This window comes from Spermophilus citellus (assembly GCF_964194105.1).
Source record: "Spermophilus citellus genome assembly, chromosome: 6".
Taxonomy (NCBI): domain Eukaryota; kingdom Metazoa; phylum Chordata; class Mammalia; order Rodentia; family Sciuridae; genus Spermophilus; species Spermophilus citellus.
Window position 1 is genome coordinate 16,388,116 of NC_138187.1, and position 144,179 is coordinate 16,532,294.

Sequence of the window (144,179 nt, forward strand, 5' to 3'; positions counted from 1 at the left end):
ATGTAAAATTGTGGATGTGTAACCGACGTGATTCTGCAATCTGCATTTGGGGTAAAATTGGGGGTTCATAACCCACTTCAATCTAATGTATGAAATATGATATGTCAAGAGCTTTGTAATGTTGTGAACAACCAATTTAAAAAAATGAAAAAATAAAAAGGGGTGGGGATGTAACTCAGTGTAGAGCATTCCTGGGTTCAATCCTCAGCCTACAAATTAATAAAAAAAAAAAAAAAACAGCTGCCTTGACTTTCCCTCACACGCCCCAGGATGACAGTGCAGAGCTGCAGAACTGTGTCGCCCTCCATGCCCTCCATTTCTAGGTCCCAGGCAGCGGCTGGCTGATCCCAGGCATTGCCAATTTCCCAGCCAGCAAGGAGACGGAAAGACGGAAAGTGGAGGTGCACTTGCTTTCTTTTTAAAGATGCAATCTGCAAGTTGCACATATCAATCCCCCTTAGGCCCCACTGGCCAGCGTTTATTCATGTGATCATACTGACTAAGTGGGAGTCTGGGAAATGTTCCCTCTAGCCAAATAGAGAAGAATGATGATAGTGGACAATTAGCAGGTTCTACTGCAGAGACAAGATCATTAATCCAGAGAGATCAATGTATCTCTCAATGCCTCAGCACCTGCTAAGCATGGATGGAAGTTCCTATTACACGGTGGGAGTCAGCCTCTGACGGCCAAATCAGCCCCAACCACAGCGTTTGACCAGCCACTTCAGAACCACTTTTACCATTTTTGTTTTAAAACTTGTTTAAATCAATAAAATAATTAGTTTACTTTTTTATGCAGTGCTGAGGATCGAACCCAGTGCCTCACACGTACTAGGCAAGCGCTCTACCACTGAGCCACAACCCCAGCCCCCACTGTTACCATTTTTACCATATTTATCATCCACGTCCCATGCAAAATCAGGTTGCAGCCCTTAGATCAGAGGTCTAGAGCCTCTTCAGAACCTTATCATCCTACGAGCCTCCAGCAGATACTCCTGGCTCGTTCATCATTTCATTCTTTGTTTAACAGGGAAATATATTCCAGAATTAAAATATTGCAATTATCAGAGAAAACTAAAGGCTCTTAGCCAGGAACCATAACACCCCGTTAAACAGCCCTCACTAGAAACTGATTGGATCAGAATCTCTAGGTAAGGGTTCTGGGATTTTTCAAAATCAATTCCCAAGGGGAATCTAATGTGTAAGAACAAAGAAACCCAGTGCCCTCACATTCAGAAATACCACTCAGTCTCCACAAAGGGCAGAAAAGGGTTGTCTCTTCCTACTGTGTAAAAGAGTGTCTTGCTGGGCACTGGGGGGTGGGGGTGGTTTCTCTCATTGTTTACTTGTGTTTGGAGAAGAGAGGCAAGAGGGACTTCTTTTTTTTTCAGTGGCTCAACAAGACAGAAGATGTAGACTTTTCCCAAGCCACTCAGCAAGTCGGCAAAACCCCAAATCTGGTTCCAAAGCTCCTGTCAGCTCATTTCTTTGGTGAGGTGCAAGGCTGGGTCACTGTGTCCCATAGCCCTTCCTGGTCCATTCACCTTGGATGAAGACCAAGGGGACTAATAGTAAACCCCTAATACCATAAATACCATAATACAATACCATAATACCATAAACCCATAATACATAATAATAAGCACATCACATTTTTCTATGTACTTTACATAGATGAAAACAAAGCACAAAATTGTCAAATAATTTGCCCCAGGTCACAAAGTGGCAAAGTTGGGATCTGAATCCAGGCAGATTGGCCCCAGGATCCGTGTCTCTGATCACCCCACCAGAGCATTCGAGGCGGGGAAGAGGGAATGATTTCTACTTTTATGACCCTGAGCCAGAAAGAAGCCAATACTGGGTCACACGGAACAAGGATTTGTTGAGCATCTAAATGTGCTGGGAAGTCTTCACACACCTCTCAAGAGGGCTGTAAAGCAACAGATAGAAGCTCCTCCCCCAGGTAATTCTGCATGGGAGCCTTGGGGACGGACGTCTCTGCCCTAGACTGCTTTCTGAGGAGCCTCTGATGATCCCTCGTCTCCTCTGTGCCCAGGATGGTTCAGGTCACTCAGCTCTGACCACAGGTACTTGTGATCTCACTGGGCGGAGGAAGGCAAGCTCCTGACACACAGACAGAGCCACTGCCCCCAGAGATGGGCTCTCTGCTGAAGTCCATCAGTCCCAACACGCAGGCTCAGGAGAAGGCACTCAGGAACACAAGAGTGGTTGACAAGTAGAAAGTACCTTCTGCTCTTTCCTTCTGCACCGTCCCCCTGACAAGCTGTGCCTGACACATGGGCGTTAATTTTTCATGCCGTTGTGCTGCAGACACACAGACTGGTTTGGAGCGATGACAAATTAAGTGCAAATGTGGCTTGAAGCCCCAGCACCAAGATGCCGAGGCTGCAGGTCACATCATACTCCGCCTCGTCCTCCTGTCCCCGTGACACAGCCGCGCCTCTGCTCTACGTCTGCAGATGGAAAAGGAATAGCATATTCTCAGCTGGTCGCAGGAAAGCTGATTAAGAAAAATTCACTCCCTCCATACGGTTTCTGATCTCTTGTTTATCTTCATCTGAACCGTCCCGGGTAGATGTGTCTCCATGGCAAGCCACTTCCATTCTTTTACCCAGAAGCAAGCAGGGCCTACATTATAAAATAAATAAATGATTAAGAAACATCTAATTATTGTTATTAGTTTCTTACTTGAAGGTACTTCCAATCTGCTGCTTATTAAAGTCATTCATCAACAAGCACCGTGCCCTTTCCGCAGGCGCTGCTCCCAGGACCAGTGCGGGCCCGCTGTCTCCCGCAGCACGCGGTGCTTAATAAACATGGGGAATATGGATGGCTGCGAATTCCTCCCTCAGCCTAAACTCCAGCATGATGGATTGATGCTTCCTAAACATGGAGACTATTTCTCTGGCCATTCATCAGCCCTACCACAAATACAGGTGTCAGCTCGGGCGGACGTCAGACTCTAACTACCTCCTCTGGAGCATACGTAGAGAAAAGCCTGCGTTTCCCACCCAGGGACCTCATCAATTTTTCATGCACTGCAGTCCCTTGACTTATTAAATATTTATAACAATGTCATTATTTACCAAACAAGCTACCAGGCTGTGTTGGAGGCCCCCAGAGCAAGACTCACGAGTGCATGGGGCACAGCCCTCCCGTCGCCCGCTCCCTCTGGTCAACCTTGGGAGCAGGGTGGTTGGGCAGAGAACACGGGTTCCTCTGCTTTCCTTCCTTCCAAAATGCCACCTGAGATCTCTCTAGGGCTTTGGTAGAAGCACCGAAAGACCAGAGGCACAGTACTGTGCTGGAGACCCAGGCACCACGAAACCCAGGGAACTGTGGAGCTGGGAACTGTCCCTCCAGGGACCCACCCTGGCCACCAGGGATGTCGCTCTTTCCTCTCCATTCCCCTGATCCACTCTCCTACTGGCTGTCTTCTGATTCCACGGTCAAGAGCTCTGATGCTCCTGGGTAACCGTAGATCCCAAAACTCCAGGCAGCAGAGAAGAACCCCATTCACTCCACCAAGATTTGCTGAGCCCTGGCAGAGGCAGGCACTGCCCTAGGAGCCAGGATGGTGCCATGTGGCTGCCTCCACAAGACTCACTGTCCCGTGGGTCATCTGTGCCGGGGTCCCCTCCCCCATCCCAGTTGGGAGCACCAGATACCTCCTTCACCTTCCTTGCCCTTGGCCATGGGCTGGCGACCCAGATCCTGCTCGGTGGGATCTGCAGGAAGGTTTTCAGAGAGCAGAGGCGCTTCTGGGAAACAGTTTGCTTTCTGGTGAAAAAAGATCTGGGCAGAGAAAGGTCCCACCTTCTTCAGTTGGATGTTGTCACGTTTGCAGAACTTTATCGGTCACGGAAGGCCAAATCTGAGGACAATCAGTGTGCCAAGGGTGGAGGAGAGAAGGGAAAGAGCCTGTTCCTAGATGACACCCCCTGAAGGACTGAGCTGACCCCTGCACCTGCCCTGACTCTGGACTTCTCACCAAGTGGGTATTTTAAAATGTCTTTCACTATGAGAAAGCCACAATAATAAAAATCGTTGTAGGTGAGGTCCACATTGATAGATGCTAAAATTAGTGGGCCCAGTGTTTGAGAAACAGGATATTTGCATGGCCTAAAAAAAGGATCTCCGCCAAATTGTATAATGATGATTAAAAGAGCAACTTTCCGAAGCAGTGAAACCCACCTTAGCCAAGTGATCAAGGTCAAGAAAAAAAAAAAAAAAAAAAAGCAAAACCTCAATCAATTCATGAGAATACATGAGACAGACCCAAAATGGAAGGATGTCCTATGTAAGCGGCTGGTACTCTTTGGAAGTGTCAAGGTCACAAACGACAGAGGAGCTGGAGGAGTTATGAAGACAACTAAATGCAGTGTGAGATCTGAGGTTGGATTCTGAGACAGAAAAGACCTAAATGGAGAAATGGGTGAGATCCACATCATCTGTACTGTTCTGACTTAGTTTCTGGTTTTGATCGCTGTGCTACAAGCTGCTGTTACTCGGGAAAGGTGGCTGAAGGGTGTATGGGAATTCACTGAAATAGTTTTTTGCGAATTTTCTGTACATTTAAAAAAAAATTTTTTAGTTGTAGATGGACACAATACCTTTATTTTATTTGTTTATTTGTATGTGGCGCCAAGGATCAAACCCAGTGCCTCATGCATGCTAGGCAAGCACTCTACACTGAGCCACAACCCCAGCCCTTCTGTACATTTTTTTTTAAAATTCGAGCCAAGGAGGCGCTCTGAAATTCCATTACCAAAATGTAGAAATTTCATCACTTTCTGAATTGCAGCAGTACACCTTACTCAGGGACTGCAAAGAAAAAAATTATAGCCAATCCAAGGGGGCCCCCTTCCTGTAAGTGTATTACCAAGTGCAGTTGGCTGTGTTCATTATTAAATTTTCCTGTTTAATCTAGTGTAGGGTGTTGGAGGAATAAGTTACAAAATACAAGCTGTGAAGTAAAATAGGCCCAAGTTCATAGTCCATACCCAAGATTTCCATTCAATACTGAGCGATTTGGAGGTAAGTTATTTACTCTCCGGGCCTTGGTATACATACGTGCAAAACTGAAACAGGGCACCAGCTCTGGTTGGACATTCTGTTAGGCAGAGCTGAACGCCTTCAGAACTAGACTCATATAGGAGCAAAGACAGACCAAAGACTCTGCTGTCATGGGAACTACTACCTTCCACTGGGGGAGAGGGAGGACAAACCCAAGAATGAATTTCAGAGGCTGAGAAGTACTATTAAAATAATAACAATTCTTATACAGTATGGATAAATACAGTACATAAAACCAAATACATTCAAAACTACATTAAATATAAATAAACCAACCTCCCCAATTAAGCTGCACAATGGTCACAAAGATATCCTTTTACAGGTGCAGGTTTTGAGGCACAGAGAAGTTGAATAACCTGTCCTGATTGTCCAGCCAGCAAGTCAAGGTCACAGGCCTGGTGACCAGCGGTGTGCACGTTAGGTGAGCACATTGCCTGTCCAGGTGTTCCCCTCCTCTCCTCTGTCCATCACTGCAGCAGTGGGCCCAGTGTTTGAGAAACAGGCTCTAGGTCTGCCTTCCTACCCTGCACCCAGATTTCTGGCACACACTGCTAACCAGGCTCTCTGGTGACGCCATGTTGTTGTCATGGTAACCATGCTATGGCACAAAATGGATATCGTCTCTCTCCTAAATTAAAATCTCACCCTGGATTGTCATTTACTTCAGAACAAATGGAGGAGGTCATAAAATGTCCCTCTCCCACCCATTTCATTCGCTGCTTCCTGCCCTGCATTCTAGCAGGTTGCCAGAAAGCACAGCACTTTTTCCTGCCTGGAATATGAGTTATTCTCCACTGCCCTCTCCTCCACTCCCCAGCCCTGTGCTCCATCCTTTAAGCCTCATTCCCACTGAAGCTTTTCACAACCGGATGATGCAAGTACCTTTATTCTCCATCTTCCAGACAGGAAGGTCAACGCAGAAGGGTTAAGCAGTCAACCCACTGACTGAGCAAACGTGAACATTTACTAAGGAACCACTCTGTGCCTGGACTCAATTCTGGGTGTGATAGCAAATTGGCACCTTCTCTATGCAAACTTTTGTGGACTCAGAATCTGAGGCTGATACAGTCCACCTTCAATCACACTGCTCCATCCCCAATGCCTTCCATGCCCCTCAAGAGGACAGACATAACTGACACCCTGTCACCGTGTCCCTGGAACTGGATATGTATACTGCAGGCGCTATGGGTCCTTCCTAAACAAAGTGAAGGCACAAGAGAGAGAGGATGTCACATGCCCAAGGTTCCACCAGAGGCAGGGAGGCCTGACTTGGACTAATCACTGTGGTCTCGTTTATACCCCCTTCCCACACTCAAGAAAAATAGGGCTGCTATAAACCCAAAGAGCAGGCCTAACGTACCCCTGAAAACAGGGTGCAAGCCACTGGGTTACATGTGCCAAATTTTATCATGTTAGGTAAAAAGAACACTTGTCCCCACCTTGTGCAGCAAATGTTGGCAGAGTGTGAAAAACATGGATGGCCAAGACCAGACCAAATCAAGACTGAATCCCAAAGGATTCTGCTGAAGGGGTGCAACCTACCCAGAGGCCAACCATCAGGGCCATGTGGAGATGCTGAGAGGAACGGGCCACAGAGGAAAGGCAAGATAACCCCCCATCCCGAGATCCGTGGAGTCTGCCTAGGAACAGGGAGCAGGTGCCGGGGCTGGGGACAGACCTCCAGCCATTCCAGCCGAGTCAGGCCTCAGATCACTCCTGGGGCACTTGAACACACAGAAACTTGGGTCCAGGGCAAGGGGCTTTGTCACAACTTTCTTGAAGAATTGAAAGGCACAGAAGTGTTCAGAGACACCAAGTATTTGAAAACAACCCTCCAAGTTCTAAGAGGACATACAAAGTGATCCTCGAATATCTGTATAACTATCAAACCAATATATTTTGTGACATGTGAACACTTTTAGGCATAGTGAAGCCTCTTGAATAATCATTGTACTGTGGGGTTAAACTAACAAAACCTAAAATAAAATTGCCTCATTTAAAACAATACAAGCTGTAAGTGCCATCTATACCTCTGGTTTTCATACGTGGCTCACACTAGTCCTTGGTTAGAAATACCATCTCCCCGTTCCTACCCTAAACCATAATAACGTCTTTAGGAAAACAAGATCTGCTCTATGATCTGTATTCACCAGTTTTTAGGAACATGGGATGGCTGGTACTCACCTGAAGGGAAATTCTGCTCACCGATGCTGCTTTTCTCATTTCATTCAGAATGAGCATTGCCACACTCAGAGAACAGAGGCTAAGCACCCGCAGACTGGGGTTTTTAAATACATTTGACAATGGCGATCTCTACTGCCCCCAAGTGGTCATAAGTGATGTGACATCCTCAGCAACGAGTTCTGTCGGCAAGGACAGGAAAGACGGCTGGAAAGACACATCCTCAGAGCAGGAGAGTCAAAAAACCAAGATACTAAATACATGGGAGTAGGAGAGGACCAAGAAATGGATGGTCCCTTTTATGCCGCCATTTCTTCCTATCATAAACATCTGGTAGGAGAGGAAAAACAATAGGAAACTTTGAAAAGTCTGTTGGAACAGAGTCAGAAGGCGAGTTCCTTCTCGTCCAACTCCCTGGCCCAGGACAAAACAACTCAGATCATCGGGGAGGAAATGGGAATAACAATCACTGTGCAGATTATATCCTCATGAATGTGCGCCTTTTGTTGTGATTTTACTTAGAGGGTCTTTGTACGTATCCTGTAATTTGACATTCAACATGGCGATTTTGAGGCATTTTGTATAGACTGATGTAGTACAAATATCATTAGTCAACACCAAATAGATACTGGTTGGCAAGGGGGAGAAAAGAGGAATGTGGCTTGAAGAGGGCATCACGTAATAAATTTATTATATTTTGTTACATTTTCCACTTTTCTCTTAATTCCAACTGTATACTATATAATCAACTGCTGTTTCAGAAATAAAACGTTTTAAACATAAAAATATAAATTTTGCTTCTTAAAAGTGCATACACCTTGAATAATAAAACATACAAATAAATAACAGAAGTCAGTGACACATCTCATGCACTGGCCTAAAATAATTTAAAATGTATGATACACTTTTCTTCCAGCCTCTAGGAAAGACATCCTGCCTTACATTTTTCTGTATAACTAAAGAAAATTACACAGAACTATGGACGGTGCATGAACAATACCGAAGCATTTTGTGTACAGTGATATACATGCAGATTTTACAGCGTAAATACGGAAAAGTTCAACCAAGAAACTACTCTGGTAATGAGACTTGAATTCAGTTTTAACCAGTGGTGAGAGGCACAGTTGGTGGGCAAATCCATACCTGAACACAAATGCATACCTGAAAGGCCTTCAAAGAGAACTTCAACTTGGGTAATACCGTAATTGCCTTTCCCCTTGGTTTAATGAAACCTCACCGTGTAGAATAGCACCTAGGAAATTTCATATTGCGTCTTACCAATTGCCACAGAGCTCGCTCCTCTGGGAGGCCTTTCTAAAGAAACATTTCCTTGTTATCTTTACTCCTTGAAATGTTGAAAATACCAGGTAAATTACGTTTCTTTTCGTTTTGTAGGCAGCATAATGCTTGACAGGATGAAACCACCCGAGCCCAGCAAATTATTTTGAAGATGTTGTAGTGCATTCAGCTCACCACAGATTAAAACTAAATGTCATATGCCTCCATAGGTAACACACTGCCAAGTTTTTGGATGAGTATTTCTTCAGTTACACGAAAAAAATTGCAATGAGGGTTACAAAAAAAAAAAAAATTCCAAGTAAAATGTTTCACATTCATTTCAAACTAAAAAGAATTCCTGAAACTACGTTCTTGGTAAGTAAGAGCTACAGTAGAGAATGAGCTGAGTACAGCAGCCTGGGGTTTGCTATTTCAATTACTACAAAAAGGCAACCATTCTATCAAAAGCAAGGACAGGTCTTCCAAGGCTAGAAAGGTTGTTTTTGTGTGTGTGTTGTTTTTTTTAATTCTCCCAAATATTCTCACTTGGAGGAACTTCCCTTCTCCTCAGTGGGTTGGTTTCTGATCCACCATGAAATCTGGTGGGGAGACTTTGGAGAAAGATGCAGACCCCAAGACCACCAATTCCCACCAGGCTGGGAAATGCCAAGCTGTCCACCTCCCGAATCAGGCCTGGAATCAGAAAGGCCTCATATTCCAAACAGGAGGTTGATATTTTCCTCCCTAACACAACTGAGCAACTGGTATCACTCTTGAGACTTCATATGGCAGTGATTATCACCATAATTCTCGGCAAATGGAGGGTGTATTGCAGTGGTTCTCAATTCCAACTACAAATCAGAAACACCTACGAGCTGTAATGGTGGTTCCTGGGACAGGCCCCTACACTACCTAGATCAAAAGCTCGGGAGGAGTCCCAGGCTTAAAAGTTCTTTAGATGATTATGGTAAACACTGGGTATCACAATCTCAGATGAGTCATTCAGAAGTGGCTCTCAAGTCTGCCATAAACCCCTTTCTCCTCCACACTGGGAAACACTGCTTTTAAATGAATATGAGATGGATCTAGATCAGAATCCACCATACAACACTATCATAAATTCCACAGCCTTGTTCTCACTGGGACCAATGGGTGGGAAGCTCCACAGCTTTCCAAAACAGCTCTAAGTCTCTACAAAAGCATTTTAAAATTGTTAGCACTATTTGAAGCCACATTCTTTCCTTGTGACCACAATAGAACCCTAGAAGATATAAAAAATTAAAATCTATAGAAAATGGCAGGTTATTTTTAGAACAAAATACTTTAGGAAAGTCTTCAGGCTAAATACAGTATATACACCAGTGTATGTTCAGTATCTCCAATTCCACTCCTGCTTCCACAATACTTATTATTTTACATACAACCTCACCAATAATAAAAAAAAATTGGCAAAGAGAAATAGATGCGAAGCAAACCAAAAGATCACATTCATGCTCATCTACACTGAGGATTAAGCCACATTTGAAAAATTACAAATTCAAAAATAGAGCTCCATAATCTAAGAGTTGCTTTTTTTTTTTTAATGCTTAACATTTAGTATAGTCTTTTCTTTATTGGTTGCTTGCATAGGTAGTAAGAGCATGCTTTCTGGATTAGATGGAAGGCATGCAAGACCTTTTCCATTACTGAGGGGATCATGAGTGGTCATGCCCAAAATGTGGCTGCAAAAACAAACACTTGGGGAGTTGATCAGCATGACAGCATGAGACACTGGGCGACACTGGGCGTTCTGTTAAATAAAGGCATTGGACTCCCCTGCCCAAAAAAAAAAAAAAAAAAAAAAAAAAGGCAGTCAGGTTTAACAATAATGTTGCCTTCATGAAATTAAAGACAAAGACAGCGTGCACACTCACAGCCATATCTGTCTGTGTGTTTGTGTTTACAACAGGCACTGGTTTGTCAACAAATTTCACCCTTCTCAATTCCAAATAATATAAGCTTCAATGTGCCTTCAGAATACATTTTAAACTGTGCTTATGATTTGCATACTATTTCAAAAATTCAACCCAGAAACACTATCTTCGTATCCAAAACAACTTACCTAGGAAACAATAACTTCAGCTGTTCAGGAATTTGTCAGAATGAAATGTAACATCAGATGTCCATCTACTTCTAAAAACGTGTTTCTCTGAAATAAATAAGCTTTGTTCACTGTTCTCTGCTCTGCTTGCCCTAAGCTGCCACTACTGTTCCTGACGTTTTCATGATAGTTCATTTAGAGGGATGACAATTCCCCAAACCCAGAGAAAAATCCCAATATCCACCTCAAGACAAATGGATGACCAAATTCTAATGCAAAGTGACTTGGATTTTCAAGTCCTCCAATAGCACAGACAGCTCAGCCTGAACCAGCAAATCGAAGAGCAGGATGTCTGCAGAGATGAAGGGCACTTTTGGTTTCCAGACAAAACAAACATGCTCAAGAGGACCATGAGCCTTAGCCAGAGCCAGAATCCAACATATCTTTTTGTCGAGAGGACTGCCATTCCGTCCAGCCCACCGCCAGCCTTCCCAGCCTCATGAGCTGTGCTGGCAGGGCTCTTTGGCTACAGCAAATTCCTGAAGCTTCAGCAGGTCTTTAAACACAAAACAGGCCCTCAGTGAACATTTGCAGAATGAATGAAGGCTGGAAAGAAGGATTACAAAAGAGCTCGGGCAGCCTCACAGACAATTACAGCATTTCAGCACACCACAAACAACCAATTCCACTGCTACCAGGCCAGCATGCTACGACGTACTTTCAGTTTGGCTGCTTTTAGGATGAGAAAATACAAAAGGCAGGAGAGGGCCTACCAGGAAGGGCTCCTCAGTTTCCTTGTGCTTCCATATTCTCTAGGGGTTAACAAAGGTGAGGCACAGGGCTGTCTTAAGGATTGAGACAGCCCAGTGCACTGGATGTTTACAGAAAGAGAAATCAAGAATAATTTTTTTAAATAAGCAAACATTCCCAATGCAGCCCTACTGTTGGTGACTACGTGGTGCCTACAAGGAAAGGACTTCTGTCATCAGGCCCATCAAGGTGTCAACCAGAAACCCAGACCCACCACCCTTAGCAGATGACTTTAACCCCAAAGCACATAAGGATCATTGTGCCAAATATCACTGAGAATTAAAGAAAGAAAGAAAGAAAGAAAGAAATACTAAGTCCTTGACCCTAACAAAAAACTAAATTGAACCAAGTAACAATACTCCCACCTGAAAGAGCACCTTCAAACTTTGGGGAAAAATTTCCTTTTCTGTGGCTTAAAGTTGTAACTAGTCGTTAGGAATAATGAAATTTTCATTGTTTACCAACCCCGGAAATAGAAAGCTTAACGACGCCTGGCCAATGCCATAATACTTCCTGGCATTTTTTCTATTTAATTAAACCTGAAGCAAGGACTAAATTCCATAGACATATAGTTTATAGATTTTATTATATTATAGAAATTTTATTTCTAGATCCCATGGAAAATTAAAGAGATTTGTAGAGGTTTTTTTTTTTTTTTTTAAAGGCATTACACATAATGGAAAATCCATTCCTATAGGACTCACGAATAAAAATATTTACCATTGTAAGAATCAAACTAGTTTCTATTAATGCTTAACTGACTATGGAAAAAAAGTGTTATTAAAACCCTCTGCCTAATCAAAATATAATTCTAAGACTGCTTTAGAGCTTCTGATAGATTTCAAATGAAATCTACCTGCTAACAAAGACAACAGGTTCAAATTAGACAAACATTCAATTCCTGATATTGATGATCCCACATTTGTGCATCTTTTTCAGGAAATAAAAGCAATACAGGAAAACCAGAGCAGTGGCTGACACGGGCGGGGCTGTTGGTGAGGTGGTATCAAAGGCAGCCAGCCCCGCAGTCAGGCCACAGCACAGGACAACGCTGCTCGGGAAACCACCGAATCCACACAGCACAAGGACAACACCTAGTGAAGTGTCTAGTACAGGGCTCGGTGCCAGGGTGACGGCTCATGCTGAATGAGTTACATGGAGCACTACGGTAACCTTCACGAGTGGAATAAGCAAGTCTTCACCACTGCAAGGGTCGAAAATTCCAGCTACCCTCAACATAATGGCTCCTTGCAAGTTACCAGCTAATGCTCAAATTAGCAGCAAAATAAAGTTAAGTAACCTACTGGAAACAGTTCCCAAGAGGTATTCATGGAAAAAAATAAAAGAAAGAAAAAAGAGGGCAGAATTCACAGCTATGCATGCATATGTGTTGTCGTTACTTCATACACAGCAATACTGAAAAGGAAGGTTATCAACGAATCTGTGCACCATCAGTTCAGGAAGAACCTGAATAGTCTATGACCAAAATAATAACAACAATAATAATAATAATAAAAAACAACATAAACTTAGCATTCTATATTTTATGGCAAAGTGACAAATGCTATTCAAGGAGAATCAGGACTATGATTCTCCTTATATTTAAAAAGCAAATAAAACAAAAGCTAAAATTGAAGCAGGAAATGATTACCAGGAGACCTCCAGAGAGCTTGAAAAACTATAGATTTGCTTTTCTGTGCTATTTCTATGAGATGCTCCTTTCTCTATATAAGAAATGCAGTTTGCACTGACACTGCCAGATGGAACACACTCCAAACCCCGCTTGTGAGGTCTGGGCGTGCGATTCCATCTTCAGCACAAAGAAGATATAAATGAGTTACTGAAAAGCAGTCAGAATGAAAACTGACAAGCGGGATCCAAAGTGCATCTGTAATACTGTGTCACACACTGCTTCCACACACCATCACTGACTATTGGCAGGAAGCGACTTCTTTCCTTTTCAAGCTATGAGATGAGGGGACACAAGCATGCAGATGGGGGCAGCATGGAGCCTTCAGCTTCTAACAGAAAAAGCAATACCAGAGGAGAATGGTAGGATTCATGCCTCCAGTTTAGAATGCATTTTTTTCCAGGAATCTTTCAAAGGTGTTAACTGCTCTGCTACAGTTCAAAATCCAAATGGACTTAGCTAGCAAACGTAGAAGGAAAAAAATTTAATTAGTGACTGGATCCTGGCTATCCAATTTGCTACCTCTTGGAACACATCTCAAGAGTTAAGACAGGTGAGGGTGCTGCACACCTCTGCAGAGATAAAGGTAGTCTAAGACTTTGCTTCTACCTCTGTAATGTCTCTGTGGCAGTAGGAGAAATGACACAGTCACCCACATGTCACCTTCCTCTTTAATCCATTTACTGATGCACATCCATCCTGGACTAGCTGAGTATAGATACCTGAGAAACATTAGTGTTAAAATATTGCCCTTTACAAAGACTGGTAAATGGGGCACAAGTGCAGAAAGCAACAGTTTTATCTCGGTTTGTTTCACATGTTATTGTCACAGTTTTTAGAGCTCCTGGTGCCACTCGACAATCCGCAGTGTGGACAAATCCTGCTCAGATGAAACCCAAGTCAAATAATTCACCCTTCCACACACTAATGATAGCTTAACTGGTTCACAGGTTTCAAGACCCTAGTGTCCAATGAAAGTCATTAGAGTTCTCTAGAAAGAAATATATACAATTGCTAAAGGGACTGTCCGGGTATTGTCTATAATTACTCCAGTTAGCCTGGTATCAATGCTTTGCCTATGGCTGTTATTTGGTTCAATGGCAGAATAAGGCGAAGACGCTTTTAACAATTTACAACTGACTTCTCCTTGCATACACACACTCACGCACGCGCAGGCACACACAATCAGGCACATGACCCAAAAAATAACAAAACAAAAGCATAGAGGGCTTTGGTGGAAAAGGAGGGGTGCTAAATAAATAAACATCTTTACAGACAGAACACTTAGGCTGCGGAACGTCACTGAGGTTTCTGAGAAGGCCGTGCAGAGGTCTGCATGCTAGAAGGTAACTTTTTGGAGGCTTTCTCAGCAGGCTGCTTGCCGCTGGGAGATGAGGGAAGTCCGGAATCCAGCTGGGAAGACTTGGACTTGTGAGCAGAGAGCAGGGAATGTTTAGCGGAGGCAGGGTCCTTAGAGACAAGCTGCTCCTTTCCAACTGCATGGGCATTTGGCTGCTGGGGGCCCGGAGGCTGGTGGCCTTTCTCGGCCTTGTCATCCCTGGCACTCTTACTGTCTGACTTGACAGAGCTGCCCCCTGTCTTTTTAGACAGCAAGGTTGTCTTGCCGAGGTCCGTCGACCGCCTAGTTTCCTTCTGTCTCAAGGCTGACTTGAAGAAGGACAGCCCCTTATCCTCAGACTTGCTGTCCCTCTTCAGACCAGAGCGCACGCTCGTGCTGGGGGAGCGCAGGCTGGCCATGGAGGAGCTGCGCACGTGCTTGCCGTCACCTCTGCCCTCCCCGGCTCTGGCCTGGCTCACCCGAGGGGAGCTGGGTTTGGAAATGGAGGTGACACTGGCTCTGTCGGATCCCAGGCTTTGTCTGGAGCCCTCCCTACTCAAGGTCCGGTCTGAAGTCCTGTTCTTCCCAGGAGGGAAGGGGCCCCTGGTGGCAGAGCCTGAGGCTTTTTTGGCAGATGTAGAGGAAGCAGTGTAAGCGAGGGCAGAAGCCGACTTCTGCTTCTGTGGCGAGGGAGACGATGCGGAATCATGGGACTTGGGGACTGACTCCTTTTTGGGCTGGGCAGGAGCAGGGGATGAATGCCTTCCACTGGCCCTGGAAGAATCCGCTTTGCTTCGAGAGCGAGAAGGCTTTAGAGAAACTTTGACAGGAACAGGAGAAGAAGGAGATGTACTTGAAAGAGATGATTCTTGGCTTGCCAAGGCTGCTCTCCCCTTCCGCAAGCTTTTATCTGGCTCAGAAGTGCCTTTGGAACTGGGGGACCTCTTGGTTGTGCTCTCTGGTTTCTTTGTGAGCGAGCCTGGGTGGCCTGGGGGTTTCACTTCTTTGACTGGAGAGCTGTCCACGGAATCACTCTGATCCACGTAAGCAATCTGGTTATTGTTATCAAATGCATCGGAGACAGGAGGTAAGCGATCCCCTTGTGCTAAGTTTTTGCTCTGTGTATCTACAACACTGGAGTTCAATTTGCGGGTATCTGACTCGTCTCTGAACACGCCCTCCATGACAGCCAGGGGGGCTCGGCCCACAGCCTTGTGTTCTCGTCGACTGTGACTATCACTTACTTCCTGATAACTGCTGGAAAGGTTCCTCAAGCTGCCAAAGCAAGAGATAGAGACCTTGTCATCTACTGCCTCCCCGATCTTCTCTAAGGTGGAGGCAGAGCTGTGAATTGGAGAGTCCCCTGAGAAGCGGGAAGGAGAATTGGAGCGCATCTGCAGCTTCGCAGACAGGGACCAAGAAGGTCTCATGCAATTTTCATTAACAGCCAAGGGGCTGGTCACAGACGATCTGGAGGACAAGCTCTGGCGCTGGACACTCCTCACAAATGGCCGAGTTGAAAAGCCACCTAAACATGGCAGAGAGAATTCTGTTAAGCTAAACCCACAAAAACATTCCTGTAGCATCTTAAGATGGTAAAGGTGGACCCAAAGCAGGCCACATGTAATGACGGGAGTATGACTCTCAGTGTCACCTGTCTGAGGTCACAGCCATGTGACTTCAACCTTCTGAAGCCCAGTTCCCTTATCTATAAAAGAGGAACCTTCTAGCTCAGGGGTAAGCAAACCATTCTCGGTACCTCCTGGCTCTCCCTCCAGGTCAGCATACTTCCTGTAAAGGCCCACCAGAAGTATGCTATGTTGCATGGACGACCGCTCAACTCTGCCACCACAGCACAAAAGCAACCACATAGGTAACAAAAAAATGGCGTGGCTGCGTTCTAAAAAACTTTACAGAAAAAAGGCAGCAGGCCGCAGGGCCCGTCGGCTGCAGGATGCTGTGTGCTGACCACTGGTCTACTATAAGGATTAAAGAAAATCTCAGAAGTCCTGTGCCCAGCAGAAGACCTGGCACTTCAGATGCTCATGAAATGGAAGCTGCTCATCCAGCTTCCTCCTCCTCCTGAAGCACATCTGGGGCTCACAGAGGCAAGTCCTGCCAAGATTACACAAATAATTAAAGGCAGAGCTAATACCAGAACCCCTCACCCCTTGGCTCAAATACCACCTGTAAGTTAGTCTGCAATCGTTGACTAGTAAAGTGGAGAAGAGCTAGAGATTTCAATGGAAAGAACTTGGATACAATCGGCACCAAACCTAAGGGACCTAACACTTTCAAAGAAAACCCTCATAATTAGAACAATATGTTAGTTTGTAGTGTCTTAAAACTTCTAAAGAAAATATTCTAAATTGAATTTTATACATACTTGATACTGTAGCTGTGGCATTTAAGAAACTCTGCATAAATTCCTAAGAGGCAGCCTCTGTTCTGTGGGCACTATCCAGAACCATTAAATGATGATAATGCTTAAGAGGATATTGATTCCACCAACTACACTGTTTAAAAATAGATCAAGGCAACCCATATCTAGACTTATCATTAAAGTGACAGTGAATTCTAAGTTTACAAGTTATGTTGAATATAACCTCCACCTAAACAAGCAAAGGCTTACTAGTTGGCTTTTCACAAAACGTCAGGAGCTAGAAAGAGCTTAGCAATTATAGTCCAATATTCTTATTTTACAAATAAAACAGTGGTAAGCCAGACGAAGTGGCAGAGCTGAAACCCTGACACAGATGCCACCTTCTTCCAACCTCCTGCACTTTGAGCTCCATTTCATTTTCTCAGAATTATCCATCATCACTAGAGACAGATTATGGCGATCGAAATGCTGGCCGCAGAGTGAGACTCGCTGGAGGATGAGTCACCGCCCTCATTACAGAGGCTGAGCTCACCCTCTGCTCCTTCCAGCTCTCAGGGCAGTGGCTGCCTGATCTTTCCCACACCGCCTGGGGTCCCTGTTAGGACCAAGGTCTATCCTGCCATTACTCTAGTGGTAAGTGAAGGCTTCAGAGTTCAATTTTTAATCAGATTTGCCCAGTTTTTATATTGTGATCACGCTCAGAGTAAGAAATCTGGAGCTGAAGTTGTCAGGGGCCCCATTGCCAGGCTGGGACTCACCAGGTGGCCCTGAGCAAGCACAACTTCACTGAGCCCTTACAGCCACTCTGAAAATTATAAAAGCACTTTGAAAAAAAATGTGTACAGTTAAAGCTTCAGCCTCACACTAGACCATAAAAGTGGAAAATAATGATGTGGATAAAGTCTTGGGTCATAGAGGAAAAGCCAGTGACCATGTCCATTAACAATGTTACTTCTTAGAATCATAACTGCAGCTAGGCAGCCCCACTCCTACCCACTTTGAGTTCTCCCACGATCTCCGTGGGACTTTGTTCCTAACCCTGAGGCCCCCTGCACTGTGTCTGTATGTTGCTGTTTTGAAAACCCATCAGCAAAACCCACACCCACCATCATCTTCACTCCTTTCCCCGGTCATCTCCACAGACTCGGAGAGCGAGGCCAGGGAGGTGCGTCTGGAGGAGGCCGCTGAAGTCACACTGGCTTGCTTGCTCCCTGGAAGCCGGCTCACCCAGTGCTCACACAGGGAAGAACTCGTGGAGCCTGTAGAAAAGGAGATGGGAGCTGAGGTCAGCCAGGTCCTGTGGCCAGCCTGCACTGCCCATGCCCTCACGGACGTGCTGCAAGCCAAGCTGGGGACATCTGATGTCCTAAGGACACCATGAACTCCCAGAGCTGATTACCCCAGTGAAGACGAAGAACAGAAGTCAGCTCCTGCACACAGGCAGGAGTGAAATGCAAGCACAGGGATGACCACTTCAGAACGCAGTATGTGACCCATAAAAGTTGGCAAAAAGACGGGATGTAGACAATAATTCATGTCTGTTCATTCCACAAATATGGACCAAGCATCTACAGAGCATGCAACTATTCTGAGCACCTGTAGAAAGATTTGACTCGAGAAGAAAGGAGCAATGTGCACTATTCTTAGCTTCACTGCCTTACAGAATTGTTAACCATGTTATCATATTAATAATACACACACGTCCTTTCAGGTCCATCAGTCCTATCTCCTATTTGTTCCAGAAATGCCCTTCAATATACAACAGTGCAACAGAAAGTGCTCTTGAGGTTGACTACATGAAGCAGCACTACTGGCTCAGCAGACAAGAGCATGTCATTTCTGAGCATCTCTGACTCTGGTAGAGCACCCAGGGAAGCCTCAGAGCAACTAAGTTCCCACTTCCTGTCAAGGAAGTGAGCAGCTACACACTGCGTGGAGTTTGGCTCAGCAGGGAGGCATCTTTTCAGCCTCTTTGAACTCACCTCTCCCACTCTTGGAGACAATCAGTGGTCACCATTCCTTACCCTACCCTGTCAACACAGTACCATGTTTTGTCCTCTGCCACATTCTCTTAAAGTCAAACTTTACAGCAGGAAGCACATGTGCCCTTGTTTGGATTATGTCTTGTGTCTCATGTGTCTTGTGGGTGGGTGCTGGTTCCTATGCTTATTAACATAACAGACTAGATCCTACGGGCTAAATCCAAGCCATCTGTTACAGTCATCAATCCCTTCCCAAAGAGAACAAGTCAATCTTATTGGAAAAAAGAACTATTTCTAATGGTACTCGTCGACCCTTTACAAAGTGTTCTCACATCCATTACCTAATTTAATGCAAGCAATGATCCAGTGAGGGAGGACTATGACTATTACACCCATGCTGGGTGATGACCATGTGGCTCAGGTGGACCATGCTCCAAGGTAACCCAGGAGAAGGTCTGAGAGCAGCAGCCAGGCTACTGACCCACTCCCCCGTGCATTTATCCCACAGGCACAGGTGCAGGCTGTCTGAGCCAGGCTCTGCCCACCACTGCGTGGACTGTGCTGGTCCATGGCTGCCACACAGTCCACCCCACTTCCTTAATTGCAATCAAGCTGGTTTCCAGACTAACAGAAATGTGAAGATTAACCTGATCAAACTGATGGTCATGAAGCCTCTAAGACATCCCCTACACCATGAACTACAATCTTCTGCTCTAGAAAAACCTGCCCAAGAACAACAGTCAGCCTTACCGGCTACTGAGCTGTTAGCCGACCACGAAGGGATGGCTGTCCGCCTTTGGTAGAAGAGGATATAGGCTGTCTGCGTGCACACCTCGTCCTCCGACAGCTGCTGCACATCACTGTCATCGAAGCAATACCAGAGGCCATCCACAGAGTTCTTACAGTATGCTGCCAAAAAGAGACCATGGTCAGTACCAGACGAGACCACGCCAGCTGTTCCATTCCATCCAGAAACCATTACTTTGGCTTATACAACTAATTCAAGAACTTTTTAAGTCTGCACGTAGTAACACAGAAAGAAACTTTTTAATAAATCCAAATTCCATATCACACTCAAACAATGTGTTTAAAGAAATTCCAAATTATTTCATATAGTTCTATTTTACCTTAGAAAACACAATATACTTATTTATTTAAACTACTGGGTCTCAACCAGGAACAATTTTGCCCTACAGGAGACATTTAGCCAAGAATGGAGACATTCTGACTGTCACAACTGAAGAGGGATGGGGGAAGTGCCCAGCACCTGGGGATGCTGCTAATTATCAACAATGTACAGGACAGCACCCCACCACAGAAGTACCCAGCCAAAATGTCAATAGTTCCAGGGTTAAAAATCCTGACAAAAGGGGCTGGGGTTGTGGCTCAGCGGTAGAGCGCTCACCTCGCACGTATGAGACCCTGGGTTTGATCCTCAGTACCACATAAAAATAAACAAAATAAATATATTGTGTCCATGTATAACTAAACAAATATTTTTTAAAAATCTTGACATAAGCATATTACAGTATTTCGTGTTTATGAGAGATATAAAATAATATTAAGAGAAATACTACTACTAACCCAGTATCTAATATTCAACATTTGTATACCAAGAATTTCATTTAATCCTGAGATTTGTTTTATTATTACTCCCAATTTTATAGAGGCTTAAAAAGACTACCCAGCACATCCACCCGCATGCATTTGCTGAAGTACAGAGCCAACTTCAGTTCAGGTTTATATGATACTTGAGCCTGAGCTTCAGCCCCTGCCCTGCCTTGCCTCCCTAGGGGGCAACACAACAGCGCTCCACAGAGGGTCCCTGGCAAATTGAGAATACACAAGCTCATGAAGGCACAAGGCCCTCTCCCAGCTCAAATCCCAAGCTCAGGTAGAAATAAAGCGCGTTCAAGAACCAGCAAGAAAAAACAAAAACTTGAAAGAGTTTGGTGCCGGGGCTGTAGCTCAGAGGTAGAGTGCATGCATAGCATGCACAAGGCTTGGGTTCCAACCCCTGCACCAAAAAAAATAAAATTAAATAAATTCTCAAAACCAAATTATCCTGAAAGGATATATCAAAGGGTCTTATAAGCTTGATCCAAAAAGGCACGTTGTTATCACATTCCCTAAAAATATCTGTTTACTGGAGCGAGAATAAATGAGTGCTAGAACATTTAGCTGGATGCTGAAACAGACTTAGTATACCCAAGGACAGGGCACCTAAGGTCCTGAGAGGTGCCAGGAGTAAACCCTTAACAGGCCACACACTTTTCTAAGTATGGCACTATAAGAGATGAAACCCAGAGAGGGAAGGGTTACTATACCAAACAGGTCCTCAAATGAAGGGCAGAGGAAGAATCTACAAATGTGGGGAAGAAAGTCCTCTGCAGCTGTGAACTCATCAAGACCCAGAAGAGGAGAGAAATGAAGATACAAGCAGCAAACAGCTAAAAAAACAGCACTCAAGTGGTGTCAGGTCAGGCCTGCTGTATACATCACCCACTGGTGAGGTGGTGATAAGTGGGAGTTAGAACTGTAAGGAGTGGGGAGACATCCAAGAGAAGGAGACAGATAATTGTGCTCTAATTTTGGTCTACTCTGCGTCATGGTGTGGAAACTAAGGTAGCACAGTAACTCACTAACGAGAAAACAATGTTATTTACAAAATAATTCTACTTGCTTTTCTTCCTAGCCCTACCTTCTGAGGTGTTTCCTAGGCCAGTGCTACTCAAATTGTGGCAGGAGATTGGTGCTGTCCCCAAAATGCAGAAGCATTCAAAAACTTTCATAGCAATCCAGTGCCGCCATAGTGTTTTGCTATATTTTTACAAAAAGAGCTGGCTTGTGAAGGATTGGAATTTTAAAATAGGAAAAACAAGGTCTTTATCGCAGATGATTTGAGAAGCTCTGTTCTAAATCCTTGCACAAGTTAGCCATACACAAACTACATAATTACAGCTAGACCCAGTGCAAAACCAAAAACACATCAGAACAGACACTCCAAATGAAAACTTAACAAGAGAATCCCTTTAACCCACAGTGCTGGGGTATTTAAGATGTACTCTAACATTCTGTATACCAGGAGAGCAACAATGTGGCTTACGCATGGGAAAGGGGAAATAACAAAAATATCTGAGCACCTCCCAGGGAACACGTCCTGTGAGAAAGGCAGGCCTGCTTCCTGCACACTACCGCGGTCCCACCATGGTCCCCAAGTCAGAGTAGGCTACATAGCCAAGGCCACAGAGCTGGGAAGATGGGTCCAGCTTCCAACCAGAACTGCTTTCATTAAACTATACTGCCTCTAGGTTTTTCAGGCATTTTCCAAAGTCTGTTCTATGTAAAGAGCAACATGATGTGATAAAATATATCACTGTCCTATTTTTCCCAATAATTTCTTGCTAGAAAGCATGCTAACATGCCAGTCGACATTTTCCTGATAAACAGTGCTCTAAATGGAAGATGGCATCTTTACCAAAGCTGAAGCTGGATGAACAGCAATCAGGGATGTTGGCAAAGACATGACTACATTAGGTAATTAGTGAAGTTAAATCACCTCTAAGTCCCTCTCTGTTCTAAGATCCATGAATCTATGATTCCACAGCTCAGTGTCCAAGAACACAGATATTACTAGTAATGCCGCAAGAGAAACGATTCAACTCAACACAACCTTAACAGAGGGGGCCCCCATGAAACAGAAACCCAAAATATGCAAGACACCAAATAAAACATCACAATTTAAACTGGGCTTAAGCCAAAATACAAAGGTAAAACACATTTAAGCATTTAACTAACATTTTGCTCGACTGGAACTTCCCTACCTTCTGTTTCTCCCTGCAAGTGGTTCAAGGCAATTCAAACCACTCCATCATGAGACAGCATCTCACTAAGTTGGGAACAGTCCTCTCACAAACAACTGCTGCCTACAATATTGAAATAGTTAAAGAACTTGAACTAAACAGGTTTCAAGAACAAGAGACTGCAGGGCTGAGGATGGAGCTCAGTAGCACAGCACTTGCTCACCATGTGCGAAGCCTGGGTTCAATCTCCAGTACCCCAAAAAAAGTAAAATCAAAAAACAAGAAGTCTCTTGCATCCAGTCATTCTCCTGACCTCCTACCCTCTCACTGGGGGAAAAAGCAGGCTGAAGAAAGGAGCATGAGAGGACCTGCTTCCACCATGCTGATGGGAGGGAGGGCGGGCTGCGGCTACCTGCTAGGGAGAGTCTCGGGGATTTAAAATATCAATTGGAAGAGACCAACCTGCCTTCATCTCCACTCCCTTTAAAAATCAAGGTAGGCAACTGTAACATAAACGACCGAGTTGATGAAGAAATAAAATCCCTGAGAAGTATGGGTGAAATACAACGAGTATAAAGAATGCAGAAATCTGAGTCTTGGAAACCATATCCAGCTATACCAAATGAACAAATCACCCTCATTTCAACCTTCACACAAACAGATGTCCAAACAAGAAGCCCTACGGTCTGCCTGGCCTCCACGTGGTTCGTGCATGCTTTTAGCCCAGCACTTCCACTTCTGAGACTCAATCTCAGGGAAACACAGAATTAAAATTCAGAAAAAGTGCATATACAGAAAGATGTCCATCTTATTAGATTAAAGGTTAAAAGCCAGAAATAATATAGATGCTCAGCAATGGGGGATGACCATACAGTCACGTGTTGCTGAACGACAGGAATATGTTCCAAGAAACACATTAGGCAATTCTGTCGTCTGAACATCCTGGAAACCTAGTTCCACAAAGACAACTCTGACATCATTAAATGACACAAACATATGGGGCCAGTGTGGTACGTGCAGCCCCTGCACCCCACCTCAGCCCACTGCTCACCACAGAACACACCTTTACCACAGAACCTACTACACGTGATGGCTCCTTTTCTTTGCGGGAAGTGAGGGGGTTGGTGGTGGGTACCAGGGATTGAACCCAGGGGTGCTTAACCACTGAGCCACATCCTTTTTTATTTTTATTTTGAGACAGCATCTAACCAAGTTGTTCAGGACTCACTAAATGGCTGAGGCTATCTTTGAACTTGAAATCCTCCTGCCTTAGCCTCTTGAAACCACTGGAATTACAAGCATGTACCACTCTGGTGTAATAAAGCTCACTGCAAGCTAAATATGAGGTGTTTAATAAACGTTGGACTGAACCACACACACCAGTGTAGAATAACAGCACCAACTCTCTGGAAAACATAGCTGCCATGTGTGAGAGGGCTCCTGCTCACACTAGAACACCAATCAATGTGAAAAAGGAGGGAAATTTTGATACAGGCTACAACACAGACGAACCAGTCTACAAAAGGACAAACACTGTATAAATCTACTTGCGGGTGGTAGTTATGACTGTCAAATTCAAGAGACAAGTGAGTGTGGGGGCTGTCAGGGCCAGGGAGGGGAGAATGGAAAGTACTATATAACAGGACAAGAGTTTCAGCTGGAAAGATAAAACAAGTCCTGGAGAGGGACAGTGACGATGGCTGTACAACAATGTGGGTGTATTTAATGCCACCCAACTGTATGCTGAAAATGGCTAACACAAAATAAATTTTGTTATGCACATTTCACAATTTTTTAAAATGTTAGCAAGGGTTGCTTAAGGGATCAACCCACAGATGATGGTGTTCTTCCTAGTCTCTAAATTTCACATGATGAACACGGCTGCTTTTATAAATGAAAGGTAAGTAAATGAAGACACTGTAAGAGCAGTTCATAGTCACCCTAAGTGAGGGAGAAGCTAGGGCCTCAGAAGAAGAGCAAAACCTAAGCTGGGGAGTGCGAGCCAGGGCGCGAGGGCAGTTCCTCGGCAGAGCGGACGGTGCTAGGACACATGCTTGCCACTCAGGCCTGGTAGCTGCTGCGCCTTCCAGCTCAGGAGGAAGAGGAAGAGTTCTGGGGAGAGACCTGTGGCATGAAACTGCCCTCACAGGGGCACCCTGCCCACGGGAAAAGAAAGGGAGGTTCTAAAGCCACGTCACCCTGTCACAAGCAACACCCGCCTGAAGGAGCCGTGAGCACAGACACGCGGGCCTCTCGCACTGCAGACCTGTGTAGTGCCCCCCTTGCATGGTGCCATGGTGATTGCACACAGCATACAGGTCATAGATGTAGTCCTCAGGGTCCCTCCCGAGTCCATAGGGCCGCCTCCACGGGGACCAATGGGATGGCAAACTCCAGCTGCTCTGGCTTCTCTTGACCACATGAGGAGTCATGTCCAGGCCAGTCAAGGGGAACTTGACCATGTTCTGAAGTTTCATACGCCTGTCGCCTTCCTGTTGCAAGAAGAAAAACAAGTTCTGATGATATTTTAATGTAAGCAGATGGCAAATCAGGTGAGCATGGAATGTGGACCCTAATCACTGAAGTAGTTCCCAAGACACGGATAAAATAGGACAATAGATGAACAGTTTTACGCAGTTGGAAGAATCAGTTTTAACACAACTAAAAGTGGCCTAACCACTGGGGGTAAATGAGCCTCCGTGAGTCTTCATTTCCTTATCTACTATGGATTTTTAGGTTTTTTTCCTTACAAAAAATTGATAATTTCACAAGATTCACCCTAATACCTGTCAGAGGCATGAAAATCAACAGTGACAACCACTTGAAGGGTAAGACCCAGGACCTTGCACAGAAGAGTCAATAAGTAGCATCCCTTTCCTCCCCACCTCCTCCAACAAGTGCATTAAAAGTTCATGCTGACTTAGTTTGACATGTTCAGTTAGTTGACAGCTGGTCAACCTGCACTTTCCATTAAGCCCATGGAAAATCCCCCTGACACCAACCACCAGTTGAACAGACATTTACTGCATGTGTCCTGTGTCCATAGGAACTTTAAAACTAACCAGGCCTAGATACGCCTCTCCCAAGGAGCTCGACTCTACCAAGGAAAGGAAAGCACTCACAAGCGAAAGGGAGAGAAGGTCCTGAGAGCCAAGAAGGCCAGGCTGAGGAATGTGGGCCTTATTCTATAGCTAAGGGGACATGCTGAGGCTTTTATGAGGGAGGTGATGTCTCCCGACTCATGGGTGAAGAACTGTGTGAGCAGCACACAGAACGAGTTACAGGGGCAGAGTGGCAACAATCAAGAAATCAACCCAAAGACACTGCAACTGAGACCACTGGAGAGTAGCAAAGCATCTACGCTGGCAGGGTGACAGCTGGTACAAGGAGACACATCAGGAGTCAGGGGGAGACAACCACAGCCACACAGAAGTGCCTGCCTAGAGGAGAAGGCCCAGAAAGAAGTGAAAGACGCTGCTGCGTTTCTGGGTCTGGGTTTCTGAAAGGGATGTAGATATGCCGTCAAGGGAACCAACAGCAAAGGAGCAGGGAGTCAGAAAGGCTGGGGTCCAAACCCTCAACCAGGCTTCTACCTGCAGAGCCCAGTAGTAAGCAGGGAAATGCCATCTTTCTCTACCACAGGAATTCAACTCTGAGCCTTGGGGGGAAAACCCCAGCCATGGGGACTGAGCGCATGTCACCTCTTCCTCTCTGCCTCCTCGGAGCCCAACACCTCTCCATCTATTCACACCTCCCGTCTCCGGGCCAAGACTCCACCTGAAGCCAGCAATGGCCTTCCGGGATGACTGCAGGGGCCTCCTCCAGGCCTCCTTGCCCTCATTCTTGCAGCTTCTCTTTATTTCTTAAAAACAAACACTGAGTAGTGCTGCTTCTCTGCTCAAAGACCTCGCCAGAATTCGACACTGCCTCTAAGGGTCTGTTTGGACAAGAAGCCCTGCTCCTATCCCAGTTCTCACCACCACCCCACGCTCCGCAGCGCAGCCCCACTGGCCCACTTTCAGCCTCTCCAAGTGCTGCGCTCCTTTGGGCCCAGGCTCTACACACACTGCTCCCTCTGCCACTACCAGTGTGAACCCCTGCTTTCCTCTCACCTGGAAAACACCTGCTCATCTCTCAGGGACAAACCTTAAAGCCGGCCTCACAGACTCTGCCAATGCTCACCTCCCATTTGCCTCTCTTACAGTGGAGAGGCACTCACAGATTCTGCCAATGTTCACCTCCCATTTGCCTCTCTTACTGTCTAGAGCAATCCTGGACTCAGAGAATAACCTTTTTGGAAAAGATGAATCACGAAGTAATACAATAAACAGCAGAGCTTCTTTGTATATATTTATATTTTGACTCATCTCCCCAACTATACAATAGCTCCTTGGGAGCAGGACAAGTTACTTTGGAAGGACAGGGACAAGAAGAGGAGGGAAGTGGGAAGGGTTGTGCAGTGCACGGCATGATGCACAATCCTACCTCCCCCAGAAGAGATCTCTACTTACGTTTTTTCCCCTTAAATACTAAAGAATACATAACAACATTTAAGCATAACATTCACAAGTCTAAAGCAAACCTCGAGAACAAAGTAAAGTATCTGCAGTATGAACTAAAATATTCAAGATTTAAAGGGTCACAGGATGCTCAAATTTTGCTTTGAGAAAGAACAAAACACAAACCCAAATAGGAGTAAATATATGTCTACCATCCAGACAGGGTCAGGGTATCAACAGGAACACCAAAGAACCCACCCACAGCACCCACAGGGGGTGTAAGAAACTCGGTCCGGCTGCATTTCCCTTACCTGTCGAAACCTCTTGAGGTGTATGATGAGCACGTCAGGCAGAGTCCACAGGCTCAGCGTGATGCTCCCCTGCTGCAGCTGCTTGCAGTGTGGGCAACGCCAGGCATCATCTGGGGCCAGCTGAAAATAAGGAGCGTGACTTCAGTTCCAGACCCCTTAACACGTGGCTTTGTTATGGAGACAGAAGTACTAACTTCTTGTCCAGCGCACGGCACGACACACAATCTCTCTAGACACTGCACAGTGGAGTAACACAATCACAGCTGGTACCTGGCTAGAGTTGGCACCCGAACAAGTGCTGAGATTATCCTTCAAGGAGAAATAATCAAACTAGTAAATGCCACAGAGAGGTTGTAGATGTCACAAACGCACCCCAACTAAGCAGAGCTCCAAACTCAACTCTTCATCTTATGATGAACATGGACCTTTCCTCCTGCTCCTGTATGTCCTACTTCAGCAACACCAGTACTGGCCACCAAAGATGGAACATGGGTTCATTCCAAACTCTAGAACCTTCCTACTTCCCTCCTCCTCTTGTCCATGTCCATCCAAAGTAATTCTCTCTCTGCCATTTCTCATGCCTCCTCCTCTCCACACCCACTGGAACCACCTTGGTTCCAAGTCCTCACCTACTCTCACCTAGACTTCTTCACGTCTCCTGTTCTCTCCCACAACCTCTGACTTGCTCCAAACAAGCCACCCCTCCTGCTACCAGCAAGATCCTTCTAAACATCAACCTGAGGCCCCAAATCCACATGTCATCTCTGTATGGAAAAATTTCATGATGAGGACATTCATTTACAGGTGCATAATGTGAGAAATTGTAATATGCTCTGGAGTTCAGAAGATAGATCTGGTGTCATCAATGTGTGAGGTACGGGAAGCCTTGGGAATGGATGACAGTTCCCATGGGTTTGGAAGATAAAGGCGCCAAGGTCAGAATCTTGGGAGATGCATATTTTTAAAGGAAGTACTCAAACTCAGAAGCCACCAGGCCTGAAGATGCAGTTAAAAAAAAAAAACAAAAACAAAAAACAGGCAAGTCAGAAGCATTTCCTCTACACATTCCATGAAAAGAGAATGGGAGAACAGGTGGTCATAAGGGGCATGAACTACGCGGGGGTCAAAGGAAGCCTGAGCTGAGGCTGCTGAGTGAGGCACACAAGGAGCCACAAGAACACCCAGGCCCAGGTCCAAAATGCAAGTCGGACAAAAGAGAGTCTTGGCAGGGAGGGAGGGAGGAGGGAAGGAGCAAATGAATGGGGAGAGGGGAACCACTGGTGGTAAATTCAGCAGAACACAGCGGGAGGAAGACTGGGGCGAACCTGAGAAGGAAGCAGAATGAAGGAAGGTTTTTTTCCATGACAAGGAGACATGGTTGTAAGAAAACTGGGAAGGGACAGAAGTTTGGAGAGATGAAAGTAAATCAGAAAATCAGACCCAGTGTCATCCGGAAAGCCTGCGTTTCTCTGTGACATTTTACACTCCCCATACCTGGCCATCCAGCCCAATGTTGGTAGTAAGTAAACAGGGTTTTCTTTGTTTAAATCACAGTGTATTACAAACATACTTTTGTAAAACACAGTGAGAACGTCATGACACCACCTAATTGCTCTGAGAGTTCCTGATCTTTCTCTGGTTCTGTAATGATCTCACTGCACGTGGCTGAAGAGCTCCCGACCTGCAGACAACATTCTGAGCATCACTGATCCAGCTGACACTGCCTGGCAGTGGGGAGGGGACAGGGCAGCGGGCAGCAAGTCTACTTTCAGTCTTCCTGACATGAAAATAACATCACTCTCTAAGTTCCCTTCCCAATCTTTAGATTCTGCTGTTTATATAAAGGGAAGTCCACTCCCTCATGCACAGGATAGTCCTTCAAGTGCCTGAAAATGACTGTCATGTCCTTAAGGAGGATGTGCTCAGCCACGACAGGACCTCCAGTGCTAGCCCACCAGCTCTCTCTGGATGTGTCCCAGTTTGCCATCCTCCTACCAGGGAACATTTAATATGAGGAAGAGAGCAGCACTGTCCCTATCAGAGTTCTGGGTATCCATTCGGCAGCACGACAGTGGCCTATGCCTATGTGGTGCTGCTGATGGATCTGAGCTGCAGACAACTGGACCCCACAACTACCACCACACAGCCTACTTCTAAGTCCCACTGCCTTTACTTCTGTATTTGTACTGGATTCTGGGGTCCAAGCACCACTCATGTATTCAAAGATGTATTTATCGAACACTTCTTATGTGCCAAGCACTGTTCTAGATACCAAGATTATTTAGTGAAAGCCAGATAGAGCTCACACTATCTTAATTCTCTCTCCCTTACCTCTTGTACTCCTGCTACACTGGTCTTATTTCTGTTTTTCTACCATGCCAATCTCCCTCCTGCCCCAGGACCTTTGCTTCCTTTATTAATTATCCCTTCAGCATGATAGCAGGATGTCTGTCTTGACATGTGTATCCCCTGACTAGCGCAGCAGCCAGCACATAGCAGGTATATTCAATACATCTAAATGAACAAACCCCAAGAAAAACATCTTACTAGTATGAACGCATCACTGTAGGTCTTTACAATGTTTTGTAGATACCAATACTATCATCTAGCAGATCTGCTCACCCCTAAGCTTTGTGCCATTCTCAAACATCTCTCAGATAAACCTTTTTTTTTTGGGGGGGGGGGCGGGACAAAGGATTGAACCTAGGGACACTTAACCACTAAGCCATGTCCCCATCCCTTTTTATATTTTATTTAGAGACAGTGTCTTGCTAAGTTGCTTAGGGCCTCACTCCCTAATTGCTAAGGCTGGCTTTGAACTCACCATCCTCCTGCCTCAGGCTCCTGAGCTGCTAGGATTACAGGTGTGCTCCACCACTCCCAGCTCTCAGCTCAATTTTTTATAAATAGAACTAAATAGAACAGTGTGTCACATAGAATCTTCAATCAACAGTTCCAAAACTATTTTATAATTAAGCCCAAGACTGATAAAACATGTCTTGTGAAAAACTATTGTTAAAGGAACTAGCTATGAACTACTTGTGAGAAGATGAAAACTATTTTCAAATATTTGAAGAAAAGTAGAAGAAAGTTATGACTTTCGAGTCTTAAACTCAAGAGAGAGAACACCTCTTTTGGTGGTACTAAGATGGGGGCATATTTCATATGGGGCATATTTCATGAAAGCACATTTTAGCTAATTAGGAAGATCAATGGGGTCACCATTTGAGCTATCCAGAGAGGAAATGATATGTCAAGTCTTGAGCAGGCAAACCCCTCATTACAGAAAGCATTCAAACACAGGCTGGACAGTCACCCATTTTAAAGTACGTGGAATAATTAAACCATTAGAAAAAAGGAGCTTTAAAGTTCCCTCTGAGCCTGAAATTGCAATATTCCCTAAGTACAGGAGTAAAGACTAGAAACTAATGATCAAAATTATGATCCTAAGTATCAACATAAGATCAAATGAACTCCATGTGCTCTGGTCTAGGTTTCCAAAGTCACATAGAAACCACACAAGGCTGGCTCCCTCCCACAGAGTCTTATCTGTCCATCCATTTGTTTCAATATTTATTGAGTCCTACTATCTGCAGAGCACTGTGCTAAACAGTCCAAAGCACTGCTGCCCAACAGAACTCTACATCTGCTCTGTTCAGTACAGGAGGCACCATCCATGTGGGTCTATTGAGCACCGTTGAGAGCCATAGCCGAGTAGGGTTGGCACATGGCATTTTGCCAGAAGGAGTGCTGTGACTGGATGATGCTGGATTGAAACAGGCTATGTATTGAGTTGTATATGGACCCTGCAATCCGGCAACAGGACGGCTCCTGCTGCCTGCCGCCCCCCCCCCACTACTTTGGAGTTCTCGTCAGTTCTCAGGGGGTTCTCCGCTGAGTTTGCGCTGAGCCCCATGGAGAACAGGGGATTCCAGGGGAGTGCGCGTGGAGTGCTGGTGGAGTTCGGGCAATAAAGGAGTTCCTGTTTGAACCTACAAGTGCCTCATGGCGGCTCAGTTATTTTATGCCCAGCCAGACTGTGGCAGAGTACCTAAAATGATGCTTGTGCAACAAAAGAACTGAATTTTTCATTTTACTTTAATTAATTTAAATAGGTCCTGATACTACATTCTTAGCATACAGGTACTACGATGAGAAACACTGTTTTCATTACAAAGGAAAACAACTTAAAACTTCTAAAGTAAAACAAAAACAACCAAAAAAAAATGAGCCCGATTAAAAAAATATATATTATAAAGGTTCATTTCAAGAGCATTCCAATTAATCGAAAATTTAAACTTCTTTTTGTTGAAGTCTTAAAAGGAACAGAATACTCAATGGATGTTCAAAACTAGGAAAATGTAAAATCCTAGGGATTTTGAGGGGCAGAATCTGTTTCTTTACTGTTATCTTGTCATTCCCCCTTCCCTACCAACTCAGTACCCAAGAAATGCTGCCTGGCTCTTACTCGTTCCTCTTTGGTGTAGAGTTGGAAACACTGGGATAAAGTGCAGGTCTGAGGTTGATGATGCCGCTCCCTCTGCAGGCGGACACTTTCTGCATCTGGGATATACTCATCTTCAATGTTTACAAATAAGCTACAATCAAAGGGAAAGACATTATCACAGAATGTCTTAAAACACGGACACAAAAGTACAATTATTACAGTTTTACAAAGTGGCTATGAATTCATAACCATGAAGATGGAGGTGTAAGAAAGCAAAGGAGGTCATCTAACACTTCTATGTCCCAAAGTGTTCTTGAAAAAGTTTTCCATCTGCAAGTTATTTTAGGAACTAAGTTGGAGTTAGTTTTTCTGGGGCTGTCCATAACTTGTGCCATTAAATCATGTATTCTTGTCCTTCATCTCTAAGGGCAAGCATTCGATAAAGCTTAATAGGGCAGAGGGACTTCTAATAAAAATCAAATTGGACCTATACAGTAGTTAATGAATATATGGCTTCTCTCTCAGTAGTAAATAAATGTTCAAAGGCTTTAAGGTTGGGAAAAATGTATAAGAAAGAAATATTAAGCTGCTTAAATAAAGGTTTAACAATATGCTTAGATACTGAAGAGACGAAAGCTCTGTATTTTAGCTCATTTGGAAGATCAATGGGGTGCTCCTAAAATAAAACAATTCTATAAATATTAAGTAAAAGAATACTCACAAATCTTTTGTCTCCTTGTCCCATTCTACCACTAACTTCACATGAGCAGTGCCACCTGGTCCACAAGATTTTAATGCCCTATAGAATGGGGAAGAGAAGAAGCTCCAAGTTGCTATCTTTAAAAAAAAAAATTATTTTACTTAAATATGATTATGGCCTATCTACAATCATAAAATTGCTAAAAATCTTCATAGTTCCCCTGGAAGAAAAAGATTTTAGTGACTCCATTACAACCATAGGTTTAGTGAATAGTTTACAAGTGAGCTAAAAAAAATCTTTAAAATATCCAATACAGAAATAATGGAAGAAATAGATTAGAAGAAATTTAGTAAAGCACTATAAGGCTGTCCGCAATTACTCTCGGACATTCTATGTGACCTTTCCAGCTCTTGCCCGACTCCCCACCAACCCGGGGAGAGCTGATCTCGCACCTCTCCACCTGCTCCACACCATGCACCTACCCTGTGCCTTCTTCCTCCCTCCTTCATAAAGCCACTACCCCAGTTCACTGGACTCGGCCACCTTCTGAGAAACTCTTTCAGCAGTCACTGTTAAAATCACTCAACAAATCTTTTTTTATATTGTTCAATATTTTTTATTATTATCTTATCTATTAGTTCCCATTCTCTAAAACCAACAGGGAGCCTTCAAATAGCAATGTTATATACCTTTTGAAAATCTTGAAATGTAGGCACAATTTCTTTGTTGAAAGAAATGATAATAAAGACAATGTGAGTTTTGATATTCATATATCCATATGTATATGGTGTATTCACATATCCATCATTTTATTAGTAGACTACTGTAAACATAATAGAAGGATGTAGAAAGTACAGAAACAGCATGTAACAGCAACTAACTAAGAGACAGAGGAACAGCATAAAGAAACTTTAAAGAAAAGGCACTATGGACAGTGGAAGTCACACCTGAGAAGGGACACACACAGCACGGTGCTGCGTGCGCAAATGCTCCTTGGTACTCTGATACTAAGGAAGGCTTGGGGTGGAAGGGAAAGGAAGAACAGGACCCACAAAACAGAGGTCCTCAGAGTCCTGGCTGTGGAGAATCTGGCATCTGGTGGAAGCCAGCCTTCACCTCGTAGGCCACAAGTCACCACTGAAGGGCTTCAAAGAGGAACAAGGTGTGACTAGCACACTATTTTGGAAAACTTCAGTCTTGGTGAATAGGAAACTGTAATTTGTTTTCCTAACATGAATATTCTGTGGCTTTTCTGATTTTAAGGAAGATCCATAAAATGTTTCATACTCACATGTGAATCAGAACTGAAATAAGTACAGTTTCTTAGTGAGCTTGAAGAACATAACATGGGATTATACCAAACATCACATGTGAGCATAGGTGAAATTATGGAAGGTGAATTTTTTTTTCCTCTTTACCTTTCTACTGTTGGGTGGCACAGGGGCTGCTCCTCCTGGGGCAGCAAGTATGTAATTCCCACAACACTGACCACTCGCAAACTGAACGGACACACCTGCGTCAAATATTAAATGAAAATTAGGATGACTTTCTCTTCATAGGCATGTTTTACAGTGGCATTTCCAAACAGATTAGAGGTACAGCAAACTATTTTGCAAAATGCTTCTCTATGATATTCTGTTAGGCTGTTGAGCCACTCAAATACACTATTAAATATGATTTAACCAAATGCAATTTATATACCAAATGTCATACAAGACAAATAATACACTGCTCTCGCTGAACATTAACTTAATGGTCTTCCATGGGTGCCTGAACATAGTAATCATTTTTAAAATATACAGATGGTTATGCAACTTCTCCAAACTTTATTAAATAAATTTTATAAAGGAATATACAGCAGTTCAGGAAAGCTTGCAGTGACCAACTCCATTCATAAAATGAGAAATAAGTTCTCAGTCTTAAAAATCTAAACAAAACAAATTCAAATTCCATTGTAATGACTGTTTCTTCACTGTGTAGACATGCACACTCTGCCAGAATATCAAAATGCCTACAAACCTGAATGCAAACAGTAGGCCTCAGGAAATACTTCATCTTCTCCAGGATTTCCTTCTGCAGAAGGTCCCATGCTATCGTCTTCTCTAAGTGCAGCACAAAAGGTAGTCCAAATCTACCAAACAGAAACACTGGCATCACCTTAAAAGTATGGCAATTCCTTTAATGGCCTAACTCCTTATTCTTCATCTTTTAAAATGGAATGACAACATAATTGGTTTTAGGACAGTTCTCAAATCAGAACAGACAAGTCAACAGTAACTGTCATAAAGAGAAGATGACAAAGTCAGAAGTGCAGCCTCGATTTCTAAGAAAACTCAACAGCCTCCATGCCAAGTGACTCCACGGAAGCATGATGCTGGGCTACCAGGCATCCAGGGACAGGGTTGGCAGGGATGGTGAGAAAGGGGATGGGAATGAACAAGAATCTGGCAAACAGTGTGGGTCAAGCCTACAAGGAGGTGCCAGAGGAGCAGGGAGGGCTGGAAGGCCCAACAGGCAGGGCTGGAAGGCCCAACAGGCAGGCAGCCGTGTCCTGGTAGCCTCTGACAACAAGAGAGGCACTGGCCAGCAAGCCACACTGAAAGTCAGCACCCACCTTAGGCTAGACACCACTTGGCCTCTGCCAGGTTCTGTGTCTTGGAGAATCAAAGGCAGCTCTGTGGTTCTCAGCCTCAGATGCACAGTGAAATCACCAAAGTACTATCAAAAAATAACGATGCCTAAGTCCAGTCCACAGAGATTCTGATGACATCAGTCTGGAATGTGGCCCCAAACACTGAGATTTTCTCAGAAGTTTCCCAGGTGGTTCTAGTATGCAGCTGAAGTTGAAGGTCACTGACCCAGCCTCAACTTTCACCTACATCCAGAGTCATTCAAACCTATGTGCTGATCCCTGACTGGGTCCAGCTCCACATGTCCAGGTCTCTGTGCCGGCCACTCCCCAGCTTAGAACACCCTTCCCACCCTTCTCTAAGCTGTCTTCTACTCATACCCATGAACACACCCTTCTCCAGGTAGCACCTGGTTATTTTCTCCCTATGTGTGCCATAGCACTAACTACACCATGTTGTAAATACTGTGTTTCCGCCTCCACCAATGGACTGAGTTATCTGACAACAAGAACTGTTATTGATTTGCCTTAGTAACCTAAACCAACCATGCCTAAAAAATAGCAGATGATGAATGAAGGAATGATCAATCAACCTAGTTACCAGGGGAGCTCTAAGGCCAAGGCTGAAGCAGAGATAAAAGATCACTGGGAAACTCATTCCTAACAGTCATGGAGCTGTTTACCCGCAGTACTACTTAACAGTGAACCTACCCTCCTGAAAACCACTGTGGTGTGAAATGGGCTCCAAGAAACTCCATTATGAGGAGCTGCCTTTTCTCCCAAGCTTTAAACAGCCTCCTACAGTGTCCACTCGGGATGTTCCTGCCACACAGGACGTTCACACAGCCTGCTCCTCCTCACAGGGACTGGGCTCAGCTATGGCCTCCTAGGGCCACCTCCCGGCTGCCTTTCCAGTGCAGAGCTGCGGCCTCTCCTCACTCACACCCTCTCACTCTAACCTGCGCTGATGTCTTCAACACGGTGCTAACTGTCTCAAGCTTAATGTGTTGTTCACTTGCTTAAGGCCAGCCTGGCCCTGGGAGTGCAAGCCCCCTGAGGACACAGCCCTGTCTGTGTTGCTCTCCACTGGATTCCTAGGGTTTGGAACAGCGCCTGACACTAACACCTTTGTTAATGAATAGGATCAATATACACATTAGCACATTTCACATCAGTGGTATTTACCATCCAAGGTACTTACCTTACTGGGACAAAGCTACTTTAAAAGATAGTCTAAAGTTCCCATAAATTCTTAGGGCAGCAAAAGAAATCTGAGGGAGATTTCTGAGTTCCAAATTTCTGATTTGCAAAGCTGAGTGAACAATTGTGCCATCTGCCACAACAGGAGATACTGGAGGACCAGTATCATGGGGAAAGATAAAATGCTCAGCTTGAGACCTAAGACTAGGGGGCAGGCACTACCAAAGTAGATAAATTAAGGGTTGTTTTTTAAAAAGCTATTAAGAAAGCAGAACTGCAACTGGCCAGTAAAGCTATGAAATAATGTTCAACATCCTTAGCAATCAGAGAAATGTGAATCAAAACTACACTGAGATTTCATTTCACTCTAGTGAGAATGACAGTCATCAGGAATATAAATAATAACAAATGCTGGTGAGGATGAGATGGGAAAGGAACACTCACACACTGCTGGTGGGATTATAAACCACTATGCAATTGAGCACAGAGGTTTCTCAAAAAACTAGGAATGGAACCACCATAGACCCAGCTATCCCACCCCTCAGTATTTATCCAAAGGAATTAAAGTCAGTAACTATAATCACACATGCACACCCATGTCTAGCAGCACAATTCACAATGGCCAAGTTTCGGAACCAGCCTGTGTGCCTATCAATAAATAGGTAAAGAAAATATGGTGTGTGTATATATATGAAGTTTTATGCAGCCATAAAAGAACAAAATTATGTTATTTTCAGGAAAATTGATAGAATTGGACACGAAATAAGCCAGACTCAGAAAGTCAGGGTCATGTGTTTTCTCTCATATGTGGAAGCTAGAAAAAAAGGAAGGAAAAAAAAATTATGAAAATAGAAAGGAGACCAGTGGACTAGAAGGTGGGGATCGAGGGAGGGAGGAGAGGGAAAGGGAGGTGCTGGGCAACGAAACTGACCAAATTCTGTTATGTGCATGCACAAATACATCATAATGAACCCTACTGTTTTCTACAATTATCATGTACCAATTAAAAAGGAAAGGACAATCTGGATACAGGTCCAGCATCCTAAGAGAGTCTGAACTAAAATATTCATATAAGCCTTCAAAACCAGATGAGCTGTAACAGGCTTCCTAACTCACATCATAATCTTTTACTCCCCCTCCCACTGAATCAGGTCAACTTACACATATATTCCTGATAAATGTAAGGCTTCTCACCCTGCTTTTTTTAAACACTTAAAAGCAGCAAACTTGAAAGCTTTAGCACTTATTGGAAATTAAGCTGGCCTCACCTCCTCCCCTGCTGCCCGGTGCAGGCTCGGTTACACACCAGCACGACAATCTTGTCACTGCCTGCTCTGGTGGTGGGCAGGTCCATTTCCCCTTGCTTTGCTGCTGTTTGTGTAGAGGAAGACAGTCTATGATGATCCAAGCCAAACTTCAAGTGATTGAGATTGTTGTTTAAGTGAATTCCTGAAATAGAATAAAAACTACTCTTTTTACCTCTTCAAAATTATTTTCATTCATTCATGCATTACAAAGACATTTACCCAACAGAAAAAAAAATGTCATTTTAAATTGCAAGTTCAAGGTCAGCCTCAGTAACTTAGTGAAGTCCTAAGCAGCTTAGTGAGACCCTGTCTCAAAAAAATAAAATTAAATTAAAAAGGCTAAAGGATGAACTCAGTGCCCCTGGGTTCAATCCCCAATACTTTCAAAAAAAACTAATTTAAACTACAATTGCAAATAGGAACAAATACTCTCCTGTGAAATTACTCTGGTAGCCTTTAAGGAAAAAAAATTTAGCATCTATTATTTTCTTTAAATTAGCCTTACCTATCTTAAAAACTGAAAATCAAAATTCTCCACTTCAATGAATGTTAGATACAATTTCAGAAGAATAAATTTGCAGAGATAATCCAGCAATAAAATTTAAAGTGAGCCCCAGCAACCAAATAAATTTTAAAAACTAATAATAAAGACAAGAACATTTGAAATGGTCTATAACGTTCCAATATCAGTTTCTTTTATTTGGTGGGGGGCAAGGTACTGGGGATTGAATTCAAGGGCACTGAACCACTATTTTGTAAGCTACATCCCCAGCCCTATTTTGTATTTTATTTACAGACAGGGTCTCACTGGTAGTTCCTCTCCATTGCTGAGACTGGCTTTGAACTTGAGATCCTCCTGCCTCAGCCTCCCAAGCCTCTGGGATTACAGGCACGTGCCACTGTGCCCTGCCCAACAGCAGTTTCTCATCCCTGATTATTACAAGAAACAAGACTCTCATAATCATGAGAACATGCCAACTTTAACAAAATCAACTGGACTGAATCAACTCACATTAAAGTTAACAAAAATAGATGTATGGCAGACACAGTACTAGTCTCCACAAGGTCCTAAAGCAGACCTCCCTGTCAATTAGAGCTAGCCTGCACAAGGCCCTGCAGCAGGTCAATAAATACTGACTAAATATCAGTTCATTTCTTTAATCCGTTGGAAGTATAGAGTCTAGTAAATGATAGAGAAGAAAGAAGCCCCTCCCACCACCATCATAAATAATAACACTACCATCAGAAGAATAAAATTCAAATGGCTGCACAAAATTATTCATAGCAGAATTCTGATAGTAACTTAAATATCCAGCAATACAAGATGTTGTTGAAGATATATTAGCATGATAGCAATTTGAAATTATGACTACATAATTAATACCAAAATAACAGGATGACAAAAAAAAATCACAGACAGTAGAAATAAAAAAAATTGAATCTTTATCAAGCTATTAGAGGGAAGAAAACTTTTTAGGCTTCTGAAAGTTCTGTCCTCTGACCCCAAGGCTGGCTAACTCCTGCTTTTCTGTGCTCCCATTGCTTTCTGAACATAACACCATAAAGAAATTCCAAAAGGAACAAGAGTTGATTTCACTTCATAACCATCGTGAACATTGGTATGAGAATAAAAGATATTAGAAATCTGAATTTGAAACAATGAATGACCTCCTTTCCCAGGTTCTTGGCAGAGGTCAGGGTGGGAAGACTTAGGTCACTAGAAGCGGTCAGAACCATAATGAGATAAGAGAATGCCACTCAACTAAACAGAAATCAAACTGGGTGTTCAAATTATGGACCCATCTCCTACAGCCATGTGACCTGGGGCCAGTTACTTCACTGCTCTCAGCCACAGCCCCCTCCTAAACAGAGTGAGGAAAGCGCATGCCTCACATGTGCTGGGCCAAACATTCGTAAGGTCTTTAGATCAGAAGCCAAAACACACGTGATAAATTTGGACTTAACAAATTCACTTCAGAATAGACACATATTGTTAATCCTAAACAACTGGGGATGGGAAAGGGAATTTGGGAAAATGTTCAGTTGAACAATCATTAGCTGGGCTTTTGCTGCATATTAGGAATTGCTGTGTATAAAAAAATGAAGCAAAGAGTGGTCACAACTCTTGTAAGTCACATTGTAGTTTTGGGGTTATCATACTGGGAAAGAGATGATGGGAAAGAGAGGAGAAAACAGATCATTTCCACACACACGCTAGCTTAAGAGAGAGCAGAAGCAATGGGAACACAGAAAAGCGGGAGTTAGCCAGCCTTGGTGTCAGAGGACAGAACTTTCAGAAGGCTTTCTGAACAGGTGATGACTGGGTGTTTTTACTGTAATGTAATAAAATTAGAAAATAATTTAAGTAAACGAAAGCATATGAATGAAAATGCAACAACTGGAAGAAAAGAAAGTTCCTGGGTCAAAGAATAAAAACTGAAATAACAGAGTACCTGAAAATAAAATAAGCAGGGGCTGGGGTTGTGGCTCAGCGGGAGTGTACTCATCTGGCACGTGTAAGGCACTGGGTTCTATCCTCAGCACCACATAAAAATAAATAAATAAATAAAGGTATTGTGTCCCACTAAAACTAAAAAATAAATAGAGAGAGAGAGAGAGAGAGAGAGAGAGAGAGAGAGAGAGAGATAAACATCAGTGGGCCAGACAAAATTAAATACGAAGCTGGCAGTGGAAAGAGCTTACCACCTAATACTCAGAACCACCACTTATTAATACTCTTATGTATCACTGAGGAACACAAATTCCTGTTGCAATGAGATACAGAACAACAGTAGGTCTGGTGGTAACACAAGAAGTGATTTCTGAATAAGTATGAAGACAAATCTTAAAAAGGTGTGTAACATGGTGCACCTATGTTCTCTGAGTAAATTAAGAAAACAAATTTTTAAAAGGTGCATAACATAGCCTTTAAATAGAACAGAAATATTAGAACACTCATGCACAGACAATTGGAGACTACAAGTAGCTTAAAGTAAATCTCCCCAGTGGGGAGAGAAAGCTGGTGCGGCAGGCACCATGGAGGAGTGTGGAGAATTGTGTGCAACAGGCAGTTGAGCAGTCAGATGCTCAATAAAGAGGAATAAGGTCTGGGGTTCAGAAAGATTATTGGCAGAGAAATAGGGATTTGACTGAAAGCAAGAAAAACAACTGTCAGGCAAAACAAAGAAAATCTGAGTGGACAGCACTGTGTACACTTTCTCACAATTAAAAAATATTTATAACATGATATTATATCTGAAAGGGGAGACAGCTGTCAGGCCTGAGAGCTCAGGTAACGGCATGGAAACAGGTGCTCCTTTACCTCTTTGACTGAGAATTCCTTCAGGCCGAAATATTTCTGGAGTCTCAAAGGCAAAAATGCAGTCACTCTCATGGACTGTCTCCAGGTCGTCTGTATCACAAAAGGAACGGTGGAACCCATCATAGTACATTTCTGTCAACACAATCTGAAATGTGGGGAAAATAAAAATAGTTGGGTAGCTGGAAATTCAATACAAAATGATCTTCTAATTCCACCATGAACTTCTCTGGACCATCAAGACTTGGCAGCGCTCTAAAAAGGCTCTGAAATATCCCGCAGGCCCTCATTGTTGCTTTCAGTGAGAGCATCTTAGAAGCACAATATCACCTATGACTGTGTGACAATGTACACTGTTTCAGAAATCTATGGCATTAAGCCAGAGTTCCTTTAGGTTTTGGTGCAAAAGAGAGCCAGGAGACTCTATGTCTAACCCTCTGGTTTTACAGAGGAAAGAGAGGCTGAGAAACCCACCTAAGGATGCACAACTATTCCGTCTCATGCCAAGAACAGAGTTCACAACTGACTGTAGCATCTGCTCCCTCATCATTAAATTTCCCCCTTTTCAGACTGAAAATGTCAAATAATCATGGACATTCGGGGGAAAATGAAATCAACTCAAATGTCCAATAACAGTCACTAATGAAATATATTATAGTTCTACTAGAATTATAAAGCTATTAAAAAAAGAATGAGCACATATATTTGCACTAACAAGGAAAGAAGTAAGGTTTAAAAAAAAAGTATATTTGCACTATCAAGGAAAAAAGTAAGGTTAAAAAAAGTTATGTATAAACAATGTTTTTATAAAATAATGTAGCGTATGCACATAAAAAATCTGAATGAATACTATGTAACAGTACTAAAGTTAGTACAGTACAGGAAAATATTTAGTATTGGGATACTTCCACTTTCTAAGTTGTACTTCTGAAATGGTTAAGTATTTTACAGTGAAACAGAAAAACAAAAGATAAGGGGAAAACAATGAAGACATTTAGTGCCTCTTTACAGGCTCGGCATCATTGTCTGGTAAAAAAGCACTGGGTTGGGCAAGAGAAGGTTCCTGTCCCAGCCTGCCACCAACCAGCCCTGTGACTTTGCAGAAATCACATGGTTTCTCTTGGCCTCCTTCAAATGGGGCAAGGGGGAGGTTGCACTGCACCCCTAAGGTCCCCGATCAGCATTAACGTTCTTCAGTCTATGAGGTGAAAGGAGCTGGTGACCTACTCTACAAATAGCCCAGGGAAAATGTTCCTGGCAGGTTTCCTTCTAATGAATTCATTGGCCATGCTGTTTTTCTGCTGGTGAACACGCAAATATAATTCCCTCTCCCCAGCAAGCCGAGGTCAACGCAAACTGTAATTATTTCACCAATTTGAACCACATGCACAAAGAGCCAGACAGCACTGAAGCTTTAAAGATGCAACCAGATTTTCTCTGGACCCCACCAAAGTCTCTCTCCCTCCCTCTCCATCTTTCCCTCATCCTGGAGGGGAAAAAAGAGTCAATGAGCTCTTCAGAGTAAGGAAGAATATGAACATTTTATCAATGTGCCAGTGCGAGGCCTATGAAAATATGAGAGATTTGCTATATTGGGGCCACACTGCTGGTTGTGTTTGTTTTACTGTGGTAACTTCCCAACCAAGGCCACATGAGGCCAGACTACAAAACACCTTTATTGTTCAAGTGATTACATAGTGGCTTCCAGAAGCTATCTAGGGAAAAGTTGTTTAGCTATGAAGTCAAATCTTAAATAAGGGATGTTTTTCCAAATGAAATAATAATAGTGAACTGAATAAAAACTGTATGTAAAAACATGTCAAGTCACAAAGAGGCCAAAACATTTTAGGTCATTTAAACTTTAACTACTTATCAAAGATCCACTCCCCAAAAAACAGAATCACAACTTTCCCTTATCTCAACAAGTAAGAGACTCTGGTCCAGTTATAATAAGAAAACAAAATAGGGTTGAAGGAGTAGCTCATTGGTAGAGCACTTTGTCTAGCATGCAGGAGGCCCCGGGTTCAACCCCAGGATTTGGCAGGGGGTCGGGGTGAAACACACTGAGTATGTACTGCGAGCAGGACATGATACTAGCAAGATGTCCATTCTCATCACCATAATGGGAAGAGGTGTTCTAGAGTTCTCTAAGCCTATTTGATTATCAAACATCACAGTAATGTTCTTCTATTGTTCGCATACACAACCGTAAGAATTTAGGAGGGATCAAGTAATTATACTATATGAACAAAGCTAAAGAAGGTCTTGATGTAAAATATAAGCCTTTCCTTTCAAATATACAAACACACAAATATACATATACATACACACACACGTGTGTGTGTGTGTGTGTGTGTGATTAAATGAAGGACGAAAAGTTTTCTATACATTTTATTTTTATGGGTCTTGATTTCTTTTTCCCCTCAGACTACATGTAACTGGTTTTAAATATCTAAGTGACCATATTTGGCAAAGAATTATAAAAAATTTCAGAGAAACAGAATCAGCACCTTTGTGGTTCACATGCAGTGGGTCTTGGCAGCATTATTACCTGATCAGTGGGGATCTTTGTTTCCACAGACACTGCTTCCCGAAGTCTGGCAACAGTCCCAGACAGAGGCACAGCCACACCAATCCTCATGCAGTGAGAACATTTCCCTTGATACACTACAGTGACATAGAGAGGCCTGTACAGATCAAAGTCAGATCTTCTCATTAGTCACTTATTTTAACTAAATATAGAAATAAAATAGACCTGATCTGAAATCTACCCAAAAACTGAAGCAATCCCTACCTCTTTTTAGAAACCGAATTTAAAAAGTTCGTTTGGACCTAAGTAGAACTATCAAAACAACAATCAAGAGATCTTTGGAGAGCCAGGAGCAGTGGCACATGCCTGCAATCCCAGCAGCTTGGGAGGCTGAGACAGGAGGACTGCATGTTCAAAGCTAGCCTCAGCAACTTAGTGAGGCCCTAAGCAATTCAGCAAGACCTTGTCTCTAAATAAAGTATTAAAAAAGAGCTGAGAATGTGGCTCAGTGGTTAAGCGTCCCTGGGTTCAATCCCCAGTACCTTAAAAAGAGAGAGAGAGAAGGCAATATTGGCAATTTGGAAAAGGCAATATTCATAAAACAAAACTGAACAATGCTTGATTCTGTCTTTTGTATTTCCTTTGAAACAACCTAACTCCTGGAAGTTTTGAGGAACATTGTCCTAATTACAAGGACAATGCAAAGTTTCCAGAGAATTTAGAAGTCAATCAACATTCCTCCTCCTTCCCCATACTGTCTGTGAATGACCAGCTGAACCTGAGGCTCACCTGAAAACTTAGACAGGTACTTATTTCTTTAAGGAATTAATAAAGCATGTATTAAAATTATCATTAAATTTATTATTCGCCTAAATAAGTAAAAGATGTAATAGTAGTTTATAGAGGAAAAGGTACACTATCAGAGTGTACAGTCTTAATTTTACAAATCTATTCTTACCTTGTATGGGGTAGAGGAATTGGCAAAGAAATGCAGAGGAAAGGATCAAAAGTGTTGCTCTGTTTCTGACAATGAGGACATGTCAAAGAAGATCTTTGAAAACAAAAACGTAAGATATTCACATTAAGATCACCTTGAACTATGTCAAAATATGAGGGAACATTTGCTTTGTTCATACCTGTACTGGGCTTGAAAAAGTTCTTGTACAAAAGTGCTACACACAGGAAAAGATGGTCCCTCGGGCATGCCATCAGTCTCTGATGGAGGCTAAAAAAGAAAAGTACAATTCACAGACTAGAAGTATCAAGTTTTTATTGAAGATTAATCTAAAAAGTCATAATTGCCTTAATTTCTTTTATAAGCTACATATCATGTCCAGATACTTCAGTGACAGGCACCTGTTAAAGGAACCAAAGCATAGCAAACAGCGTGTAGGTCACATGGCCCCATCTCCTTAGACAGACCAGGTTTCTCTACCTCCAGCCCATTCAGGGATGGGGCAGCTCTTCTTCCCCAGTATGCTCCAATCTCCCTCCAACTCTCAAAGCACCCCAACCCGCAACCTCTTCCAAGAAAAAAAGCTCAACCACTTTGAAAGGACCGTTCTCCCCATGCCTAAATTCTAGTGCAGCTATTAGCTGGGCTATTCATTCTGAAGCCTAATCACATTCTACTTTTCATGTCTCCCCACCTAAGGACTAGCTATTGAGCATTTACTACCACATGCAGAGCACTGTACAGAACCTCAGAACACAAATGTAAATAAGACACAGTGACCTTGAGGAGGTCTCAATTTGGTAGGAGAGTCAGCAACATGCATAAAGTCATATGACAGCGTAGAGTGTGTAGGCACAAAGGGATCTTGATCAGAATAATTTAATAACCTACCAAAACTAGAAATCTGAAATTTGAAACAGAGCAAAATTAGCAAAAACTTTTAAAAGTTGCTTTGGAAAGTATCTCTTTAGTCTTAAACTGTTTCCATTATATACATCATAGTACCTATCATATTAAGGCTACGTGTATAAAAAAAGGAGTATGACCGTCATGTTTCTCAGTAAGACCATTCTGGAGGATCAGTTCCTATGCTCAAAGCCAATTCCAACAGCTTCCATACATTTCCTTTTGGATTGTGTGTTTGTTCTAATGATGCCGAGTATGTTTTATTGGAGAGCAAATGTTTCCACTCTCATTAAACAAGGATGTGAGCAGAGACCACATCTCTTGTGCCCTACACTGCCACACAGTAGCAAATAAGATGGAATATTCATGAAAGGATCCACTTAATTTTATACTCACCCAGCGTTTAGTCAATTTCATTTTATTAACTAAATGCAACAAGTTCTCAGTGGAGGTTGGGGAGAAAAGGGTGCACTGCTCCCCGACTGAAGCAGGGGGAGCGCAGGTCCTCACCTTCAGAGGCGGCTGGCCACTCTGCTTTACAGCATGATTGAGGTCTTCATGAACTCGGTCCAAAAGCCACAGCAGAAACTCCTGGGCATCATGCTGGGAATTCCCCCGATACTGCAGCGCGTTCTTTGACACAATACTCTACACAAGTAAATAAATCAGCATGAACAGGTGTAAGCTCCTGGCTTTAAAGAGAAAACTATTTATCATAATTTCAAAAGAGGAATGCAAGAGCCCAAAGATGCTGAAGATTACATCCCAGAAGGGCAGCACTGTAAAATAAGATGCTTAAATGTAAAAACCTCATCCCAGAAATATAACCAAGAACTTTAAAATGCACCTTAACCAGCAATTCTACTTTTAGAATACATTTAAAGGATACAACTGAAACAGCATGCCAAAACTATGCAGACTTACATCAGGGTTTAGAATAGCCAATGTTTACAGATATTACTTTTTTGTTTCAAACTTTAGAGTAAGATGTATTTAAATTGACTTTTCTAAAATGCTAAATAAACTTTTTTGTAAGATATTACATTTTCAAGATTCATCACTCATTCAACACAGATTTAATAAGTGGCCAAGGTACCTACAGCCTGGTGAGGGAGCCAGGGCAAAGTCAAAGCTTAAAGTACAGCATGATGTGCCCGTGCTGGCGCAGCGAGGAGGGGGCAAGGCCGTCAGAGGTGCTACGTGAACTCACGCTCTACGCTTGAATGGGTCTCAGTGGGTACTTCCTAGCTCTGTCACTGGAAAGGCACAGGAGCAGCACAATACCTGTACAACCAGCACCTAGACTGCCTCCCAATGTCATTCTCTCATTTAAAAAAAAAACAAACAAACTAGGGTTTCTTGGAGAAATGGTTGCTTCTAGGGCTGAGATGGGCATGTTACAGGGATGCAGGAACCAACCCAAAGAGCCCCCAATGGCCAAAGTTGGAACCATTTGAGCAACAAAATAAATAACAGCGATTATAATCCAAAGCATAACATAAATGAATCTATACTGATATAATTAAATGAATAAATAAATAATTCCTCCTAACAAAGGAACTGCAATTAATTTATGTTGATAATCTCTCCTCCACAGGTGGAGTTTACCACCCCCTACTAGGGGTGGGCTGTAACTGTGACTTGCCTCCAAAGACTTGAGTATGGAAAGAGGGGTAGGAAGGAAGCTGAAAGTCAGGACCCAGGTAGCCCTGCGCAAGGTTGGCATCATCAGTGGCGGGTCCTGCTGCTGCGTGTGCCCTTGATATGATGTAATGGGAGAGCACTTCACCCCTGTGGCTTCTTTCCAGAAACCCATAGCCTCATCTAATCATAAAAAAATTAAATAAAATCAGACAAAACCCAAATTGAGGGATATATGAAAATAAAATTAACTGGTGCTTCTCAAAACTACCAGGGTCATTAAGGAAAAGGCAAATCTGAAAATTGTCACAGATGAGAAGAAACTAGAGACACTATAACCAAATGCAGTGTGCTTGCACACATGGGGTCTTGGGCCAAGGGAACAACTGGTGAAATCCCACTGAAGTATGAAATTTAGTCAAGAGCAACATGCCAATATTCGTTTCTAGTTGCACTACAATGACACAGGCCATTAACAACAAGGACACTGGGTGTGTGCACTTTCTGGGTGCTCTTTATGCCACCTTTGCCAATTTTCCTTTAACTTGAAAACTATCCTGAAATTTAAACTTTTACTTAAATATGATTATATATATTTTTTATAAATATAAAGATGGCAGTTGTGCATACTGGGTGTCATGGGAACAAAACAGGAGCAAACTAAGGAACAGGACAGTGATGACATTCCAAAAGGAAATGTCACTTAAGCTGGGCCTTGAAGGATAAAGGCAGGATCTCAAGGCAAAGGAAGCAACATGTCCCAACACACAAAGGTATAAGAAAGTATGACACCTTTAAGGAAGACCAAGAAGTTTCAAAGGACCCAAATTCTAGGTCCACTCAGGCAGAGTAGGAGGCAACGAAAAAGTAAGGTAGAGGCCGGCTCAGGGGGGGGTTTTGGAGGCCACGCAGAGGTTGTGAGTGAGCTATGGGGTTCTGCAGCACACCGCGGACCTAAGTCCCTGCTCGTTATGTCTTAGATGTGAGGTGCCCCCAAAGGCTCATGTAAGACAATGTAAGAAGGTTTAGAGGTGAAAGGATTCGCTTATGAGAGCCTTTACCCAATTAGTGAATTAATCCCCGAAAGAACTTAACTGAGTGGTGACTGCAGGCTGGTAAGGTGTGGCTGGAGGAGGGGGATCACAGGGGGGTCCTTCCTTGTTGAGTGGAGCTAGCTCTCGGCTTCCTGACGGGATGTCCTGAGCCTCTCTCCTCTGCCACGCCCTTCCATCATGAGTTCTGCCTCATCTCAAGCCTCAAGGAATGGAGCCAGCCTTCGATGGACTGAGATGAAACTGAAAGCCCCCAGATAAACTTTTCCTCCTCTAATTGTTTTTGTCAAGTCTTTTGGTCACAGTGACAAAAAAGCTGACCAAGAAACTGTTCCCCCACTTGCTATTTGTGAGGCCAGTGTACAAGGATTATAATTATTCCCTGTGGTTGTGAGATGGGAATGTATGCAAATGTTTTACATGTAAAATTTGAGACATAGTAAGCACTCCAATTGTAGATGTGGGTGTTATATTAGGAAGCAGGGAGAAAAGCTGGGGGGCATCTACACAATAGGAGAGTAACTAGGAAACAGTAAAATGATGAGACAAGAAACAACAAAGATCCAGACTTAGCAGTGAGACCAAAATGTGAAGGCAGATTTGAGAGTTCAGGATTTAAGCAGTAGAATCAACAGAATTCAGTAGAATTCAGGAGTCTGGTGCACAAGCACATTCCTGGTACCTCAGCAAATGCCTGGAATCCTAGCAACTCGGGATGCCGAGGCAGGATGATCACAAGTTCAAAGTCAGTCTTGACAATTTAGTGAGATCTTTTCTCAAAATAAAAATAAATAAATATAGATGAATATAGCTGGTGATGTAGCTTGGGGGTAGAGCGCCCAGTGGGTTCAATCCCAGTACCACAAAAATAAAAAAAATTAAAAGATGATTTAAAAAAAAAAAATCAAGAGTTTCTGTGTGACACAGTGAAAGTGGAGGGTGAGGAAGCAGGCCTTAATGTGACCCCGGTGTCTCCGCTGGATGATGGACAACTGGTGGTGAACTACATCAAGACAAAACAAAGAAGGATGAAGTCTGGGACAGAAGGTGATGTGTTATCTTTCAAATCTACTCTATTTGAAGTTCTGCAGACCTCCAGAAAATGTTCTGGTAGACAACTGAATGATAGATCTTGGGCTCAGCAAGAGAGTCTGCACCAAGGACAAGGATTCTGGAGTCAACAGATGGTGGAAGCTGAAATCATGAGTGTGGCTGAGAGTGCCCAGACAGAATCCTGAGAGACCCTTCAAGCCAGAGGGCAGCATCCAGAGGGCAGCATCCAGAGGACACCTATATTTGGGGGGGGGAGGGGGGCGCTAAAAGGAGATCAAAGATGTGGCAAGACAATGGAAAATGGAGACCCAAGAGTCAAGTAAAGAGAGTTGTACAAAGGAAAGGTTGGAAAACAGCATTAAAGTTGAATAATAATAAAGCAGGCCAAACAAAAACTGTGGGCTATATTTCCAATTCAGATAATGATAATGGAGATGAAAGGAACAGACTTGTAATTTGAGGGAGAACCATCACAGCTCAATAGTCAATCAGATGGGAATGACAAGCTGATTCATTACACATCCTGAGATTTGGATTCGGGATAAAGGAATATTAGAAATGGAGGTGACACTGGCAAAATTCTCTAACTTAATAAACTGAACAAGGGAGAAGAAGGACCCTGATAATAAACGAGGTTTCAAATGCTGGAAAGATGCCACGGGGTCCCAACTCAGACCAGGCATGCAGGAGGAGCAGATGTGGGAAGGTCTTTACTCCACAACCTCCCCCAGACACAGGGAGATGCCATCTGAATGAAAATCAAATCTTTTTCTTCTCAGTCTGATTTCTTGAATTTCCCTGTCACATTTTATAGACTAGACTTATTTTTCCATTTTGAAATAGTTTGGCTTGTGGTCTTATGTTTCCCTTATTTAAGAGCATCAAAACCTAAGCCATTGGTAAATATACTGGAAGAATGAGAGCTACAGAAAAGATTTCCTAGTTTTAAAAAATGGATCAATAAACAAAAAGAACACATATATACATATATTCATATACATCATTAGCTATGTGCTACACACTTGCACGCGCACGCTCATATACATACACACACACACATACATTAGCATTAGCAATTAACCCTGTGGCTAACTCAGAATAGAAGAGAAACAGGTGAGTGGTGACACTATTATATTGTCACCAGAGCAAAAGAGAAAACCAGGGATGACACAAAAATTTTCTGTTTCTCACTTAGGTGAATAATGAAATCAGGAACAGAGGAAGGGAGTGGGAACTACAGAGTTTTGAATAAGCTGAGTTTGAGGCACCTACACAAAACCAAGTGAAATTAAGTCTGCTACTCCGGAAAGAGAATGAGGCAGGAATTTAAATCTGAGAGGCGTATGCCTATCTTATGGATGGAGAAAGGTGACCCAGGGAACACCTAGTGAGAAAAGGAGGCAACCAGGACAGAATGCTGAGGAATCCTGGGACAAGTCACAGAAAAGGAGCCCATGAAGAAAACAAGAGACAGCAGCTGAGGGAGGGGAAGCCGCAGGGGATGAGGCAACAAGGCGACTGCTCAGGAGTGAGGACATGCACAGGGCTCTGGGGCAGAGCAGAGGCCTCCTGCCTGTGAGCGCTCAGGGAAGCAGAATATTGGTCAAAGAGGGTTAGAAGAGAAGAAAGGTACGGAGATTGAGTGACGGCCATGTCCAAGCAGCCGGGGCTTACAAGGAAGGAGGAAAGATGCTGGGACTGCCCGAAGGACACGCTGCGGAAAGACTAGAGGAATCCACCTTAAACAGAGTGGGCCACGGAAGATAAGGGAGATAAGGGCATAGGAGAGGCCTTGACTCAGATAAGCAGACTACAGGAAGGCAGGGAACCTGTTTTCCTGAACTTGTTTTGTATCCTGCACTTCTGCGCTTTGTGGAGGAAGCAAGGGACAACTGCCCAGAGGAAGTCCTAGGTATAGCAGGGTGACAATAAATCTCTTGACATGTTAGCTGGCTGCCAAAAATTGTCAGAGGCACAGCAAACTTGGTTTCAAATGCTCTTATGTTCTCCCAAAGGAAAAAAAATGAAAGAAGTTTATCAGCCTATACATCCCCAAAAAACAAATTAACTGAAATCAAACCTTCAATATGCATCAAAACAGACTGTTATTTTCACTATTATTAATTTTTTTTGCAGTCCTGGGTATGGAACACAGGGGCACTCTCCCACTAAACTATATCCCCAGTCCTTTTTTCATTTTTTATTTTGAGACAGGTTCTTGCTCAGATGCCCAGACTGGCCTTAAGCTTGCCATCCTCTTGCCTCAGCCTCCCAGGTAGCTGGGATTACAGACATGTGCCACTGTACCCGGCAAAACATATTTTATTCACAGCATCCATTCAAATTCAGGGTAGACCAATATTTCATTCTTTATCAGGGCTGAATTAAATGTATCTAGGTTCCACACCACTATCATTTCAACTTGTCCAGAGCGATTCACCAATCACCACGTGCTAAGGTGCTGTGAAAAGGCTGCTCAACAAGATTTTTGTTGGGCACGACTTGACAAGCAGAAAGGCTTCCACTACCTAACAGGGCACAAACCGCTCTGGGTCAGCCCCACCCTAAATCACTACCTGGGAAACTTAAGGAAAAGAAAATCTCAGCACTCACACACAAACACAAATGCTCCTCCTTCCGCCTCTTTTAACCCCTCACAGAGGTGGCTTCTTCCCAGTGCAGATAAGCAGGGGTCTGTTTATTTTTACTTCTTCCCCAGACAAAACAAATCAGAGAATAATCTCATGGTCAATCCTTTAGCTGATGTCACAGAAAAGAACAGTGGGAGTCAGGAAGCCCCAGCTCTGCCACCAGCCATTGGGATTCCTGGTTCATGGAGACCCCTGGCATTCCAAACCTTTACCTTGGTTCATCTTTTGAGTCATAACTAATGCTGCTTTGGTTTACCTTTTATGATTTTTTTCATTATTAAACTTCAGTTTATTCGATGTCCTAAAATTAATCATTCTGTATTTTTTTGCAGCTTTTAAAAAGTTGATTGTCACTGTCATCTGTACATAGCAGCAATGCTATTATTCAAATATTCAAGAATTGAAATTATTCAAATATGTTGCTTCTTTGTGAACCTTGTTAAAATTAACTTTCCATATTTGTATCTGTTTTAGAGAATTTGGACATAATGTTTCTGTCCGAGAAAATATATTGAGTCATGTGGCTTGAATCCTATACATTCTACCATAAATAAATTTGGCCAGTTATGCCAGTCCCCTCAGTTGATGATCCTTAGCAATCACTTACTAAATAATAAAGTAAAAAGTCAAAATGCTTGCAGGGTTTTTAAGTTTCATAACATTTCACCTTATACTTCAAACAGAAAACTTTTATTTATTTATTTATTTTCCCTTTTGGGGGGGGGGGCCTGGTTGGAAACATGGTTAAGAAAAAAAAAATGCAGTCTCTACAACTGGAACTACACAACCACACATGAGGTCCACTGTTCCCACAGAGCCCTAGCAAGGAGGCAAAAGTATCCCAGGCTCCAGGGAAAGACACTAACGAGTCCAAAACATTCTTTACCTGGTCCCAGGAAGTGATGACTTCCTCCCATAGGGAAAGAACGTGGCAATAACCACCTGACACGACTGATCAGGAGTTGGGCTACTCTTGTGGGGAGAAGAGAGTTTGCAAGACTCATCAAACCCAATCACTACCCACTTTCTTTGTTTCTTTGCCAGAAGAAATATGGAATTTATTTCCAGTGATTCTAAGTAAGAAACAGAAGAACTTGGGAGGAGAACAGTACAAGCTCAGCAACCCTACTCTAAAAATCTAAAATCTGAAATACTCCAAATCCAAAACATTCTGAGCACAGACATGACACCACTAGTGGAAAATTCCACTGTTAACCTCATGTGATGGCTTGCATTCAAAACACAGGTGCACTAAAAATGTTGTATAAAATTAGCTTCAGGCTTTGTGAGTAAGGTGTATATGGGACATAAATGAATTCCATGTTTAGAGTTGGATATCATCCCCCAAATATCTCATTACATATGTGCAAATATTCCAAAATCCAAAAAAGTCTGAAACACTTCTTGTCCCAAGCATTTCAGATAAGGAATAGATATAACATTTCACCTTACATTTCAAACAGAGAACTTTTTTTGTTTATTTATTTTCCCTTAAAGGAAAAAAAAATGTATTTTTTTATATTTACAATTTTAGAGCAAGAAATGGAAAGATGAAATGTCAACAACTACGTTCATTGCTGATATCTAAAAGTAAAATCTGGTTCTCAGACTCCTGTTAGAAAGAGTGGTAAGTACTTGTTTTGAGAAAAGTTTCATTTATGAATCTGATTTTTAGGCTACCTACTAAGTTGACAAAGAATAATTAATCTGTACAAATGGATGAATACTATAAAAACAATATGACCCATGGAAAAAGATAATAATAGAGACAAAGTATCTATGCAGCGCTATGCCAGCCCAAGTACAGAAAGCAGCCCCAGCAGACAGGGCTCTGTGCCCTTGGAGGGCTTCTCCCCTCTTCACTCTGGTGGGGAGGCCTTTTAACCTAACAGCACAAATTCAGCTGAGAGGCCCAGGCATCAGCTGGTCATGGCAACAACAGGCTCCTCAACTTTCACACATTCTTTCCCTAGGACTGGACTGACCTCCACCAGCCACCAAACCACTGTCACTCCCCTTCCTCAGCAGGATGAAGCAGAGCCCTGGCGGGAGAGAGGAGAGAGAAAAGGGAGGAAGCTTCCATCAAGGATGGAAAGACAACCACATGAGAATGCGAGGGAACGCCACCTGCAGCACTCCGTGCTCCTGCCTGGCCACAGGAGAAGGTGCACAGCTCCTTCATCCTTCCAGACACAATGGCCTAACACAGGGCAATTCAAGTGCAGGTGTCCCTCCCCCCCCCCCCCCGAATTCCCAGGATCCAAATTCAGGAACCAAACAGATACGGATTGCAAAAGATACTTGCACTATTTTAAGAATAATTCCCCTGTACTGGGCATATACCCAAAGGAGAAGTAAACTCCTTACCAAAGAGACACTACACCACCACGTTTGCAGCACCATTCACAACAGCTCAATTAGGGAATCAATTCAGATGCCCTCCAGTGGATGCATGGATAAACAAAACGTGTATATTTACACAATGAAGTACTACTCAGGCATAAAACAAAGAATGAAATCCTGTCATCTGCAGCAACATGGACGGAACTAGAGATTATGTGGCATAAAACATGCCAGACATAAAGACAAATACCACATCCTTACTCATTTATGGGAAACAATGTCAGCCTGGTAGAATTACTAAATGGATTGGTGGTTGCTAGAGACAGGGAAAGGAGGAAGAGGGGACAGATAAAAATTAAAAGGGACTTCTAGAGACTGACAAATATGCTAGGAGGTAGAAGGAAGGAAAGGAGGGCAAAGAGGGCAGAGGAAGGGTAGGTGGACATGATCAACGCACGACATATGGAAATATCACAGTGAATCCCATTAATCTATGAAGTTAATATGTGCCACCAATTATAATAACACAATGTTTGAAAAGGTCAACAAACAGATATGCACCACAAACCATGGTAACAGGAACCCATTGTTGAAATTAAAACTAGAGAAGGAATTATACCTTACCAAAGGAAAAAGATACAAAAGAGGGCTTATCTGAAAATAAGTCTTGAATTTCAAGAAATTATAAACAGTATGTGAAACCACAAAACTAAGGGTCAAAGTACAGTCAAGGGCCAGGATAAAAGGGGCAAACACCAAAAAGATATCCTACAATGGTGTGGCCAGATGAACAATGAGCAAAGCTTTCCCAAGAGATCAGAAAGCTACACAGGTAGAAAATACAGCAGCAAGAGAAGCCCTCAAGTACTGAAATAGCTGTTGACCCTTTCTGCTACAAATGCAGAAGCAAAAAGTCAGGATTATGAATACCCGGATCCACGTCTTCATTGTAATAGCTTTACTTAAAGCAAATTTTCTGAGCCTCAACTATCTTTTCTACAAAATGGAGATTGATAATAAAAAGATTAATGTGAGGCTTTAGTGAGAACATAAATACTCTTATAAACTCCAAAACTCTACACAGATGCTATTATGTAAGTTTTTTAAAAATCAAGAAAAGAGAAAGGAATAATCCTGGAAAATGTCAAAGAGAAAGAAAAGGAGAAAATACTGAAAGCACTGGTTCTTCCCTCTGGCTGCACATCAGAATCACCTGGGAAACCTTAAAAACAAACAAACAAATAAATAAAAACCATGTCCTGACAAGAGCCCAAAGATGCTGACTCAAATCTATGGATAGGATTTGAGCACTGATGAACATACTTTATATACAGAGTTACGAAAAAGGTGCTATGAATGGATAATTATGAATGTAATGCATTCCACTATTGTCATGTATGTAAGAAATAAATTAAAAGAAAAAAGTGTGATTTTCTTTTTTTTCCTTTTTTTTAATTGTAATTGAAAACAGGATCTTTATTTTATTTATTTATTTTTATGTGGAACCCAGGCTTCGCACATGCTAGGCAAGTGCTCCACCGCTGAGCCACAACCTCAGCCCTATGATTTTCTTTTGAAATGATCGTATTTCTAATGTGAAGGCAGAAAAAACCTGGCCACCCTGGAAAAGCTCTAGAGTTTCCCTTCCAAAAGCATTAAAAGGGTCCTCAGCCACACCTGCACTGAGTCACTGATGACCCTGGGTCTTACTGATGGCCCTGGGACTACCAAGACAGATAACCCAGTGTGCATCTTCACCTCCGGACAGGGATCAGGAGTGATTCTTCATTCATTATTATTTCCCTGGCTCCTTCCAAATAGAATATTTGGCACAAAGAGTAACAATAATAAGTTATGACTGAGTGCTTGTACTGTATCAAACATTATACTAAGTGGTTACGGGTCTTACTTCCTACAAAATTCACCCTTAGGAAATTCTCCATGCTACATTATTGTTTACAGTAGAAAAAAAAACTTGGTTCGGAAGGGATATAATTTGTCCAAAGTTACCATTACACTACTCCTCAACCTCGACTGTTTACAAAAGCCTTAAAACATTTTTGTCCATAATCCTCCTTCAAGAAACAAAGGAACTCACAATGTTTTCCCCCTAATACAACTCAAGATTACGCAGAGCGTGAGGTTCTTCATTCCAAGTATCAATTCTCAACTTGGATATAAAACACATGTTGGAGACTCAACTACAGCTGCTCCAACCCCAGGCTTCTAAGAGTTTATTTGCTCTTAAACAAATCCTTGTTAATCAGTTTTTGTTTTGTTGTAATTTGCATTTTTCCTACGACTAAAATATGGCCTAGAAACAAAAATGCCGCTTACCTAATTGAGATGTTATTATTTGAGGAACAAGGAGGAATGCAGACTATGTAGAAAGGTCATATTACAGCCTGTGAAGAACCCGCCAGCTGGAGTTTGCTTGAGAAAGCCAACAGAGGAGACAGAGCTCTGGCTCGGTGTCTCATCTCTAAGGTGAAGGGCTGTGCTCTTCACCTTGGGGTGCCCACCCCCTCTGGTGGAGATCTGCCCTCCTTCCCAGCACACTCTGAGGGCAGCCACTAGCTAATTCCAAGTGTAAAGTCAGCCCAGGTCACCAAAATGTGTTTATGTATCCAATTAAGTAACTCAAAATTATCTTCTTTTCAGTCTCCTTGTCATTTCCCAGCACAATCTACAGCTCTTCCCAGTTATGGTAAAACAATGCCTTTTCTTTTTTTCTTTGTGAAAGGAAGAAGGGAAGGGAGGTGAGATTTTGGTTTACAATCACAAAGCAAACACCCAGGACTTATACAACTAAAAGGTCATCCTAAAGTAAATATAAAATCTTAAAAGCTAAAAGTGAAAACAGGAAAAACTGGGAAATCCATCTAAATATCTAAGAAATTTTTATATACTTTCTATCACCAACTTTACAAATGTTTGAGAGTTTTTAAAGAATCATGCTGTACACCTTAAATATTTACAACTTTAAAATATCAATAACATTTCAATAAAGCTGTTTTTTTTTTTCAACCTAACAGATCTATGGAGTCTTAAACCAAAGTTTTCTAGTTGTATCAATGCTAAATCCAAAGTCCATGCCAACCTCTGGGGAAGAAAAAGGTTGACAGCCTCCCGCATCAAAGAAAAATGAGGTAAGGAGAGAGGAAAAAGAGAGTTTTCAGGCCATCCGCGTTTGCCAGGTGGTGGGAGAGGAAAGCTTAGCACTAGCAAGAGAAAACAGAAGAGAGGCACCAGCTCGCTTCCTGATCAAGTGGTAGGAAGTAGGGGAGACCCAAGGACTTGAGAAGGCAGCCCAGGAGCCAATCAACCTCCTGGTTGAGGGTCTCTTCTCCCTGGGGTGGAAGTGAAGTGAGAGGTGGAACATGGGGCAGAAAGGAGGCAGGGAGGCCTCCAACCACCATGCACCTGCATGTACCCTGCACATCCTCGCATACTTTAAGTCCTCTCCAGATTATAGAAAACCCAATACCACATAATGCTATGGAGAGAGAGCTGTTATACGACTCTATCTGTTTAGGGAATGATGACAGGAAGAGAAGTTCATACAGGGTCAGTACAGATGCAATCCCCACCCCATGGGCAGCTGGTAAAATCTGTGGGCGGAGAACCTGAAGATAACAGGATGAACTGTTTCTTCTCTAAACACAAAAAAACACAAGACTGTGTATATCTACACACAAACAGGAAAAGCGGATGTCCTCTTAGTTATTGATATTTTTTCACTGAACAGGTTTTATAATAAGATCCAAAATATTCTGAAAACAGCCTTGCTTTGAATCATTATTCTGCTATTGCTCTTTTATGACTGAATCGTCAATTAGTAGTAACCAAGAGGCACTACTCACAAGCAGATTCCGTGAGTTTCACTGCACATTATGCACAGTACCATAAACCCCAGGTGCTCCCAGTAAATCTTAATTGGCTGGAGATGCTTTTCAACCCCGGGCCCTGCACCCGCTCTCCACGCCCAGTGCTAGGTCCAGGCTCCAGTCAAGCCAGGCTGATCCTCAGCTAGACAGGCGTGGTCCCCAAATCCACCTATTCCTTCAGCTTCCACCTATTCCTTCAGCCTTTGCCACAAGAATGAAATTCCATAAAAACCAGCACCAACGTGGAGTCTCCAGCTCCTCCTGGCTCCAGTATTTTCCTAGCAAAGTACAATTCAGAACTTTCCCAGCCTAGGCCTGACCTGGCCCCATCTTGACCAAATTCCAGTCAGTGGAGGCCTGGATCATCTCCCTTAGGGGGATGCTAAATGCAAGAATGTACAAATACATAGGTAGCAAGCCAAGAGAAAGTCTGTGAAATCAGAATAGTGTCATTCCCTAAACAACATGTTACTATCCTGTAGGTATACTTCCCCTTTAAAGATCAGATCAAACTTTCCTACCTACTACTCATCAAAGAAATGCACTAGGAATCTGTTAAACCAGCAGAATGCTATGTTTCACGCAGAGATTAATTAGAAGATTTCTTTTTTTTAATTATTCCAATAGTGGTATACTATAGTTATCCTTACTCACTGCTAGTAGTCAATCCTTCTGTAAAATAAGGTAAGAATATGATTTAATTAGCCTTCAAAACAGGCACCCACTATCAGGAATTTCACTCCTACAGCCTAAAGAAATGATCAAAAGTGAAAGATTTATGTAGGAAAAAAATCATAACCAGAAGTCATCTAAGTGCTCAAAAATAGACTGTACTATCTCATGCAATAATTTGAAAATTTTTATGACAAAAACCTCTCAAAATACAATATGAAATAAATGCAAAACTATATACACATACAGTGCGTGGTCTAAACTAGGTTAAATACAGCGGAGGGCAAGAAAGCAACACGCCAAATAACTTATATTTTTTTCATTTTATTCATTTAACTTTTATATACTTTCTAAGTTTTCTACAATAATTTGAATACTACCCTTAGTGAAATGGATGTTATAACAAATCTTAGGAAAGAAACCAGACACAAAAAATACATACTTGATGCATACATACAAAACCACGATGAGATAACACTTCACACTACGATGGCTATAATAATAAAAAATTAACAAGTATTGATAAGGATAAGGAAGAATTAGAATCCTCACACATTGATGGTGGGAGTATAAAATGGTACAGGCATGTTGGCAAAGAGTCTGACAGCTCCTCAAACAATTAATCATAATTATTATATGACCCAGCAATTCTATTCCTATCCCCAAGGGAAATGAAAAAATTGTGCCCACACAAAAATTTATACTCAGGTGTCCCACAGAATTATTCATAACAGCCAAGAACAGAAACAACTCACATGTCCATCAATGGATAAGCAAAATGTAAATATTCATAAAATGGATTTTTTGGCTGCAAAAAGGATTGAAGCATGATGCATGCCACAACATGATAAGCCTTGAACCCCAGTGCCAAGTGAATGGAGCCAGAAACAAAAGGCCACTTACTGTAAGATTCCATTTATATGAAATGTAGATTAGTAGTGGCCCAGGGCAGGGAGGGTGGAACGGAGAGTGACTGCTAATGAGCACTGGTATCTTTAGGGAATAATACAATTTTTCTAAAATCGCAGTGATGGTTGCACAACCTGAGAATAAACTGAAAACCACTGAAATGTACACTTTGATAGGTGAATTATATGCTAAGTAAACTATCTCAATAAAGCTGTTTTTTAAAATAAACACTTATTATTTAACATATAACAAAGTTCAAAAATAGACAAAACTGACTGACGGTGCTGGAAGCCAGGAGAGTAGTCTCCTCTGGGCAGGACAAGGAGGGTGGCGTGGGGAAGGGAGAGTGCACAGAGCCTCTGGAGTGTTGGTGATGCCCTATTTCTTGATCGAGGTGATAAATTATTACTTTAGGACAATTCATCAAGCTGTACACTAATGGCTTATGCACTTTTCTGTATGTATATGCCATACTTTACTTAGAAATTTGAAAGAAAATGTTGTCTTCTAAAAAGAAACACACTAAAATCTAGCCAGACTCTTAGACCACAATTCATCTTATTTGGAGCCAATTCTATTTATCTAGTTACTTAACTAAAAGCAGATTAGAAACTGTAAAATAGAGAAGTGAGGAAGATGGTGTAGGCTCCCAGGAGGAGGATGAAGCAAGAGAACACGACATGGAGGAAGTCGTGGGAAGCGGTGGAGGAGAACACACAAAGCCAAACAAGAACCCAAACAACGCAGCGATCCAGATCCAACACCTACAAGGCCCTGTGTTGTCCAACTGGCCCCAAAAGAAAACTCCATAAAACAGAATGGAACTCATAGAGCATGGTCACATCAGAGACTCAAATAAAGGAAAGCGTTTAAGTGTGTCCAGGATTCTCTCCCTGGGGGAGTGTACAGCGTGTGGCTTATCCATCTAAAACCCACTCAAAAAAAGGTGAAAATTTTAAGATCTGATGTTCAAAAAATTTATCTGAAAAATAAAATGTAAAAAATGAACTTCCCAAAAGGTCAGATGAATGGAGTATCACCATGTTTTTTCAAAAGATGATACTATGACAGTACAATGGCATAGAACATACCCTGCTGAGGATTACCCCGCCGTGAGTCACCCAGCACTGTAGCATGGGCCCGTTACTGCCTGCAATCCTAGGGCCAGAGCCCTGAGCACAGCTGCCCCAAGGGAAGCCATCCCTTATGGCTGCCAGGCCAGACCTGGAGAAGACTCTGAGGCAGAGCATTATTCCTCTTTAGCATTTCATACAGTGGCCTTTTGCAGGAATCTCCACACCTTTGTCCTGCCAGAGTCCCTTTCATGTGTCACAGGTTTGCTCTCATAGGCTGGTTTTTCCTGCTAAAATGTTTTCATCACTCAGATGTAAAGGAACCCACAGCTGTTCAATGCCAGGATCTATAAGGCTGATGTTATATGGCAATGAAAAGAAAAATAAGGAAACACAGTGCAGCCAACACAGCCGCACCAGAATTCTGACTAAATTCAAAATTCCTGGGTTCACAGATTTTCAAAAGGAAATGAGGAGACCCCAAACCTTGCTGGCCCCAACCCTCACTTCCTCCCAACACTGTCCTCTGATGCTGACAGCCTGAAGCCTAGGAGATCCATATGGCCAGAGATGGCATCGGTCACAGCAGCCCAACCAAGCTGCCATATCACAGTAGAGCCAGAAGGGTAAGTAACCCTCCTACTGCAGGATGCAGGATAAAAAGCTGCCCGTGTCCTCTGTATAATCCTGATATCATTAACGAGTAGCTATCTGCCATGGGCAGCTGCTGTTGGAGGAGTTGTCTTTTCTTTAATTACTCTAGTTTATTATAACTTCCATGAATTAAAGACTAACACAAGGGAGATTTACCAAGGAGTCACTAAACTGTTAAAAAGGGACTCTTTCGTTAGGGTAAGATTAAAGTACATTTCAACTTAATGCATCTTTTAACAGCTGGGGGCAACTCTGGTCAGACAAGAGGACCTTAACTATTATTCTTCTCCAGCTACGGAAAACCAAGGCCCTCAAATAAAGACAGGGTTGAATGTCTTTCCCTACAGTTTAAACAAAGCCTGTCTTTGCTGCCCCCCAGCCCCAATCACTACTCAAAGCAGAATAGAATTGCTTGTGTACTCATGAATATGCACACAAAGAACAGGACTAGTTACTACAGGGGATAAAGAGAATCCTGGAATTAAAAGTCTGTGCAGAGATGTCCCTTTCTTCATCTGAAAACAAATAACAATCTGTGTGTCTACCTTGCAACACTATAAAGATTAAATACAATAATCCACTGTGCACAGCATATGGTAAGCACTCCTATGTTAGTTACATGAAAGAGATGGAGAAAAACATGCATAGTCTGCTACTATTTATGCAAATAAAAGGGAGAATATGAATACACATCATACACACACACATATACTCATACATATCTGCTTACATTTAAACAAAGACTAAATCACAAAATTTGGGAAGAATAGAAATAGGGTACAAAAATCAGACAAAGCTAGACTTTTGAACAGATTTTGCTTTGCAGAGTTGTCTCTGGGCCACATATTCTATTTTTTGCACAATTATGCAACAAAGTTAAATTTTAAACAGCAATCCCTCAAAATCAAGAGAAACAAATTATTTTAATTTTATATCCAGTTGATGACAGAACCACAGTGGCTTTAAGACACTGTAACTTGTACAAACTTAGTAAGATATACCCTATTATAGACAAAAAAGAAAAAAAAACTTACAAATAATCTTAAACCACTTTTTAATATTCATACTATTTGTGGTAGTGTTGGGGTTATCATTCTGTGACTTGTCAGTGAATGATGACATAAGGCAAGTAAGAATTTAAATGGGTGTTACAAATAGGATTTTCAGCTTGGGAGAAAGGAGACACAGATATAAGACCAATGAGGTAAATAAAACCTCTGAAACCCAGAACTGGAATTATGAATATGAAATCATGATTTAACTTTAAAAGAAATTATCCATTTCTTGGAAACTATGCATAACCCTAATGCCCAGATTTGGTCTCTCAATACCATTTACCACCAAAGAACCAGAGCTCCTTAAAGAGATTCCAAACCTGGTACAAGAAATGTAAGATTGCTTAGAACGCCTTGGCTTCCTTCCACTCTGGTTTAACAGCACAGAATACAGGTATTGTGTCAAAAGGACTTGGAAGGCAACCTGTTCCAAATGATCAAAATTTGGAGCAACAAAAAGGTTAACAGCAAAGGGCTAGGGATATAGCTCAGTTGGCAGAGTGCTTGCCTTGCATGCACAAGGCCCTGGGTTCAATCCCCAGCACCACCAAAAAAAAAAAAAAAAAAAAAGGTTAACAGCAAAGTATGCTGGTACTAGCCCGTAGCCCCAGCACTGAGTAGATCCAAGGCAGGAGGTCGTTTGACCCCAGGAGTATCAGATCAGTCTGAGACAACATAACAAGAACTACACCCCCCCCCAAAAAAAAGGTTAATAACTATAATTGACTGAACAATCAAATACACTTAAACTCTTGAGTTCATAGGTTACCAAAACTAGCCACATCTGAAATCAAATAATTATTGTGAAAACTGGAAAATAAAGAGAGGGACCCAAACATCTAGACTTTCTACAAATTTGCTTTAGGGTAACCAAATAATTGATGAGGGCAAGAATATCTTCAGTATTCTAGCTAATGAAGAGTGAATTTTAGAATTATAATGTTACCACTTTCTGACCCTTAATGAATTAACAGATTAGAGAATAATCATCAATGACTATTGACATTACAAGAGATACAACCAGACAGAAATTTTCAATGCCACCCACACAACACAGTTTCACCCCCAAAAAAGAAGGGAAAACTTTCAACTTTAATTTTGTTAAACTTTCGAGATATAACTCACTTTATATATAACTTTATATATAACTACCACATTTTAAATGAAGCTGCACAAAAAATCATACAATGTCTGTCAGAGCTCTTCAAAATATGACCCAACAACAGGTGAACTCTTTGTCATTGGTCCATGACAAGATACATATAGAAAAGGAGACTATGCATTTTAAAACATCTACAGATTAAACAGTACCTTTATATCTAATGAACCTGACAATTTTTTTTTAATGGAGCTGGTCTTACATATGCCTTTTTATTTCACTTTTTACGTAATCATTTACATTGGATTTTATGATCAGTTTACAAGAGATTGGAAATTTTAAGACAAACACCCAATTCATTCAACAAATAAATTACAAGAGAAAAAAACTAAAATAAAAAAGGACAGATTATGAGAGTCTTAAATGATTTATCAATCCATTGAAAATTTATGACTTGAGTCCTAATATACACAAACTGTAATACACACACACACACACACACACACACACACACACACAATCTCTATTGTGCATGACTAAATGAATGTGAGACAATCAGAAAAATGTGAACAATAGTGAATAACTGATAATAAGAAATTAATGTTAGCTTTCCTTAGGTGGAAAATAGATGATTTTTTAAAGCATCCTTAGCCGTTAAAGAGATATACTGAAATATTTATGGATGAAACAAATTTGAAATTTGCTTCAAAGGTTTTTGGGAAGAAAGGCAACAGTTAAACAAATGGAGTAAGGTTACCTACAAATAAGTAATTGTTGACACTGGTTGAGAGGGACATGAAATTTTCATAGTTTTCTGAATACCTAGCTATTACTGTTATTGTTTAAACATAACTATATGAGAGATAGACGTACTAGTATCACTAGAAATTTCATAAAAAATGCTACCTGCTTTCAAATGAGGCAGCTATTACTTCCAACCACGGGAGTTAAAGGGAACTTTTGCACAGGAGTGGTTTTTAAAGTAGGTCTTGAAGAATGTTTGTACCCTGGGCCCAGGAAGAAGAAAGAGAGAAAGCAAGACAGACAGAGAAGTATGGAGCATTTAAAAAGCTGCAGGATGGTCAGGTGGCCACGAATAACAATACTAACAGATTCCTCTGTGCCTAGCACTGTATTTCTCCTATTCCTGATATCAATCCTATGAAGAAAGCAACATATAAAAGAGGAAACAGCTAAGAGAAGGAAGTTATTTGCCTCAGATCTCAGGATCTGGACCCAAGTCTGAGTCTTCAGCTCTCCCCATGTCTGCTGCCTCTCTGGATAGGCAGAAGGTGGGCCACATCATGGGAAGTTTAAATGGCAAGCTAACACATTCACACTACCTTTTGTATATAAAAGGAAAAGTATTGGCAATTTTTAAGAAGAAAAATAATATAACTACAGGTAAGCTTTAAGTAGATTAACCTGGCAGCAATAAAAACCATCAGTTGGAACAGAAAGTTTAGAAACAGGGAGAGGCTGGAAGGCTAATGCGGATGTATACCTGAGACATGATGGCTGGAACTAGGAGAGTTGGAATTATGTGCCAGGAAGCTCCCTCACCACTAGAGGACACCCCCCTGGGAGTCAAACAGGAGCTCTACTTCCCTGCTCCTGCACCACCATCCAGACACAATGCAGCTGTCACTCCCAGAATTAGACAACACTGTAATGTCCCAGCACGAAACTTAAAATCTAAGGTGTGGTCTGACTAGAACAGCACTATCACCTCCCCAGATCATGACACTTCTTTGAAAGGAGATTAAGAACTGAAAACAGACCCTATGTAAAGGAACTATGGGTAGCACATTTGTTAACTCCAATGCAAGATAGGGCATTCTGTGTCAGTTATTAATTTTCATTAAAGATTTTCATGTACCGTGTAACTCTGAATATAAATTGTATGTTGTAGAACATTTACAAATTGAAGTAATACACCTGTTAGGTCCTCATGCAATTCGCTAGCAAAAATATTTTTACAAATAAGATGATACATGAAACTCTGCAATGTCAATAGAGAACCATAGCGCTGAAAGGAGCAGGTCAGGAAAACAAGTGTCATAATGAGTGGCCCCAGAACTCGACAGAACCATACAGAGTGTGAAGAATCACATCATCGACTTGCTTGTTTTTCAGGGCTTTGGTTACTTGAGGAAAAGGCAAGGATAATCAGATGGCCTTAAGTTGAGAACACGTGCCTGCATGTGGCCCATCCATCTTACTAGTTTCAACAATGAACCCTTACTTACATCTTCTCATTTCGTGCTCACAAAAAACATGCAGGATTTCGGTCCTACCTCTGCTACTTACTTGCAGTGAATTCTAACTTCCAAACTTTAAAAGCAATTTAGTGAAAATCCTTTCTCAAAATTTAAAAAAAAAAAAGATAGAATGAAACAGACATTATTATTTTATGTATATATGTGACTGCATGACCAATATGATTCTGCAACATGTATACTCAGAAAAAATGAGGAATTATATCCCATCTATGTATATCAAAGTGCATAAATGCATTCAACTGTCATGTATAACTAACTAAAACAAATTAATTTTTTTTAAAAAACTGGGAATGTGATTCATTGGTAAATTGCCCCCAGGGTTAAATCCTAGGTACCCTTAAAGGAAAAAAATTAGAGAGTTATCAGTGCTTCTTCACAGAGTTGTTGTGAAGATTAAATTTTGAAACTTCATATGAATTTGAAGTTATCTTGTAAATAATCTGGCTCTACATAAATGAATGGGGCTTTCAGTATTATGAATAATAATGTTTTTAAAATCTCCTGAAAAGATCAGAGAGCTTTGTCCTGCTCTTAAAAGATCAGAAAAATGCCAAAAGTTAAAGGTAAAAAGATGTGCTGATCTGGTAATGAGCTTAAAAGTCCTCCCAGCAGGAGCAGATCCAACAGCACCATGAAATCTTCCACCACGTGAACTGTTTGTTTGTGGATACACTGTTTACTGCCATCCGAGCTGGACAACTGGAGGGAAGAAGCAACAGATGTTCAGTGACTGGCCAATTCCTCTAGGAACTCCACAGTCCATGACATAAGACAATGGCTGCTAAACAGACAACGAACAATCACAGTTTCATGAAAGACAAGACATCCTGATAGGCGCCACTGCAAAACTGTTGTTTGTTAACACAGAAGGTCATTTGAGGAACAGCCAATGAACAATTAATGAGCAGAGCAAACAAGAATATTTTTGAAGGAAGGAGCAGCAGAGGGCAGAACTTTAAATTACTCAATTTTGAGTGATTTCTTTTCCACTACTATATATACAAGGATTTTTTTTATGGAAACTATGAGGTCATTGTTTTCCAGAGTCTTTACTATAGGAAACAGCTGTGGAGAACTACACAGAGAACACTGCCCCATTTAATAGCCCCTCACTGTGACCAGTGCATAGAAGGGGACAGGAAAAATCCATCAAACCACACACCAGTAACAAAACAAAAGTGGCAGAGTCAAACCAAAAACTTTAGGCCAAAGGAAAATTTAAAACTGGCTGAGGACCAGTCTATATTACCACAGCTGTGTCCTGACTTAGAAGATACTTCTCTGTCTAGACCACTTCAGCTTCACTTTGCGCAGCACCTGAAAATGTAGCATTCAACAAGTACAGCTCCACCAAGAGCTTCTCTGGGATTCTAATGCTCAGTTACCATAGGAGCCTCTCCAACTGAACTCCACCCCCCACACAACCACTAATCACTTTGTTTTCCAGTCCTGAGGAGCATCACCCCTGAACTCCTACTCCAAAACCTCAATCTCCTGGCTTCTCCTCCTCTTTGTTCTTTCCCACCCATCAAGCTGCCAACACCATCAACTTCCAGCAGGCATTTTATAGGTGTTCAAAAGTCAGAAGAAAGGAGCAAGAGACAAGCAAAGGAAAAGAAGCGGAATCCAGCCCAACCCACAATGGGGCGCAAGTCACCAAGACTGCCTGCAGGAGTCCAGTGACAGGTACTCTACCATTAAGGGAAGGTGGATCATTTGATTTTCAGACAACGTGCTCATAAAATCCCATAGCCTGAGGCCTGCCACGCCCTCTTCCAATTTCTCCCTTCCTCTCTGAAAGCTTAAAGTCCAATAAGAGTCATCAGGCCAGTTCTTAAGATCTGACCAAAGTGTACGTCAGAACACCCCTCACCAGACCTCCCCTTTACAAGGAGGCTGGAGTGAAGCTGTCCTTGGATGTGGCCTCTTCAGACAGATTAGCCAAGCGCTGTGCACTTCCCACAAACCAAGTACAGAGACTCAGGCTGACGAAGACAACAGTCACCAGCAAGGGGAGGGGGAAACACAGAGTAGGTTTAAGAAACCAAATCCTCTTGATTCTGAGAGTGTTTCTTTTTCAAACAGTTCACACAACATGGGGACTGTCTGATCCTTGGAGGAGTATATGAGTAAATTCACACAACCCTGTTCCTTTGGGGAACAAGCATTTATTTATTCACTCTGAATTCCTTTCTCAGTTATCAGTTGATTCAGATTTTCTCACTGTAACATTATTAATGTTTTGTTGGTAGATACTGATTTTATCAATGGCGGCAGGCATTCAGTAGCCATGGTTATCTGTCTCAAATTAAAGGTATCTAACATTAAAATTCACACATTATACTTCGGGGTTTTTTTGAAACTTAGCAAAATGACCTAAAATTTGGAGAACTTTTAAAGAACAACATGAGAAAGAGTAAGAAGCAATAATAATACTACATGGTACCAACAAAAAGATTGAAGCGATACAAAATTCAGAAATCCTAAACAGGGAGAAACTTTTTGTGTACAGCAAGGTGATAACAAGGTTGGGTAGTAATGGTAACATCATCATCTGAGCCAGGCCCTGGCCAAGTCCTTCTCTTGTTTGTTTTCAAAACAGGCTTATGAAGTAGATACACTCTTCTCTCTCTGTTTTTAAGATGAGGAAAGGGAGCCCAGAGAGTTCAGCTCCACGGTTCCAAGGAAGCAGTGCAGTGGGATTCACACATGGGCAGTGTGGCCTAGCTCTCAACCACTCACCATTCATACAAGATAGGAAATGCCAAACCTTAGGATAAACACCCACTTTACACAAGCACCAAAGTCAACTCCAAAGTACTAGAGAGAGAGAAAATTTAGAACATAATAGAACAAAAAAGGGGAAAAAATTATTCTACATGCAAGAGTAACTTTTTCAGCTTTATAGTAATAAAAGCAATTATGGAAAAGGGGCAGGTTGAAAAATATAAACTAAGACTTTCTATAATATACAAATATACCAATCTAAAATTGAAAAATAGGAGACTGAAGGAAATAGACACATATTTTTTGTTGTTGTTTTGTTTTGGGTACTGGGGATCAAACCCTTGGGTGCTTTACCAATGAGCTACCTCCCTTTTTCTATTTTGAAACAGGGTCTCTTTAGGTTAGTTAGGAATGGCTAAACTGGCTGGCTTCAAATATGTAATCCTCATGCCTTAGCCTCACGTTTGCTGGGTTGGAAAATGGGTATATGCGCTATGGAACCTGGCTAAGAAATTCATGTCAAATGTATCAAATGTTTAATGAAGTTGTTACTTACACACACATACACTATACAAAGATGAAATGGAGAAGACAGAAAGAAAGTGAGGAGGTTTCAACATCTCAAGAGACACCATGACCAAGTAGGATTTATTCCTGGAATAAAAAGCAGTTCAACATACAAAAATCAAGCAATGTAATAAGCATACATTAACAGAATGAACTGGGGAAAAGCTAAATACATGATCATCTCAGTTGATGCAGAAAAAAACACCTGACAAAACTCTATACTCTTTCATGACTTAAACACACTCACACACCCCACACACACCCCACACACATTCAACAAACTAGGAACAGACGGAAACTTCCTCAACATGATAACGCCCATATGCAGAAATCCTCAGCCAACACCACACACTATGGGGAAAGGCAGAAGGCCTGTCCTCCAGGATGCCCACTTTGCCTCTTCTATTCACATAACACTGAAAGTTCTAGCCAAAGCAATCAGGCAAGAAAAGGGAACAAAAAGCATGAAAACTGGAAAGAAAAATGTTAAGATTATTTCTGTTTAAAAATGACATGATCCGGGGCTGGGGATGTGGCTCAAGCGGTAGCGCGCTCGCCTGGCATGCGTGCGGCCCGGGTTCGATCCTCAGCACCACATACCAACAAAGATGTTGTGTCCGCCGAGAACTAAAAAATAAATATTAAAAATTCTCTCTCTCTCTCTCTCTCTCTCTCTCTCTCTCTCTCTCTCTCCTCTCTCACTCTCTCTTTAAAAAAATAAAAAATTAAAAAAAATGACATGATCCTGTTTACAGAAAACCCCAAAGATTCCAGAAAATTCTGTTTGAGCTAATAAATGAATTTAACAAAGCTGAGGGTACAGAATCAACATGCAAAATCACTTTCATTTATACACTAGCAATGAACAATCCAAAAAGAAAATTAACAATTCCATTTATAGGGCTGAAGGTATAGTTCAGTGTTAGAGAGCCTGCTTAAGCATGCTCACATCCGTGCAGAACACACACACACACACACACACACACACACACACACCCCTATTCATTTACATAGCATCAACAAGAATGAATTACTTAGAAATAAATTTAATCAAGAAGTGGGGGGGGGGACAACAATACACAGAAAACTACAAAACAGAGTTGAAAGAAATTAAAGACATAAATGGAGAGGCACCCCCTGTTCCTGGGCTGGAAGACTTAACAGTGTTAAGATGACACTATGACCTACGACCCAAAGAAATCTAAGACTGAATGCAATTCCCATCAAAATCCTAACAGCGTTTTCTTAGAAAAATCCATCATTAAATTCCTGTAGAATCTCAAGAGATTCTGAAGCCAAAATGATCTTGAAAAAAGAAAAAGTTTGAGGAGTCATACCTGATATCAAAACTTACTACACAAATAACTTTGGTAATCAAAACAGGGCAGTGCTGGCATTAAGACAGACATACAGACTAACAGAATAGAACAGGGAGCTCAGAAGTGAAGCCTCACATAATCAACTGATTTTCAACAAGGGTGCCAAGATCATTGTATAAAGATAGGAAAGACTTTTTATCCAAGGTCTTGGGAAAAACCTAATAGCCACAGGCAAAAGGATTAGGTTGGATCATTATACTACCTACAAAAATTTATTCGAAATGGATCAAAAGGAGGCTGGGAATATAGCTCAATAGTAGAACACCTGCCAACATACACCAAGTCCTGGGTTTGATCCCCAGCCCTACCAAAAAAAAAAAAAAAAAAAAACCTGAAAGCCTAAACATAAGAAACTAAACTATAAAAATCTTGAGACAGGGAAAATTTCATGACATTGAATTTGGCTGGATTTGGCAATGATTTCTTGGCTATGACACCAACATGAATTTTGATTCTCAACAGGTATAAACTGACATTTCTGCAGCTCCACACCGTATTCAGGCCTAAAAGCATGTAGTCACACTGTGAGGTGATCCAGGTCTCCCGACTCTGCCTTCTGCCTTTCCCTCCTACCTTTCCCCCTTCAACAGTTCCTCTCTCCTCCTCTCAGTTTAGTTTCCCCCAAGGGCCTGGCCTTTGGCCTCTGGCCACTAGGCACTGGAATTATCACCGGTCTGTACAGAATCCAGGTCTGAAATAACGCCCTATTTCCAATTATTAAGACTACCCTTTGGCGCTGTGTGGGGGTCCCATGACCCCAGCCCAGATATCCAAATTCAAAGGACGGTCTTCTCTTCCCCTGGCACCCACACACCACTTCCCGTTCCAACTGCTCAGTTTCTACCACATGTCCCCATTTAGTTCCCCTCCATCCACCCAGGCCTGAAACCTGGTGTTCCCTTTACCACTCCACCTCTGGAGTTCTCTCAATGTCATAATGGCCTCGAAACATCTCCTGCTCCCACCTCTCCTCCTTTTCCTCACTTCACCCCATTCCTGCTTTTACAGTTTGGCTCACAGTCAGACCCATTCTCCCAAAACCTCGGTTTCACCAAATCCCTCTCTGCACTCTCAGGAAGCCTCAATTTGAATCACTACTAATTGCAGCTTCAAGACTAAACTGTTGTGACAAACTTTCAAAGCCAGCCATAATTTGCCCCCACCTCTCCCCAGTCATCTTCATTTATTTCCCCTTTTCTCCATAACAGCAGTTCCCAAGCAGGGGCAATTCTGACCCCCTGGGGACACTTAACAACATCTGGAGACCTTTTTTGAGGAATACCACTTTCCCAGTGGGTAAGGGACAGGGCTTTTGGCACCCACAGTGCCAACTCCCTGTTCGATTCCAGGCTTCCTGTTCCTAGGCTATGCCACCTCTCTACCTCTCCTCAGAATTTTTCACCAGAACCTGGAATGTTCTCTCTTTCCCTACTTACTATCCACGCCTTATTTATCCTCAAACCACTTTCTAAGTCTCCAGCCCGTGGCTTTCAATACCATCTACAGGCTGATTGATTCTCCAGCCAGAATCAATCTGAGCTCTAGATTCCCTTATTTCAACTGCCTCTGGACATTCCAGTAGTGTCCTATTTAATACATCCAAATATGATCTGCTGGTTCCCCACCACCACCAAAAAAAAAAACAAAAACAAAAACCTGTTTCTCCTCAAATGAGTATCCAGCACCAGCAATCTCTGAGCTACTCAGAACATGCAGCTGGGAGATATTCTTGAATCCCCACTGCCTCCATGCCCTCCCCCAAATCAAAACTCAGCAAATATAAAGAGGCTGCCGCAGCCGGAGCCAGAGCCAAACTCGGAGATCTGGGGGCTGAGGCTGAAGGATCATGAGTTCAAAGCCAGCCTCAGCAAAAATGAGGCACTAAGCAACTCAGTGAGACCCTGTCTCTAAATAAAATACAAAATAGGGCTGGGGGTGTGGCTCAGTGGTCCAGGGCCCCTGGGCTCAATCCTTGGTAAACCCCGCCCCCACAAAAAAAAAAAAAAGAGGCTACTGCAGACATATATCAACTGTCTACTTCTCCATCTCCACCCACCACCGCTTCTACCTGGAAGGTCACAAATGCCTCACCGGTGACAGACGTCCTCCCTGCTCCCATTCTACACACCTGTTCAGCACCCAGAATGTCCACTTTGCATTTTAATGAGATCATGCCAGAGCTCTATCTAAAACCAGCAACAGCCACCCCTTTGCTCTTAGAATAAAACCTAAACCCCCCAGGTCGGCCTCCAGGTGCCATATTGCCAATGTCTCGGCTGGGCACAGAATCACGAGCCACCACACAGCTTTGTAGATTCAAACAGCAATCTTTATTCCCGAATTCACACCGGCCTCCACACACGTTCTGGGGCAATCCCAGTTCTGCTGCCACCCAATTCACCTACTCCACGAGGCTTTCCCCAAAATACTCTCTGAATCTCACGAGAACTCAAAGGGAGCTCAGGTAGCAGGAACGCCCTATTTCCAGCAGCAATAATCCTCAACATCGAACTTCCCTAAAACCCAAGGTCTTCTTAAACTGGGAACGCCCTTAACCCAAGGAGCGGGATACTATACTTCCTCAAACTGCAGGATACACCCTAATCCTGGATCCACCCTCGTCCTTGAGTAGGGTCATCTTTCTCAAACACACATGCAAGGTCACAGCAAATTTAACATGGGGTACGCTGGCAAGGAAATCAATGCGTCATTCCTACTTGGTAATGGCCCTCAGCACCATATGACCTGTCCTGATGCCTGCCTCCTTACTGCCTCTGTCCCCTCTACTGGCTCTCTGAGCTGCAAACAAGGCCTGTCAGACTTTTAAAAGCACCCCCAGTTCTTTCCAACTATAGAACTTTTCACGCTGATCTTTTATTTCTCCTGCCCAGTCACACACATTATTCCTTCTCATACACCTTATCTTTTTCTTCTTTGCTCTTATCCTTTTTTTATATTTATTTTTTAGTTATAGGTGGACACAATATCTTTTTTATTTTATTTTTATGTGGTGCTGAGGATCGAACCCGATGCCTCATGCATGGTAGGCGAGCGCTCTACCTCTGAGCCAGAACCTCAGCCCGCTCTTATCATTTTTAATTTCACATTTATCAGTGTTCACTGGTTAACGTCAGCCTCCTCCGTGGCAAGGTGCATGAGGGAAGGAGCCATGCAGCCTTCTCCTTTTTACCTTTTAACCATCCCCACACCTTTTGTTTACCACTAACACCACACAGTGACTAGCACCGTGTGTTCAGAGAACATGGAGCTGGAACTCAAATTTGTAGACGCTGAATTGCTGATAATGAATGAAAAGGATGAATGAATGAATCTTCTGCTTCTTGTCCCTCTTTGAACTCCCACTGAACTGTCTCTCAGTATACCTAAAAATAGCTTCCTTACAATAAGGTAAATTCTGAGGGCAAGAATCTGGTCCTAAATCTTCACACTTAATCCTTTATTCCCAATCCCTCACCTAAACACAATAACTGCATTTAACAGGGCTTAAGTTAGCTGCAGTGTCTTCAGTGTCTCATGTGCTGGGAATATGTTCCCATGTGCTAGAAATGTCATCTTCGATGCAGGTGTCAAGACCTTTAGGAGGTGCTTAGGTCGTAAGGCTTCTGTCCTGGTAGAGGGGTGAATGTCATCATCACACAAGTGGCTTAGTTATCAAGGGACAAAAGTATGGGTTTGGCCTCCCCCGATCTTACTCTCTTCCTTCTACCTCTCTAAACAAGACAAGCGCTCTCACTCTCTGTCCTTCCACCTTCTGACATGGATAATGAAACAAGAAGGCCCTCACCAGAGGTGGGACTTCAGACTTGCCAGCCTCGGAACTATTAAGAAATAAAAATGTGTTAAGTTACCCAGTTTGTGGAATCGTCACAGCAGCAGAGAATGAACTCAAACATCAGCAATTACGGAGTTCTATAGCTGTCCCGTGTATTTCTATCCCCCAAGTAGTCCTCTTGGAATATTTCTTATAATGCTTATATTTCTCCTTTACTAAGGTGCATTTATCAACTCAAACCTTACTGGCAAGAGATCCATACATTTACATATGCATTTACACTGTTTTTAAGAAGACTTTTAAAAGTACCTGAGTTTGAGAAGCCATGGCACACATTTGAATCTAGCTGCGGGACGATCTTATTTTCCTACAGTTCAGAACCACAATCTCAGGGGGGGAAGATGCTACACGTTTTGGCACGTCCACTCTGCTTGCTGAAGTTTTATGTTAAGAGCTATCTTTTCAATGGTTGTACTGATGAGGCCACCCCAGGCCCAGGATTCAGTGTGAACCTCAGCAGGGCAGTGAGTGGAGATCGGAACTCTGATTCTGCTCCTCCGCCTAAGTCTGGGGGTGAGCCTTGGTCCCCTCATCTGGAAAGGCCAGGGCCTAGTCATACCACATCCAAGGCTGCTTCCAAGTCTGCAACCTTAGGATTCCACCACGTTCCTTTCTCCTTCGGAGATCTGGAACTTTACTAAAACTCAAGTGACAACGTGTGACAGACAAGGGAACTGATAGGGAAGAGATGTCCATTCTGTCACAAATCTAAATGTGACCTACACAATTTCATTTTTCCCTACATTTCAAATGAATTCAGGGGACACCCTGAAGTCAGACTGCTTTGGGGGAAACACTGATATAACAGCATACTAAAAAGCTTTACACAGGGGCTGGGGCTGGGGCTCAGTGGTAGAGCGCTCGCCTAACGTTGTGTCGGGCACTGGGTTTGATCCTCAGCACCACATAAAAAAAGTAAACAAACAAAACAAAGGTATTGTGTCCATCTACAACTAAAAAAAAAAAAAGCTTTACACAAACCAGGAAATTTAACATCATTTGTTTACAGCATATCATCAGAGCTCCCCAGCATGAGTCCATGGAAAAATAGGGTGTGACACTAAGCAAGTGTAATCTTGATTGCTAGGCTGTTGGACTTAACTCATTTATGCACTTCTGCTTCAAAAGTCTGATTAATAAGAACCAGGCATTAAGGTGCACGGGAACACATATGGGAGAAAAAAAGTCTTTTAATCAATTACTTCTTGTTTATTGCAAATTTGGAAGAAGTCCCCATAGTTCTTTTATCAGTAGATCACTCTGTTCCTAGCTGTTCTTTGAGAACATGCTTTGAAAATTGCTGATATAAAACTCACCTTTCTTGCTTGAAAGATGCCTAGCCTTCTTTTTTTTACTTGTTGCAAAAGGGCACTGAGAACTAGAAATCAAAGAGGATCTGCAAGAATCTGGAGCACCCATGCCCCTATTAAAGTGAGAGCAGTAAGTAGATTTCCCCTTAAAATGACACAGACTAGTATAGAGGTTCAACACTATATGTTTACTTTCACTGTTTTACCAAGAAAACGACTGACATAGGATCAAATCCAAGTTTTCCCCTCGTGCTGCTGCAAACACTGCACAGGCAAAGGCCAGAGTAGCAAGACAACCCTGGATGGAGAGGGAAAAAGGAAGGAAAACTGCGGAAGAGGCTGGAAACATTCCTCCAACACTTTCTCAACCTCAGCACTATTTACATTTGGGGTTAGATAATTCTTTACCAGAGGGGTTGCCCTGAAATGTTCTGTGACATCCTGGAATTTACCCACAAGATTCCAGCAGCATCTCCACCCCAGCTGTGACAACCAAGTATGTCTCCAAAGACAGGCAAGTGTCCCAAGGGGTAGGGAGGGAGAGGTGTGGAGGGAAGCAAAAGTGCCCTGGCTGAAAATCAGTGCTTTAAGAGCAGAAAAAAAACACCTGTTTTAAAAAAGAGAGAGAGAGAGACAGAGAGAGAGAGAGAGAGAGAGAGAGAGAGAGAGACAGAGAGAGAGAGAGAGAGAATAGGATATAAGTGACAGTTACAGAAGTTTCTTAAAGCATATCAAGGAGGGGCCACTCAACTTGTTTCATTCTGGGATATGAAAATCCAACTTTACCACCACCTAGCCCAGATCAGACCAAAACACCATTAACCTGGCAAGCTCCTCACGCTCAAATCAATGTGGTTAGAAAGCAAGTAGGAATTCTACTTGAAAACCTTGCAGAGAGAAGCATTAGAAACTTAGGAACATTTTCAGATGATTAAAGCACATTCAAAGACAGTGAATGCTCTTCTGGACCTCAAGGCAAACTACCTCAAAATGGCAAATTGGTTTTATCTCCTCTGCCAACAATAACCAACTGGTGGTGGCTGCCTAGACACCAGAACTGAGCAGGATGCTGAGGCCGAATATGAGCTCTGAACAAGAGTATCAGAATCTTTATCAACATCTGCCACAAGCAGGCAAGGGATATGGTGACAGGGAGCCTCATGTCCATCTCCTTGGGGTTCCATGTTCTTTATACTCAAAATAATGCTCATCAAGTTTGGCTAAAATAAAAGATTTGAGGGGAAAAATAAAAGTCACAAATCACCACAGTGCCACCAGGTTTACATAATTGAATGGAAAAGAGAGAGAGACAGAGAAGGAGAGGAAAAAAATCCGATCATATCGCTCTCTTATTAAAAATTGGCTCTGAAGGCTGGGGATGTGGCTCAAGCGGTAGTGCGCTCGCCTGGCATGCGTGCGGCCTGGGTTTGATTCTCAGCACCACACACAAACAAAGATGTTGTGTCCGCCGAAAACTAAAAAATGTTAATCAAAAAAAAAATTGGCTCTGGATTCTCAACTTCCAAATGATAACTCAAAACCAGCCTACACAGCCACTCACAACCCCTTATAACATGGAGGGAGCTTTCTGCACCCCATGGCTCTCCAAGATACAACCAGACATTAAACATGTTTCCCCCAAAAATACATGCTCTTCTAGGCCAGCCCCATCACTTCTCTGCCCAGCAAATTTCTAGTCATCCTTCGGAACACTGTTCCAGTCACCTTTTCTGTACTGTTTTACTTTTCCTTTGAGCCTGCTATTCAAAGTATGGTCCTTGGGCCAGCACTATCAGTATCCGCATCACCCCAGGGCTGGTTAGAAATAAATGCAGATTCCCAGGCCCCGCTCTAGTTCTACTAAATCCCAATTTGCTTTGTAATAAGATCCCCATGTAAATTACGAGTGTGAGTTGTGTGTAAGTTAAAGTGTAAGAAGTGCTATCTCAGGGAATTTGCCAGCCCTGGGCTCAGTGTTGCTGAGGCACTTTAGTGTGGCGTTCATGAATGCGATCCTCAGAGATAGGTACTGTGTCTTCCTCAAAAGATGGTGCCTGACACACATTAGGTGAGGCTCTCTCATGGGATGCATAAGAGGCAAGTGCTTCCTCCACTTATCTCCTCCAGGAAGGCAGGAAACTCCAATGCCCACATTCCAGCCTCCGTGGCAGTCGTGGTTATATCAGTGAGATGCAGCAGAAGCCTGCTGCAGGGGCTTCTGGAACAACTTCTATTTCCCTAATGACTTCCTGCCTTCCTGGGTAGAATATAGGGTGTTGCAGCTGCCATCATCTGGCAACCATGAGGTGACAGGCATGAGACTAAAAAGCCAATAATATCTAAGAACAACAGGGTGGGACAACAGAAATGGTGCAGGTCCTTTGAACCACCTCAGAACCATCCACCCCGAACTCCCACATGAGCTAATTGAGCATTTCTACTGCTAAGGCACTCTCACTGGGGACTGTTCTATCTTGTGCAGAATGCATTCCCAACTGATGGAGTAAAACTTCAGTAAATGGGAGGTGAATAAATGAATGCCGAGTAAAATGTAAAGGTTCAGAAGATGACATTTTTTAAAAAACACAGGTCCTCTAAGAATCTGTTCTACTTTGCCAAAGCATGACTATGAAGTCTCTGCACTTTTAGATTTATTGACCCATTTCTGTTCAAAGCTTAATGGATAAAAAAGTGAACATGACTTCATAAAAAGTAATGGAAATGACCTCTAAGAATCCATCCAACTTTGCCAAAATTGCCATCAATCAGCCCCTGCACTTGCAGACTTATTAACCCACTTCTGCTCACAGCTTCATGCATTAAAAAAAAAAAAAAAAATAACACCGTATTATAAAAGGCAGTGAAAATCTTCACATGCTAAGATGCTGTAGAAACTGACTTTCACATTTTGAAAAAGACCAGAAAACCAAACTTAACACCACACTCTGGGCTTGAAAAGTTTCAAGTGCTATGGCTGTTTACAGGCAGCTCTAAGCAAAGAGCAGGAAACACAAAGAACCTACTACAATAGCCAGCTGGTGGCCATTCTCCTACCTTCTGAGATCTCTCATACAGAACTCTCTTTTTTTTTCCAGCCCTTAGCTCACTGAAGCATTTCCATTCAAATTTTCAAGATCAAACAGCAACCACTTTTTCTTGAGAAAAACATTACTGGGCAACATAAACAAAATACAAGTAAAAAGTATTAAAAGGGAAGGGATGCACACCAGCAATACTGCTTCTCAGCAAGAAAGCAGGACCTTACCCAAGTGCAGACTCCTCAGCCAGATCACCATTTTATATTGTAATCAAATCATTTACTTAATAAATGTATTTTAGAAAGAAACTTGATCGAACCAATGGAAAACCAGCACCACTTGCCATAAATAGAAAAGACAAATGAAAAAATAAGCCCAATAAAAGCATGACTTTATTAAATCTAACTACTGCTACCCACCAAAGCCTCTAAACGTGAAGGTTGTTCCATGTGTAAAGGGTGGGCGTGGGGGATTGGAAGAGGTGTTACAAACAGGCTAATATCATGCTGCAACTTTAGCCTCCACAGGATCAGGATATAAAGAGAACAAAAAGGAACTGACTTCCTCACAATGTGACTTCATTCTATTTAATACCACAACAACATCCCACCTAAAAGTGTCCCTTACACAATTGCAAATCATCTTCCCCTTCTGCTTAAAATAAGAGCCCAATTCCATAATGCAGCCTAAATGGCCCTCCACCAACTGGGCCAAGCCCATGGCTGAAGTCTCAAAATCTCACCCTCACTATATGGGTAGCCACACCAGCAGACAGCAAAGAGGACCCAAAGCTACCTCCCTCAATTTAAAGTAGACTGCCAGCTCATCAATCACATCACCAGGTGCTGCTTTCTTCAAACCACTATCTGATATTATCTTCTTAACTGATTAAAGTGTTTAATAACTTTTTTAAAATAAACAACAAATACGCAAGGTACTAAACAACTGAAGCACTTAACATAGGTAGGTTGACTACTACTAAATATCAATCTGTAAGTCAAAAATGGGGAATTTCCAAGTGTCCAACCTAACGCATCAACTAGTTTGCTATAAATTGGTAACCATGGGGGGGGGGGAATAAGTGAGCGGCACAGAGATGGCGAGTAACTTGCTGAGAGTCATACCACTAGTAAATAGCAAAACCAGGATTTGAACCCAGTTCAACACTCCCTGACCCATTATCAACTCACAAGGATGCAAGTTCCCCGAAAGCAGAGCTTTGCTCAGGGCAAAAATCCCTCCCCAGTGCCTAACTCAGGACCTGGCACACACGCAGTGGGCTCTCAATACACCATGATGGATAGACGGACGGATGAACAGATGGGTGGGAGGGAGCGATGATGGGATGGATGGATGGATGAACGCACGAAAGAATCTCCCTTGCAATCAGGGTGCGGGTCACGGTCACGCGCCCCGACCGCCCTAAGCACCCGGTGCAGAAGTGGGCCGGCCGGAGGAGCTCCGGGAAGACTCGGGCGGCGGATGCTCCCGGGACTCGGGGCGCGGCGCCGCGCGCGGCTCACCTTGAAGTCGCGGCTGTGCTGCGGGGTGTACTCCAGGGTCCAGAGGGCCCGCACCAGGTGCGCCAGCTGCTCGGTGACCTCGCCCTGGCCCTGCGCGCCGCGTCCCGAGGGCTGCTCGGGGTCAGGCGAGGGCTCCGGCCGCCCCGCCCGGTACTGGCCCAGCGCCAGGTACTCGGCGAAGAGCTCGGTGTTGCTGAGGCACTGCAGCGTGGCGTTCATGAAGCACGTGTTGCCGTGGTTGCGGAGCCCCGCCACTCCCGGCACCGGCTCGGCGGCGCAGGCGGGCGGCGCGGGCGAGGCGGGCGGCGGCGGGCAGGGCGGCGGCGTGGGCGCGGCGGCCGGCCCGGACGGGAAGCAGCTGCGGAGGCCGCCGCGGTCCGGGGCGGCGCCCTCGGAGCTGAGGTGCGAGAGCGTGGACAGCGTCTTGAGGACGCGGCTCATGAAGCTGCCCACGGAACGCGCCGAAGAGGGCGAGGAGGGCGCGGCCGGCCCGGGGCCCCCCGCGCCGCCGCCGCCCGCGCGGCCGCTCCGGAACAGCCGCTTGCTGAAGGAGCGCTTCTCCTTCCCGCCCGCCGCCGCCACCGGCGGCCCGGGCCCGGGCGCCGTTACCTTGGACATGGCGGCGGCCGCCGACGCTCATCACCGCGCCCGCCCGCCCGGCCCGGGACCCCGCCACGGCCGCCGGCGCATCCCGCCGCGCCGCGCCTCACCGGGCCCGGGGGCTCGACGCCCCACACACCTCAGAGCGCCGCCGAGCCAGCAAGCGAGCGAGCAGCGGCCGGCGGGGCGGGCGGGCGCGCGCGCGGTCCGCCCAGCTGGGCCGCTCACGTGACCGCCTCTCAGCGCCGCCCGCCCGGGGCTGAAGCCGCGGCGGCCGCCATGTTGACTGTGGGAACGGAGCGCCTCTCCAGTCGGACTCTAGGACTCGCGGCTCCGGGCGCGGTCCTGCGGCGTGAAGCCTGAGGGAAGCCATGTCTAGTGTGGGCATGGTCCAGGCGTAGGGGAGAAGGCTAGACTTGAGCGCTGGGTGGGGGACCTCCGCGGGCGGGTCTCAGTCGTTGCTAATCAGATGGCAGAGGTCTAGGGAACCGAACAGCCTGATTTCCACGTCTGCCCCTTACGAGACCGTGGAAGAGCTAGTGGACGTGGCTCTGTCCAGTCCTGGGCAAGGCAGCCCTGCCTGGCTCCCGAGGGACGTTGCAGATCCCTGCTGCCTGCGCACCACCCGAACGCTGTCACGGAGCAGGGCACATTCCGGTGGACTTTTCTTCCAAGCTGTACCTTGAGGTCCTGGCGAAACGGTGTTATCAGAATTACTTTGCTTTTCAGAGCAACCTTCCAAAGCTCGCTGAGCTCTCCCATCGTTCATTCATTCGTTCATTCATTCAGTCGGTTAGTCAGTCAACAGATATTTATTGAGCACCTGCCAGGCACTGGCGGGGGGGTGGAGGGGAGGGATGCGACAGCGAATGAAACTAACATGGTTTCTGCCTGTCCGCCTGCAAGCTACACTCTTGGTGAATACTCACGATGGCCTCCATATGCCACGCATGTAGATCTTTAATCTTCAATCCAACGCCTTTGAGATTACCCCCCATTCAAACCCAAGTTTCAGTCAAATCCCTAAACTTGATCTCTAATCCAGGGGTCACAGACCACAACTGTCACGGTGACCAGACCAGATAGCTCATAGCAACGAGTGAAGGATCATCTGTTGACCTATAATATTTAATTAAAGTGCGTTGGCTCTCAATGTTGGGGAGAATATAAGAAATGATGGGGACAAACTACAAATCAACATCTTTCCTTTTAAAAGTGGCGTCCGCTCAGCGCTAGTTAGTTGTTTCCATGCAAGAATGATGACTGTGTTGCCAGATCATCCGATTTTTAAAGAGAAGGTGGAAATCCTATCTTTAAATGTTTGTTTTCAATTTAAAAAGAAAAAAAAATTAGTGCGGGGGTAGGGGAAAGAACAGTATGTATTTAAGCTGCAAAGCCCCAAAGCCACCGGCCTGTGACCTCTTCTGTGTGTATTCTCTTTGCTAAGTCCTGGTTACTGAAGAAGAGAAAAATCATCCGAGAACCCTTTGCCTTTTTAAAACGTGAAGGTCATCTTAGGTCCATTTCAAAGTAAGTGGTTGTTGTCTTTGACCTCCTCCCGATAAGTAGGGTTCCATAGTGATACCCCTGGGGTTCTCTGCAGTGGCCCAAACCACCTCTGTTCCCACCCCTTAGTCAAAACATCCGTTCTTCGATGCACCTTCAGCTCATCAGAACATCAGGAAGAAATCTGATGATTTGAAAAACACAATGACCTTCAAGGTTTGCACACATTTGCTGTTCCAAGCCTTTGCGCAATGGGTTTCCTCTGCTGTAAACATCTCTCCTTGAAATTCTTTACTTAGCTAAATTCTCCTCATCCTCAAAGTCTCACCTTAGGCATCAACCCCTCCAGGAAGCTGCAACCCCTACTGCAGGCTGTCTTGATCCCTCTAAGTCATGACACTGACTTGATCACATTGAAATTCAACTTGCAATCTGTCACCTTCACTCTTGAGTTACAGGCTTCAACCCAGAAGAGACCCATCTTACCCAATACTGTAAGGTATAGTTATTATGAAGCAATATCTAAATGACATCTGAACTCTTTGAAGGACACCTGAGAACCCCCTTCTCAGTCTGGCCTCTCCTACCCTTCTAGGCTTCATGGTCCTCAAGGACACCAAAGCCATAGAGATTGGCCAGAGCAGGCTTGAAAGAGTCCCTAGTTGGAGCACTCAGTCATTCTTGTAGGATTTACCCCAAACAGCATTCTGTAGTAAATCTCCTGCTTGGACAGTAGCTCAGTGGTAGAGTGTTTGCCTAGAACGCATGAGGCCCTGGGTCCCATTCCCAGCTCTCTGGGGGGGTGGAGTGGAAGGTGGGACAATGTAGTAAACTTTCCACTGTTCCCCCTTATTCTTAAGCTATTCATTAATTCAACACAAATAAAAGTAACATTGCAGGAATATTATCATGACCTATGCTTTGTCCACCCCTGCGTCTCAATCCTTCCATGGAAACCTCAGATCAAAGGGTACACACATTTCGTACAAGACACCTATTGTCACTCTGACCTCTAGAAATGTTTTATCCAGCCAACAGTGAATAAGGGGCACACATTTCCCACCTCCAAGATAGTGTTGAGTTTTACAGGCTTTTTCACATCAGCAAATTTGAAGACCAATAACCCAGATGTCGGCATTATGCCTGGGTCCTCAAAAGGCCTGGGTTTGAATAAGTTAACCCCGCTTCACACGTGAGAGATGACTGGAGGAAAACGACCTATTTCTTCAAGAGTCAGTTTTTCATCTATGAAAAAGAGTCACCCCTCATTCTTCACATTTTTATGGATATTAGTATATCCGATAATATATTCAGGTGCCTCGTACCCTGCTGGTAAGTAGCAGGCAGAGTGCGATTTTATTAAACACGAGAACAAATTTGATGAACAACGTGACGGCATGTCGGTTTGCTTCTCGAATGAATGAGGCTGAATATCGTGTGCCGGCCTTTGAGCTATCCAACATTTAAAGCTGCGCCCTGTCTAGAAGGGATATCAAATTGGGGAGGACAACCCAAACTCCTGTTATAAAAACTGGGCCAGGAAGAGAATGTGTTCCCCTTCCACTTGATCAGTCACCCCCTGTTAGGTAGAAACCAGGAAGGTGACCCAGGGAACACCAGCCAGAAGCTCCTACCTGGTCTTTGGCTCTGGGAGTGTTGATACAAAGTGACTTAGAGATAAAGCAGTAAATGAGTGAGTGTTTTCAGCAGTGTGGCAGGCAGTGGTGGACAGGGCCAGAGACAGTGGCAGCAGTCTCTAGTTAGCTGCTCTCATGGCAAGTTCTGACCAGTATCTGCCTTCCTGCATTTCTGCCCAAGCCTGTTTCTCCGGCTCTATTTATCCTGTGAACTAACCTGATAGGCTTCCTATAAATTCCTTTATTGCTGAAACTAACTCGTGTCAGTTTCTGTTGTTTGCAATCAAGAAAATGACTAGCAATGTCTTTTTATTAGCAATTTGTATTTTTACTTTTGTTGTATTCCTTTTATAAATGTTACCTGATAAAAATCACTTTATACATCTATTACTCCTTGGTCTACCCATTTCACTTGGTTGTGTTTACACTGTTTCTATATCATATAGAGAATTTTAGTTATTTTATATAGTCAAATGGAAGCTTCTGATTTTTTTTGGCATGGTTAGACAAACAGCCTGCCCCTGCTTTGTCTGGAACTTATTTTTGTGTGAGAAATGCAGTAAGAATCTACTATGGCTTGAATGTCATCTGTCCCCAACAAAACTCATGCTGCGGTTTGATCCTTATGTGGCAGTGCTGAAGACTGAACCTAGGGGCAGGTATTTGGGTCAGGGAGCAGAGCCCTCATGAAGGGATTCATGCCCTTCTCAGGTGAGTTCCTTCTTGTTTGAACACAGCTGGATTAGTTACCACAGGAGCAAGCTGTTACAAAGCAAGTTTAGCTTCCTTCACTCTCTTGTGCTTCTCTTCCAAGTGGCCCACTTGCCCTTCAGCTTTGTACCATGTGTTGAAGCAATACAAGGCCCTCACTGCATGCTGCCACCAGACGTAGGAGTTTCCAGCCTTCAGAACCATAAGCCAAAATAAAACCTTTTTTCTTTATAAACCATTGAATCTTAGGTATTCGTTATAGCAACAGAAAACAGACTAAGACAAGATGTTGCCTTTTCCCTACCCTATATGGATAGCCAATTGTCTCAGCACTATTTTTAAAAATAATCTAACCTGAGGGGAGTGGAAGGGGAAGCGTTGGAGAGTAATACTGGCCAAATTATATTGTTATGTTGTGTGCATGTACAAATATGTAACAACAAATCCCATCATTATGTACAATTATAATGCACCAATAAAAAAATGGGAGGGGGGCTGCAGTAGTGGCTCAGTGGTAGAGCATTTGCCTGGCATGTGTGAGGCCCTGGGTTCAATCCTCAACATCACATATAAATTAAAAAAAAAAGAGGGCTGGGGATGTGGCTCAAGCGGTAGCGCGCTCGCCTGGCGTGCGTGCGGCCCGGGTTTGATCCTCAGCACCACATACCAACAAAGATGTTGTGTCCGCCGAGAACTAAAAAATAAATATTAAAAATTCTCTCTCTCTCTCTCTCTCACTCTCTCTCTTTAAAAAAAAGAAAATATCCATTGACAACTAAAAAATATTTTTTTAAATGTGGAAAAAAATCTAAACTTTCCTCATTGTTTTAAAATGCTACTTCATCATTTCTTAAACTCTACATACATTTAGGCACTTAAAAAATAGATTATTCCATCCCATTGACATGCCTCTACATTCCAAAATCATATAGATTTACAATACATTGAAATGTTTGATAGGCTAATACTGTCTAGTACTTTATTAGCTATTTGCTTGTTCTCTCAATTTAATTTAATCCTTTTGGGTTTAATTTATAGGATTAATTTAGGAAAAATTGATATCATCAAAATATTCATCTTATCTGAGGATTAAGTATGTCTTTTAAAAAAAAATCATACAGGGGCTTTTAAGATCCCTCAGTGGATTATGGTTTTCTTCTGTAAATCTTGTACAACATTCATAAATTTATTCCTATTCGTTGCTTATTATGAATGGGATATTTTTATGCTACCATATTTTCAGCAGTTTGTCAACAGGGCAAAATAATTTTTATAACCTGCCACCATGAAGAACTTTAATTCTTTCTCATAATTTTCAGGTGATTCTCTTAGGTTTTTCAGGAACTCATAGTAATTCATGAGGTTACAATCTTGCCTCTTATTACAGTCATACCTCGTTTTTTTTTTTTCTCTTGCCCAATTGCCTTTCCAGAATTCTGTTAGTAATAGTAGTGAGGGTGGGAAAGTTTTGACGTTAATAGCAGAACTTCCAAGACTGCACCATTAAGCTTGATATTTGCTTTTGCTTTGAGATATATATTATTTACTGCATGAAAGTGGATTCCATTTATTCCTACTTCGGAAAGCGTTATTATCAGAAATGGATCTTGAATTTTATCAAATGTCTTCTGGGCATCAAGAAAGATGATCATCTGCTTTTTTCTTCTGCTTTGGGCTGTATACCCATCAGAGGTTCTTGGTTACAGATTTGGACAGCAAAAGATTTCATTGTAATATGGGTGGCTCCCAGAACTGTCAGGAAAGTTTCAGAATCAGACTTGAGAAAACCAAGGAAGACAATACATAGTCAGGACTCTGCTCCAGAAAGTGCTGCTTAAGATGTCCTCGTTGGTGCCTCCAGTGAACTTGGTCACTCACTGCTGCCACCAGGTTGGCACCACATTGGACAGTGCAGCCACACACTCTTTGGCTCCTGGTTCTATTGTAGCCACTATTAATATTCTTGGATAACTTCTGATTGTCTCTGAACATTTCCTATCAACATTCAAAGACTGAAGAGAGAGCATACATTTGTAGGCATAAGTTCCATGTGTGGTTACTAGCACCTGGGAAGTGGGGACCATCTTCTCCGTTCAGCTTCCACAGTGAGAGACACAGCTGCCTCCCATCTTCCTTGAGATTTTCCCTAAAGGAAGACTATTCAGTACTGGATAGTGAAAAAGGACAAATGTCCATTCCAACTTGTTCATGTGGGGGTGTTGTGTTGATGGCATTTAAAGTATCGCTTTATGTATTTGCTAATATTTATTTTTTCGTTGTTTTTGGTTTGGGGGGAGGATACCAGGGATTGAACTCAGGAGCACTGGGGCCACTGAGCCACGTCCCCAGCCCTATTTTGTATTTTATTTAGAGACAGGGTCTCACTGAGCTGCTTATAGCTCCTCTCCAATGCTGAGGCTGGCTTTGAACTCGAAATCCCCCTGCCTCAGCCTCCTGAGCCCCTGGGATTACAGGCATGCACTACGGCACCAAGTTTTTGCTGATATTTCATACAAAAGTTTCTATCTGGATTTATGAGGAAACCATCTTCGTGTGTGTGTGTGTGTGTGTGTGTGTGTGTGTACTATCCTTATGAGGTTTCATTCATGCCCCCTTTTTAAAAAAAACAACTGTGAAACATCCCTATTTTCTTTGGATGCTGAAATAATCTAAACGACCTGTTTTCAAAGGTTATAAGAATGCATCTCATTTATTCTCTGGATCTGGTGTCAGGGTGGGAATCAGTTCTTTGAAAGGGTTTCTAAATTTTTATCTGTATTATCAGTATGGGTCTTTCTAGATTGTCTTTCTTCTCTGAGGTTAATTTTAGTTCTTTTATTTTTCTTGAAAGTCACTTACATTTTCCAACTCAGTAGTGAAATCTTACAAAATCTTAAGGTTCTATGATCTCTACTAACTCAGGGCCACAAAGCGATTTAAACAAATTCCTCAACTTTTGATGGTCACAGGTGTGTGGAGTTGGCGTTCCCTGTCTCCCATCAGAGCCAGCACCACTGGGGCTCCACCGAGACCTTGTGAGAACCTCTTGTCTTTTTATGCGCCCAGCCTCCAGTGCCTGTGTGTTGGCTTCTAAGGACAATAGCCACAGCTCTCCTCTGCAGACTGCCTGCCTGCGTACTTTTGGAACTGCCCCCACCATGGACATAGACACCTGGGAAGTGCCTGGGGGGTTGTCTCCTACATGGCTCTTAGACAGTGACTCTGGGTGCAGGAGTTTGGTAGCCAGCTCCTTCCCTCCAGGCCTGACCGATTCTGAAATGTGACTTACATTCCCACAGTATGAAGCTGAACTCTTTCTGAGTCTTTCCTCTAAACTCCATCCTTGCTTGAATTCTTCCTTTTCCTTCACCTGGTCCTTCTAGAGTTTGGATTTAAATGTCCCACCAAAGGCCCATCTATCAAAGGCTTGATCCTTAGCATGGTCTTTCCTTCTGTTGGAAGATGGTGGGAATTTTAAATGGTGGGGGCGAATGGGGGATTTAGGTCACTGGAAGCAGGCCCTGGAAGAGGGTCGTGGGATGCCATTCCATCTCTACCCCACCCCCAGCCCAGCCACCCTAGGACTTTGCACCATAAGCAGCTGATGTGCTGCCTCACCACGGGGCCAACTCACCAAGGACAGAAACCTCCAAAACTGTGAGCCCAATGAAAGTGTGCCTGGTTTTCAGCTGATAATCTCAGACATTTTGTTTTGTTTTTATAGTAATGGAAAACGGACTAACACACACCCCTTAGGAATTTCTTCTGAGAACTCTTCTTACACAAGAATTTTTATCTCAGGATCTGGCTCTGGGAAACGGGTCTGCACTATAAGAGGATTTAACTTAGCCCGTGTTTCTGAAGACGGACAGAGCAGCTAATACATCACACCACAACATCTGGACCTTATAATAGAGATACCAATGAAATCCCATGAGAGAAGCAAAGATGAGGGTCATAACTCAGTTGGGAGGTGCTGTGGCCTGAATGTTTATATTTCCCCGTAATACATATGTTGAAATTCTAAGCCCCTGGGTGGTGATATTGGGAGGTAGGTCTTTGGGAGATGACTAGGTCATGGGGACCATGCTCTTATAATAAAAAAGGCCCAAAAGAGACCCCTCACTCCTTCTACCTTGCAAGTACAAGCAAGAAGACACCTTCTCCGAACCAGGAAGTTGGTGCACTCACCAGACACTGAATCTATGAATGCCTTGATCTTGGACTTCCCAGCCTCTAGAACTATGAAAAATAGATTTATGTTATTTATAACTAATTTATATTATTTTTATAGTATCGAAATAGACTAAAAAATAGGAAGAGATGGCAACTATTTCATTTAGAAAGGATTACTCAATCTGGGTTTTGAAGAATGAACAGGAGTTGGCCAGGTAGGATATGTAGTGTGCAGGTGGGTGTTACAAATGGAGATCAAAGAGCCGGGTGTGGTGGCACATACCTGTAACCCCAGTGGCTCAGGAGGCTGAGGCAGGAGGATCTCGAGTTTAAAGGCAGCCTCAGCAAAACGTATCAAGGCCTTAGGCAATTCAGTAAGAACCTGTCTCTAAATAAAATATAAAAAGGACTAAGGATATGGCTCAGTGATTGAGCATCCCTGGGTTCAATTCCTGGTACCAAGTAAGTAAATAAATAAATAAATACCTACAATTAAAAATAATATGTAAACTAGGAATGGTGGTGCACATCTTAATCCCAGCTACTCAAGAGGATGAGGCAGAAAGCATTGTAAGTTTGAAGCCAGCTTACACAATTGAGTGAGATCCTATCTCAAAACAAAACAAAATAACTTACCAGGCCCAGGGATGTAGAGCACTTGCCTAGCATGCACAAGGCCCAGGGTTCAATCTCCAGTATCACTAAAATAAAAACAAACACCATGAACAACATGTAGTTCCTAGGCTTTAGGAATTCAACATGTAGTGAGTACACCCAGGAAGCCAAACAGGGCCCCAGGAAATTAGAACACAAAGCATAAACAAGGGCTAGAAAAACAAGATGATGTTGTCATTAACTTGGAGAGTGGAGCTGAGGGTGGACAAGTGAAATGAACTTTGTAGGCAGAGAAAGGAGTGTGGGAACTTGGAGCAGAGAGAATAAACATGTGCCATAACCCAGGTATATGAAAAGGCTCCCTGGGTCCAGGAAGCCTGAGGAGTTCAAAATGGCTGTAAAGACTCAGAATAACATGAAAGAATGCCCTTTCCATTCATCCCTTCATAAGAGGAAAACTCTCCATGCAATGCTAGTAGGATTGCAAAACTTTCCAACCCTTTTTTTTTTCCTCTCCTTTTCAAACCACAGATAGAGCAGGCAAAAGTACTGTGGTACATTGTATTTCCCATCATGGATGCCCTTGAAGAATAGGTGGACTCTGCATCCCCTTCTTTTTTGAAACTTGGTGTACTTTTGTGTCTGTCTCCACAAAGAGAATTCTACAGAAGAGACACAATGTAACTTCTGAGAACAGATCTTAAAGGCCATTTGGCTCTCTCTGTTCCAGGATGTTCACCCTTGGAACCTGGCCGCCATGTTGTGAGGAAGCTCAGGCCACACTGAGAGGCCCATATGGAAAGAAACCAAGCCATAGGTCTTGGCTGAGCACTGGCTGACAACCGGCACCAGCTGGCCAGCCACGTGAGTGAGGAATCCTAGGAGTAAATCTTTCCACTCTGAATAGATTTACCCTAGTGGTGCCACAGGCAGCAGAGACAAGCCCTCCCTTGCCAAGAGCCTGCCCAGATTGCAGATTCTTGGACAGAATTGACTTTTGTGTAATTTTTAACCCATTAAGTTTTAAGATAATTTGTTACTTGGGATTGGATAACCAGAACAAGTATCTACACAGATTTTAATTGCATTGTTTTTCCCCCTCTATTCAATGTTACATTTGCCCTCTATTTATAGCATTACTGATTTTCCACTTGCTGCAACCATATGACGTTTTCTTTTAAAACACATTTACTTCTGTTACGTGGGCTAGACTTAGTGACTTTCCTCCTAAGAACTAAGGGAAAATAACAATTACAAAGTAGAGAGAGACCTCTCAGTACCTAAACCAAGAGATCAAGCTTAACATTGGTAGCTCTACATCACACTGATATCAAGCATCCCCTGATAGGATTGAATGAAGATGGTGCTTCAACCTTGGTGGTATTCTTCACCCAAACCCATAAACCTGGTCTAATCCAGAGGAAAGACATCAGACAAACCTAAGTTTGGGAACATTTTTCATAATCTCTTGAGGTCAGGAAAAAACATAGACTGAAAAAAAACTGTGTCACACACCAGAGAAAACCAGAAATATGTAAGGACTAAATCAAAATATTATCTAGGACTGCAACAGAAGAAGACTATTAGTGAAAACCTGATTTAAAAAAAACAAAGTCTGGACTTCAGCTCTTCATGTTGCTATGCTTTGAATATGATTTGTCCCCCACAAGTTCATATGCTGGAAGCTTGGTCTCAGTGTAAAGGTGTTGAGTTAGTAGAACTTTTTTTTGGGGGGGGTACTAGGGATTGAACTCAGCAATGCTTAACCACTGAGCCACATCCCCCAGCCCTTTTCATATATATATATATATTTTTTTTTAGAGACACGGTCTTACTGAGTTGCTTAGGGTCTCCCTAAGTTGCTGAAGCTGGTTTTGAACTTGACATCCTCCAATCTCAGCCTCCTGAGCCACTGGGAATACAGGTGTCTGCCACCTCACCTGGTGGGGCCTAGTGGAAGGTGATTAACAGCTGTGGGGGCTCCACCCTAATGAATGGGTTAATATCTGTCTGGAGGGAGTGGATCAGGTCTCACAAAAGCAGGTTGTTATAAAGTGAGGCCACACCACGTACTTGGTCCCTCCTTACCCTGCTGCTATTTCCCTTTCTTCTTCTCCACTTTGCTGTGACCAGGGGCTTCTGACAAACACCAGCTACCATGCTGTTTGGACTGCCCAGATACCAGAATTACGAACCAAATAAATCTCTTTTCTTAAGACAAGTGTTATATGAACATTGATTTCTTAGTTTAACAAATGTACCATGGTACCGTGGTTGTGTGAGATATTAACATTAGGGGAAGCTGGAGGAAGTATAGGCATAGACACGGACCCTCTTTATTATTTTTTGCAATTCCTTTGCAGATCTAAAGTCATTCCAACATAAAAAAAAGTTTATTAAAAATACATTTAAGATTTTTTTTAAGGAAAGGTAGTATTATGGTTTGGATCTTGAATGTCCCCCAAAAGCTCATGTGTTGAAAGCCTGGTCCCCAGTGGAGCAAGGTTCAGAGGTGGGTCTTTGGGGGAATGACTGGATCAGGAGGGTTCTGATCTCAGCAGAGGTCTCTGACCATGGTCGGCTGATTCCATCGCTCTGGGCCCAAGGTGAGGCAGAACATCATGGCAGAAGGATATGGTTCAGGAGAGCTGTTCCGTTCTTTAATCCTAGTGGATTAAAGGATTCATCGCTTGGCAGCTGAATGAACTACTGAGAGGTGGCACCAACTTGGAGGGAGTAGGTTCCTGGTGGTGTTTCCTAGAAGGATCTGGCTCGTCCCCTTCCTCTACCTCTCCATCACCCTGGCTGGCAGGAGCCGAGACGCTTTCCTCCACCAGGCCCTTCTACCATGATGTTCTGCCACGGAACCAGCTGACCAGACTCGGAATCCTCTGAAACCATGAGCCTAGTTATATCTTTCCTCCTCTACGTTGTTCTTGTCAGGTGTTTGTAAGGAAAGAATCGAATGGAGGAAACCAAGAGAGACGAGAGGTGGCTCAACGGTCACCCAGGTTTCTCCTGGACAGACCTGGACAGGGGCCCAGTGGAGACTGACACCCATCTTCCACTTCTGGGGTAGACCCAGGGGAATGAGGGAGGGGACACTAGGCCATGGCTAGGGGTTTGTCAGGGAAAGGTCCTGGTGGTGTCACCTTCCTGAGGAACTAAGTGTTTTCAGGATTTTAGACCCAGCTGTTTCCTTTCTTATGATGATAGAGTGCCTGGGGTTGCTCTGCATGATGATGGAGTATTGTCTGGGGTTTAGGTCAGGTTGAGTCAAGGTGACCTTGAGGTGACTCTAGTTCTAAGATAGAGGGTATGTTTCAAAATGGCATTGCCTGGGTCAAGTTTTACCTAACATTATTTGGACCACAGGATGAAAATCTGCCTAATTTAATTATATGGTATGATCATCAGGCAAATTTTACTAAAATGGCATGAGAATGAGTGAAAAAAAACACCTGTGAGGAAGACGTCACATTTGGGCACCTTGAGAATCAACTGACCCCCTTATTTGGTACAAGGGCATGCAGTCAGGTCTCCGTTTTCAGGACTCTGAGGAGGGGAATCCGATGACCCTCACTCATGTCACAAAGACTCTTTTAGTCAACTTTCTGTACTGTGACCAAAAGATCTGGCAAGAACAACTTAGAGAAGGAAAGGTTTATTTTGGCTCACGGTTTCAGAGGTCCAGTCCATGATGGGCCAACTCCACAGCTCTGGGCCCAAGATGAGGCAGAACATCATGGCGGAATGATGTGGCCAAGGAAAGGAGCTCAGAACATCGCAACCAGAAAGGAGAGCAGAGAATCTGCTCACCAAGGACAAAAGATAAACCCCAAAGGTATGTCCCTAGTCACCTGCTTCCTACAGCCATACCCTACCTGCCTACAGTTACCCAGTTAATACATTCCAGTGGATTAATCCTCTGACTGGGTTATATTTCTCATAATCTGGTCATTTCACCTCTGAACATTCTTGCGTTGTCTCACAGGTGAGCTTCTGGAGCACTTCATATCTAACCCACAACAAGGACATAATTTTGGGGGGAAACCTAAGACCATCTTAGAAGGAGCCAGGAATGATGGAAAAGAGACGTCGGTACCACCCAAGATGGCTTCCAAAGATCTGAGGGGACTCCAGAGGTCTGAGTGTGTTAGGGTTTCAATATGATCTATTCCCCCCATAAGTTCCTATGTTAATTCAAGAGGTGAAATGATTAGATTTTGAGTCATAACCTACTCATTGGGTCAATGCATTTCATGGATTAATAATTTAAGTGGATTTATGGGTGGTAACTGTAGGCAACTAGGGTATGGCTGGAGGCAGTGGGTCATGGGGGGCATGCCTTGGAGATTATATATTTTGTCTTTAGCTTCTCTCTAGCTCGCTCTCTCTCTCTCGCTCTCTCTCTCTCTCTCTCTCCATATATATATATATATATATATATATATATATATATATATATATCTCCCCACCCCAATTCCTTTGGCTGCCAAGAACTGAGCAGCTTCCCTCCACGATGCCCTTCCATCATGGTAGTCTGCCTCCCCTCAGGCTCAGAGATAAGGAGTCTGCCCATCACAAACTGAGACCTCTGAGACCAATAGCCACTATAAACTTTTCCTCCTTTAAGTTGTTCTTCTTAGATCTTTTGATCATAGCAACGAAAAGCTGACTAACACAGAGTGATGCCAGAACTCAGTGGAAAGAAATCGTCAAACTGCTAACGTTTTTTCTGCCCAAATAGGAAACTTGTGAGGTCCAATCCGGCATGAGCATTGGAGTGCTCAATGTGTGACAGGCACCTGTTCAGGACTCTGGGGATTCAGCTGGGAAAACACAAAGTGTTTTCCATTTTAGTGGCCGGCCACAGAAAATAAAGAAATACATAAATATTCAACATGACTTCAGCTCCTGCTAACTGCTTTGAAGAAAAATAAAACCAAGAAAGGAGATGGTGACAAGAGTCCAATCTCCAATAAGAAAGAAAGAAAGAAAATCAAGAAAGAAAGATTGATCTCAAATGAATAACCTAATTCAGACACAAGAAAAGGAAGAGAAAATTAAATCATGTAGGGCCTCTCGGGCCATTGTAAGGACTTTGGCTTCTATAATTTGAGACCCAAGGAAAAATCTAAGAGATATGAACCAGCCCAAATTGGCATAAAGAAAAATAAATAATAGCCAACACTCACTATTCATAAGCTGCATATTTGCAAATTCATCTACTCACTAAAATTCATGTGTAACTCTAAAATCATTCATCGAGGTGTTTTTATGGGCGTGCACAGAACAACAAAAATGTGCTGTTCGACATTCAATTCCTAACTGCCTTATTGTTTCAGCTCTCACTACAAACAATTGCCCTTTTTCATAGTTTACCCATGTCTGTACTTTTGTTGGTGAGTCTGCTGTTGATAACAGTACCCCACAGGTATAATACTGAAGTGCTTCTCAAACACAGTTATGTGCCTCACTGTGAAAATATGTGTGTTAGATAAACTCTATTCGGGCATGCCTTATAATGCTGTTGGCCATGAGTTCAATGTCAACAAATCAACTGTATTTTAAATGAAGTGGCTTTAAACAGAAACACACAAAGGACAAAGATATGTACGGATTGGTTAGTGAAAATGAGACCAGAGACTCTTGAGAACTTAACCCTGCATTTTGCCTAGACACAGCTAGTCAATACTGGCTGATTCAGTGTTCAAGGCAACTCTATAGAACATAGCTATCATGAATAGCAAGAGCTGACCTTACATTTCTAGTTGTAACAGCATTCTGACTGTGATCTCTCTCTAGGTACGGGCTGAATAGGCTGGGTGAGGGTAACACTTTCACTCCTTCATCCTTTCCAATGTATCCATCCCCAAATTGCAAGTGACATTTTGAGGGAATGTGCATTCCACCAGAGACCTACAGGGAAGGAGAAAGAAACCATGACCATCTTTGGCTGCTGTCCACGGTGCTGATCGTCTGAAGCCAACTTCCTGCAAGAGAAACAGCATCAGAAAAATGATTATGAAATTTACACAAGTGAATCTAAACACCCCGGTTCCTACTCCCTAATGACCTAGGATAGTAAGTTTCTAACTCAATGAGCAATGTGAAATAACAGCCTTGATCCCATCCTGGTAGAAGGATCACATAAACGGAAGGACATCATTCTAGATCTTCATGAATCCTGGAAAGAATCAAACCTGATAGCAAAGCTTTTTATTCCCACTGGCCCCTAAACTCAGATCTCAGCCCTTATGTCAATTTAACCAAGTCTTCAGATCCACTTTAGACACTTTTGATCTCCTCCTAACTCTCTAGAAGTTTCAAGATCTCCCATTGTTTCTTATGATTAGCTTCCTAAGACCCTGAACCCCAATACTAATCCTTGACAACACAGGAACTCTGGATTTTTACAGAGAGATGCTGCAAAAAGTTCCAAATAGTATTAAATAAATTGTAGAGAAAGCAATGCGTCAGAGAAGCCAAGAGAAGAAGGTGTTTCACCAAGACAATCACCAGTTCTGAGTGCCAAAGAAGGTGAAAGGAAAGGAATTGTGTAGACTGGATGCTTTTGAAACCCAGAATTTACTCTGACTCTGACTTTGGAGAACCACCCCTTCCCCATTTTTATCCCACGTGTGTTAAATGAAGCTGATTCTACCCAGAGGTGAAGCCTATAATCCAAACCGAAGCCAATTGCTAGGACTAGAATGTGCCCCCCGCCACACACAAAGCATATGTTAAAAAGTAAATCTCCAAAACACACTGGCAAGAGGTGATTAGAACATGAGGCTTTTGCTCTCATGCATGGAGAATGCTGATATAAAAGGGCTTGAAGCTGCGAGTTTGATCTCTTTTTCTCCTCTGCCTTACTACGTGCCTTCCTAAGAAAATATGCGTGTTAGATAAACTCTGTTCAGGCATGCTTTGCCTTTCTGCCATGGGATGATGGCGTACAAAAGCAGATCCTGACCTCCTGATTATCAGACTTCCCAACCTCCAGAACTGTGAGAAGTAAATTCATTCTCTGTATTAATTACCCAGCTATGGTATTTTCTTATAGCAGTAAAATATGGGCTAAGATACAGGTCAACACATCCCCTCTTTCTCATGGCGTTGTTCAATTAGGGGTTAAAACAAGCCTCAAGCAACACAGTAAACAAGAGAGAGAAATGAATTACAGTAGATGGGGTAGAGAGAGAATATGGGAGGGGAGGGGAGGGGGGAATAGTAGAGGATAGGAAAGGCAGCAAAATACAACAGACACTAGTATGGCAGTATGTAAAAATGTGGATGTGTAACCAATGTGATTCTGCAATCTGTATACGGGATAAAAATGGGAGTTCATAACCCACTTGAATCAAATGCATGAAATATGATATGTCAAGAGCTTTGTAATGTTTTGAACAACTAATAAAAAAAGAAGAAAAAATGCATACACAATACAAGGAAAATGGGCTAAAATTACGAATAGGCATTTTAAAAATTGTTAATAAATATTAAAACATGCTCAGCCTTAATATTAATTAGAGAAATTCAAATTAATACCATTGTATCATCTTGTAATTACTAAACTGGGGGAAATGTTTAAATCTAGGTCTGAGAATATCAAAGGAGGAACAACCGTTCTCCCTTACACAGCTACTAGACATGTGGTTTTGTATAATCACCTTGCAAAACAACCTAGTGTTATCCAGGGTAAAGTTGAAGATAAGCATAACCTTGTTTTAGATTTTGGTCTTAATAATCAAAGTGTTGTTGATTAACCAAGAGCATTTGTAGACCTGAAGCTTATTAGAGATGCAGACTCTCAGGCCCTAACCAAAATATTCTATTGAATTAGAATGTGTACTTTAACAAGATCTTCAATTGATATAAATGTTCATTGAAGTCTGAGGTGCACTGTCCTAAAGAAATTCTTGAACATGCATGGGATAAATAATAATGTTCATAGAAACACGGATATGTAGAAGAAAATGGGGAACAACAGAAATTTGCACTGCTTGGAAAGTGGATAAATGTGGTATTGTCATCAAAACTAGTTGTAGAAAAGTACATGCAGTCTGATTCCATTTTTATGAGACTTGAAAACAAGCAAAAGTAAACAATACATTATTAGGGATCCATATATATGTATGTGGTAAATTCTAAAGAGAACAATGGGATGATAAGCACAGTTCAGGAAAAGAGTTAGGAGGATAGGGAGAGAGGAGTCAGGAAAGAATCCAACAGTGATCTTCACCTGCATGAGAAAGGTTCTATTTCTTAAACTGAATAGTGGGTTGAAGGATTTCTGTTATATTATTACATGTGACTTATCTATACATTATAGTATTCTTTTGTTGGCATCTAATCAAACATGATAACTTTATTAAGATATGCTTAATATACTAAAATTCATCTGAAAAAAAAATAAGTGTTGCTCAGACTGAATCCTACAGGCTACGTTTGATCCGTCAGTCCCACTAGACTCTGACCTCAGTACATGTGCAGGCTGGAACCAGCAGAGCCATCTTATGACTTCATGGGACAGAGAATGACATAAACACCAAGAAAGCAAAGTGGAGACTCAGAGACTCAAGCATAGAGAAATTGGGTCCTGGTTACCTTTGGAACTCCAGCTTAAAGCAGAGCCTGAGGTCAAACTTCCCAATGCGTAAGCTAAACTGTTTCATTCTTCCACTTAGCTAAGCTAGTTCAAGGTTATTTCCGATTCTTGAAATAAACATGGTCCTTCCTGAATTAGAACTAGGTACCAAAAGTGGAGTGTTTCAGGTGATCCCTGGTAAGATGTGGCGCTGAGAAGAGGTTTATGATGGCAGAGGTCGTGTAGACACAACACCATTCTGTACCCAAGAACCAGAACGGAGTAGAAAGGGGCTAAGGAAACGTGCTGGGATGTTGCCCATCTCTGTGTCTGTTATGGGGATGGTCATATAAGAATATACAATTTCCAGAACTCATTGAATTGTACCCTTCAAACATTCCATTATGTCAATTTTAAGTGGATTTTTAAAAAGAGATCGGTCAAGCCTAAGTTCACTGTATCCTATAATGTATCAGCTAGCTTGTTACTTTTCAAAAGCATCATTTTTATGGTACAGAACATATATGTTCAATAAAAACAATAGAGATCAGTAAAAATCCCATGTAAACCCACCCCAAGAGATGACCTCTTTTAAAAACTGTATGTAAGCATATAGAGAAAGACACCACATACATAACCTATTATTTTCTAGTCTATATACTGTTTGGCCTTTTTCTCAACTGTACTTTTTTGTTTTGCCAATCAAACTGAGTAAGTATACTGACAGGGGGAAAAAAATCCCACCAGTGAGAATGTATCCCAAGAAAACAATTAGAGATATAAATGAAGATTTTATACAGAGAATATATTAGTGAAAACTGGAGGCAATACATGTATTAATAAATAGATTCAATTATGTGAATGGAATACTTAAGCAAATGTACATTTTAAGTAAGGAAAAGTTGCCTATAATGTATCATGAGGTGAAAAAACAGACTTCATTTTACAATGAGGAAAAATATGATGTATAATCATCAAAACAAACTTCAGAAATTTAGGAACAGCATATATTTCAAAATCCTATCATTCACACACACGCATTCATATATGTATACAGTATACATGTGTGTAGGTATATATACAAAATAATAACCTTACTGTTAACAGTGCTTATTTAGTGAGGGATGTGATTACCATTTAAATTCTTCATAATGAGCATATATTGTAAGAAAAAACGGTGGAGTTTTTTTAAGATTTTCTTTAAGCTGCCCTCTAGGATTGCTGGGCTTGTTTCCACCACCTGGGCCAGTAAGTAACCCTTGCGGCTCCAAGTGTCATCTTGGGCCATCAACAGAGGCATCTCCTGGGAAGTCAGACACCCAGACTCTCAAGAACCACCCTACCCCTGCATTTTAACAAGACATCAGTAGGTGACTGCGCATCTGAGAAGCTCTGAGTGAGAATAGACCCCTTTCCCTCCTGGGGTCTCCAATTCTTCCCGACTCAAAAGGGACAGTGGCCGAGGGGTCTCAATGTGGTTCCTCCCAGTTGCAATTTTCAAACTCATTTCTGCTGGTTATCTGCCTGAGTCCCTTACAAAAAGGCACTTGAACAGACCAAACGATGGGTGGCCTGGGGCAGGAAGGCACCTGTGATCTGGAGCAGAAGGAAAGGCCCCAGGTCAGTAACAGAGCAGCAGGAGGAATTGCGAGGTGCCTTGTGGGAGGTGCTACCGAGACCCAGGGAAATGCAAGGTGCAGGGTGGCCTCAGGGCGGCAGCAGGCACTCGCTTTGCCACATAGAACCGCTCAGGACCAGCCCAGCTGGGGCGCAGAGCTTGCCTCGGGAAGGCAGGTGGCGCTGCGGAGTCGTGGCCCGCTCTGGGCTGGTCGCCAGTTCTCGGCGGGCTGGGGAACACACCTGGGCAGGTAGGAGGGGGCAGAACCTGAGGGGGCTGGGCTCTAGAGGCGGGGCCCAGGCCCTCCCACAAGAGCCCTGGGGCGCGCCAACTGGGGATGCTTGCCTGGTGAGGAGAGCAGAAAAGGAGCGTACCCGGATGGTGCACACGCGAACCCCCATCCTTCGGAGCCGAGAGGTGAGCTAGCCGGGCTGGGTCGGACCGGCAAGGGTTTCAGACACCAGAGTGCCACGGTACGCGGTGGCCTCCCGGACGCGCGGATCGCCCGGTGGGTGGGTGGCCCGGCCGGCATCACTGCGGCTGCTAGCCGGTGACCAGGATGCAGGGACACTTTCCCGGGGCGATCGATGCGGCTCTCTAGTCTATTCGCGCCGTGGCTCGGGTCACAGCGCTGGGCGATGGTCATTCCTGGGCTACCCTCCCCGGATCCCCCTTCCCCGCCTCGGTGAAGCGCGTGGACTGGACCGTGGCTGCTCCTTTTACGCTCTGGAATGCTTTCTTCGGAGGTGGACTCTTGTTGCAGAAAGAAGCAAACACTTGAAGCCGGCTGGCTGCTCTCTTGAGCGGGCGGACTCGGCCTGAGCTGTCCTGGAGCAGCCGGGGGACAGAGGGGGCTTTGGCCACAAGACAGCGCCCAGTCGCTCCGCGCAAGGGCGGGCAGGACTTGCAGCGGCTCCGGACGGGTCCGAGGCTCAGGGGATCTCCTTGCAGCGCGACAGCAGGGGCGCGCATCAGCTTAGGTCCCTGGTGGCTTCCAAGTTCTGCGACCAACCCTGCCCAAGACATGGAGCAAATTTCTCACCCCTCCCCAGGTTCCTTCACCGTGACTTGGGGAATAGGCGAGCTTAGTGGTAGTCCGGGGTGTGCATTCGGGACTTGCTCTCATGAATCAGGACCCTGGAATTTTTTTTTGAGCGGGGGGGGGGGGATCCTTGCAATCCTTCCTACCTTTGTGACCTAAGGCAGATTATCTTACCTCTCTACGCCTCCGTTTCCTCCTCTGTGAAATGGGGATCTATCATACCTCATATAATTTGTAGTGAGAATTTAATTAGGTAATATGTAAAAAGAACTAAGTAGGGTGCTGGGACACAGTTAGGGATTGATAAATGACAGTCATTATTTTCTACTGCCACTGTCATTTCAGGAGCAGGTAGATAAAAGTAGGGACTCCTGGATTCAAATCCCAGCTCAGCCACTTTCTAATGTGACATTGGGCAAGCTACTTAACCTTGGTGTCTCCATTTCATTTGTATCATGGGGGAAATTCTGATACCTACCGGAGAAGATTGTTGTGAAAATTGAATGAGGTAATACCTGTAAAGCACTTTGAAGGGCGTCTGCAGCTAATTCTTCCTCAAAGGTGACACAATTCAGTAGTAGCTCCAAAGTTGTTTTGCCTTGAACTTGAAATATTTGTGGGAGCATTGGTGGGGCTCCTCTGCTCTGCTGGGGTCAGGGTCAGGCCCAGGGAAGGGACTGATGAGCAGAAGGACCCCAGGCATTGTCTTCAGTGGGAATAATAAGAGTTGGGGACAGAAGTTTCCAGAATCACAGCTTCTGGCAAACATTTGCAAGAGGAGGAAATTTCTCCTGGGCTGTAGCGTTATTTGGCAGGACATTGAACCTGGACCTCGATTTAAAAAACAATTGTTACCTTCTTTCTTTTTTGGTTTGGGAATGTTGTACAGGAAAAAGTGAGGATGAGTAATATTGAAAATTATAAAACAAATGATGCAACAAGTCCAGAGGCAGAGGCAGAAGGATCATAGGTTCAAGGTCAGCCTCACTAACTTCATGGAACCGTATCTCAAAATAAAATAAAATAAAATAAAAAAGGAGGCTGGGGTTGGGGCTCAGTGGTAGAGTGCTTGCCTAGCATATGTGAGGCGCTGGGTTCCATTCTCAGTACCACATTTAAGTATATAAAATGAAGGTCCATTGACAACTAAAAAATATTTTTAAAAAATTTTTAAATTTTATAAAAGGCTAAAACTTTAGCTCAGAAGTAGAACACTCTTGTGTTCAATTCCAAGTTCTGCAATAAATAAACAAATAATAAACTAAAATAAATTTTATTTCTCTTGCCAAGAGGCTAATAGCATAATTTGGGGTATTATAGATGGTTTTCTCCATCCTAGAAAAATCACAGAAGTCTCTGGGGGGTTTGAAACAGTTTGGCTGACTCTGGATATCTTACCTCTACCACCAACACTCTATTTCTTTTGCATTGTAAACCTTAAAACCCACTAGTGTTGTTAATTTTGAAAGACCCCAGCTTTGGTCCAGCTCCCAATTTTGGACTATACTCCATGGATTCATAATGGAAAAAAAAAGTAATTCCACAAGTTCAGAATCCTGCCTAAAGAACTTAATGGGGGCACACCTAAGTCCTTGTGTTAGACAAGGGACCTCTGAGGACATGGGGCCCACTCTGTATACCTCCAAATCAGAGTATGTCCTAATTTGGCTTTGGTGCTGTAGAACACACAGGGGACAGAGTTTGCATATACCCCTCCCCCAATACTGGTAATTCATGAGTCTTGAGAAATAGTCACCTTTACTATCCAGAGTATTTAGAAACTAAATAACTCAAGATTCTTTCTCTTTCTTTCTACCTTTAGTCTCGAGTACTATTAACCAGCTTCTTGCTTTAATGAGAGGGCGTAACAGTCCCCGGTACAACACCAAGCCCCTCAAAGATATAGACTATGGTGGTTAAGGCTGCAAGATTCCTGTACAATCTTATACAAGTTGATTCACCTCTCTGAGCTCATCCTCCTCCTCTGTAGCATAGAGATGATAATAGTACACTTACTTTGTGGAATTGTTGAAACATGAGGTGAAATATATATATATATATATAGAGAGAGAGAGAGAGAGACACTATGCGTGTTAATATATACAGACTATAAATTTATGAGACTTAAGAGACAATATGAATATATTATAAATGTATATAATCATCTCATATGTATATATTATAAATATGAGATGATTATACACACACATAGTATATGTATATATTATATACACTGCATAGTATATTAGTATATTTATAAAATGAATATCATTTCACACCGTAACGGTTCTGTGACTGAGATGATCGTGTCTGTTGATGAATCTAATAATTTGCTTTCCAACACTCTCCCCAGAAGCTGTTATTAAATCAAGGTGCATTCCCCAAATGAATGGTAGCTTTAAATAAATATTTTAAAAAAATGTGGCACAGTACTCTGCAAATATTAGGTGGCTGTCAGTTGTAGACTATTGTTTTCTAACATCTGTATCAGGTACTCTGAAGCGCTAAGAGCTTGTCTGTAAAGAGAAGAAATGAATCAGAAATCATTCCTCTTTCAAGAAAGCAGTAGGGAAATGAACTGGAAGAAATGGGGCCAGGAACGTGATGGAAGGGGCTGCCAGAAAACTCCCTTGGCTGATTTCATCTGTCAGAAACACCTTGCTGAGCGCCAGCTCTGTGCCAGACACGGTCTTGAGCACCAGGGGGCCTGTTGGGGTAGGAAGGCTGCCCTCCAGGTGGGCAGGTGAGTGGGAGCGATAAGGCACGTTGCAGTACCCCGACCTGATAAGACAGGAGCTGATTGGGTTGCACTGAGGGCTGCTGCCCCAGAAACCCAGGCGAAAGGTCCTTGGGCTAGTCGGGCCAGTCTCCGCGGGTTCCACCTGGCCCAGCCCCCACAGGGCTAGGCCTGGGGGCCCTAAGAGGAGGAGGCAGCCTCCCGGCAGCTGTGGTGGCCAAGAACAAATATCCTGGAGAGGGGGCCAAGGCCTCAGGATGGAGACTGTCCAGCCCACGGAGGAAAAGAGGAAGGAGGTCACTGAGGGCCCTCGCCTCCAGGGACCTGCAGCAGGCCAGCTTGATTGCACGAGCTCACCTGCTCTTCTCTGTCCCTCCAGTAAGTGGCCCGCCCGCCAAGTCCCATCCTCGCCATGGCTCCCGGAGAGAAGATCAAAGCCAAAATCAAGAAGAACCTGCCCGTGAGAGGCCCTCAGGCACCCACCATCAAGGACCTGATGCGGTGGTACTGCCTCAACACCAACACCCACGGCTGCCGCCGCATCGTGGTGTCCCGTGGCCGCCTCCGCCGCCTCATCTGGATCGGGATCACGCTGATGGCCGTGGCCCTCATTATCTGGCAGTGCGCGCTCCTCGTGTGCTCTTTCTACACTGTCTCGGTCTCCATCAAGGTCCACTTCCAGAAGCTGGATTTCCCCGCTGTCACCATCTGCAACATGAACCCCTACAAGTAAGAGGCGCGAGCAGGGGTCAAGGCATGGAGCTCACGACTCCCGCGGGTGCCCAAGCCCCTGCAGCCTGTAGATGTGCGGTTAGGAATTTGAATTCATTGCCAACATCGGTGAACTGCCCTCTCCAGGCGCTCCAAAGGTGTACCAAGGTTTCAGTCTATCCGCGGCTTCTGGGGATGGGCTATCTCAGGGGAGGCAGACAGCGGAGGTTGCAAAGGTCAGCTTAGCTTGGAGGTTGGGTCTGGAATGAACTAGCACCCTCTGCCCTCCCCCTCATAAACGCTCACACCAAACCTTTAGCTTAGCCACTCTTCCCAACTTTCCAAGTCCACACCCTCCATCTCCACAAACTGTAAGCTCAGGGCTGACTCAGAAACTTCCAGAAGCATCCTGGCTCTGCTAAGCCTCATTTGAGTGAGCCCTGCCCCCCAGGGCTTTGGGCTGGATCAGATGTTGGTGCTACCCCATTGGCAGCTGCAGGACCTGTTCTAAATGGGTCACCAGAGTCCTTGGGATCGTGCAACACTGATCTGCCAGCCGGGTCAGAATCCAGCAGAATTTTGTCAGGGTAGGGGTCGGGGGTGAAGAGAACAGGAGGGCAGGGGGGACATGATCACAATTACCAAAGCAAGCGGACTTGGCCAGTCATCAACCTCAGAAAAGCTCAAGATCCAGATTGGGTCTAAGACTTATTCTCTACCTCTTAAGTCTCTTTCTTTTCTTCCTCCCTTATCTCTTCCATTACTCCTTTCTTCCCTCTCTCCCTCCTTGCAGCCATTATTAGTTCCATAATTACTCAGCATCTAAAAATCCTCTAGCCTAGGTTCTGAGGCATAGAACTGAGCAACCTACGCACAGTCTTTGACCCTTGGCTCACACTGTAGTGCAAATATAGCTACCCTATGCTAACTCATAATCACAACCATTACATTATTTTTATGCACATGTGTGTTTCCTATGTACATAATAAATCATTGGAACCTTTCCAATGCCCTGAGGACATGGAGACACAGAAAGGCCAGGTGACTTGTCCAAGGTCACACAGCCACTAAGGACCAAGATGGGAAATTTGAACTCAGGTAGTTAACTGTGGGACTGGTACTCTGAATCCCTGTGCTATATTGCCTATGCACAGAGCAAGGAGGAGAGGAAAGAGAGAGGAGAGTTAAGGGAGAGCCTGGGAATATTTGTCAATGGGAAAAAAAGTTTTAAATGGTGTCATCAGGCTGGCTGAAGACACTTGTCACTATTCCCCTGTGTTCTCAAGGGTTGTCAGGGTAACAGGCATGCCCTCCTCCCTCCCAGCTATGGTTGGAGGTCACGGGTTGGCAGAGGCAGGGTGTGTGGGGTGGAGATGGAGCCTGACCCCCTGGTTGACAGTTATTTGTTTGCGCTCACTGTGGCTGGATTAGGGGAGGTACCTGATGGTCACCACTCCAGAAATGCTGGTTGGGGACAAACTCATCAACACACCCCTGAGAGCAAGCAGACAGTGGTGGCAGGGGTGAAGCCACAAGATGTCATGCAAGGGTCACCCATGAGCCTTTCCCTTTTGTGGGAGGCAACAGTGACTCGGGATGGGGCTAATGGGGAAGGCCACAGGGATGGGCGGGGGTGGGGGTGGGGGGCGGAGGCTGGTGCGTCTTGATGGACCACAGCACGGAGCCGGGATGGCTTTCTGCCGGAGGGGTTTGCCTTCTCTGAGGGACGCTACCTTCCCATCCCGGCAGGTACAGTGCCGTGCGTGACCTTCTGGCTGACCTGGACAAGGAGACCAGAGAGGCCTTGAAGTCCCTATTTGGCTTTTCAGAGGTGAACTCTCGGAAACGTCGGGAGGCAGAACCCTGGGAAGGCATCCAGCCCAAATTCCTCAACGTGGTCCCGCTGCTGGTCTTCAACGAGAAGGAGAGGGACAAGGCCAGAGACTTCATCACGGGCCGCAAGCGGAAAGTGAGCAGGAAAATCATTCACAAGGCTTCCAACGTGGTGCATGTCCACGACTCCAAGGAGGTGGTGGGGTTCCAACTGGTAAGACTCGCTGGCTCGCAGTTTGGGGGCATGGAAGGTGCTGGGGCTGGTGGGCCCAGGGTCTCTTCTCCTAGGCCATTTGCTCCTGGAGGCCCCCTGGAAGAAATATACCCGGTGAGGGTGAGTGGGCTACCAGCGAGTGAATCTGACTCAGGCAATCCTAGAACATGGGGGGAATGTCCTAGGAGGTGACCCTAGCTCATGGGGGCCTCCCAGATAGAGAGAAATGAGAGATGATTTGGGAATCTAGGTGGGAAGGAAGGATGAGGTCATTTCAGAAACTGCTGCTGAATAAAAGAAGTCATTTTCAGGCTTTTTATTATTGCTTAACATACAGATTCCATCCTGGGACCACCTGGTTGGCCATGCTTGGGTCACCCTGATGTCCTCTTGGCTAATAATGGGAAGGCAGGACATCTTGAAGGATAATCTCACCAGACTGTATCCAAGGGGGAAAAGAAAATTCCTACAAAGCAAAATCAGAGTGCAGACACTTCCTTATCAAGAGTGTCAAATCCTGAAGAAAAAAAAAAATGGCCCCTCCCCCAAATCACTAAGATCATTCATAGGATAGTCATAAGATTCTCTTGGATATTCTAGTCCCTTCCTTGATATCTGTCCTTTCCAAAGACTTTCCAAGCCCTGAAGAAAACACCTGGAATGTACCATAAGTTCCTTATAAAGTCCTCATTATCATATCATTCAGACGTGGGTCCTCTCTGCCGCTCTATGTACTTGGTGAGGATGATAGTTCAGTCAATATTTTGCAAGTGACAGAATGGATGCATAATGCCTCGCCTAAGATCCTGCAGAGAAGTAGTATCAGATTCTGGGCTAGAATCCAGGTTTCTAAACTGTTTATGTAGCAGGAAGCAGGATGGGTTGTGTAGGAACTCAGAAGCATTTGAGCCAAACCCCAAATATCCAGGGAACCCCAAAAAAGGTAGTTTGGCTTCTTACCTGTGGCAGACAGAAGTAGGGAGTCATAAGAGTGGGACTCAGTGTCCTTCTTCACTAACCTCTTTCCTATCCTGAAGGCTTGAGGCTGACTTCTCCCAGACCCCAGAAGTAAAGGGGGGAAGGGTCCTGGGGATTAAACTCAGGGGCACTCGACCACTGAGCCCCATACCCAGCCCTATTTTGTATTTTATTTTGAGACAGGGTCTCACTGAGTTGCTTAGTGCCTTGCTGTTGCTGAGGCTGGCTTTGAACCTGCGATCCTCCTGCCTCAGCCTCCTTAGCTGCTGGGATGACAGGCATGCGCCACCATGCCTGGCAGGAAAACCATTCTTATCCCAGGCTTCTCTCCAGTTCCTCTGATTATCTGACCCGAAGTTTCAATTACTTATCCTTACGGTCCTTCCAAAAGGTAGCAGATCTCCTGGTAACAGCCCGGCTTCTCCTCTTATTTACAGTGTTCCAACGACACCTCGGACTGTGCCACCTACACCTTCAGTTCGGGCATCAACGCCATCCAGGAGTGGTACAAGCTGCATTACATGAACATCATGGCCCAGGTGCCTCTGGAGAAGAAGATCAACATGAGCTACTCTGCAGAGGAGCTGCTGGTCACCTGCTTCTTTGACGGGATGTCCTGCAATGCCAGGTCAGGGACGGGAGAGGCAGTTCTCTCAGCCTCTGAATGCAGGCAGCTCTGAGCCAGGCTGCTTGCACGCACACAGGAGATGGTTCTAGAATCAGGGAGTTGAGTGAATGGCATGGGCTCACACTAGCTTTAAACTCATGAAATTACTCATCATGACCTGGAGTGGTTGAGAGTGTGCGTGTCTAACTTTGCATGTTACTAGGATGCGGACCAGTGTTTGAGAGCCAACGCTCTCCTACGGAGGAAGGAAGGGAGACAAGAAGGGAGGGAGGGAATAAAGAAAAGTCTATGTTCACATTTGTGAGTCTTCCAACCTTTCCCCTTGGAAGATTATACTCAGATTCCTGGTGGTGACTGGGAGTAGGTGGGACATTCTGAGGGGTCCTGCTTGTCCTATGGATTTGTCTCATTTTTTTTTAAAACACTAAACCTCTGCCACCTGTCTATGTGTTAGGGGACATATTGGTCCCTGCAAAAAAAAAAAAAAAAAAAGAGTGATTGGAATGGGAGTTCTCTGAGGATGGGTTCTTTATGTCCCATAAGTCCTACGATGGGATTTCTTCTCTGGGGAGCATTTCCGAGGATTGGGAATTTGAATGGAAAAAAAAAAAAGTGACACCATGTTGGCTGAGAAATTCAAGAGTGGAGGAATTTGCAGCAAACGTGAGGCACAGGGACTGCCACATCAGAACAGAGAAGCTGCAAAAGGGCTAAGGAGGAGCATGGAAACCAGGGTCTAATGAACCTGACTTGAGGGGTTCCCTTTAGCCGAGGAAACTCAGGGGAAGGGGGTCGGGGGCAATCATCCATTGTCCTCAGAGAGAGGTGGCCCCATGAACATTACCCTTCCAGACTTCAGCTGTGAGGCACATGGGGGAGTCCCCAGCCCAGCCCTTTCTGACCCATTTGCTCCATCTATAGGAATTTCACACTCTTCCACCATCCCATGTATGGGAATTGCTACACGTTCAACAACAGAGAAAACGAGAGCATCCTCAGCACCTCCATGGGGGGCAGTGAGTACGGTAAGGAGACCCCCAGGCCCTCTGACAGAGAGTGTGGTGGCAGCAGGATAACCCGGGGTGTGCTGGAGCTTCCAGAAATACAGATCTCTCCACCTGGCCCCAAACCAGACGCTAATTTCCCCATCCGTCCAGCATCTCCATCAGTGCCCATGTTGCCTACTTTCTTCAATCTGGGGGTCTGTTGTCTTCTTTTTTTTTTTTTTTTGACTTCTCTTCTTTACCCTTGAGAGAGGCACAAGGGACACACCGCAGGCTTCCTGCTGCGGAGACGCCTTTCTGGTTTAAGCTTGTGGCTGGGGTGAGTAATGCCGGGGCGGGTGGCTTCTCGATGGAGTTAAACCTGGAAGTGCTGAGTAGGAGATTAAGGAGGTAGACACGCCTTTATCTTAGCGAAGATGACAGATTCTGGAGCCAGGACCCAGCTCTGCCTCTTATTGTGTGACCTTGGGCACGTGACTGCCCTTCATCTGTAAAGTGAGACTGATAATAGTTATCTCCCACGGAGAAATCTGCTGCACGCTCTATGATGTGCTCAGGCTACCCTAACAAGGTGCTGTAGACCAGGTGGTGTGCACCACTGACATTTATTTCTCACAGTTCTGGAGGTTGGGGATTCCAAGATGATGCAAATCTGGTTTCTGGCAAGACTTTGCTCCTCGGGTTGCAGATGGCTGTCTTCTGTCTGGATCCCCAGTAGCCTCTGTTGCAAGTGGAGGAGTGCTATGGTGTCTCTCCCTTGTCTTAAAAGAACCTCAACCCTCTCAGATTAGAGCCACACCCTTTAGAATGTCATTGGACCTTAATGAAGTCCCGTCTCCAAATACCCTGATGTTGGGGGTTAGGGCTGAAGACCTATGAACTTGGGGAGGCAGGAGACCATTCAGCCACACACACACCATATGCACAACAAATGCTAGCTGCTGACACTACTTCCTAGTACTACAAGACTACTGTCACCTATGCTGCCATTGCTCCTGCCAATACTACAATCTCTACTCCTTTTGTAGAAAAGTTAGGGACCCCAACTAGTTGGCCTGGCTTACCTACAAAAGGAATTATTGAAGGGTCCTGTGCAACATGATTTCATAAATAATGCGCCCACCAGGAAAGGCAAGACCCTGTCATACTGGAAGTCCACGTTTGGAATCCAGACCTTTGTCATTTATAGTCTGTGTTCTCACCCAGACTGCAAGAAACTCTGGTTCAGAGCACAGTGGGATTCTGTGGATTCTTCCACCATCTTCAGTGGAAGAAGCTACCGTGGAGATGTGCAGAGTTCTGGTTCTACTGCACAGGGCTTTGTGACCTCTAGCTGATCACTGTCTCTCTCTCTGGGTTTTCGTTCCTTTGTACATAAACAGAAGATGTCAGAATAACTCTTAAGTTGTCTTCTTTCAGTTCGTGTACACTCTGATGGACTCTGATCATACACTCGTTCATTGACTGGTTTGATATCTGCTCTGCGCAAGGTGCTCCTCTAGGTAGCAGAGATGCAGCGGTGAACAAGACAGATGTCCCCTCTGCCTTCTGAAGCAAGGGACAAGCACATACATAGACATTAACTAGTTACCAGTACTAACGAGTGGAATGAGGAGAAGAAAGCAGAAAGGGGAAGACAGAGGAGCTGGGGTGAGGATGGGGTTTGAGGTGGAAAAGGAGGTTCAGGAAAGCCCTCCTGGAGAGGTCATCCTATTTAAGGATGAGAAGGTCCACACGAGAGAGAATTCTAGGGTCTAGCAAACACAAAGGCTCTGAGAATCAAATGAATGGGATGTGTTTCTAGAAACAGAAATCAAAACCGGTGTGCTTGGAGCTGATTGAAGGAAAGAGTGACAGAGGACGAGGAGGGAGAGGTGGGTGGGCTCCACTATCACAGCCTTGTCAGTCACAGTGGGTTGATTCTCTGGCACGCCCTTGTATCCAGCTCCAGTGAGTTGCCCCTCGGGGGTCTCAAGCCAGGGCATGATCTGATCCGACATCCAATTTCCATAGGTCCTTATGGCTACTGGGTGCAGAATAAAAGATTGCAGAGAGCAAGGATAGGGACCAGAAGGGGAGTTAAGCCAACAATCATGCACCCGATCTTTGGTTCTCTCTTCCCTGGGTGATTGCCTGAGAGTGTCAGTCAGTAGCCATGGCTCTGCATGTCCCTTTAGATGTCCAGCCAAACTTCTCATCTCAAAGGACCACGTGTGTCTCAGAGCAGCCATTCCTTCATGCTCAGCAAGAACTTGTGCTGAGCCAGACTTGTGACAGTGATCCTGAATTTGAGCCCCCACGTGGGGCTGAGTCCTGAGGACACAGCGGTGAGCAAGCCAGGCACAGCTCTCGCTCTCACACAGCTTCCGGTCTAACTTCTGGTCTAGCCTGCCTCCCATCTAGCCTTCCTCTGCCCATCAGTTGCTGGGCCTTGGATTTGAGCCTACCAAACCACCGAGGGGGTCCGCCCCCCCCCCCCCCCCGCCAGGGAATGCTTTATGGAGTTTTGACCACAGAACCTTATCTTTTCAGGGCTGCAGGTCATCCTGTACATAAACGAAGAAGAATACAACCCCTTCCTTGTGTCCTCCACGGGGGCTAAGGTGCTCATCCATCGGCAGGATGAGTATCCCTTCATTGAAGACGTGGGAACCGAGATCGAGACGGCAATGTCAACCTCCATTGGAATGCATCTGGTAAGAGACTACTCCGAGTTCCATATACTTGGGGAGGAGGACATCTTTTTTTCAAGGGTAACCAACGCGAGGCACAGCTTATGGAAAAAGGGTGCTTATTTCAAAGGGAGCACGGTTCTGTATTTTCTAGTGGTCACCCCGACGGTCATTCTGGTAGATACACAGAGGTTCTCTTTGCACCTTCTCTAGGGATGAACAAGGCAGGATGCCATTTTAAGAATTTAAGGAACCTCCCTTGTTCCCTCCAACCCCCTCCTCAAAAAGCCCTAGCATTTTTGGAACTGTGATGGAAGCAAAGTGTCAGACACTAATTATATATTTGTCAATTATACACATAGAGCAGATTAACGTCTTCCTTTCTAGGATTCTAGAGTCCTGTGAGGGCATGAAAACAACTATTTAAAGACCAGTTAAAAGCCACTGGGCTACTCAAATTCTGTTTCAGCCCCTCAGACTCCCATCGATTTAACCTTTACCTAGAATCCCTTCTTTCTCCAAGTCTGTGACCTCTGACCTCACTGAGTGCTGAGAATACTCAATGCAGGGGCACTTAACCACTGAGCCACATCCCCAGCCCTTTATATATATATTTTTTTTTTATTTTGAGACACTCTCCAAACAGGGTGGAGACACACTGATCTAAAACCCTCTAAATCCTGGAGAATGAATTGCAACAAAGCTCAACGCTTTCAATACGAGCACATCTGGGCTGAGGAGTCCAACCAACATGATTTATCATTCAACTTTTTTTTTTTTTTTTTTTTTTTTTTTTTTTTAGTACCAGGGATTGAAAGCAGGGGCACTTAACCACTGAGCCACATCCCCAGCCCTTTATATTTTTTATTTTGAAACAAGGACTTGCAAAGTTGCTTAGCGCCTCTGTAAGTTGTTGAAGTTGCCCTTGAACTTGTGGTCCTCCTGCCTCAGCCTCCCGAGCCACTGGGATTACAGGCATGTGCCACCACACACCCAGCCTATTATTCAACTTTTAATCTTTTCTAATCTGTCCAGAAAAAAAAAAACAGCATCCATTTTAATTTTACTTTTCATTTCTTCTTGGTGGTATTTTAACATTTGTGGGAGAGAAAAAAAATCCCTCAAGCATTTTCTCTGTGGACTCTCCATTCATGCCTTGATTTGTATCTGAACTTAATGCCCCGTATTAAACTTCCTAGCCTTCATCCCTCACAAATTTTCCCCCAGAGCAGTGGTTTCCAAACCCAGTTGCTCATGAGGCTCACATCTCCTAAACCAAAATCTCTGGGAGACAAGCACAAGGATCTATATTGGCTTCAAACTCCAGTAAAAGTGAAGCCAAAGCAATGCACCTTGCTCAGCTGCAGATGGCTTTGGATTGGGTTCTGAAGCAATATGGCGGGCATTGGGGGCTCCGATAGCCATCCATCACTACCCATTCAACAGTTATTATTTCTGAGTGCCTCCTATGTGCTAGATACTGGAAGACCCTCAGGATGGATGTCTGGTAGGGCAGATGCTCCCAGAGGCATGTCACTGAGGAACTTTGTTTTAATACGGGAGAGAAGTATGTACCAGCTTGGGCTGTGTGGATGCTGATTTCCTAAAGGGAAAAATGTTCTGAGCCCCCCAACCTGCTCAGATTGGGACTCCAAAAGACTTCTAAAGACAGACCACGGATACCTCTGTTCACTGGGGAGTCATGAAATTCCCAGAAGACAACAGTGATGTTTTGATGCCTGGTTTCCCATAGTGTCTCATCTGCACTGGGAAGAAGGACCTGGGTGTTTTTTGTGTTTTTTTTTTTAAGGAGGGAGTAGGTACCAGGGGTTGAACTCAGGGGCACTCAACCACTGAGCCACATCCTATCCTCAGCCTTATTTTATATTTTATTTTAGAGACAGGGTCTCACTGAGTTGCTTAGCACCTTGCTTTTGCTGAGGCTGCCTTTGAACTCATGATCCCCCTGCCTCAGTAGGTGAGGCAGGACCTGGGTTCTGCAGCCCATCCACCCCTTACCCTTCTGCCCTCTCCCTGCCTTCTACCTCTCGCAGCATCTGAGAGTAGAGCTTGCAAAAGTTCAAGAAGGAGCGAATTCTGCCCTCTGACTTTTTGCTCTGAACTTGGGACATCCCTACCCACATTGTTGAGCAAATATCGCCCTCATGAATGGCGAGTAAACAGACGTGGGCGAGATTTCTGCCACACCAATTTGGGATGTAAAGAATCAAAGCCACAGAGCAGGGTCCCTCTGCTCTAGATGTGATTCATGAGCATGTAGAACAACGACAACAACAACAACAAAAGCAGGGATTACTAAGGGGTCAGCAGGGGGTCACTAAGAACAAGTCCAAACAAACCAGACTTCCTTCCGATTTTTTGGTATTGCTTTAACTTTTATTTATTTATTTATTTTTGATAGGCATGTTAAGCTGTTAGGCACAGTCAGTCAGACAGAGTCATAAGTCGGTTAACCTTCCTTATTTCATGGGGCCATGTGTTCAAAGCACTGCATATTCAAAGATGAACACAGCAAGCTCCTTCCTTCAAACAGCTTGCCTTTCAGAAGGGAAGATCAAAACACGTTTGCAATATAGTTCTTGTCTCTGTGGAAACAAAGACTTTGTACTCAGTTTTTACAACATAGTATATCCTCATTAATATTGGATGGATGGATGGATGGATGGATGGATGGGTGGATGGATGGGTGGATGGATAGGTGGATAGGTGGTTGGATGATTAGACAGAAACTATCAGAGAAAGCTTCCTAAATGATGAATTCTTGAGGGACAAGTATCAGACAAATAATGCCAGGAAGAGCCAACCTAGACAAAGGGCACAGCAAGTATAAAAGGGCTAGAGAAAGGATGCAAAGCCATATACTGAAATTTTTGGAAAAACCACTTTGGTTGAAATGTAATCAATACACTGGAGGCACACATTTATAGAAATTCTATCAAGAAATGATGAAGTGCTGGGGTAGTGGCTGTGGGTATGAATATCAGGGTTTGAAAAGTTGTTATCAAACAGAGTCAGGGGAAGTCAGATGGACTTTTAAGTCCTGGTGTGGGCAGTGGAGTGGATGTCAGGCTCAGAGTTAGGGAGTCCAAGAAGGGAGAGATGGTGACCCCCTTCAGTTCAGGTCACACCCAATTTGTCGTGCCTTTGGGAAAACAAGATGAAAATAAAATGTCCAGTGATTCCATGCTGTGAACCTGGAACTCAGGAGAAAATCTGGGAGGTGATTCTAGACTTTTAAATATAGACCATCACCCAAGACCCCAGACAGCCCTCAACATGCAAATGTAGAAGAGCTGAGCAGAAAGAAGAGAGAAATCGAGGCAGAGAATTAGCATCAGAAGCCCCAAAAGAGTTGGGGTCAGATAAATCAAGGAAGGTCTGACCACAGAGCCAACTGTGGTTGACAGGTCATGCAAGATCAAGGGCAAAAGGTGTTCTCCAGGTTTGGCAACCAAGAGGTCGCTGGCATTCTTTGTCAGAGAGGTTTTCAGTGGAAGGAGTGGAACAGAAACCAAAGGACAATGGGTTGAATGGTAAATGGGAGATGAGGAAGTGACAGGGGTGGGCCAGTCACTCCAGGGGGTGGGGCCGAGGCTCAGAGAAGAGGGTGGTTCCTCTGTCCTTGCAAACCCAACAGTGCATTTTTACCTTACACCTCAGCTGTGTGCTCTGGTTATGTAATCTCTGTGCCTTGGTTACCTCATCTGTAAAATGGGGACGCTTCATGCCTGGTGAGAATTCAGCTGATGCATGTGAAGCACTTAGGAAAGTGGTTGGCATGTACTAAGTGCTCAGAGATTACTGGTGCATGCTCTCTCTCTCTCTCTCTCTCTCTCTCTCTCTCTCTCTCTCTCTCTCTTTCTCTCTCTCTCTCTCTCTATATATATATATATATATATATATGTATTTTTTTTTTTTTTGAGGAAAGCAATGTGAAGGGAAGGAGGAAATGTTTGAAGGGAAAATAAAGAGGAATTAGGGAAGATTTTTCTTTTTTTCCCTTTTTTTCTTTGCAGTATGTCACTGAGTTACATTCCCAGCCCCTGTCTTTTCTGGTACCTTTTTTTCCTCCCTATACTGGAGATTGAACCCAAGGACACTGTATCAGCAAGCTACATCCCCAGAATTTTTAAAAAAATTATTATTTTGAGACAAGGTCTTGCCAAGTTGCTGAGGCTGGCTTTGAACCTGTGATCCCCCTACCTTAACTTCCCAGGTTGCTGTGATTACAGGCAGAGCGCCGTGTCCAACCTCATGGACCTGTCTTTCATGAGTTGGAGATATATATAAATAAAATGTATAAATAATATATATTTGCCATATGCATTAAAAATATTTCCCAATTTGTGTTTCCTTTTTTAGTTTTCTTTAAAGATTTTTTTTTTTTTTTTTTTTTTTTGGTGATACTAGGGATTGAACCCAGGGCCTTATGCATGCTAGGCAAGCACTCTACCAACTGAGCTATATCCCAAGCCCCCTAGAGTTTTTTTTAATCATATGCAAAATTCAAGTGTTTACATAGTCAAAGTCTTTGTTTTTCTTTTCTTGTGTTATTATGTTTATTGAAGATTTTTTTTCCCTTTTAGAGGTCAGATACTAAAATAAGTTTTCTTCTAGTTATTTTGTTACTTCATTTAATACTTTAACCCATTAGATTTCTTTTCTGCAAGGTGTAACGTAGAGATTGAATTTAATTCTCTCTCCTAATAGGTAAGAAAATGTCCTAACTTATTTGTAATTCCTTTTTTTCTCACCATAGATTAGGAGTACAAACTTTATCATACACAAATAACATCTATAATGTATTACAAAACAAAAACAGAAAACACTATCCTACCATAACCCCATTTAGGGCCAAGTCTTTCCAGTCTCTTCTAATTTTTAAATGTATTCATTTTTGTTTTGTTATGAAAATGGAAATCTGCTGAGCATACCCATCTGTAATCTGCCAGTTTCCTCCTTCAGAATATATCATTGACATATTTCCAAGGCATTAAGTCATCTTTCACAATCCCAATTTTAATGGCAATGTAGAGTTCATTGCCATATACCAAGTTCTTATAGTTTACAGGTTTTCCTTGATATTGGAGGCAGAATTGCTTCTAGGACCCCCACCCCACCACCCTGTGGATACCAAAATCCACGGATGCTCAAGTTCCTTAAATAAAGTAGCATAGTATTTGTGTTGCTAAAAGCTCAGTCCTTGTCCTCGATACCAATCCAATAACAAGGACACAGTTGTTTTTGTTTGTTGTTTGTTTTGAGTACCAGGGATTGAACTCAGGAGCACTCAGCCACATCCCCATCCCTATTTTATTTAGAGACAGGGTCTCACTGAGTTGCTTTGGACCTCACTAAATTGCGGAGGCTGGCTTTGAAGTGATCCTCCAGTCTCGCCTCCTGAGCCGCTGGGATTATAGCTGTGTGCGCCCGGCAAGGACACAGTTTTGAGAAAAAGGGAAAAAGAAGGCTTATTGCTTTGCTAGCCAAGGAGAAACACAGAGGGCTCCTGTCCCAAAGGCTGTGATTCTGCCCATCAGCAGGAACAGGGGGCTTTTAAAGAGGTGATTCAAAGGCTACATTCCACCTGTTCTCTGTTGGAGCTGTAATTCACTTGTTAATTTGGGAGACAGTCATTTCTGAGATCTCTCCTGCCATCCCCAAAGTCTGGATTACCTCAGTCCTATGGTGGGTGTGTACTCAGGGACAGATAACTCTCCTTGTAGGATGGGGAAGAAAGGAAATCCTGTTTCCACTGAGATCAGGGAGTGGGAGAGATTAGGGAAGATTAAGGAGAGAGGAAGAAAAAGAAACACGTCCATTTAAAAAATAAGTTGCAGCGGCAGAGTAGCAAGGGCGTATTCAAAGCGTAAAGTGACCACTGTTACATCTGCATATATTCTGTATATTTTGAATCATGTTTTAATTGCTTATAATAACTATGCCATACGAATGCTCTGTAAATAAATAGTTGTTGAACTGGTCAGAGAGAAATCTGTACAAATAGGGGATGCAATTTTTTAAAAAATATTTTGATCCACGACTGGTTGAGTCTGTGGATGCGGAGAGCCGACTGTATACTTTCTCTGTAACACAGGGCCTCCCACCGTTGAGCCAGGACAGTATCTGTTGGACTGAATGGAATCAAGTGGGAGGTGGAACTTGAAACAGTCAGAGGCCAGCTGGGGAGCTGGGATGGAGGGCTGGGCTGGTGCTTTTGGACTTGAATCACCAGGAAGTGAGGAGCGGTGATAGGAGCTGACCTGTGATTCAGACGGGTGAGTGGTGGGGGTGGAGGAGATGCTGAGGAAGGGAAAGTGTGAGGCCCCGAAGCAACTGGGAGCCTTCCAAGGTCCAGGCAAGAGAGGACGGGTTACACCTCCTGAGCATCTCCTGATGACTGAATAGAAGGAAGGAGAGAAGTTTCTAGAATGGTGCTCAGGTGTGTGGCTTGGACAACTGGTTCCATCGGGGTGTCATCAGCTAATGGGAGAAACACAGGAGATGGAGCAGGGTTGGTGGTGGGTGGAGGAGGTTTTAGGTGAGTCCGGTTTTAGACATCACGTCGTCAGTTAGCTTTTGCTGGGTACCAGCCACCCCCAAAACTAAATGGCTTCAAACAACAACCATTTATTAACTCCCAATCTGTAGGTCAGCCACGTGGGGCTGGTTCGTCTGGCCGGGTTTTCTGATCTGGACCAGGCTCAGCCGATCTCGACCAGTGCTCACTCAGGGTGGCGTGTGAGGTCTATCTCTGTGTCTGGGGACCACCTTGCATCTCCTCCACCAGGTCTCTCACCCCAACCTGCTGGCTCAGGCCTGTTCATGCTGGTCCATATCCTGTAAGGGAAGGCAAGTTCCAATTAGCAAACACTTTTCAAGGGTTTATTTCTTAATAGTCCAGCAGCCAAAGTCCCAGAGTCAAGTGGTAGACTTTTATGGAATCACAGAATCTGGTTACTTTTGCAAATGCCCACGGAGTTTGGTGTGTTTAAGGCATGCATGAACCACCGAAGTAAACAAATGACCAGTGGTCAGTTGGGTCTCAACAGGAAGACTGGCTGGAGGACAGACTTGGGGACATCCGTCATTCATGTTGCTCTATTGGGAGTGCATGAGGGCAGGAATGGAAGATACACCTATTTTAATAATTAAAATGAACCTCCGTAGGGCTCTTGCTTTGGGCTAGACCCCGTGCTGAGCACTTTACAGGCATGAGGCTCAAAGGATCCTCACAGTCATGCTTAGGATGCAGGAGTTGAGAGGGGGACCTCTTGGGTTTGAATCCCAGCTCTCTCTCTCTCTCTCTCTCACCATCCATTATTGCCTTGAGCAAGTTACCTTATCTCTCTGTGTCTCATGTTCCTCTCCCGTAAAGTAGACCTGCCACTGAGGTTAAATGAGTCGATAGATGTAAGATACTTATCATAAGAACATTGTAAGTATTCAATCAGGATTCATGGTGGTTCTTGAGAAACGGAAGCTCAGGCAGGCCAAGTAATCTGATCAAAGGCAGTTCCATGCAACTGAATTATTTGAAGGCACGACCTGTGTTATTAATTTTAAAAAATACTTATTTATTTATTTAGTTGTAATTGGATACAATACCTTTATTTCACTTATTTATTTTTACGTGGTGCTGAGGATTGAACCCAGGGTCTCGCACGTGCGAGGAACATTCTCTACCATTGAGCCCCAGCCCCAGTCCCATGTATTATTATTTTCATCATTATTTTTATACTGAGAATTGAACTCAGCGGCACCCTACCACTGAGCTACATCCTCAGTTCTTTTTATTTATTTATTTTTTATTTTGGGACACGGCCTCACTAAGTTGCTTAGGGCCTCACTAAATTGCTGCCGCTGGTCTCCAATTTGCATTCCTTCTGCTTCAGCCTCCCCGGGGATTACAGGTGTGCACCTCTGCGCTCAGCCTCCTCCTGTATTTCTGACTCCTTACCTACTTTGCCTGGTACTGTTGCCATTGACCATTGACTATAACACTGACCATGACGTGGCTCTTCCAGAGCTCTCCTTAGGAGAGCTCAGAATCCAACTCCCTATGCATGTGGTCAGAGGAGACAGGATGGAACCAGGAGATGCCCCGGGGACAACCTGGAGACCTAAAGCAGCCAGAGCCTTCTCAATAATGCATCTGTCCCAGGCCTGTACAGGTGGAGACCACCCACCTGCTCCCTCCCCAGCCCCACTATCGCTGCTGTCAGAAGCAGCCAGGCCAAGAAGGGACCTTCATCTACATCTGCATTCGGAGCAAGGCCAGGGCTCCTGCTGCTAGGACAGCTCAGGGCACCTTTTTGGCCTTTTGACTGGGGTCAGTAGGCATCTCAGTCATGCCCTCGGGGGCTGGAAGGAGCAAAGGTGTCCTTTTTTGCTGTTAGGAGGGTCTTGCACTCAAAGGGAGTCTTGCTTGGAAATGCACTTGGTGGGAACAGAAATGTGAGTGTACTCTGGTCTGAGCCCCAGAGAGCAGCCTGCTCACAGCTCAGACCTCTGTGAGCCCTAAAGCAGGATGGAGAAGGGGCAGCTTGAGGACCTCTGGGCTGTGGTGAGGCGCAGTCGGAGACGGTGGGGATGGTGGTTACCACCAAGAGATAAAAACAATATCCCGGAGAGGAGCCTGGCTGAGCTGCCCACCTCCCAGAAGAGGGAGCGGCACGCTGTTCAGCGGCCCCTCAATGTTGCGGGAAGGCAGGACGAGGCTCTCCCACCCTCCTCACCCTCCGCTGCCCCACCCCTCCGGCTTTGTGCTGCCCCCCCCCACACACACACACAGCCCTATCCTCTGTCTTCAAAGAGGAGAGCTAAGGATTCCCGGGCAACTTTCTCTCTCTCCTTAGGCCTCAATTTGATAAAAATGGATCCTACGCCCCCCCGCATATATCCACACATATTCTCACATGTGTATATGCACAAATACCTTCTCATCCACCACACACGTGTGCAAATACACACTCCCACATAGACATGTGCAGATTCACATAAATACACATCTATTCACACTTAATTTGTGCATATTCATATACACTTACTCTTGACTTAATGCCCCTAGGGGTCAGGGCAGAAGCCAAAACATGGGCCCCGCCCTCCACAAACTAGCATTTATGGAAAACAGAGAGTTGGAGGTGGGAGTGTCCCAAGCTCTGGAGAGTTCATTCAGTGGAGTCTTCGAGGAGTTAAAGACCTCTCTCCCACCCAGAAAAGCTCTGTCCCCACCCCCTCTTTATTTATTTATTTATTTATTTATTTATTATTATTATTATTTTTTTTGGTGGTAGTGGTGCTGGGGATTGAACCCAGGGCCTTGTGCATCCAAGGCAAGCACTCTACCAACTGAGCTACATCCCCAGCCCCCTCTGTCCCCTTTCGATCCACCCTTGGTTACCTCAACCTGAACCACCCATGACCTCCAAGTTCCAAAAGCATCACTGTAGAGTCAAGGCCAATGAGTCCTTGGAAAACAGAAATTAAAATGATTTTTTTTTTCAGATGGTTTCTGGGCAGTGGTCCCTGAGCTGGTTCTCGGGGGTCAAGGGAGGAACCGAGGTGCCCTAGGGGGAAGCCCTTGCTCTGCATCTCTGCATCTCAGCATCTTTGTTCCCAGCCCAGCTCTGGCCCACAAGAAGCTCTCAATGGGTTTGCTACCCAGCGATTCAGTCTGTATATTCCATACTGGCCTGGAAAGAAGCTCCTTATTGATAGCAAAAAGGATAGATTGCAAGGGAGAGCGACCGGTGAACATTTGCCTGTTGGGGGACCCTGCGAAGGCAGAGAGGCCAGCCAGCGTCTTTCCTCCTGGCTTCTGTTTGTTATTTAAACATTTCAAAATGAGCACTCTCAGTTGCCCTTGAGGCCGTTGTAGTTAATTGAGGGAGACTAGTGGGTCAGCAGATGAATTACAAGGCAGACACAGAACCAGATCCCCGCCTCTTCAGATGTCTGTTTCCACCTGGGTCAGATGCCTCCTCTCCTGGTTTTGCCTAATTATCCTTCTTTCTTCACAGAGAGAAGCATTTTCTTCCCACCTACGAATCCACCATCCTCTTTCCTTTACCCCTCCCCCCTCTGTCTCCAAACAAGGAAACGTTGTGCACACGCACAGCCTAGACCCTCGCCACAGCCCGGGCACCATCTATGTTTGTGTTTTCTCCCCCTTCAGAGAAGCCATCCCCTTTCCTGTTGTCTTATTTGCTTTCCCTTTTCGGCTTGCCTGGGTTGTTTATTTGCAGTGCCAAATATGAAGCTAGAGTCAAACTCAGTGAACCACAATAAATTATAATGGATAGGTTTGGGTTGTTGACTTTTTTTTTTTTTTTTTTTTTTTTTTTTTTGGTACCGGGGATTGAACCCAAGGGTGCTTAACCACTGAGCCACATCTCCAGCCCTTTTTATATCTTACAAAATATAAAATATATTTTTTTATATATTTATATATGAGTTGCTTGGGGCCTTGCTAAATTGCTGAAACTGGCTTTGAATTCACGATCCTCCTGCCTCAGCCTCCCAAGTCACTGGGATTACAGGCGTGAGTCATTGTGCGCTGCTGAATAAGGGTTTTGAACTTGTTTTGAGCCTTTGCCTCCTCTGATGACCAGGGGGTCATTCTACATGGCTGGGCCTCCTTGGCCCTTTCTACGTCAACTCTTTTCTGGTCACCAACCCAGAGCTAGAGGGACAGGAGTCCCAGGCAGCTCTCAGACCCTGTTCATGCCTTCAATCACCAACCCCCATCCTCTCCCAGCAGATTCGCCCATGGCTAGCCACCACTCAGAAGGCCCAAATCCCGGTTTCTAGTAGGGAGTAATTTGGCCCGGCCTCCCTCCCTCTCTGACTCCATCTCCAGCCACGTCTCTCTTTTCCCACGTTCTAGCCACACTGTCCCCTCCTGTCTCGAATCTTTGCTGCTTTCTCCGCCCAGGCCTCTTCCCCCAGGGGCACTTAACCACTGAGCCCCATCCCCAGCCCTATTTTGTATTTTATTTAGAGACTGGGTCTCACTGAGTTGCTTAGTGCCTCACTAAGTTGCTGAGGCTGGCTTTGAACTCAGGATCCTCCTGCCTCAGCCTCCCAAGTCACTGGGATGACAGGCATGAGCCACCACGCCCGGCTTCTTCCCCCATTTCTTGACAAGGCCAGTTCTTTCTTGTCATCATTTCACATTGAGCTGACAACATCATAAAGGTCCCTTTTTGAGACACTTTCTCTAATCGCTTTGTGGGAAAGACTGTGTCCCCTACCCCTGCTCCGGCTCTGCCATCTCCCTGTCCAGTTTTGTTGATCAACATGCAAAACCCGCTCATGATTCATTTGCTTACTAACCAGTTGTCTACCCTTCTAGAACGTCAGCTGGGTGGGGTAGGGAATTGTCTTCTTGATGGCTGTGTGTCCCCCGGTGTCTACATTGGCCCCACGCACCTACTAGGTGCTCTCAGGACGTTTCCGTCTTGGGAACGACCAGATGGCTGTTCGGATCCCAGGAGCAGCCAGCCAAGCCCGTCTGGGTCTCTGTGATTGCAGACCGAGTCCTTCAAGCTGAGCGAGCCCTACAGCCAGTGCACAGAGGACGGGGGTGACGTGCCAGTCAGAAACATCTACAACGCTGCCTACTCCCTCCAGGTAGGGCTTGGCGGGGGCGCCCAGCCCTGGATTGTGGCCTGGACCCAAGGGACAAAGTTAAATCGAGGTTGGGGTGTGTCTGGGACCAGGAACTATATACGATGAGGACACCTGGGGTTGGTCCAAAGACCTCAAGAACAAATGATGCCGGCTGGTTCCAGTCCTCTTCGGTGCGTCCGTAACTGGAGCTTAATTGATTTACTGAGGTTTGGGAGGAACACGGTGTTCAGGCCAGCCGGGCCCGCTTCCCAGAGGGGCCGTGGCAAGTGAGGGACAGGAGGAGAAGTGTTTGGGGGTCACAATGACTAGGAGTCAACAGCTGGGCTTCCGGGCCCACTTGTGTCTCTCACTCACCGCAGGAGGTTGGGTCCTATTGAGGGGCCTGATGGGCAGCTCCCAAGCCCTCCAAGCTGTGCACTTGACCTTGGAAATGAGGCAATCTGGCAGCATCGAGCCCATATTCCTGCAGGATAGAAAGTGGGGGAGCCTTGTTAAAGGAGCCGGGCATTCTCTGGGCTCAGCAGCTCTCACCCCGTCTAGTGTATTAGGAACATCACTGACCTCTGCAGGCATTAGGGTTGCCAACTCTTAAGTGTGACAGCAATGACATGTGTGGCCTCATCTCCCATCCAGGGAGTCTGCAATCGGCCTCTTACTGGGATACTTAGAAGGTCCGTGGAAATCATCCTGGTAGAATTAGAGGACCGGTCCCCCTCCACACAGCTTCCATCAGGACGGAGATGAGAGGTGGTGGAGACACTGGGTCAAAGAGGGACCGTTCAGCCGGGCGCGGTGGCACACACACACCTGTAATCCCAGTGGCTCGGGAGGCTGAGACAGGAGGATTGCAAGTTCAAAGCCAGCCTCGGCAACTTAAATGAGACCCCAAGCAACTTAGTGAGACTCTGTCTTAAAATATTAAAACTGGGCTGGGGACATAGCTCAAGTGTTTAAGCACCCCTGGGCTCAATCCCTGGCACCTGCTAAAGAAACAGAAACGCAATCCAATGGACTTTAAGGCCAAATAGCAGCAGCAACAACAAAAAAATGGTGAGCTCTTTGGAAAGATGTTCCTGGATAATATTTAATGACAAGCAACTGTGTACAAGCACTTTATCTGATTGATTCATTTCATTTTAATCTCATGGGGTAGGTATTATTGTATACCTGAAAGCAAAGTATCAGAGAGAGGTCAAGTGACTTGCCTAGGGCCACACGGCAGGTAGGTAGCAAAACTAGGATCCGAACTCAAATAAAAGCCTGGCTTCCGAGCCCCTGCCGTCAGCCTTTATATCACACACTTCCTGGATGTTGTGGTAACTTATGATCCCCAAAGATCCAGTGTGGAAAGGGGTTGGACCTGGGATGGGACATGCTGGGACTGTGTTTGTTTCTCTCTGTTCCTTGGCAACGGCTCCAGTTCCCACATTTACCTGGGTCGGTACCATGTGGTTGAGCCCTAGCTCAACCCGGTTTCCGTGTCTCATTCCAAATTCCCAGCAAATGTCCCAGGCTCAGTCCCTGTGGAGTCAGGGATCCACCCCTGGCCCAGTTGGCCCAAGAGGGTACATTCGCACAGTCAGTCAGGGGTGCGGGAGGCTGGTCCTCTAGGATGAGCGATGAGGTGAGGAGGGAGCTCCCTGGCATCCAACATGCAGGGAGTTTCAGGGATCTCTGGGTCTCCTCTTTCAGATCTGCCTTTACTCCTGCTTCCAGACAAAGATGGTGGAGAAATGTGGGTGTGCCCAGTACAGCAAGCCCCTGCCTCCGGCTGCCAGCTACTGTAACTACCAGCAGCACCCTAACTGGAGTGAGTGTGACCCACCCCAGTCTCGCACACCCCAGCCCTGCACCCACCTGCCCTGAGACACGCCCCGCCCCGCTGCATTGTGCTCCAGGGAAGTCGTCGACGTTTAAACGGAAGTTTTAGCTCTTGTTGTCAAGCTTGACTTACATTATGCTTCCCAATTAAGGACCAAATGAAATAATTAAACAATCAACGTGAGACTGTGGGAACTCCGTGGGCAACTCAAAGACCCCAGGAAGGGCCCTGTGGCCCCCAACATTCATGCCGTTTTCTACCCTGTCCCTTAGTGTACTGTTACTACCAGCTGTACCAGGCCTTTGTCCAAGAAGAGCTGGGCTGCCAGTCGGTGTGTCGAGAAACTTGCAGGTGAGTGGACCTACCTGGAGGGATGGGATGGGCAAGTGGACTGGGCCACCCACGCCCACTCTGTCCCTTCCTCCCCTAAGCTTTAAGGAATGGACCCTGACCACCAGCCTGGCACAGTGGCCATCAGAGGTTTCAGAGGTAAATCCCACTGCCTGCTCTTTCCTCGGAGGAGCTCCCAGCCGGGAGCCTCCCTGCTGTCCACTGCTATGGTCTGGGACAGGGGTGGGGGGTGACTTAGGGGAGGAGCTGTCTCGCTGAGTCCAGGGAAAGGGGGATTTCTGAGAAGGGAAGGGGCAAGCTAAGCATCCCCAAGAGCCACTCTTTCTTTCTCCAACACAGAAATGGTTGCTGCCTGTCCTCAACTGGGACCAAAGCCAACAAATAAACAAAAAGTTCAACAAGTAAGTTGACCTCCACCCGGTTTCCTCTGCCTCCGTCGGCCGAGGGCACAAGCTTCTTGGCTGCCTTCCTCCTGGCCAAGCCCTCTGCTTTTCATTCACTCAATCACTTATTCAACAAATATTTGTTAAGCTCATATCATGAACCAGGCCCTGCTCAAACTGTTGTTGGACCGTGATCTCGGGAATGAAAGACTCTTTTTTTGTTTTGCATTGTGGCTCATTGAACATATCGCTGAAATAAAGATAGCTTCCTTATGCTCTAGGAAGCCCTTGGGCTGGTTTTCAGATGATACACGGAGGTGTGGCCGAACCAATTATTACAGTCCTCTTTCTGTACCCTCTGGGGATTGGCTCCAGGACCCCCACTGCCTCCGTAGATCCCCAAATCCTGGGATGCTCAAGTGCTTTATGTAAAATGACATAGTAGTTGCATATGACCCACCGCATTCTCCTGTACACTGAAGTCATCTCTGGACTACTCATCGTGCCTAATCCACTGTCAATGCTATGTAAATAGTTGTTCTATTGTATTGTTTGGAAAAATAATGACCACAGAAAATTGTCTGTACATTTCAATCCAAATGCAATTTTTTTTTCTGAAAATTTCCACCCGTGGTTGATGGACTACTCAGATTCAGAACCCACAAATTCAAAGGGAGGGCCAAGAGTATTTCCATCCCAATTGGTCACAGTGTGCTAATCTGATTCTGTAAGTCTTATGTATCTCAGTTGGCAAATATTTTGAATATTCCTTTGAATGCATTCTGATGTTTCCCATTGTCTTTAGTTTGTAAAAGGTATTGGTCACAGCCCCGTACATTTATTTCGTGGCTTACCAATGTATTCCGACCCACTTGGAAAACCATTCCTTGGAAACTTGTAGCTTCTAATTCTTTTTGAATTTTACACACACACACACACACACACACACATCATTTCTGAGGGAGCTTTAGGAAAAATCAGCCAGGCCAGGGTCCAGGGGCCTCAGCAGATGGAGATAAAGAAGGGAGAGAGGCAGCTCACTTCTGTCACTCAGGCCCTGTGATCTCACATGTCCTTGGGTTGTCACTGCCGCCCAGTGCCCAGCTCTGGTCTGCTCCCTTGGCCCCCAACAATCTGGAGACCACGAAGCCACGGTTTCTGCTACTAAGTCTAGTGATAGGCTTAGAACAAGCATTTCCAAACCATTAACAAAGCATCGTACACCAGTGCCCCCTAGGCCAAGTCTAGCCCTATACAAGTACCCCATTATTTCTAGCTTTTCCTGAAAGATAAAAAAATTCTGGCAACAGTGAATCTCCACTCTTGCATAGTACCATGTGGCTAAGTAATAGCGGCTTCTTTTAAAAGAGCAGGGATCTTCCAGTTCAGCAGCCTTATCAAGAGACAACTTCAATCAGTGGCTAAGGGCATGAATTCAAGCCAACAGGTGTCGTGGTGCATGCCTATCATCCCAGCAACTCCAGAGGCTGAGGCCGGAGGATTTCGAGTTCAAAGCCAGCCTCAGCAACTTAGTGAGGTGCTAAGCAACTCAGTGAGATCCTGTCTCTCAATAAAATATTTTAAAAAGGGCTGGAGATGTGGCTCAGTGGATAAGCACCTCTGGGTTCAATTCTTGGTACAAAACAAAACAAAACATGAACTTGAAGCCAGATCTGTGTGGGTTTGAATACTGGCTTAGACCAGGATTAGCTGTGCAGTCTTGGGCAAGTCAGTTAATCTGTGTCTGAGTTTCCACATCTGAAAAAGGGGGATGGTTAAAACATACCTCCCTGCCTCATAGAGATTTGAGTTGATTCACATAAAGTTCTTAAGGACAGGGCCTGGCAACATAGTACCTCGTTCATTTACATTACTTGCTCGTTTCCTCTATGCATTTGAGATTGCAATTAAACAATTACCAATGTCAAAGCTGAATGGAGAACAGGGTGCCATGGGAGTGTGGCTGGAGGGACCAACTTAATCTGGAGGTTGGGAAATAGCTTTTGAGTGAATGAATGGTCTGGAAGCAGATCCATGCTGCAGATACATGCTGGGGTATACCAGAAGGCCCCACGGACCAGGTTCTGACATCCCCAGGGGGCTCAGAGTCTGGGCCAAGCTGAGGGCCAGGGCAGGAGGGGCTGGGCATCTGGGAGAATGTCAAGGCTGCCAACCCACCTGCACCCTACCTGTTGGAATTTCTGCAGGACGGATTTGGCCAAACTCCTGATATTCTACAAAGACCTGAACCAGAGATCCATCATGGAGAGCCCGGCCAACAGTGTGAGTGGTGTCCTTCTGGGACCTGTCCTGGGTCTACAAAGGTGCCCGTCTTCCTGGCCTTGGGGAGCAGAGTCAGTTTATGGGGACCCCACCTGAACGACTGAGGCCCCGAGAAGCCAGCCAGGGCCCCAAGGCAGGAACAAACCAGCAGAGGGAGAAGGGACAGGAGGCCTCTCTGCTGCTTCCCCCAAGCTTGTTCAGAGCCCTTGGGACATGACCTTGAGAAGCAAGGCTGTACAGCTACCTCCTGAAGCCAAAGACCAGGAGGGAGCAAGTCCCGGAGCAGAATCCCTGTGGGAGGCCAACTAAGGGTAGGGTCCATCTTGATGGTGGGGCATGCCCTCCTCCCTTGCAGATCGAGATGCTTCTGTCCAACTTTGGTGGCCAGCTGGGCCTGTGGATGAGCTGCTCCGTCGTCTGCGTCATCGAGATCATTGAGGTGTTCTTCATTGACTCCTTCTCCATCATTGCCCGGCGCCAATGGCAGAAAGCGAAGGAATGGTGGGCCCGGAAGCAGGCACCCTCCTGTCCCGAGGCTCCTCCCCCTAGGCAGCAGGGCCAGGACAACCCGGCCCTCGATATAGACGATGACCTGCCCACTTTCACCTCTGCATTACGCCTGCCTCCAGCCCCGGAGGCCCAGGTGCCTGGCACACCACCCCCCAGATACAATACCCTGCGCTTGGAGAGGGCCTTCTCCAACCAGCTCTCAGACACCGAGGTGCCTGAGGAGCCCTGAGGCGGGAATGGGAAGAAAGAGCTAGTCGTGGTGTGAGGACTTAGTCCCTGTCTCCCAGACACAGAGGGGGCCCTCCTGCTCCCCCGCTCTGGGCTTTTGAGACACTGACTGAAAGCCTTCTGGGAATAAGAGAGGGCTTGGGCAGGTGCCAGAGGACCTGTTGGACCCTGCCCAGTAACACTACCAGCCAGGATGGGCTAGATCCCACGCCCGAACTAAGAGACAGGGCTGAGGATACCGAGCTGGCCCAGGTGAAGGCCAGAAGGGAGCTCTTCACTGGGTCTTGAGAGAGAAGGACACCTTTAAGCCCCAAGCCCAGGGTTTCATCTGCTCCCCTGTCCTGGGCTGGGGCCTAAGGATCTAACCTTAGGTAGCAAGGCTGGACGGCTCCCGACCAATGACCAAAGACAGGAGGAAGCACCAGTCCTGGAGTCGGGCTGTTGGCAAATACATGATCCTCGGTCACCAACACTGGGGCAAGGTGTCCTCTGGGCCCCAGGACAGAGAGCTGGCCCCCGCCCTGGGAGTGTGTTTAGGGTGGGGTGCAATGGAGGGTGTGGTAGGATGATCTACTCTGGGGTTGGGGCTGGGGCCTTGCTCTGGGCAGCTAAGGCAGGTCCCAGGGCCCTTCCCAGACAGAGAAGGGCTAGTTAAAGGGCAGAGCTGGACACTGCTGTCCTGTCGTGTCCTGACCCTTCTTCAGCTGCTCTTGCTTTGGACTGACTCAGCACCACCCTGGGCCAGAATGACCAATGCCACCTCCAATGTCTTGCCAGCCACTGGACAGTTTGTATTCCCACCCTCCAGCTGCAGAGTCGGCCCGAGAACAGGAGGCCGGGCACTGTTCTCAGCCCTTCTATAAATTATCCAAGGGGACAGCAAACTCCACCCCGAAAGCCAAATCCTGGTTTTGCTCATGAACCGAGAATGCGTGGCTATTGTTTTTACTTTTCAAAGAGCTGGAAAAAGAATATATCAAAAGAAGAAGATTGGGTTTCTCTTGACAGTGATAGGAGATTCGAATCTCAGTGTCCATAAATAAAGTTTTATTGGCACACAGCCACACCTGTTCTCTTACACGTTGCTTATGGCCGGCATGTGGGTTCCCACGGCAGAGCTCAGGGGTTAACCCGCAAAGCCAGCCGAGTCTACAGCATTTCTTCAGGCAGAAGGGGGTCCTTCATCCATGAATGGAGGACTGATTTCAGGACTAATCACCACCCAGGGAATGGCTGCTAGTACATCCTGAGTCTTTGTGGAAGAGCAGCTGTGAGGCCCCGGGGACTCCTGGTCCAGCCACCCCCAGGCCTGTGGCTGCAATAGCAACCTCTGCTCCATGTGGTGTTCCCCTGGCCCTCAGGGATGTAACCCTGGCCAGGAACCCAACCAGCCAGGGTGCACTAGATCCCATGGTCAGGAGTCAAGCCAGTCAGCAGAGAGGAGGTCATGGTGACCCTGGGCTGGAGAGCGCTCCCTTGAGGAGGGGGCTCAGAAGCCAGGGCTGATGCAGGTCAGCACCAGATGACAGAGGGCTCCCGGCAGGCTGGCTCCTGTCCAGGCTGGGCAGGAGTGGCTGCAGCCGGTGCCGACAGGGAACTTGCAGTGGATGCTCACCTGGGTGCTACCCAGAGAGGAGCTTCCTCCTCCACCCCCCCACCCCGGGGCCAGCAGAGGGGTGAGCTGTGCCCTCAGATTCGTGGAATTGACCAGCCTGGGCATGATGTCACCCATGGGAACACTTCCAGCAAGGCTGGGTTTGCTGCTGGGCGTGTCCAAGGTAGGGCTGTCAGCATCTGGTTCGGCTGTCCCTTAGCACAGGGGTGGGGACACCCCCTGGCTCCAGCCGGCTGCATTCCTGCCTGGCTCCAACTAAGCCCAACGCTGCCCTTTCTCCTCCCCTCGCCTGTCCAGGCCAGAGGCAGATGTTATCACTCTGCAGAGTCACTTTTCACCCTCCAAAGGTGGTGAATTTAGAATTTTCACCCCCGATACACTATTTGTATCCACTTGGAGGTCTTCCTCAGAGACTACGTGCTCCGAGAGGACAGGAGTGGGGTTTTATCTCTTTGCCTCCAGACTGGGACAGAACTGTTGGCATCTAGGAAAAGTTTGTAGAGCTAATAAAAACAATAAAAGGGCATATTTATTGGGTTCTTATTGTTTGCTGAGGATTCTACTGTATCACTCCACACACATCAGCTCAGGTAACTCGACAGCTTGGGGTTTTGTTTTGGTACCAGGGATGGAACCCAGGGGCACCCAAACACTGAGCCCCATCCCCAGCCCTATTTTGGATTTTATTTAGAGACAGGGTCTCCCTGAGTTGCTTAGTGTCTCAATTTTGCTGAGGCTGGCTTTGAACTCATGACCCTCCTGCCTCAGCCTCCAGAGCCCCTGGGATTACCGGCGTGTGCCACTGCACCCAGCCGACAGCTTGGTATTCTTGCAAATAAAGAAACGGAGGCAGAGAGAATCCACATAGCCACACCACTAGTGACTAGTGGGTCCAGAGCCTGTGCACCTAGCCACTGTGCAAACTGTCTTCTGTAGGGGGGCTTTTCCCCAGAGGGCACTTTATCTGTCTTCAAGGAAGTCTTCTCTGGTCCTTTCTGACTTCAGGCTCATCTTCTTTCCGCCCACTGGCATTCTTGTCCCAGGACAGAGTTGAGGGTGGAAAAGAACAACTTTTTTTCAAGCACTCTACTGACTGAGCCATAGCCCCAGCCCTCAAGACCTCTTTTAAGCAGCTGCCATGATAACTCCATTCGTAGATCATGGGAAAGTTTGTTCTTTATACAGCCCTGGTTTTCTCAAACAATCCAACCTAATGGCCTCAGACTTCCCCCCCTTTCAGGCCCCTGTAGACCATCTCCCTGTGAGTCAGAGGCATTTCCAACTCAACATGCTCCCTGGGAACTGCCCCCCAAGGGAATATTGGATAAAGACGCCAACCTCTCCTGGGGTTGAAAACTCGGGAGAGAGATCAGGGCATGAAGGTAGTGCAAGTCAAGGTGCGGATTCCGGGACCACCGTCCCCAGGTCAAAAGAGGAGAGTTGAGAATGGAGACCGCGGGACCCCAGTGTTTAAGAAGCAGCTGAAGCACGAGAAAGCACCTGAATGAAAGACCAAGCAACATGAGGCTCCCCCCTGCTCATGACTCTCCCAGCCTCTTAGCCTCCCAGCCTCCTTCCTCCCACCCCCACTTCAGGCCACATCAGGAGCATGTTGCCAAAGGACAGACTGGACCGCCACACTTCTTGCTTGATGTCTTCCCTGTAAAGCGCTCGCCATATTCCTTAAGTTGCATAGACCCCCCCTCGACCATCCTCCTAGGTCACACACCACCTTAACTGCCATGCCACACTCTGGCCTCTTCCCCCTCCACTCATTCTCCGCTCACTCACTTATCCTTCAAGACCAGGTACAAATGTCCCTATCTCTGTATACAGTGTTCCCTTGGCTGGGGGGATATCTCCATGCTAAAGCTCTTGCCTAGCATGCACCAAGACTTGGATTTGATCCTCAGCATTAGGGGGAAAAAATAAATAAATAAATAAAAACCTTACTACAGGGCTGGGGTTGTGGCTCAGCGGTAGAGCGCTCGCCTAGCATGTGTGACGCCCTGGGTTCCATCCTCAGCACCACGTAAAAATAAATAAAGATATGTGTCCAACTAAAAAATAAATATTTTTTAAAAAAAGCCTTACTCTAGGTTTTCCTTTCCCAGCAAGTTGGAGTACTACAAATCACTGACAGAATAAGCAAACCTTTCTGTTTTCCACCGTGCAAAAATGGAGGCCCAGTCCAGGATTACAGGCGTGAGCCGCTGCATCCAGCTAAGAAGTTTTCTTTCAGAATAAGTTTCTGATAGAATACTACTCAGCCATCTAAAGGAACAAAATACTGACATAGATGAACCTCCAAAACGTTATTATGCTAAATGAAAGAACCCAGCTGACAAAAAAGGCCATACACTGTGTGATTCCATTTGAAAGTCCCCAAATAGGCAAATCTATAGAGACAGAATGCAGATTTAGGGCTGGAAGCAGGGAAAATAGGTGTTGACTGCTTGATAGGTATGGTTTCCATTTGAGGGTGGTTTGTGTTTTGGAACTAGGTCCAGGTAGTGCTCATATAGTACTGTGAATGTACCAAATGCCATTCAACATTACACTCTGACATGGTTAATTTTACGTTGTATGAATTGTATCTCTGTAAAAAAATTTTCCAAGCTGGGCCTGGTGGTGCATATCTACTATCCCAGCCAACCAGGAGGATGAGGCAGGAGGATTCCTTAAGTCCAGAATGTCAAGACCAGCCTGGGCGACATAGGGAGGTTCCATTTCCAAAAGAAAAGCATTCCAAAACATTATTTAAATGGGAAGAGTGAATCAATTTAAAGAAAAGTAATAGGTGAAACTATAAAGAAAAACAACATACACTGATCATAGACGTTAGGATCGTGGGAGCTACTGGGATGGTCAGGGGAAAGAAGTGGTCAGGGGCACCCCGGACATTTGGAAGACTGACTGGCAAAGGGCTGTTTCTCATGAGCGATGGCACAGACGCCAGTGTGTGAGTCCCTATTTTTTAAAACCACACATGTCTTTTGTGCATGATTTTTTAAAAAAAAAATCCTCAGAAAAGAAATAAAATGATTGAATGGATAAAGAAAATGTGGTGCATATCTACACAATGGAATACTACTCAGCATTAAAAGAGAATAAAATCATGGCATGTGCAGGTAAATGAACGGAGTTGGAGAAGATAATGCTAAGTGAAATCAGCCAATCCCAGAAAACCAAATGCCGAATATTTTCTCTGATATCAGGAGGCTGATTCATAGTGGGGATGGGAGGGGGAGCATGGGAGGAATAGACCAACTCTAGATAGGGCAGAGGGGAGGTCGGAGAAGGGCGTTAGGAAAGACGTTGGAATGAGATGGACATCATCACCCTCAGTACATGCATGAAGAGGCAAATGGTGTGACTCTTCTTTGTGTACAACCAGAGACTTGAAAAATTGTGCTCTAGATGTGTACTATGAATGGAATTGCATTCGGCTGTCACACATAACAAATCAGAATTAAAAAAATAAAGTGATGGTGAGATAAGATCATGTGGACCCTCAAAGCAATCTGACATACCACAGTGAACTGACCCTCAAGGAGACGCCTTCGAGGTGCATCTCTCTGTCTCTCTGACTCTGTCCTCTGCCTCCTCCCCTGAAGCAGCCACATGAAGGGGTAGGCTCTGCATCCCCCGGGGTAGGTGCCCAGGGAACCCCTCCTGCCTGGCCCAGCTCTGCCTTGCTTAGTCACCTCCTAGCAAACTCAGGAGTCGTTCCAGCTCCATCTGTCCCAAGGCAGGACCAGCCCAGGGTGGAGAAGGACCTGGATCATCAGGATTCCTGAGACACGTGCTCTAACTGCAGGCTGCGGGCTGAAGGAGCCTCATTGTGCCATTGTGCCTGGCTGGAAGCTAGAAGGAACAGGAGGTGGAGTGAGACAGACCCAATTGTTCAAATGCTCCCTCACCTCCTCCAGGAACAGACCGGGAGAAATCTTCCCAGCCTTGCTCCTACCTCCAGCCAGACCTGCAAGGTGTTGATTTGACACACTCTGTTGTCCGTCAACTCTGTTAGCTGACGGCGTGTGCTCGGGAATCTGACCACTGTCTTTTGTTCTTTTTAATAACAGGATTAAATGCATTTTTATTGTATTTACACACAAAATAATAAATTTTGTATTAGGAGTCTTGTCTACAAGTAGCAAAAAACAAACGCATCTTGGATTAAGAAATGAATAAATACTCAGGCTCATGTGACTGAGAAATCCATGGGTCTCTAGCTTTAGGTATGCAGGGAGCTTGGGGATCCAGGGACTCAAAAGATAAGAACTCTGATTTATCACTGCTCACCTGTGCTTTCCTTTACGTTATCTCCAGTCCCAGACACTCTCGCCCTACAGTGTGTCAAATAGATACTAGAGGTCCCAGATCTGTGTCCTATGCCTTAGTATCCCAAAAGAAAGGGAGGGCTTCACTTAAAATTATTCCCAAACCCCAAATTATCGAATAAACTTGCATTTGACATACACAGGTCATGGTTCTTTCCTTGAACCAATTGCTGTGACCAAAGGGACAAAATGGTAATAGGTCAGGTCTGGGTTGTGTGTTTATTTTAGAATTGATGGAGCAGCCCACTTCTCAAGAGCCACGTCAAAAGAGAGTGGAGGGGCTGGGGTTGTGGCTCAGCGGTAGAGCGCCCGCCTCGCATGTGCAAGACCCTGGGTTCGATCCTCAGCACCACGTAAAAATAAATAAGTGAAATAGAGGTATTGTGTCCAACTACAAATAATAAATAAATAAATATTTAAAAAGAGAGTGGGGTACAAAGCAATTGCCCAAATGTCATCAGTATTTAGCCCAAATAATATATATGTGCTGTCCTCCAGAAAATTGGAAATTTCAGCAAGGCATAAATAACAAAGACCTGCCATTATTCCACAATACGTCATCTGGGCCATCTTTCATAATTAGAGCATTCAATTCAGCAGGGGCTTTCCCAAGAATGTGAAATGATTCAAGTGCAAACATGAGAAAGAGAAGAAAAGCAAACAGTGCTTTAGTGAGTTAGTAAGGCTGATAATCCACGGTTCCCTGTAAACCTCATGAGCCAGTCAATCCCCAGATCCCTGCCAACCCCGGAGCTAATTTATGCCTTCTTGAAATTTCACCTGCAGCCATTCATCTATCGCTCATCAATGTGCTCATCCATCATCCATCCATTCATCTATTCAACCAACCACTCACCTATTCAATAATTACCTTTTAAGCTCTGAAATTAGACCACCTGGTTCAAATCCAAGTCCTGACTCTAATTATCTGTGTGACTCTGAGCTAGTTACTCAACCCATCTGTGCCTCAGTTGTTACTACATAAGATCGTTTGGAGGATAAAATGAGATTAAGGCAGATCCCAAGTGCTTTGTTGAGAGCAGGGCTCAGGTAAGATTCTCAACAGAGTATTCTAGTCTTGAATGTTCGTCGTTGTTTTCCCAACCTTAGATGTTTACCATATGAAGGCCACGTCCAGGTAGCTGAGTGGGCTATGTTGGGCAAGTACTGCCAGCTACAATTTTTTTTCTCTCTGCTATCCTAGAGGCAGATTCTGACTGTAAGAGCTTTTAGGACCACCAAGATATGTCCTCTGGGACTTCCTAATTTTAAAAAAGCTTATATTCAATTTTTAAAAATAATAATAAGGGCAGCTCATGCTTTGCAACTCCTTTGGGTCAAGGCAGTGGTCTGGGGTCTGGCATTACTAAAACTTCCTAGCTTAAGGCTGGACACCTGATAAATCACCAACTAGACATCAGGGGAGCTCCTGCGTCACTGTAGATCTAGGAAGTGGCACAGAAACAAAGCCAGCCCACCCCTACAAACAATTGTGGAATTTCACGGGCTTATAGACCTCACTGGGGACCAAGAGAGTGTCCTCATCAGTGTGCATCACCAGGGAAAGAGAGCAGTGTTTGGGAAGTCATACTCATTCTCCAGATGGAAAATCGGACTTAGCTTCCTGGGCTGTAGCTTGAGATCTTGGTCCCAGGCTTCCAAGAGCGACTGATGCGTGCAGCTTATGAAATCAGGGGACTACGGTCACCCGGGGACACCAGCTCTGACTCTGTACTGACTCTGACAGGGACGGGATCTGAGTTTGGCAGGAGCCTGAGTCGAGTGTCAGCGTATGTCCAGAAAAGGGCCCGGCCCAGGCAGCATCAGGACCATCTGTGCTCAGGGTCCAGGGCCGAGTTGGTGGCCCGGCCTCACTGTCAGGATGCTTCTTTGCCCATGAGCACTCCTGGGGGTGGGCTTGGCTGTCTCCCGGACCTTTCGTCCCACCTCCATTCCACTATTTACAGCCCTCCTCCTTCAAGGGTCCTGCCAGATCAGACACCCAGCCTTGCTTGCGTGGCCCACCCTCATCCAGGACCCTGGGTCCCTGAAGACTCCTCCCTTACTCCCTGACTTCCTCACGAATCCATGCTTTATCAGGGGCGGCAGACACCCCAGCTCACCTTGGCTTTGGCAGAGGAGCGGGGAGGGGGTATTGTCACTCGATTCTGTGTAACTTGCAGGTGCATCTAGCATGATGGACCCAGGTGTCCCTCAGTCATGGGTGCCATCCCTGTCCCTGCCCCATTTCCTGATCTTGCCTTTATTCTCAGACTGCTTCTCTCCACGGGGGAGGGAGACATCCCCCTCCCTCCAGTCTCTATTATTTTTTTTAGCTCATTCATGACGAGAGAGAGAGAGAGAGAGAGAGAGAGAGAGAGAGAGAGAGAGAGAGAGAGAAATTTCTTCTCAGTAGCATACATGGATCAAACTCACCCGGGGATTCTGATTGGTCCTGCCTGAGTCACATGCCCAACTCTGAACCAACCACAGCAGTCAGAAGATGGTCTACTCTAACTGGTCGTGTCCAGGTCACCTGCCCATCCTTGACTTGAGTTCCACCCAAGTCATGTGGATCCCCAAAGCATAGTGACTGAACAAGTAAGCAGAGGTCTTCGTCTGGAGCAAATCGTACTTGAACTTTGAACAACACACTCAATCAGGAGATCTCACAGTCCCTTGATTGTACTGTTTGGATGTGAGGTCCCCATGTTAGTGCAGGAATGTTCAGAGGTGAAGCGATTGGATTGTGAGAGCTGTGACCTAATCAGTCCATCCTAGTTTGAATGAACTGGGTTGGAAGTAACTCTGTGGCTGGCGGAGGTGGGTCACTGGGCTGTGTTCTGGAAGGATCCGTCTTCCTGCAGTCACTTCCTCTTTTCTCTCTCTCTCTCTCTGCTTCCTGACCCGCGTTCTTGACCCATTCTCAATCTCCAGAGCCCCCCAGCCTTCCCTAAACTCCCAACTTATCAGCTTTCTACCTTATCTTCACCCTCCTCCACCCAGTGTTCAAACACTTCAACTACCCTCCTCTTAACACCTTACCTTTCCACCCCACCACCTTGAATCAGTCCAAATGAGAGTTATTTTCTCTTCCTACTAGTGGGCTCACCAATCACTTTGGGGACAATCATGTAACGGTGCCAATTGACCTAAGTCACATCCTTATGGTAACTATGGTGACTTAGCCTCGTGCTTTCCAAACTTTGATGTGCACGGGAATCACCTATGGTTCAGATTTGGAATGCAGGTTCTGATTTGTGAGATCAGGAAGGAGATGTGCAGTTCTAACCAGCTCCCAGGTAAGGCTGAAGCTGCTGGACCTTGCCCACTTGGAACCCGTAGGGTTTGCCGTTCCTTTACCCACGTGTTCTTCAGGAGATCCTTGAGGTGAGACCCAGCGGGGACACTTGTTAAACCTAAAGATCATTGGAAATCTTCCATGGAATTTCAGATTCAGAAGACCTAGGTTGGATGCCAAGAGGATATGTAATTTTAACAAGTTCCAAATGGCCCTTATCTCTCAGGATGATTGAGAAACACTCTTCTCTTCTTCTGTTTGGTTTGCATGACTCACTTTGGCTTCCGGTTCTTCTCTGTGGTCCACAAGTTCTACCCTTTCCTCATCCCCTAACTCTCAGGCAATGAACTGGTCTCTCTACCTTGCAGAGAAAACTCAAGTGGATCAGCAGGAACAAACTCTTCTACCTGTAAGCTCCACTTACGTCTGCCTGTGTCCATTTCCCTCTGGTCATGGAGAAAGAGGGCCCTCCTCCATCTTGGCCCATCCCACTCTCCTTTCTCAGCCCCTAAGTGGCATCTCCCTTTCCATATTGTCACCCACCTCTCCCACCCTCCTGGCCCCTTCTCTGCCTGTTCAAACTCTTCTTGTTCTAAAATCTCCCTCTTCTTATACCTTATCTCTCTCATCCCTTCACCAACCTTTTTTTTTTTTTTTTTTGAGGGGGGGGGGTTTGCATCTCTCTATATATCCTACAACGTTATAGACACATTTTTAAAAATTTTGTAAAAAAAAAAAAAAGCCTTTTCTTTCCTGAAATAAGTTTAGATTTCAGTATCATTAAACAGGCAACCAACCACTCATCTGCCTTTTCTCTCTGTAATTCTGCCTTTCCTAAATTTTTAAAAAATATTTATGTTTTCAGTTATAGTTGGACACAATACCTTTATTTTATTTATTTACTTTTATGTGGTGCTGAGGATTAAACCCAGGGCCTCACACGTGCTAGGCGAGCGCTCTACTGCTGAGTCACAACCCCAGCCCCTCTCAATTTTTTTAATAAACGGAATTATTTATAAACCAAATTTGATTTTTTAAAAATTTCTGGATTCTTCCACTTAGCATAATGTTTTGAAGAGCCACCAATGCTGAGTATCAAGAGTTCTTTTTTTTTTCCTTTTTGTCCTGTTATGTGTATATATCAGTTTATGTTTCCATTCTCAGTTTAGTATTTACAGATGAACGGCAAAAATAATCTGGAGGGTTCCCATACACCTTTCACCCACCCAGTTTCCTTCGATTGAACTGTCTCAAAGAACCACGGTGTGTCTGTCAAAATGAAGAAATTAGCATTGGTAAAACACCATGCAACGAACTCCAGATTTTATTCAGTTGCACCACTAAATGTCCAAAAAATATATGTTCTTAGTTATACAATACCTAGTCATGGTTCTTTTAAAAATTAAAAAGCATGGTTATAAAAAGAGAAAAAAAATTCAGTCATCAAAACCCATCATCTAGATGAAATTACAGCTGGAATTTTATTGTTTCTCTTATGATGATATATCCATGTTTTTAATATATGTAAATATACATATAACATAAAATATATGTAACATATATTACACTCATTCTGCCTTTCAATCTAATTTTCCCAGTAAGTACTATAATGTCTTCCATGTTAGCAGTTATAGCTCATATTTTTGTAATTTAAATTTTTATCTTAACTTTTTTATTGGTACTAAGGATTGATCCCAGGGGACCTTAACCACTGAGTCACATTTCCCAGCCCCTATTATTTTTTGAGACAAGATCTCACTAAGTTGCTCAGGACTTTGCTTAGTTGCTGACTGGCCTCAAACTCTCAATCCTCCTGCCACAGCCTCTCTAGTCGCCGGTATTACAGGCCTGAGCCACCAATGCTCAGCTCTATTTTAACTTTTTGACAGGTGATAAATTCACAAGGTGCAATATTTAAAAGTCAGGAAAGAGTATGTAGCCAAAATTTCTCTCTCACCCCTATTTTCTTAGATGCTCAACTCTTTTATTTCCTTCAGTATTTTGAAGATCTGAAAAAAAAATGTTAGAGGCCAAAAAGCAAATTCTGGAATGAATAAATCATTTTCCTCAGCCAAACCTTGATTACTCAATATTTAGGGTGTGCCCATTTTTTTTAAATAAATGGCACTAATTTAACATCCCTATTTTTGGCACATCCTTTGCCCAGCTAATTATTTCCTTAGAATAAATTCCTATGGGTCAGGTCAAAGCATTTATGCTTTGTGGGGCGGGGGTGGGGGTGGGGGTGGGGGTGGGGGTGGGGGAGGGGGGCTTTTCAAGTTGCTTTCTGCAAAGATTAGGCACCATTTCCTACCTGTGGGCGCACCCAGGTTATTAGGCTGTACTTAGCAGATGAATCTTCACAGTATTATCATTTTAATCTGCATTCTGTTTGGAACCAGAAAGGTTGGTTCCTGTGTATCCCATGTCTGTTACAGTCAAATTTCTGACTCTCAACTCCTGAATTCATCTGGGATTCACTCTGTCCCTCCCCTGCCAAGACACCCCCAGAAAAACCTGCTAACCAGGCCGACTGGCCCTTTGTGTCCTCATCCTGTTGAATTTTCCTGTCACTGAACATTATAGACCAGCTCATCTTTTTAAAAAAAAAAATGACCGTGGCTAGACTGAGCCTGTTTTTGTTAAATCTAGCTTTGTTTATAGAACTTACAGTTTTACGCGTCCAGTTGAAGTTTTGGCAAACACCTAAAGTCACGCAACTACCTCCAAGATCACATTAGAGACTCTTTCCGTGACCCCAGAGTTCCCTGTGTCTCTTTGCTGACAGTCCCTCTCCGCCTCTGTTCCCTGGCAACTGCTCACCTCCTCTTTATGTTTTTAATTTTGCCTTTTCTAAAAATTTTTTTAATAAATGGAATCATATGGTATTTGTTTTATTTTCTAATTTCTATGTTCTTTCACTTAGCTAATGTTTTGACGGTTCACCAATGTGGGGATAAGTGTGGTTTGTTCCTTTGGGTTCCATTGTGTGGATTTACCAGTTTGCTATCCATTCCCAAGTTATGATTAGACTTTGAGGTTGCTTCCAGATGGGGGATATTTTGAACAAACTTTTAAAAACATTCAAGTATATATGTATAGATATTTTTAAATCCAGGGATTGGACCAATGGGTGCTTAACCACTGAGCCACATCCACAGCCTTTTAAAATATTTTATTTAGAGACAGGGTCTCACTGAGTTGCTTAGGGCCTCACTAAGTGACTGAGGCTGGCTTTGAACTCACGATCCTCCTGCCTCAGAGTACGTAGTATGCTGGAATGACAGGCATGTGCCGATGTGCCCAGCACGTATGTCTTTTTGTAAGCATATGTTTTTATTTCTCTTGGGTAAATTCCAAAGACTGGGTCTGCAGGTCACCACACAGATAGATGTTTAACTTTTGAAGAAGCTGCTCTCTTGTTTTCCAAAACAGCTGTAGCGCATTCCATTCCCATGGGGGTGTGTAAGATTTCCAGCTGTTCGGTATCGTCACTGGCACTTGGTGCCAGTCTTTAACATTTTAGCTAGACTAACAGGGATCTCCTTGGAGTTTCAGTGTGTATATCCTTCATGTTGATGATGTTCAGCATCTTTTCTATATCCGAATTTGCAACTTTTAGTTTAAAATATTTCATTTTAAAAATTGAGCCAGGTATGGTGGCACATTCTTGTAATCCCAGCAACTTGGAGGTTCTGAGACCAGGAGGATCACAAGTTTATATCATATATAGGGTAACACAGTTGCATGGTTTTAAAACATTCAAAAGGTACAAAGGGAAAAGTCTGTCGCCTTCCTATCCTTGGTAATCCTTTGAGTGTGACAGCTGGGAAAACCGAGGCACCAGCAACGGTCCCCCGATTACATAGCTAGAAAGTGGTGGAGCCGGGATCTAAGCCAAGGCCGTCTGGCTCCACAGCCACACCCCTGCTCTCACTTACCTAAATGATCGTCTACCCTGTTCTATCCCAGAACTGACCTACTTCACTTCAGATATCTTAGATATTGTTCCACATGCACCGAAAGGATGCTCCATAGCTTATTCTGCAGGTCCCCTGTTGATGGACATTTCCGTTGTTTCCAACCCTTTGCTATAACAAATCCTGCGGAGATGAATATCCTGTGCAAACGTGTGTGCGTGTGTACAAGCACACCGGTCCAACAGATTCCTAGAAAAGGAATGAATAGACCCAAGGGCGTGTATCTCCTATTTTGGCGTTCCTTTCTTCCCTACATCCTCTCCACCACACAATGAAATGTTTCCATCCCTGCCTGTTTGGTAAGTTTAAAAATATATATATATATATATATTGCCCAAAGGAAATAAGATCTTAGGTTCACACGAAACTCTACATACAGGGCTGGGGTTATGGCTCAGTGGGAGAGTGCTTGCCTGGGGTGGGTGAGGATCTGGGTTCAATCCTCAGCCCCACATTAAAATAAATAAATAAAGGTTAAATTCTTTAAAAAAAAAACCTACATAAAGATATTTATAACAGCTTTATTCATCATTGCCCAAATCTGCAAGCAACCAAGATGTCCTACAGGGCTGAATAGATAAATAAACTGCTAAATGGATAAACAAACACTTCTCTGCACTCCAGCCTAGTAGCTCATCCGTGCAAATTCTAGCCCATGGAGAAGTCAGACACACACACACACACACACACACACACACACGCTGCTTTCCTTGGTCTGAGATTTCTTAGCCTGGCACTGCCGGGCCCTGGCTCACCCCCTGCCCCTGTGAGGCGCTTCCCACTGCTGGCCACACTCAGGGCACCAGCCCAGGCTACAAGAGCTCAGTTTCCCCTCGTGCCTCTCCCTGGGCCCACGGTGACGTCCTGCCCTGTGCTGTTCCAGCCCCGTCCTCCTCATCCCTCGCTGTCTCAGGCCTGGTTCCCTGAAGCTGTGGCAGACGCTGTGCAGGGGCGAGAATGGCCCAGCACTGTGCCTGGCATAGACCTGGCGCTCCATAAATGCTTTCTGAGTGGATAAATGGGCCCTGCCCAGGCTCTGTGGACTACAGGGGCAGACAGCTCAGCAGCCAGAGCTGGGGTGCCAGGAGACGCGCCCCTGGGCAGGCAGAATGCAGGAATTTCTGAGAGCTCCCCAGAGTGTTTCTAGTTTCGGGATCTTCCTGGAACACTCCCTGCCGGAGGAAGTCAGGTTTGAGCTAGAGCCTAAGGCATGAGCTGATCAGCCAAGCCGAGGATGAGGCCAGAGGATGAGCAAGGTTCATTAACAGAGGAAAACTCACTCCACCCCACGGACGGACAGAAAGCAGGGTAGGAGGTGCCACTTCCAGCAGACAGGAACAGAAATGCAGATGTCTGCACCGTACACTGAGCTCAAACCAGGTGAGGGCAGGGACTACCAGGCCATGATTCATTTCAGGCAGGAAGCAGCAGAGGGGATCCAAGTGGCCCTGTGATCTCTGCCAGCTCCAAGGGGGACCGAGGAGGCCAGGGGTGTGGTTTATGGAGAAGCAAAGCTTGGGCCTGCCAGCGTACCCACAAATGCCTTAAAGCCAGGAGCTGTGAGAGGTCGAGCAGGGTCACACCCGAGCAATAAGGGCCATTTATCCAAACCCATAGAGCGTACAACCCCAAGAGCAAGCCCTAATGACAACAGGGTCAGGTCAAAAGTGATTTGGGGGCTGAGCATGATGGCACACACCTGTCATCCCAGTAGCTCAGGAGGCTGAGGCGGGAGGATTCTGAGTTCAAAGCCAGCCTCAGCAACTTAGCAAGGCCCCAAGCAACTCAGTGAGACCCTGTCTCTAAATAAAACATAAAGAAGGGCTGGGGAAGTGGCTCAGTGGTAAGGCACCCCTGGGTTCAATCCCTGGTACCAAAAAAAAAAAAAGAAAAAAAAAGAGTTTTATTTTTTTAATTTCCCCCATTTAAATCTGATTCCTACAACACCCCCATGAAGGTGACCGAGGACATTTGGCACAAAGAAGAAATATCCCACCTCATTGAAGCTGCCTCCCTATCTCTATGGGTTGCTGACTCTCTTAATAGTACAAAGTAAAGGTACAGTAAACATAAACTTTTCCCTCCTTTCTTTGGCTGAGTCAAAAATATTTAAACAGACTCTTTAATCCATCTGAACACCCAACATTGAGCAAACATAGGCCTCCTCCTGTAAAAAATGGGCAAACAGAGAATAATGGCTGGATATATGCAAAGATCTA

At 44.4% G+C, this 144,179-nt stretch overlaps 2 protein-coding genes across 2 annotated transcripts; one reads left to right on the forward strand and one right to left on the reverse strand.

Annotated features, from left to right (window-relative positions):
- Positions 1-7,952: 7,952 nt before the first annotated feature.
- On the reverse strand, positions 7,953-81,214 carry USP31 (ubiquitin specific peptidase 31). The gene is made up of 16 exons (XM_081297796.1): positions 80,215-81,214; positions 45,957-46,094; positions 44,722-44,810; positions 44,544-44,636; positions 43,607-43,742; positions 41,059-41,203; positions 37,698-37,878; positions 34,620-34,731; positions 34,019-34,113; positions 32,622-32,699; positions 31,922-32,051; positions 27,454-27,573; positions 24,910-25,135; positions 19,591-19,749; positions 17,965-18,117; positions 7,953-16,003 (listed from the first exon to the last, which is right to left on the reverse strand). Exons 1-16 carry the CDS (start codon positions 80,830-80,832, stop codon positions 14,436-14,438), a joined length of 4,041 nt encoding a protein of 1,346 aa, XP_081153922.1. The 5' UTR covers positions 80,833-81,214; the 3' UTR covers positions 7,953-14,435.
- Positions 81,215-99,912: 18,698 nt separating this feature from the next.
- On the forward strand, positions 99,913-129,615 carry SCNN1G (sodium channel epithelial 1 subunit gamma). Its single transcript, XM_081299163.1, has 13 exons — positions 99,913-100,087; positions 103,829-104,178; positions 105,910-106,207; positions 107,623-107,813; positions 108,735-108,838; positions 111,350-111,513; positions 123,046-123,144; positions 124,837-124,954; positions 125,239-125,317; positions 125,398-125,455; positions 125,657-125,718; positions 127,908-127,983; positions 128,339-129,615. Exons 2-13 carry the CDS (start codon positions 103,862-103,864, stop codon positions 128,720-128,722), a joined length of 1,950 nt encoding a protein of 649 aa, XP_081155289.1. The 5' UTR covers positions 99,913-100,087; positions 103,829-103,861; the 3' UTR covers positions 128,723-129,615.
- The last annotated feature ends 14,564 nt before the right edge of the window (positions 129,616-144,179 follow it).

What these genes read in the sequence shown, in the direction of transcription:
- USP31 (XM_081297796.1), bottom strand. Translation starts at nt 80,832, where the DNA reads ATGTCCAAGGTAACGGCGCCCGGGCCCGGGCCGCCGGTGGCGGCGGCG. An exon ending in AGGAATTCTCAGTCAAAGAG is followed by an intron (nt 37,879 to 41,058) that starts GTAAAGGAGCAC and finishes ATTCTATTTCAG; the next exon opens with GAATTCACTTAAACAACAAT. An exon ending in ACCGGGCAGCAGGGGAGGAG is followed by an intron (nt 34,732 to 37,697) that starts GTGAGGCCAGCT and finishes TCTGTTTGGTAG; the next exon opens with ATTTGGACTACCTTTTGTGC.
- SCNN1G (XM_081299163.1), top strand. Translation starts at nt 103,862, where the DNA reads ATGGCTCCCGGAGAGAAGATCAAAGCCAAAATCAAGAAGAACCTGCCC. An exon ending in TGCAACATGAACCCCTACAA is followed by an intron (nt 104,179 to 105,909) that starts GTAAGAGGCGCG and finishes CCATCCCGGCAG; the next exon opens with GTACAGTGCCGTGCGTGACC. An exon ending in GTGTGTCGAGAAACTTGCAG is followed by an intron (nt 125,318 to 125,397) that starts GTGAGTGGACCT and finishes TCCTCCCCTAAG; the next exon opens with CTTTAAGGAATGGACCCTGA.